This window comes from Mesoplodon bidens (assembly GCF_964165515.1).
Source record: "Mesoplodon bidens genome assembly, chromosome: 11".
NCBI classification, from domain to species: domain Eukaryota; kingdom Metazoa; phylum Chordata; class Mammalia; order Artiodactyla; family Ziphiidae; genus Mesoplodon; species Mesoplodon bidens.
In genome coordinates this window covers 25543714-25687892 of record NC_138167.1, presented here as the reverse complement: position 1 = coordinate 25687892, position 144179 = coordinate 25543714, and the positions used below count along the sequence as shown (strand labels likewise).

The 144179-nt window shown below is 39.3% G+C and overlaps 2 protein-coding genes across 3 annotated transcripts; one reads left to right on the top strand and one right to left on the bottom strand.

Moving 5' to 3' along the window:
- Window positions 1–60391: 60391 nt before the first annotated feature.
- Window positions 60392–130137, top strand: AMN1 (antagonist of mitotic exit network 1 homolog). 2 transcript variants are annotated; one of them, XM_081247977.1, is made up of 7 exons: window positions 60392–60632; window positions 104858–104990; window positions 107017–107161; window positions 109374–109591; window positions 110278–110334; window positions 115682–115793; window positions 128500–130137. In XM_081247977.1, exons 2-7 carry the CDS (start codon window positions 104874–104876, stop codon window positions 128571–128573), a joined length of 723 nt encoding a protein of 240 aa, XP_081104103.1. In that variant the 5' UTR covers window positions 60392–60632; window positions 104858–104873; the 3' UTR covers window positions 128574–130137. The 2 variants fall into 2 exon arrangements, with proteins under 2 accessions (XP_081104103.1, XP_081104102.1); XM_081247976.1 differs by having other exon boundaries at window positions 60525–60652.
- Window positions 130138–130284: 147 nt separating this feature from the next.
- On the bottom strand, window positions 130285–138947 carry ETFBKMT (electron transfer flavoprotein subunit beta lysine methyltransferase). Its single transcript, XM_081247975.1, has 4 exons — window positions 138813–138947; window positions 136898–137280; window positions 134519–134649; window positions 130285–133752 (listed from the first exon to the last, which is right to left on the bottom strand). The coding sequence occupies exons 2-4, from the start codon at window positions 137221–137223 to the stop codon at window positions 133409–133411; spliced, it is 801 nt and encodes a 266-aa protein (XP_081104101.1). The 5' UTR covers window positions 137224–137280; window positions 138813–138947; the 3' UTR covers window positions 130285–133408.
- Window positions 138948–144179: the final 5232 nt, after the last annotated feature.

Here is a 144179-nt window from a genome sequence, read left to right as displayed (position 1 = left end):
AGGAATGATAATAGTATCAAAAATTAAAATAATAATATGTTTATAATACTGTAAAGTTTTTAAAAAAATGGCTTCACACATATTTGATGTGAGGCTCATATGACCTTTAAGAAAAAAATCAGGATGTGGTAATAGCAGGGTTTTTTATCTGTTTTGTGGAAGAGACATTGAGACCCAGGTGAAGTCTCTTGTTCAGAATCACTATTAAATAGTAAAACCAGAATTCAGGGAATTCCCCAGTGGTCCAGTGGTTAGGACTCTGTGCTTTCACTGCTGAGAGCTTGGGTTCAATCCCTGGTTAGGGAACTAAGATCCTGCAAGCTGTGTAGCTTGGCCAAAAAAAAAAACCCCCAAAACAACAACTAAAATCAAGGTCTTCCATTTTCAAGCACTGTAACTTTTCCTACAGATTATGAATGGGAACCCATGAAAACCAGGCCTTGCCCACTGGGTTAGACGTTTCTCTGAAATGACAGTGGAGCCTGTTAATCTTGCCACCTTAGCCCAGCCCCATGACCTGGTCAAGCTCCAGGCTCTCACAATGGTCCAGCCTGGTCCATCCTAGTGAAATCCAAAATACAATAAAGGAAAATAGAAAGTGGTTAAAAACTCTTTCATTAAGGAAAAAACCCACTTTCTTTAAAATTTGTAAGGCATATTTGTCATTTTAAATTTTTCACAATGGTTTGCACATAAGTTCTTACTAAAATGAATAAAAGAGTAAAGGTCTGAGATAAATAATGGAAATGATTGGAAAATTTGCAAGTTTAGTACTGCAGTAAGTCACATCCACCAGCAAAATAATTTTTTATGCTTGACTATTTTACTTATCATAAATAGTTAAAAGGGGAGGACAACTCTCTTGGATAATCTGAAGCAGAACTTCAAGGATCAGTTTCTGTTCCACCTGGTTATACCCTCAAAATTAGTTTTCCCTTCATACTTTTTTTATATGATCCCATTTGGCAGTCACACCCTCTTGCTGGAAGAATTTCTCATTGTTCTGTGATCAAGGGTATTCATTGTCCTAACTGGTACTCTACTGTTCGTCATGCAAACATGATTTTTCCTTTGAACACAATTTTGATTTGATACATTCTTAGATTGTTCTTCACGCATGTGTGGGTTTTTAGTATATATCATTTTTCTCTGCCTGGTTAGTTCTCACGTATGCTATCTGGGTATTTGTTCATGCTTTTATGCTAACACCCATACTGCTTTGTTCAGTAAAGCCTTATTGCTGGATAATTTGAATATAGTAGCAAATAGCTCACCTATCACTCTACTAACCACTTTAAAAGCAAAATTGATTTCTCTAAAGTTTATAATAATGTCACATAACACATCTTTGTCAAATGAATGATTAAATGGATATCAGCTAAGAGAAGAAGTATTATGGCCAACTTTGAGTGGGATGTTACAAAAAGTAGGAGATTCTAATGTTTTAAATATTTTTGAAGCGCAATAAAAATGGTTTAAGTCTAGTCACAGGTTAGAATTTGAAACATTTTAAGAAATCATGCCTAAGCAATAAAGGGTGAGCAGAAGGCTCACCCTAATAATTAGTTTCTGCAGAGAATGGTAAAAGTAAGAGCTGCACCCAACTTCATGCAAACTCCTATGTGCCAGCACCTCCTTCAGATGCTTCCTGGTGGCTGTCCCAAGACTCCAAGAACCTTGCTGCATTCTGTCCTCCTAGACAAAATTGCTCAACTAAGACCAAGTTCTCCCTGGAATGCTCACGGTTTCATACCTAAACTTCTCCTCAATCACTGTCATGAGACCAAATTCTAAGAGTTATGTCCCACAGTGTGCTGTTAGCATAGACGCTGAGTCCACATCCTGCAGCTGTTACTACTACAGATACTCCTGCTGTCCCTACATTTCTACCATATAAATGTGCTGCAAACAAGGGTTCATCATGCTCAATAATACCGTAATGCCCAATCACAGGGTACCAGGGAGCAGCCCGCTGTTCATAGGCATACAAGACCAGATATTTTAACATTTCCATGTTGGTATGTGCCCTTCCTCAAGAGCAAAACCGGATGTCAGGTGGACAGGTGTTTTCTCTTATTCAAGACTTGATCCTTATTTTTGCCAGTGTAATCACTGTCATTGAGACTGAGCACTCAGAACTTCTTAAGCTGCACTCTCCAGAGCCTCCATTCTAAGAATGATGAAACCATCTCTGTACTTCAAGCCCATCTAGTCAAAAAGACTGCCCAGAAGCCAGTCAGCAGTGCTACTGAGCTCCTGAGGTTTAAAACTGATCAGGGGGAGGGACTTCCCTGGTGGCGCAGTGGTTAAGAATCTGCCTGCCAATGCAGGGAACACGGGTTTGAGCCCTGGTCCAGGAAGATCCCACATGCTGCAGAGCAACTAAGCCCGTATGACACAACTACTGAGCCTGCACTCTACAGCCCGTGAGCCACAACTACTGAGCCAAAGTGCCACAACTACTGAAGCCCGCATGCCTAGAGCCAATGCTCTGCGACAAGAGAAATCACTGCAATGAGAAAACTGCACACTGCAATGAAGAGTAGCCCCTACTCGCGGCACTAGAGAAAGCCCGCGTGCAGCAATGAAGACCCAATGCAGTCAAAAATAAATACATAAAATAAACAATTAAAAAAAGAAAAACTGATCAGGGGTAACAAGAAGAAACATGTTTCATCCAAGAAAAATATCTAAACACTGAAAAACTTCAATAGTGTGGGGGGGGGCGGTGATTACAAAATAAAATGAAATTTTAGTAGAAAAAAAATTGAAACACATAGACTGAGAAAATGCCATGTCTAACAAACAATGCTAGTCCTAGATTATTTATGTAGCTTTATAAAATCAGAGAGGAAGGAAGGAAGGAGGGAGGGAAAGGAAAAATATAAAAAGGGAGCCTCTTTATCCAGAAATCAATGAGAAAGGTACAAGCTTTGGTTCTATATACCCTGAAACTACCTTTTCAAGTTAGTTAACGTTCCTTCATAGCATAGTGCTACTTCTTTACTTATCATTGGTATTGCATAAATTTATGGCTGATGTGCTTTATACTGATTGATATGTTTGTATTTTTGTTATGTTGAGAATGCTTTATAGACTCTTTTGTAACTAAGACATAATTCACATCCTTTACTACATAAATTATTGGTAGCCATATGTAATCTTGATGTTCTGATGATTGCCTGGGAAAAAGGCACAAAAATTTCAAATAGTATCTCTGGTGCCAGGACAAACCAGGAGCACTCTGATCCTAACAGTTGTTCAAAGACTGAATAGTACTGACTTCCACTGCATACCAGAAGCCCACAGTAAGAAGATAAGCTACCAGACATGACCTTCACATCTGACCTCATCAAATTAGGAGGAAGAATTTCAGCAGCAGAGCAAATTACAGCCTCACTCCATTGATCTACCCAGTTAACACTGCATATTACAGAGTGGTGCATATGTGCAAAAGGAACCACTTCGAGTATCACAAACACTTACTATAGGATGCAGATGATGGTAAGGAGACTCTGATTAACGTTGTAAATTTGAGATGGCTTTAATTATATATGTTATTTCAAAAAGTTCTTCTTATGAGCAGGGTTTAAGAAATCCTGACACCGACAAGATCACAAGATCAATAAAACCTTCCAAGATTCTGCAAACCTCGCACTTCTGTCTCCTTGACATTCTCCTGTTACACTTGAGACAGGCTGTTGAGATTTAGGGGGAGGCTGAATGGACAGCCTGAAGAAAATTGTAAATGTTTGTTAAAACCTGATGAGGGAATTTTGGAGAAGCAGATGGCTCAGAACAAATAAAAAGATTGCTATGCTCTGTTGGATGTTCACCTGAGTTTAGAGGTCACAGATTTATTGTGGTGTTTGCATGCCAGACCCCTTAAGTTAGTTTAAACATTTAATCCTCATGACATCCATATATGTAAATATAGTTTTCTTGATTATACAGAATTTAAGTCACTAATATAAGCTTTCACTGCTAGTTAGTTAGGGTTTTATGGTTGTAGACAACAGAAAATTACTCTGGCTAATATAAGATAAAAGGAATTTCTTTTAAAGGATGTGTGCAAGCTGACAAAACAAAGAGGAGGCTAGTGAACCAATATGTAAAGGATGAAACTAAAGTATTTTCACAGGTCTCACTAGTAGAAATGGATAGACTGATTCTTTAGGACATAGCTGCCTGTGTAAATCACTTAATGTCTTTGGATCACTCCACTCCAGAGTCCAATTCCAGAGAGAGAGAGAGAGAGAGAGAGACTGTTTGCCCTAGCAAAGGTCATATGCTTACTTAGCGGGGTGCCTCCAGGATTGGAACACAGTGTTGGAGAGTTAATTCATCAAAGGAGAATTGGGAAGCTGTCACCAAAAGAAAAGGGGCTGCGATCTCTTACCATACTAAGATATTACATAGTTATTGACTACATTCCCAAGCTGTACATTTTATCCCTGTGACTCATTTATTTTGTAATTGGAAGTTTGTAACTCTTAATCTCCTTCATCTATTTCTCTTCTCCTACACCATACCCTTGCCCTCTGGCAACCACCTGTTTCTTCTCTGTTCTATGATTCTGTTTCTGTTTTGTTATGTTATGATAATTTTGAAATGTATAAAAATATTGAAACACTGTGTTGTACAATAGGAACTAACATAGTGTTGTAGGCTAATTACACTTTGAAGACAAACAAAAAACCAAACAAACCCATAGAAAAAGAGATCATATCTGTTACCAGAGGCAGGGGGTGGGGGAGGGGGAATTGAATGAAGGTGGTCAAAAGGTAAAAACTTCCATTTATAATATACATAAGCACTAGGGGTGTAATGTACAACATGATAAATACAATTAACATTGCTGTATGTTATATACAAAAGCTGTTAGGACACACACCTATGGTCAATTCATCTGTGACAAAGGAGGCAAGAATATACAATGGAGGAAAGACAGTCTCTTCAATAAGTGGTGCTGGGAAAACTGGACAGCTACATGTAAAAGAATAAAATTAGAACATTCTCTAACACCATACACAAAAATAAACTCAAAATGGATCAAAGACCTAAATGTAAGGCTGGATACTATAAAACTCTTAGAGGAAAACATAGAACACTCTTTGACATAAATTGCAGCAGTACCTTCTTTGATCCACCTCCTAGAGTAATGAAAATAAAAATAAAAATAAACAAACGGGACCTAACTAAACTTAAAAGCTTCTTCACAGCAAAGGAAACCATAAATAAAATGAAAAGACAGCCCACAGAATGGGAAAAAATATTTGCAAACAAAGCGACTGACAGGGATTAATCTCCAAAATATACAAACAATTCATGCAGCTCTATATCAAAAAATAAACCAAACAACCCAATCAAAAAATGGGCAGAAGATCTAAATAGACATTTCTCCAAAGACATACAGATGACCAACGAACACATGAAAAAGTGCTCAACATCACTGATTATTAGAGAAATGCAATTCAAAACTACTGTGAGATATCACCTCACACTGGTCAGAATGGCTGTCATCAAAAAATCTACAAACAGGGCTTCCCTGGTGGCGCAGTGGTTGAGAGTCCGCCTGCCGATGCAGGGGACACGGGTTCGTGCCCCGGTCCAGGAAGATCCCACATGCCACGGAGCAGCTAGGCCCTTGAGCCGTGGCTGCTGAGCCTGCGCGTCCGGAGCCTGTGCTCTGCAATGGGAGAGGCCACATCAGTGAGAGGCCCGCGTACCACACACACACAAAAAAAATCTACAAACAATAAATGCTGGAGAGGGCGTGGAGAAAAGGGAACCTTCTTGCACTGTTCCTGGGAATGTAATTTGATACAGCCACTATGGAAAACAGTATGGAGGTTCCTTAAAAAGCTAAAAATAGAACTACCATATGACTCAGCAATCCCACTCCTGGGCCTATACCTGGAGATTCAAAAAATATATGCACCCCAATGTTCATTACAGCACTATTTACAATAGCCAAGGCATGGAAGCAACCTAAATGTCCATTGACAGAGGAATGGATAAAGAAGATGTGGTACATATATACAATGGAATATTACTCAGCCATAAAAAAGAATGAAATAATGCCCTTTGCAGCCACATGGATGGACCTAGAGATCATCATACTAAGTGAAGTAAGTCAGACAGAGAAAGACAAATATACGATATCACTCATATATGGAATCTAATTTTTAAAAAATGACAAAAATGAACTTATTTACAAAACAGAAACAGACTTACAGATATCAAAAACAAATTTATGGTTACCAAAGGGGAAAGGTGAGGGGCGGGGAGGGAATAAATCAGGAGCTTGGGATTAACATACACCCACTACTATATGCAAGATAGATAACCAACAAGGACCCACTGTATAGCACAGAGAACTCTACTCAATATTCTGTGATAACCTCTATGAGAAAAGAATCTGAAAAAGAATGAATATATGCATATGTATAACTGAATCACTTTGCTGTACATATGAAACTAACACAACATTGTAAATCAACTATACTCCAATAAAATTAAAAAAAGAAAGGAAGTTGTTAGGAGAGTATATTCTAAGACTTCTCATCACGAGGAAAAAGTTTTTTTTCTATTTCTTTAACTTTGTATGAAATGATTGATGTACTTAGTGTGGTAATCATTTCATGATGTATATAAGTCAAATCATTGTGCTGTACACCTTAAACTTACAGAGTGCTGTATGCCAATTATATCTCAACAGAACTGGAAGAAAAGAAACAATGAAAAGGGGTTGGATGATGGTGAGCAAAAGTTAGTAAGTATCCACAGCAGATAAAATAGCAAAATTAAGATGTGAATTAGTCAGATGTAAAACCTAATGTTGTATGTTCTTTACCAAGTTGCCTCCTGATAGGAATGGAGAAGGTAGATTGCCATGTGAGGTTAGAGCACAAGTGAAACAGAAGAGTAAGCATGTGCAAACTTTGAGAATGCAGGAAATGATGATGGCTGACGGGGTCTCCGAGCGAGGGAAGAGAGTGAGGCCAGGAGGGGACTGGAAAACCAGAAGTGGAGGGACAAGGCAGTAAGACATGCGAAGTGAGGACATTTCTGAGAATGTTCTGAAATGATGCCAGAAATTCTATTATGTAAACCAAGCTAGAGATGTCCTGAGAAGTTGAGAATGTCATGAAGGGTCATCAAAGAACAAATACATTTCTAATTGTGTTTTAGTATTTGATATGATCAGAAGCACACTAGTTATTTGGTTTATTGAAAAGTTCAGCAGGAGGGAGACAGTTAATGGCCATAGACATCTTAAAAATAAAAGCTGCCCCGGAAATATTATGGCTTTGTGTTAAACAAAGAAAAAATGAAAACTATATTGATCATGATATTTATTTATTTATTTATTTATTTATTGGCTGTGTTGGGTCTTTGTTGCTGTGCACAGGCTTTCTCTAGTTGTGGCGAGCAGGGGCTACTCTTCGTTGCGGTGCATGGGCTTCTCATTGCAGTGGTTTCTCTTGTTGCAGGAAAAGGGCTCTAGGCACGTGGGCTTCAGTAGTTGTGGCATGCAGGCTCAGTAGTTGTGGTTCCCAGGCTCTAGAGTGTGGGCTCTGTAGTTGTGGCACATGAGCTTAGTTGCCCCACGACATGTGGGATCTTCCTGGACCAGGGCTCAAACCAGTGTCCCCTGCATTGGCAGGAGGATTCTTAACCACTACGCCATGACGGAAGTCCTTGATCATGATATTTAAAAAGTAAAGAATGTCTGAAGAATATTTTATGAATGAACTTATTTTTCTACCCACCCCCTTTCCCAAAGAACTGTGCTATGATTCTAGGTAATTTTCTCAAACGACAGACGTGTTAAAAGAAACCTAGAGGCAATAGGTTTTAGGTGCCTAAAGATAGTCTTACTGGTTGGAAAAAAAAAAGTAAAAAGGTGTCTTTATTTGCTTTGTATGAAAGAAAGGAAAATACATCAGAGGAAACCTGCCATTTGTGAAAAGAGCAGAGCATACTGAAAATGAACCTTCCTAGAGAGCAGAGAAACGGCTGTGGCTATAAAAAGGCAACATGAAGGATCCTTGTGGGGATGGAAACCCTGAATCTTGCCTGTATCAATGTCAATATCCTGGTTGTGATGTTGTACTATAGTTTTGCAAGATGTTCTTATCGGGGAAAACTAGATAAAGACTATATGGGTTCTTCTCTCTGAATTATTTCTTACAACTGCATGTGAATCTATAATTATCTCAAAAGAAAAAGCTTAATTAGAAAGGAAAACTATACACACACACACACACACACACACACACAGTGAACTTTCTCTCTGGCTGCACGTTTGTTGCCTGGGTGACTGCCAATTGCCAGGAGGGTTGAGAATCACTCAGCCTCTCCCCACCACTCCTTTACTCCTCTCCAGGGGAATAGGAACAACTAGTTGGGCACATGAGTTGGGAAGAACAAGCAGCTCGGCCCTTCCGCCCCACTTTCTAGACCTATGTCTTGGAGGCAGTGGGTCTGCTCTCCTAACATGAGCCTCTATTTTGTGTGTGTGTGTGTGTGTGGTACGCGGGCCTCTCACCGTTGTGGCCTCTCCCGTTGCGGAGCACAGGCTCCGGACGCGCAGGCTCAGCGGCCATGGCTCACAGGCCCAGCCGCTCCGTGGCATGTGGGATCTTCCCGGACCGGGGCACGAACCCGTGTCCCCTGCATCGGCAGGCGGACTCTCAACCACTGCGCCACCAGGGAAGCCCCATGAGCCTCTATTGTTCTACGGGGAAGCCTGTGTTTTTCAACTGTGCCAGTGAGTAGTGCATAAGTCTGGGGAAAGTGTGAGTGTGCCCACTTGGCCACATCTTACAGTCAGCTTTATTAAGATGATATTTTGACTTTCATCTGTCTGACTCATATCTCAATTGATTCTGAATTCAGGAGGAATGGGACAATATTTATTAGGTACCTGGTGCTTTTTCAGCTGATCTGAATTCTTAGATCAGACCCAGCGACCCTGTGGGTATAACCTTAGATTTGCCTTCTTGCCACTCTGCCCTCCAGAATGTAGTGAGGTAAGATAAATGTGGAATGTTAGTGGGTCAGATTCCACCTGGTTTACAGGAGCACTCACTGTGAAATCTCTGACTGATGGGCTGCAGCTGCACTGGGAGGCATGTGACTTGGCACTCACTCCTAGAGAGACCATGCAGCAAGCATAGGACACCCACAGGCAGGGAAGAGGAAGGGTGGCCGCCCTAAGGTGAAGTTGTCTGCATGGGGCTCTACCTCATTCTTGGGACTGAGCCCTGAGGAGTGGAGGAGAGTAGAAGCTGCACCTAACCTGTTGCCAGATGTCAGAAGGCCTCTATTTGGCTTTGTGCATTGTTACTGTGTATCTTTCAAAGCTAAGTAAACTGGTGTAGGTGCCGGGAACATGTCTTGATCTGTGAGTCTTTTTATCAATTTTGAACGACCAACCAGTATTAACACTTCTAGCAAATAGTCCATGAAAATTCCAGTACCTGCTACCTGCTCTTCAATAACGAGATAAAGTTCTTTGTTAAGTTCGCTTGGTTGTTGCAGTCCTTCTGTAGGTTAGCACATATATCACTCATTTCAACTTTATTTCAATTTTCCTTCCTTTTTTAGAGAAGCAGGAAAATTAAAAACTTACCTTCTCAGATTTCCTTTCCGTTAGAAGTGATCTCATGATTCAATTCTGGCTAATAAAACATAAACTGAATTTTTCTGGTACTGCCCCTTCTGCTTCATTATTCTTCCCCGGAACACATGTGTGATGCCTGAGGCTTGGCAATCATTGCTAAGTATGGTAAAGTGCAAGACAAAAGGGGATGGTTTCCTTGATGGCATTACTGAGCTACCATACCAGTCTTGGACCTCCCCTTTCCCAGACTTCCTGGTACATGAGACAAAGAGACCCTTTACTGTTTTAAGCAGTCAAGTGCAGTCTTAACTGATATATTCATCAATTCCATGCGTTGTAGGCAAAATAGTGGTCCCCTAAAATATCAGTGTCCTAATCTCTTGAATTTATGACTCTATCACCTTACGTGGCAAAAGGGACTTTGCAGCCAGGATTAAGGACCTCCAGGTGAGAGAAGTATCCTGGATTCTCCGGGTGGACCCAATATGATCATAAAATTCCTTATAAGTGAAAGAGTGGCAGAAGGAAGGATGTGAGAAAGAGATGTGACAACAGAAACAAGGTCGGAGGAATGCTATGTTGCTGGCTTTATAGGAGGAAGGGAGCCATAAGCCAAGGAATGTGGGCATCCCCTAGAAGCTGAAAAAAGAAAGGAAATATTTATTTTTCCCCAGAGCTTCCAGAAGAAACACAGCCTTTCCAAAACCCTGATGTTAGCCTAGTGAGGCCCGTGTCAGACTTCTAACCTTTTATTATTGGCTGCATTGGGTCTTCGTTGCTGCGCGGGCTTTCTCTAGTTGCAGTGAGCGGGGGCTACTCTTCATTGCGGTGCACAGGCTTCTCATTACAGTGGCTTCTCTTGTTGCGGAGCACGGGCTCTAGGTGTGAGGGCTTCAGTAGTTGTAGCATGGGGGTCCAGTAGCTGTGGCATGTAAGCTCAGTAGTTGTGGCATATGGACATGTTCTCATTTAATTTTTCTCTATATAAACTTTTTTTTGGGGGGCGGGGCCTGCATCAGGTCTTGGTTCTGGCATGCAGGATCTTTTCGTTGCCATGAGCGGGCTTCTCTCTAGTTGTGATGCACAGGCTCCAGAGTGCACGGGGTCAGTAGTTGCGGCACACAGGCTTAGTTGCCCTGCAGCATGTGGGATCTTAGTTCCCCAACAAGGGATCGAACCCACATACCCTGCATTGGAAGGTGGATTCTTAACCACTGGACCACCAGGGAAGTCCCTGTGTATAAACTTTAGAATTAGTCTGTCTCTTAAAATTTTTTTCTTAAAATAGGGGTGGGTTTTATAGATTAATTTAGAAAGAATTTTACGTTTTATGATGTTAAGTTATCCTATCCTGTGCCTTTGCATTTATTCAAATCTTCTTTTGTTTCCCTTGGTAGTTAGTTAAAAATTTTCTTTGTTTACTGCACATTTTCTGTTAGATTATTCCCAGGAATTCAATCTTTCTTTTGCTATTGTAAGTAGAGCTTTTTGAATGGCTTGTTGTTTGTATGTATGAAAATGAGTGATTTCTGAATATTAATTTCATACTAACCCACCTCAATTGTCTGATAATCTGTAAGATTTTGTGTTTTCCTCTTAGATTTTCTGGGTATATAATCATATCATCTGCAAATAATTATAAATTTACCACTTCCTTTCCCTCAAAATTATTTTTTTCCTTTTTTGAAAAGTTGACTACTATACAATAACTTAAAGCTTGGCAATATTTTTGAGATATAGTTAAAATACAATAAAATTTATGATTTTAAACTGTGTAAGTTAGTGATTTTTAGGATACTCACAAAGTTATACAACTATCACCACTATCTAATTCCAGAAGATTTTTGTCACCCCCAAATAAACCCCATAGCCATTAACAGGCATTTCCCATTCCTCCCTCCCCCTAACCTCTGGCAACCACTAATCTACTTTCTGTCTCTATGAATTTGCCTATTCTGGACATTTCATATAAATGGAATCATAAAATATGTGCCTGTTTGGTTTCTTTCACTTAGCTAATATTTTCAAGACTCATCCACATTAGCAAGGTTCATTACTTTTTTTTTTTTACTTTTTATTTTTGGCTGCACTGGGTCTTTGTTGCTGCGTGCAGAATTTCTCTAGTTGCAGTGAGCTGGGGCTACTCTTCATTACGGTGGGCAGGCTTCTCATTGCAGTGGCTTCTGTTGTTGTGGAGCATGGACATTAGGTGTGCTGGCTTCAGTAGCTGCAGCATGTGGGCTCAGTAGTTGTGGCTCACGGGCTCTAGAGTGCAGGCTCGGTAGTTGTGGCACACAGGTTTAGTGGGATCTTCCTGGACCAGGGCTCAAACTCAAGTCCCCTGCGTTGGCAGGCGGATTCTTAACCACTGTGCCAACAGGGAAGCCCCCTCATTTTAGTTTTGATTTGCATCTCCCTGATGATTAGTGTTGATGAGCATATCTTCACGTGCTTATTGCCCCTTTGTATTTGGAGAAATGCCTATTCAAATACTTTGCCCATTTTTTAAGTTGGGTTGTCTTTTATTGTTAGGTTGTTAGAGTTCTTTATATATTCAAAATACTTATCCCTTATCAGATATATGACTTGGAAATACTTTATCCCATTCCGTAGGTTGTCTTTTCAGTTTCTGGATAGTGACCTTTGAAGCACAAAAAATTTTAATTTTAATGAAGTCCAATCTATCTTTTTTTTTTTTGTGGCTTGTGCTCCTGGTGTCATATCTAAGAAACCATTGCTTAATGCAAGGTCACAGAGATTTATATCTATGTTTTATTATAAGAGTTTTATATATATATATATATATATATATATATATATTTTTTTTTTTGACTGTGCCACTTGGCTTGGAGGATCTTAGTTCCTTGACCCAGGCCCATAACAGTGAAAGTGCCAAGTCCTAACCACTGGACCACCAGGGAATTCCCAAGAGTTTTACCTCATATTTAGGTCTTGATCCATTTTGAGTTAATTTTTGTATATAGTGTGTGGTACTTGGGTTCCAAATCATTCTTTTGTTTGTAGATAATCCAGTTGTCCCAGAACTGTTTGATAAAGACTATTCTTTCCCCTATTGAATTGTCTTGACACCTTTATCGAAAATGAATTGATCATAAGTGTATGGGTTTTCTCAGTTCATTCCATTTATGCCAGTACCACACAGTTTGATTACAGCAGCTTTGAAATAAGCTTTGAAATGTGGAACTGTGAGTCCTCCAACTTTTAACTTCTTTTCCAAGATTATTTTGGTCATTCAGGGCCCCCTGCAGTTCTATTCAAATTTAAGGGCCAGATTTTCCATCTCTGCAAAAAAGGCTATTGGAATTTTCGTAGATTAATTTGGGTGAATATCATCAATATTAGGTCTTCCAATCCATGAACACAGATATCTTTTCAATTTCAAGTTTTCTTTAATTTCTTTCAGTGGTGTTTTGTTTTTTGAGTATAAGCCATCCACTTTTTTGGGGTTAAATTTAAGTATTTTATTCTTTTTTATGTTATTGTAAATGAAATTGTTTCCTTAATTTCATTTTTGGATTGTTATTGCTAGTGTATGGAAATACAACTATTTTGGGGACTTCCCTGGTGGCACAGTGGTTAAGAATCCGCCTGCCAGTGCAGGCGACACAGGTTTGAGCCCTGGTCCAGGAAGATACCACATGCCACGGAGCAACTAAGCCTGTGTGCCAGAACTACAGAGCCTGTGCTCTAGAGCTCATGCACCACAGCTACTGAGCCTGCGCTCTACAGCCTGTGAGCCACAGCCACTGAGCTCACATGCCTAGAGCCCCTGCTCCACAACAAGAGAAGCCACTGCAGTGAGAAGACTGTGCACCACAATGAAGAGTTGTCCCTACTCACTGCAACTAGAGAAAGCCCGAACGCAGCAACGAAGACCCAATGCAGCCAAAAATAAATAAAGTAATAAAAAAAAAGAATTAAAAGAAAAAAATACAACTATTTTTGTATATTGATATTATATCTCCACAACATTGCTGAACTCATTTATTAGCCCTAATGGATTTGTAAATTCTTCAGAATTTGCTTTAAATAAGATTGTTATCTGCAAAAAGAGATAATTTTACTAGTTCTTTTCCAATCCAGATGTCATTTATTTCATTTTCTTGCCTAATTGTCCTGGCTAGAACCTTCAGTACAATGTTGAATACAAGTGACAAGAGCAGGTATCCTTGTGTCCAGTATTTTTATACTTCTAATTTTTCTTCAAATTATAAAGATAATCACATTAGATAGAAAATGTTAGTGGAAATAGTAGTCATTATTTTTTAAAACTTTTGTTAATAAGAGTGGCTCTAATATTTTCCTATTGAACATAAGCTGGCTTGGGGGTTAAAATAGATTCATGTTAAGGAAGTGTACTATATTCTTTTTTTTTAAACATCTTTATTGGAGTATAATTGCTTTACAATGGTGTGTTAGTTTCTGCTTTATAACAAAGTGAATCAGCTATACATATACATGTATCCCCATATCTCCTCCCCCATGCGTCTCCCTCCCACCTCCCTATCCCACCCCTCCAGGCGGTCACAAAGCACCGAGCTGGTCTCTCTGTGCTATATGGCTGCTTCCCACTAGCTATCTATTTTACATTTGGTAGTGTATATATGTCCATGCCACTCTGTCACTTCGTCCCAGCTTACCCTTCCCCCTTCCCGTGTCCTCAAGTCCATACTCTACATCTGCATCTTTATTCCTGTCCTGCCTCTAGGTTCTTCAGAACCTTTTTTTTTTTAGATTCCATATATATGTGTTAGCATACAGTAGTTGTTTTTCTCTTTCTGACTTAGTTCACTCTGTATCACAGACTCTAGGTCCATCCACCTCACTAGACAGCTACGTGTAAAAGAATGAAATTAGAACACTTCCTAACACCATACACAAAAATAAACTCAAAATGGATTAAAGACCTAAATGTAAGGCCAGACACTATCAAACTCTTAGAGGAAAACATAGGCAGAACACTCTATGACATAAATTACAGCAAGATCCTTTTTGACCCACCTCCTAGGGAAATAGAAATAAAAACAAAAATAAACAAATGGGACCTAATGAAACTTCAAAGCTTTTGCACAGCAAAGGAAACCATAAACAAGACCAAAAGACAACCCTCAGAATGGGAGAAAATATTTGCAAATGAAGCAACGGACAAAGGATTAATCTCCAAAATTTACAAGCAGCTAATGCAGCTCAATATCAAAAAACAAACAACCCGATCCAAATATGGGCAGAAGACTTAAATAGACATTTCTCCAAAGAAGATATACAGATTGCCAACAAACACATCAAGGATGCTCAACATCACTAATCATTAGAAAAATGCAAACCAAAAGTACAATGATGTATCACCTCACAGCAGTCAGAATGGCCATCACCAAAAAAATCTACAAACAATAAATGCTGGAGATGGTGTAGAGAAAAGGGAACCCTCTTGCACTGTTGGTGGGAATGTAAACTGATACAGCCACTATGGAGAACAGTATGGAGGTTCCTTAAAAAACTAAAAATAGAACTACCATACGACCCAGCAATCCCACTACTGGGCATATACCCTGAGAAATCCATAATTCAGAAAGAGTCATGTACCAGAATGTTCGCTGCAGCTCTAGTTACAATAAACAGGACATGGAAGAAACCTAAGTGTCCATCAACAGATGAATGGATAAAGAAGATGTGGCACATATATACAATGGAATATTACTCAGCCATATTCTTATTCTTTTAATGACATTTTTGATTCAAAAGTAGATGTTAAATGTTTTTATCAAATTCTTTTCAAAGTCTGTAGAATTGATCTTTCTCAGATCTATTCATAAAATATATGTCCTAATATTTAATCATCCTTGTACTCCTGAAATAAACCCGATTTTGTCATGTTATTTCTTTAAGATATTGCAGGATTCCCTTTCTTAATATTTTATTTAGTATTATTTCATCAATATTTACAAGTGAGTTTAATGACCAGTTTTTTTCCCCTATAGTCTTTGTCAGATTTAGTTTTGAAATTATTCTTGCTTTGTATAAAGAATTTGGAAGGTTTCTTTCTTTATATGTTGGGATAGCTTAAATAATTTTGGCATTATGTGCTCCTGAAAGGTGCAGCATAACCACCTATGAAAAGCACCTGGAGCTTTTTTTGTGCTTTCTTTTATGGTAATTAATTCGTTTAGACTTTCTTTTGAGATCAGTTTTGGTAAATGATAGTTTCTTTAAAAAGAATCCATTTTGGGCTTCCCTGGTGGCGCAGTGGTTGAGAGTCCGCCTGCCGATGCAGGGGACATGGGTTCGCGCCCCGGTCCGGGAAGATCCCACATGCCGCGGAGAGGCTGGGCCCGTGAGCCATGGCCGCTGAGCCTGCGCATCCGGAGCCCGTGCTCCGCAACGGGAGAGGCCACAGCAGTGGGAGGCCCGCGTACCGCAAAAAAAAAAAAAAAAAAAGAATCCATTTTGGGACTTCCTTGGTGTCCCAGAGGCTAAGACTCCATGCTCCCAATGCCGGGGGCCCGGGTTCGATCCTTAGTCAGGAAACTAGATCCCACATGCCACAACTAAGAGTTTGCATGCTGCAACTAAAGATCCCACATACCTCAACTAAAGATCCCGTGTGACACAACTAAGACCTGGAGCAACCAAATAAATAAATATTAACAAGTAAATTAATTAAAAAATAAAAAGTATCCATTTTATCTAGAATTTCCAATTTTTTGCACCAAGTATATTTTTGCTTTTTTTCTTAATTAACTTAGCCAAAAGTCTACTTTTTCAAGCAACCAGCTCTTGGGTTATTTAATTCTACCATTTTTGTTTGTTTGCTTTATAATTAAGTAATTTCTACTTTTATCTTTTTAATCTCCTCTTTCTGTTTTCTTAGATTAATTTTTCTGATCTTTGTTGAACTTCATTTGGATACCTCATTTGTTTTCATTCTTTCTTATTAGTTGATATAGTGAAATTTTCTAGATGCTTTGTGATTTATTCACCTGTGAATAAGACCTAGTTTGGAATATTTGTAGAGCAAGATTCTAGGATATGTTTGTGTCAGCATAACTTGGAATATATGCAATTTATATCTGCTTAAAAACCAAAATCATTTAAGAAGGCACTGACAGCCAGTGAAAAGGCTGGTCAAACTTAGCTTGACATAACTTTAGTCTGTTAAAGGAAGGTTAGGCCCTGAACTTTATGCAAACTTTCTACACTGTAATTTGTTTGCTCTATCTAAGACCCAAACTCCACCCCATGTGCCTAACCACTGACTAGTATTTCCTGCCTTGGTCTTCCTGTTTTTGCAGTATTTGACATAGTTCATTAAGTTTAGGACTTTCCTTACCAATTTTAATATACCACTTCTTCTTTCCACAGCCACCTGTCCCATGGTCTCTGCATATAAAGCTATGCTTGGGCACTCCTTCTCAGAGATGTTTCTGGCTTCAGTTTTGAGTATCTGCCTATTGCAATAGTCTCCCTTAATGAAATGTTGCTTTGCAGACTCACAGTTTTGCCTTGATACCAGAAGAATTTGAAAGACACTTTGATTCCTAGAATTACATTGACTTTTCTCTAAGTTGAAGTATAGTTGGTTTACTATATTATTTTTATTAGTTTCAGGTGTACAGCATAGTGATTCAGTATTTTTCCAGATTATACTCCATTAAAAGTTATTACAAGATAATGGCTCTAATTCCCTGTGCTATACAATATATTCTTGCTCCTTACCATTTTATACATAGTAGTTTGTATCTCTTAATCCCATTCCCCTAATTTGCCCCTCTCCACTTCCTTCTCCCCTTTGGTAACCACTAGTTTGTTTTCTCTATCTGTGAGTCTGTTTCCATTTTGCATATACATTCATTTGTATTATTTTTTTAGATTCCACACATAAGTGATATCACATAGTATTTGTCTTTCTCTGTCTGAATTATTTCACTTAGCATAATACCCTCCAAGTCCATCCACACTGCAAATGGCAAAATTTCATTCTTTTTTATGGCTGAGTAATATTCCATTGTATACATATATACATAGTACATCTTCTTAATCCAATAGTCTATTGATGGGCATTTGGTTTGCCTCCATATTTTGGCTATTGTAAATAGTGCTGCTATGAACATTGAGGTGCATATATCTTTTCAAATTAGTGTTTTTGTATATTTGCTGGATCATATGGTAGTTCTATTTCTAGGTTTGTTTGTTTTTTTTTTTTTTGGCTGCACCATGTGGCTTATGGGATCCTAGTTCCCCAACCACAGATTGAACCTGGGCCCTGGCAATGAAAGTGCTGAGTCCTAACCACTGGACTGCCAGGGAATTCCCTATTTTTAGTTTTTTGAGGAACCTCCATATTTCCATAGAGGCTGTACCAATTTCATTCCTAGCAGGTACAAAGGTTTCCTTTTCTCCATATACTCTCCAACATTTATTATTTGTAGACTTTTTGACAGGTGTGAAGTATTACCTCATTGTTGTTGTTTTGGGTTTTTTTTGCGGTACACGGGCCTCTCACTGCTGTGGCCTCTCCCATTGCAGAGCACAGGCTCCAGACGTGCAGGCTCAGCAGCCATGGCTCACGGGCCTAGCCGCTCCACGGCATGTGGGATCTTCCCGGACCAGGGCACGAACCAGTGTCCCCTGCATTGGCAGGCAGACTCTCAACCACTGCGCCACCAGGGAAGCCCCTCGTTGTTGTTTTGACTTGCATTTCTCTAATAATTAGTGGGTTGAGCATCTTTTCATGTGCCTCCTGATCATCTGTCTGTCTTCTTTGGAAAAATATTTATTCAGTTCTTCTCCTCACTTTTTGATTGTGTTGTTTGGTTTTTTGATATTGAGTAGTATGAGCTGTTTATGTATTTTGAATATTAACCCCTTATCAGTCATATCATTTGCAAATATATTCTCCCATTCCATAGGTTGTCTTTTTGTTATGTCCATGGTTTCCTTTGCTGTTGCAAAAGCTTTTAAATTTAATTAGGTCCCATTTGTTTATTTTTGCTTTTATTTCTTTTGCCTTAGGAGACATATCCTCCATTGATTCTTGGGTTATAATTTTGCTGCTAGTGATTTCTGCATTAACTAGTATGTTTATATATGTAGTAGGTTTTTGGAATTCCCTAGTACAATCCCTAGCTATTTTGAACAAATCTAGGTCAATATATCTGCTAGTATGGCCTACTATAAAAGTATTTAAAGTATAATATTTCCTCTGAACACTGTTTTAGCAATATCACATATGTTTTGATATGTAATGTTTTCATTATCACTATTTTCTAAGTAGTTGTAATTCTATGTGGATTTTTCTCTTGGGCTCAAGAACTGTTTAACCTAAGATATTTTACTTCCAGATGGGTAGAGGATTTTGTTTTCTTGTTACACCTTCTAGTTTTATTGCATTGCTACTAGAGAAAGTTGTCTGTACTGTTTTATCTTTTTTAGAATTTATTGAGGTTTCCTTTTTAATTGGGAATATAAATAGGAGGTATATTCTCTATTTTCAGAATCACAGGATTTGATATCTATAAATTAATTTTACCTTATTAATTATGTTATTTAAGCCCACTATATCCTTCTCTTTTTTTTTTTAATGTGCTTTATTTGTCATGGACTGAGGGGATGAACTAAAGTATCCTGCCACTAATGTGTTTCTGTTCACTTCTCTGTGTAGACCTTAACTTTTACTTTAAGGGCTATTTTTAAATTGATGCCATGTTATCTGTACATAAATATCTGTAAACGCTCTCTCTCTAAATTGGGCCCTTTAACATATGAAGTGCCCTTCTTCTTATTTAATGCTTTTTGTCCCAAACTCAGTCATATTTGAAATGAAGATCATGACCACTTTTTTTTGCATTAGCCTATTCAGGTTTGCCCACTTATCATTTTTTTCTTTTCATTTCCTATTCTTTTTTTTTTTTTTTTTTTTTGCGGTACACGGGCCTCTCACTGTTGTGGCCTCTCCCATTGCAGAGCACAGGCTCCAGACACGCAGGCCCAGCGGCCATGGCTCACGGCCCCAGCCACTCCATGGCATGTGGGATCCTCCCGGACCGGGGCACGAACCCGTGTCCCCTGCATCGGCAGGCGGACTCTCAACCACTGTGCCACCAGGGAAGCCCTCATTTCCTATTCTTTTGATGGTTTTAAGTTTCTCATTCTTTACAGTGTTAAATTATTTTTGTTTTGTATACAATATGACTTTTCCCCTTTTACTGGGTGAGTTTAACTCATTTATAATTATCATAATTATTGATATGAAAGATATATTTAGTCATGGTTATGTCGTGTTATTTTGTGTTATGATTCACGTTTTCAAGGTTAAAAAGTAATTTCCTGTGTGAGATTTTGCATGGTTTTATGTGCAGTCTTCTGATGATTATGAATGTTTGTATTTTTATGTAATGTTTAATCTTCTTTCTTTAGACATTATAAATGCCCTATTCTGAACAGTAATTAAATTAGTAGCTTTCCTCTTCCTTCTCCCCTTTCTCTCCACAACTTCCCAATTTTAGTTAATTATATTATCTTTCTTAATATTGTCTTTCTGTTTGATAACAATTATCTCCTCATTTGTTTTAGTTTTAGTCTTATTTATCAGCAGTCCTTATGCTATCTACCTTACTCTTTCTAGTCATCTCTTTGATAAAATGTGTCCACTGGCAGATTATTCAAATGAGTTCATGGAAACAATACCCCTAAAATCTTGTGTTTTCAAAATTGCTTACCTTTATACCTAAGCAACAGTTTGACTGGGTATAGAATTCCTGGGTCACACCTCTTTCCTTGAGGATTTTGTCTGTATTGCTATATCTACAATGTCTTCTAGGAGTGAATGTTGTGATGAAATACAAAGTCAGCCTAAGTTTTCCTAATTATAAGTAACTTATTTTCTTTAACTTTCAAAGAATACTTTATTTTTGAAATCTAATAATGTTATGAGGACATATATTGGTGTTGACCATGTGGGATCATTTTTAAAATTAATATGTGTCCTTTTACATTTTCAGACTCAAGTCTCCTTTCATTTCTGCAGTTTTTTCTTGAATTATTTGTTTCCTATTCCATTATTTTTTTCTTCTTTGTTTTCAAGATTGGGATTTATGTTTCTCATCAGTTCTGGAAAGTTCACAGCCATTATCTCTTTATATATTATCTCTATTCCTTTCTCATTTTTCTTTCTATTTGGAACTCTATCAATTGTTAGATCATATCATTCTATCTTCCATGTCCTTTAATCTTTCTTTCATATTTTCCTTTTTTGTTGTTTTTGTTTCTCTTTCCTGAAGTTCTTCAGATATATCTTTTGGTTCACAAATTCTCACTTGAGTTATCTAATCTAGTTAATCTCTCCATGGAGGGTTTTTTTTTTGCCAACAATTATATTTTTTATTTCTGATTTCTTTTGGATTGTTTCGAAAATATTTCTGTTCATTCCTGAGTGTTTTTAGTTGAATGTTCACTTTTTAAATTGCATGCTCTATTTAACACACTTCCCATATATGTGTTTTGTGTTATATGTATGTAATTATAACTCCAATACTTGAAATCTTTGGGAAATTTAAATCTGCTGTTTCTTGTTTCTGCTGACTCTCACTCATGGTTACTGCCTTCTTGTGTGTTTGGTAGTCCTGTTTGTGAGTTCATTGCTTGATCATAATATATGGGAGCCTCTGAACCAAACTTGGAGAGCTCTTCTTCAGACAAGGTTTGTTTCTGTTTCTGTCAGTAACCAGGACCACTCAATCCTTCTTGGAGTTTGGGCTTAGAGTGTTCCAGGTTCAGTTTGTCCATACAGCTGCCATTCCAAGGTTTGGTACCCACTACAACTGTATTGCTATAGGAATACTTCCTTAGGTCAACACTGTACTTTCGGGCTTCCTGCCCACCCAGGCAGCTTCCTGGTACTCTGGCTCTCTACTGTTTTTCAAGCCATCAGGAATTTGGATTATGACCCAGCATTCTGTGTGTGAGTTTATTTGGCCTTGACTTCTCCCCAGCCAATGGAGGTAGGCCATTACAGGGATGTTTGCAATGTAAAGTCTCTCTTCTCCCTGACTGTCACAGATGCAGACTGTTCTCTGCAAAAACAACTTGTCCATGTGACACGTATGTTGCTACACTTTCTCTGCTTCTTGGAACTGTATGGGGTCTAAAGAAGCTCCTTCAAACAGCCTGTGAATCTCATTCCTACCACTGAAATGAAAGATTTAGGCTCTAACAAGAGATTTAAGTTATGTCCTTAACCTTTACGCAGTATATTTAGCTACTTAATCCTAACCCTGACCCATATCCAATCCCAAACCCTAAATCTAACAAGATCTTTCTAAAATATGCACTCTTAACATCCTCCCATATTCAGCCTTTCTACTTTTTGTAATTTAGGGATTTGTCTCATAATTTCTTCTGCTCAGTCTGCTTGTCACTTCTGAGTGATACTCCCCCAAAAAGGAAAAATTCTAACTTTACACTGCTGTCTTCAAATCTTATGTCCCACTATATCTTTTGTGATAATTTCATTTTTGAAGGTACAAGATGCACTTTAAAAACTGTGTTTGGCAGTTTGTCTCCACTAACATTCAATTACCAGGTGCAACTCATCTTGGTTTAAAATATTTTCACAAGACTAACTTTTCATGTGGTTACTGTTGTGTGGACTTCAGTGTTTAAAAAAATGTTATCAAGGATTTTGAAAGTGTTTTACTAAAGCAAAAACATAATGATAAAAATAGTAATGTAAACATTAAAGTTCAGAATGTCATAAATGTAAAAAAATGAACAGGACTTCCATTTTTAGGTAAATCAAGAGGCAAATATGATAATTTCATAGAAACAAGTGAAAAAGAAAAAATATAAACACAGGTATGAGAGTGGATATCTAAAAACTCACAATCCAGTTATTTTTTTTCTCACTGTGTTATCTTCTGAGAAACTTGGTCAAGTTTCGGCATGAAGTTAATGTTTTCATTTCAATTTCTAACAAAACACACTGTGGCTTCTGGTAACCTAATTAAATTTTTAATTACTAAAACAAAAACTATGGTACAAAATTAAATAATTCTTTTGTTAAAGTCAGAAAGAGGCCAAGACTGCAGATATTTTATACAAAGTTGCACTCCTTATACACTAAAACAGGTAGTTCTTTTGTTCTTGAAAGGTTTGTAAAAATCAGCTGCATAGTTATTGAAAATACACTCAGAGCAAAACAAGCTATTGGCAAAATGCCATTGTCGTGTTATTTATCATTGCGTAATGTCAATGCCATACAATGTGAAAGAGGAATTATGGTCCTGTGTATATGCTGCCAAGTATTGTTTAGAGCCGGATGAAGCCACTAACCACTAGAAAATGAATCAGTTCTTGGCATATATGTGGTATATGAAGGAGAAGTGCTAAAGCAATTTTTGTTCTGCTCATTACTAAAATCCATTGCTTCAGGAGAAAATATTTTTATTTAGATTATCAGTATTTTGTAGGCTATAACAGACTGGAGGAGTATGCTGGATTCAGTTCTGATGCTATACCCGCTAAATACATGTAACAATGCAAGGTGCACTTTAATAACAATACATGAATTGCTTTATAAAGAAGAATAGGTGGTCGATAATATGCCTCCAGATCTTATTTGAAAGAAACTGTAAAAAACATGAATAAACCAAAAGTTGGCCACTTGTCCAACTCCCCAGTGTGTCGTGTAAAGCCAATCAGGCTTTTATCTGCATCACCAATGAAATATCTCTTATCAAAGTCGCCAAACATTTTTTTTTTTTTTTTTTTTTTTTTTTTGCGGTATGTGGGCCTCTCACTGTTGTGGCCTCTCCCGTTGCGGAGCACAGGCTCCGGACGCACAGGCCCAGCGGCCATGGCTCACGGGCCCAGCCACTCCACAGCATGTGGGATCTTCCCAGACCGGGGCACAAACCCATTTCCCCTGCATCGGCAGGCGGACTCTCAACCACTGCACCACCAGGGAAGCCCGCCAAACATTTTTATCTTGTCAAATCTAATGATTAGGTCTCTGTCCAAATAATAGGTAATCTCTTAGCAATATTTGACCATTCTTTTTTCTTTGAAACATTTTTCTCTCTATGCCACATTTTTTTTCTCTAAGTCACAGTCTCCAAAATTCTTCATCACTGGCTGTTCCTTCTTAGTCTCCTTTCTAGTACCTACCTCTTTCTCTACCTATCTTCTAAATATTAGCACACTCTAGGGCTGGGTCCATGATACTCTCCTCTTCTTTGTCTATACTCTTTCTCTGTATAATCTCAACCAGTCCCGTGGCTTTATGACAACAATATGGTATAGATTCCTATAGCCCTGCTTCCCTCACTAAACTTCAGATTCATTTATCCAATTGTTTGTCTTTTTTTTTTAAGAGCTTTTATTTATTTACTTATTTGGCCGCATCATGCGGCATGCAGGATCTTAGTTCCCAGACCAGAGATCGAACCCGTGCCCTCCTGCAGTGGAAGCACGGAGTCTTAACCACTGGACAGCCAGGGAAGTCCCTCCAGTTGCTTTTTTGACTTCTCTGCTTGGGTATTTAAAAAGCTACTCAAAATTAACATATCCTAAAGATAATTTTGTTTCTCCCCTCCAAAACTTGCTCTTTCTGCATTCATTGCTGTCTCAGTTATGGCACCACCATCCACCCTTTTGCTTCAGCCAAAAACCCATGAGACATTCCAAATGGTGTTCCTGATTTGTCTCTTGTTCCACTACAACTTGCTCTCCACACACAGTATCCAAAGTGATTATTTCTTATTTATACTTTTAAATCTATGAAATATAGTCTACATACAGAAGAGTATATACAATATGTTATAAAGTGAATGTCCATGTATCTACACACAGCTTTAGAAATTGAACACTATATTCAAAAGAATTATGTTGAACTCTCTACCTCACACTATATACAAAAATTAACTTAAGATGTACCAAAGATCTGAATGTATGAGGTGAAACTGTAAAACTCTTTGAAGAAAATATAGGGATAAATCTTTGTGACTGTGGATTAAAATATGACACCCAAAGTATAAGCAACCAAAGGAAAAATATATATAAATTATACTTCATCATAATTAAAAACTTTTGTGCTTCATAGAAATGGAACTTTTATGCTTCATAAGGCTACTTCCTACTCATATCTCTTCCCTCCTGTTGAGATAACCACAGTACTTATTTATTTGTGTTTTGGATCATTCTGTTGCTTTAGTTCAGTTTTACCATATATATATATATATATATATATATATATATATGTACAATATAGTTTAGTTTTATCTTGAAATTATATAAATGGAATCCAACTGTATATGTTCTTTTGTGACTTGCTTCTTTTTTCTCAATATTATGTTCGTAAGCTCCATCCATCCTGATGGATATAGCTGTAGCTCTGTATAAAATTTTATAATATAACATACCATAATTAATGCCATTAGATTATACTAGTTATGGACTTTGGGATGTTTTCAGTTATTAACTGTGCTACAATGAACATTCTGATACATGTCTCCTGATACTTATGTGCAAGTTTCTCTAAGATCTTTATCTATGAGACTGTAGATATTGGACTGTCTAATAAACATGAAGGTATGCATCCTCATTTTTCCAAAATAGTTACAACAATTTAATACTCTGACAACTAGTAGAGGGTGAGTTTGCATTGATATTGTCAATGTTTTGGTAATGTCACATCTTTTCCCACTTTTACCAAGCTAGTGGCTTATACAGTTATGTTATTGCAGTTGTTTTTTGGGGGGTGGGGTGTGGCTAATAAAGAGCTGGCCTTTATTTGCCTTAGAGATCTCCAGGCATAAGTCTCCTCACATAAATTAGGTCTGAACTATTGGACCAAACGTTAAGGTAAGAGGGGGCTTATAATTAGACACAGACCGGCCAAGCTTCTGGGTAACTGAATATGCATGTTTCTGAGAGAAGCAGTCTCCAAACTAACCAGAAATGCCTATCAAGTCTTCTCTTGTTTGGTGTTTTTGCCTTATTATTTCTCTCTTCCTTTGTTATAGACTATCAGTAGCTTAATGCACAGGGAGAATTGCAGGTGTGGAAGATTTGTATGCTTTTATGACGGAGCCCAGCCCTCTACTGGGAGTCTATTTGAGCTGATTCCAGAGCAATTAGCTGAATGGAGCAGATTTGATTGTTATAATGAGTAGAGCAGAACTATCCAGAAAACTGTCCTTTACATCACATCTCCCCCTTTGGAGTTTTCTCAGTGTTAGCTGTGGTCATTGTCTTTGAGACTCAACTTCTTGAAACCTTGAAGAGCATACATCCCACCCCGGATGTGATAGACTCTTCCCTTTACCCTGCTCCAGAATTGAGCTCCAGGCCCTGGGCAAGATCTCAGAAGGAGAAGAGCTGACCATGTCCTATATCGACTTCCTTAACGTCAGCTAAGAATGCAAGAAGCAGCTGAAGAAGCAGTACTACTTTGACTGCACATGTGAGCACTGCCAGAAAGGGCTGAAGGACAACCTCTTCCTGGGTGTGAAAGACGACCCGAAGGTACAGGCAGCCCCACTACTGGGGTGCTTCTGGGCATCTTCCCCAAGAGCCAGGCAAGGGCAGATTCCACAGCTAACCAAGGTACCACTGCCCTTACGGGTGGTGCACAGAGCACTGCAGATGGGTCCCAGCTAGCATCCTGGTACCACTGCTTTCCAGGTGTTTGAGTTTGGGGAAGTTACTCTGTTTTCTCATTTGTAGAATAGGAATGATGGCCCCCACTACAAGGGGTTGTTATGAGGATTAAACAAGATGATATATGTAAAAGGAGTGACATAGAGAGTAGACACTCAGTAAATTTAAGTTCCTCTTCTTGCCCCTTGGCAGGTTAAGTGATGCTGAGAATTTCATATAGAGAGACAAGATGGGCAAAGAGATTTGTTGTCTGGTTATCACAAAGATATTCCTAGTCCCATGGAAATGGGCAATGTGGAGATCGGGCAATGTTTAGATTGCTTAATATGCTTAACTCCTGAGTAGCTGTTGTCTAATTGGCGGTGAGACCACTGAGCATTGGAAGTCTTACAAAGGGGGATGTCAGGGGCTCTGCTGAGTTGGGAGAGAGCTAGGCTGCCAGGTGTCGGAGTAGCCGATTAAAGCAGCAAGACTTTAATCACTTCCTATGATGGTAAAGCAGGAGGCTGAGACTAGAGCAGGTGCCAACTCCCCATGGTCCATTTTTCCCCCATGGGAAGGCATACAGGTGGAGGGTCAGATGGATCAGCACAGATGTGAGGGTCGGCTCACTGCTGAGGGACCCAGAGCAAAAGGCTCCAGCAGTTTTAGGGACTCTGAGGAGCATGTGTTGGGGAGGAAGGTGGGAGAAGGGTGAGGAGTGGAAAAGTACTGGGTACAGGGTCAGAGTGGGGAAAAGTGCCTTCAAATCTCCCCCAACCCTCTCTTCACAATAAGCAGGGCTTAGTAGAGCCTCCTGAAAAAGACCTCAAGACCTCAGATAATTAACTATATTTCAATTTAAAAAAGAGAGAGAGAGAGAGACAGAGACAGAGACAGAGAGAGAGAGAGACTTAGGAATGAAGGCACCTGGGCCAGAAATGCAAATATGCGAAGAGTGTGACCTGCCAGGGGGACCTGAGTCCTTGGCTGCGTCTCCCTTCACAGACTGCCGTGCGCTGGCCCTGCACCAAATCCCTTGTGGGGAGGGCAGCTTTCCCCCCATCCGTGAGGCCTGCCAGGTAGAGCCTTTGTAATTGCCTATGGTCGGGTCTGAAAAATCACACATAGGTTTTTAACCGGGAGCCATTTTCCTCGGGGAGGCTAACCCTGCACTTCTATATAATTCACAGTTCACCAGAGCATTTAAGATACAAATAAATACACTTCTGAATTAGCTTCTGCATCCTAAGTGTGGGCAGAAATTTTTCTCTTGTTAGAGCAAAGGCTACAAGCAAAACTGACTTCTAGGTTCAGATGGAGGAACCCCTCTCAATAACTTCATTACCCTGTGGTGTCAGCACTGCTGTCCAGATAACTCTGTTCCCCCACTTGATTCACCTCTCTTTCATTTTCTGGCTATTCAAGGCTTCTTTTGCCACTAACTTATTTTTATTCTTTTTTTTTTTTTTTTTTTTTTTTTTTTGCGGTAGGCGGGCCTCCCACTGTTGCGGCCTCTCCCCCTGCAGAGCACAGGCTCTGGACGCGCAGGCCCAGCAGCCATGGCTCACGGGCCCAGCCGCTCTGCGGCATGTGGGATCCTCCCAGACCAGGGCACGAACCCATGTCCCCTGCATCGGCAGGCGGACTCCCAACCACTGCGCCACCAGGGAAGCCCTTTATTCTTAATATATAATTTTTTTTACCCTTTGGCCAAGCAGTTCTAAGAATTTACCCTGCAGATATACTTCCATATGTACACAAAGATATATGTATAAAGGGATATTACATTATGGCATTGTAGGGGACAACAAAATATTGAAAAAAAGCTAAATAACCACCAATAGGGAAATATTTAAGTTAAGAAAATAAACTAATGAGGGGCTTCCCTGGTGGCCCAGTGGTTGAGAGTCCGCCTGCCGATGCAGGGGACACGGGTTCGTGCCCTGGTCCGGGAGGATCCCACATGCTGCAGAGCCACTGGGCCCGTGAGCCATGGCCGCTGAGCCTGTGCGTCCGGAGCCTGTACTCCACAATGGGAGAGGCCACAACAGTGAGAGGCCCGCGTATGGCAAAAAGAAAAAGAAAAGAAAAGAAAAAGAAAATAAACTAATGAGGTAGATCTTTGTGTAGAGAAATGGAATGAGCTCTATTTCTTTTTTTTAATTTATATTATTTTTTTAAGTTGAAGTATAGTTGATTTACAGTGTTGTGTTAGTTTCTGGTATACAGCAAAGTGACTCAGTTATATGTAAATATATATATATATCCTTCTTCATATTCTTTTCCATGATGACTTATTACAGGATATTGAATATAGTTCCCTGTGCTATACAGTAGGACCTTGTTGTTTATCCATTCTACATGTAATAATTTGCATCTGCTAGTCTCAGACTCCCAATACTTCCTTCCCCCTTGGCAACCACAAATTTCTTGTCTATGTCTTTGAGTCTGTTTCTGTTTCATAAATAAGTTCATTTGTGTCATATTTTAGATTCCACATATAAGTGGTATCATATGGTATTTGTCTTTCTCTTTCTGACTTACTTTGCTTAGTGTGATAATCTCCAGGTCCATCCATGTAGCTGCAAATGGCATTATTTCATTCCTTTTTATGGCTGAGTAATATTCCATTGTATATATGTACCACATCTTCTTTATCCATTCATCTGTCAATGGACATTTATGTTGTTTCCATGTCTTGGCTATTATAAATAGTTGAGTTTTATTTATTAAGGGAAAAGAGTTAAGGGGCTGAACATTGACATATGAATTCATTTCCTAGGGATGCCATAACACAGTACCCCAAACTGGGTGACTTACAATAGAAATGTATTGTTTCTAAGTTCTGGAGGCGAAAATCCAAAATCAAGGTCTTGGCAGGGCTGGTTCCTTTTGAGGGCTGTGAAAGAAGGATCTGTTCTAGGCCTCTTTCTTTGGCTTGTAGCTGGCCCTGGGCCTTTTCACATGGTCTTCCCCTCATGTGTTTCGCTTTCTCTTCACCTGGCATTCTTTTTTTTTTTTAACATCATTATTGGAGTATAATTGCTTTACAATGGTGTGTTAGTTTCTGCTGTATAACAAAGTGAGTCAGCTATACACATACATATATCCTCATATCCCTTCCCTCTTGTGTCTCCCTCCCATCCTCCTTATCCCACCCCTCTAGGTGGTCACAAAGCACCGAGCTGATCTCCCTGTGCCATGCAGCTGCTTCCCACTAGCTATCTATTTTACATTTGGTAGTATATATATGTCAATGCTATTCTCTCAGTTCATCCCAGCTTAGCCTTCCCCCTCCCCATGTCCTTAACTCCATTCTCTACGTCTGTGTCTTTATTGTTGTCCTGCCCCTAGGTTCATCAGAACCTTTTTTTTTTTTTTTTTAGATTACATATATATGTGTTAGCATACGGCATTTGTTTTTCTCTTTCTGACTTCACTCTATATGACAGACTCTGGTCCATCCACCTCACTACAAATAACTCAATTTTGTTTCTTTTCATGGCTGAGTAATATTCATTGTATATATGTGCCACATCTTCTTTATCCATTCATCTGTCAATGGACACTTTGGTTGCTTCCATGTCCTGTTATTGTAAATAGTGCTGCAGTGAACATTGTGGTACATGACTCATTTTCAATTATGGTTTTTTCAGGGTATATGCCCAGTAGTGGGATTGCTGGGTTGTATGGTACTTCTATTTTTAGTTTTTTAAGGGACCTCCATACTGTTCTCCATAGTGGCTGTATCAATTTACATTCCCACCAACAGTGCAAGAGGGTTCCCTTTTCTCCACACCCTCTCCAGCATTTATTGTTTGTAGATTTTTTGATGAAGTTCATTCAGACTGGTGTGAGGTGATACCTCATTGTAGTTTTGATTTGCATTTCTCTAACAATTAGTGATGTTGAGCATCCTTCCTGTGTTTGTTGGCAATCTGTATATCTTCTTTGGAGAAATGTCTATTTAGGTCTTCTGCCCATTTTTGGATTGGGTTGTTTGTTTTTTGATATTGAGCTGCATGAGCTACTTGTATATTTTGGAGATTAATCCTTTGTCCATTGTTTCATTTGCAAATGTTTTCTCCCATTCTGAGGGTTGTCTTTTTGTCTTGTTTATGGTTTCTGTTGCTGTGCAAAAGCTTTTAAGTTTCATTAGGTCCCATTTGTTTATTTTTGTTTTTATTTCCATTTCTCTAGGAGGTGGGTCAAAAGGATTTTGCTGTGATTTATGCCAAAGAGTGTTCTTCCTATGTTTTCCTCTATTATAGTGTCTGGCCTTACATTTAGGTCTTTAATCCATTTTTAGTTTATTTTTGTGTATGGTGTTAGGGAGTGTTCTAATTTCATTCTTTTACATGTAGCTGTCCAGTTTTCCCAGCACCACTTATTGAAGAGGCTGTCTCTTCTCCATTGTATACTCTTGCCTCCTTTATCAAAGGTAAGATGACCATAGGTGCGTGGGTTTATCTCTGGGCTCTCTATCCTGTTTTATTGGTCTATATTTCTGTTTTTGTGCCAGTACCATACTGTCTTGATTACTGTAGCTTTGTAGCATAGTCTGAAGTCCAGGAGCCTGATTCCTCCAGCTCCGTGTTTCTTTCTTCAGATTGTTTTGGCTATTCGGGGTCTTTTGTGTTTCCATACAAATTGTGCAATTTTTTGCTGTAGTTCTGTGAAAAATGCCATTGGTAGTTTGATAGGGATTGCATTGAATCTGTAGATTGCTTTGGGTAGAATAATCTTTTTCACAGTGTTGCTTCTTCCAGTCCAAGAACATGGTATTCTTCCAGTCCAAGAACAAACATCTGTTTGTTTCATCTTTCATTTCTTTCATCAGTGTCTTATAGTTTTCTGCATACAGGTCTTTTGTCTCCTTAGGTAGGTTTATTCCTAGGTGTTTTATTCTTTTTGTTGCAGTGGTAAATGGGAGTGTTTCCTTAATTTCTCTTACAGATTTTTCATCATTAGTGTATAGGAATGCAAGAGGTTTCTGTGCATTAATTTTGTATTCTGCTACTATACCAGATTCATTGATTAGCTCTAGTAGTTTTCTGGTAGCCTCTTTAGGATTCTTTATGTATAGTATCATGTCATCTGTAAACAGTGACAGTTTTACCTCTTTTCCAATTTTGATTTCTTTTATTTCTTTCTTCTCTGATTGCTGTGGCTAAAACTTCCAAGACTATGTTGAATAATAGTGGTGAGAGTGGGCAACCTTGTCTTGTTCCTGATCCTGGAGGAAATGGTTTCAGTTTTTCACCATTGAGAACAATGTTGGCTGTGGGTTTGTCATATATGGCCTTTATTATGTTGAGGTAAGTGCCCTCTATGCCTACTTTCTGGAGAGTTTTTATCATTAATGGGTGTTGAATTTTGTCGAAAGCTTTTTCTGCATCTACTGAGATTATCATATGGTTCTTGTCCTTCAATTTGTTAATATGATCTATCACATTGATTGATTTGTATATATTGAAGAATCCTTGCATTCCTGGGATAAACCCCACTTGATCATGATGTATGATTCTTTTAAGATGCTGTTAGATTCTGTTTGTTTGTATTTTGTTGAGGATTTTTGCATTTATGTTCATCAGACATATTGGCCTACAGTTTTCTTTTTTGTGACATCTTTGTCTGGTTTTGGTGTCAGTGTGATGGTGGCCTCATAGAATGAGTTTGGGAGTGTTCCTCCCTCTGCTATATTTTGGAAAACTGTGAGAAGGATAGGTTTTAGCTCTTCTCTAAATATTTGATAGAATTCACTTGTGAAGCCATCTGGTCTTGGGCTTTTCTTTGTTGGAAGATTTTTTTTTTTTTTTTTTTTTTTTGCGGTACGCAGGCCTCTCACTGTTGTGGCCTCTCCCGTTGCAGAGCACAGGCTCCGGACATGCAGGCTCAGCGGCCATGGCTCACAGGCCTAGCCACTCCGCAGCATGTGGGATCTTCCCAGACTGGGACACGAACCCATGTCCCCTGCATCAGCAGGCAGACTCTGAACCACTGCTCCACCAAGGAGGCCCTGTTAGAAGATTTTTAACCACAGTTTCAATTTCAGTGCTTGTGATTGGTCTGTTTATATTTTCTATTTCTTCCTGGTTCAGTCTTGGAAGGTTGTGCTTTTCTAAGAATTTGTCCATTTCTTCCAGGTTGTCCATTTTATTGGCATAGAGTTGCCTGTAGTAATCTCTCATGATCCTTTGTATTTCTGCAGTGTCAGTTGTTACTTCTCCATTTTCATTTACAATTCTATTCATTTGAGTCTTCTTCCTTTTTTTCTTGGTGAGTCTGGCTAAAGGTTTATCAATTTTGTTTATCTTCTCAAAGAACCAGTGTTTAGTTTTATTGATCTTTGCTATTGTTTCCTTCATTTCTTTTTCATTTATTTCTGATCTGATCTTTACGATTTCTTTCCTTCTGCTAACTTTGGGGTTTTCTTGTTCTTCTTTCTCTAATTGCTTTAGGTGTAAGTTTAGGTTTTTTATTTGAGTTTTTTCTTGTTTCCTGAGGTAGGATTGTATTGCTATAAACCTCCCTCTTAGAACTGCATTTGCTGCATCCCATAGTTTTGGCTCATCATGTTTTCACTGTCATTTGTTTCTAGGTATTTTTTGATTTCCTCTTTGAGTTCTTCAGTCATCTCCTGGTTTTTCAGTAGCATATTGTTTAGCCTCCACATGTTTGTATTTTTTACATTTTTTTCCTGTAATTAATATCTAGTCTCATAGCACTGTGGTCGGAAGAGATACTTGATATGATTTCAAGTTTCTTAAACTTACCAAGGCTTGATTTGTGACCCAAGATATGATCTATCCTGCAGAATGTTCCATGAACACTGGAGAAGAAAGTGTATTCTGTTGTTTTTGGATGGAATGTCCTATAAATATCAATTAAGTCCATCATGTTTAATGTGTCATTTAAAGCTTGTGTTTCCTTATTTATTTTCATTTTGGATGATCTGTCCATTGGTGAAAGTTGAGTGTTAACATCCCCTACTATGATTATGTTACTGTCGATTTGCCCTTTTATGGCTGTTAGCAATTGCCTTATGTATTAAGTTGCTCCTATGTTGGGTGCATAAATATTTACAATTGTTATAACTTATTCTTGGATTGATCACTTGATCATTATTAGTGTCCTTCTTCATCTCTTGTAATAGTCTATTTTAAAGTCTATTTTGTCTGATATGAGAATTGCTACTCCAGCTTTTTTAAAATTTCTATTTGCATGGAGTATCTTTTTCCATCCCCTCATTATCAGTCTGTATGTGTCCCTAGGTCTGAAGTGGGTCTCTTGTAGACAGCATATGGACAGGTCTTGTTTTATTTATTTATTTATTTTTGGCTGTGTTCGGTGTTTGTTGCTGTGCATGGGCTTTCTCTAGTTGCAGCGAGTGGCGGCTACTCTTCATTGTGGTGTGTGAGCTTCTCATTGCGGTGGCTTCTGTTGTTGTGGAGCACGGGCTCTAGGCATGCAGGCTTCACTAGTTGTAGCACACAGGCTTAGTTGCTCCGCAGCATGTGGGATCTTCCTGGACAAGGGCCGAACCTGTGTCCCCTGCGTTGGCAGGCAGACTCTTAACAACTGTGCCACCAGGGAGTCCCCGTGTTTTGTTTTTGTACCCATTCAGCCAGTCTATGTCTTTTGGTTGGAACATTTAATCCATTTACATTTAAGGTAATTATTGATATATATGTTCCTATGACGATTTTCTTAATTGTTTTGGGTTTGTTTTTGTAGGTCTTTTCCTTCTCTTGTGTTTCTGCCTAGAGAAGTTCCTCTACCATTTGTTGTAAAGCTGGTTTGGTGGTGCTGAATTCTCTTAACTTTTGCTTGTCTGTAAAGGTTTTAATTTCTCTGTGGAATCTGAATGAGATCCTTACTGGGTAGAGTAATCTTGGTTGTAGGTTCTTCCCTTTCATCACTTAAATATGCCCTGCCACTCTCTTCTGGCTTGCAGAGTTTCTGCTGAAAAATCAGCTGTTAACCTTGTGGATATTCTGTTGTATATTATTTGTTGCTTTTCCCTTCCTGCTTTTAATATTTTTTCTTTGTATTTAATTTTTGATAGTTTGATTAATATGTGTCTTGGCATGTTTCTCTTTGGGTGTATTCTGTATGGTACTCTCTGTGTCGCTTGAGTGACTATTTCCTTTCCCATGTTAGGGAAGTATTCGACTATAATGTCTTCAAATATTTTCTCAGACCCTTTCTTTTTCTCTTCTTCTGGGACCCCTATAATTCGAATGTTTTTATGTTTAATGTTGTTCCAGAGGTCTCTGAGACTGTCCTCAATTCTTTTCATTCTTTTTTCTTTATTCTGTTCCCTGGCATTTATTTCCACCATTTTATCTTCCAGCTCACTTATCCATTTTTCTGCCTCAGTTATTCTGTTACTGATTCCTTCTAGAGTATATATATATATATATATATATATATTTTTTTTTTTTTTCTGTACGCGGGTCTCTCACTGTTGTGGCCTCTCCTGTTGCGGAGCACAGGCTCCGGATGCACAGGCTCAGTGGCCATGGCTCACGGGCCCAGCTGCTGCGTGGCATGTGGGATCTTCCCAGACCGGGGCACGAACCCATGTCCCCTGCATCAGCAGGCGGACTCTCAACCTCTGCGCCACCAAGGAAGCCCTAGAGTGTTTTTAATTTGAGTAATTGTGTTGTTCATCACTGTTTGTTTGCTCTTTAGTTCTTCTAGATCCTTGTTAAATGTTTCTTGTATTTTCTCCTTTCTGTTTCCGAGATTTTGGATCATCTTTACTTTGATTACTCTGAATTCATTTTCAGGTAGTTTGCCTATTTTGTCTTCATTTATTTGGTCTTGTAGGTTTTTACCTTGCTCCTTCATCAGTAAGATATTTTTTTGTCATTTCTTTTTTTTTTTTTTTTTGATGGGTGGTGCTGTATTCCTGTCTTACTGGTTGTTTGGCCTGAGTCGTCCAGCCCTGGAGTTTGCAGGCAGTTAGATAGAGCTGGGTCTTGGTGCTGAGATAAGGACCTCTGGGAGGCCTCACTCCGATTAATATTCCCTGGGGTTTGGGGTTCTCTGTTAGTCCAGTTGTTTGGACTTGGAGCTACCACCACAGGAACTCAGGCCTGACCTCCGGCCTGGGAACCAAGATCCTGCAAGCTTTGTGGCATAGTAAAAAAATAAAAAGGGCTTCCCTGGTGGCTCTGGGTTAAGAATCCACCTGCCAATGCAGGGGACACAAGTTCGAGCCCTGGTCTGGGAAGATCCCACATGCCACAGAGTAACTAAGCCTGTGTGCCACAGTTACTGAGCCTGTGCTCTAGAGTCTGTGAGCCACAACTACTGAGCCCACATGCCACAACTACTGAAACCCCCACGCCTAGAGCCCGTGCTCCACAACAAGAGAAACCACTGCAATGAGAAGCCTGTGCACTGCAATGAAGAGTAACCCCTGCTCAACACAACTAGAGAAATCCTACACACAGCAACGAAGACCCAACACAGCCAAAAATAAATAAGTAAATAAATTTTAAAAATTATTTTAATAAAAATGGTTAAGATGGTCAATTTAATGTTATAAAAAAAGGAAGAAAAAAGGAGCAGTACAATATCAAAGGATAAATAACAAAATAAAATTAGAAAGATAAAAAATTTTTAGGAAAAATAAAAGTATAATTGAAACCACTGCAACAAGGTAAAATAAAACCACAGCAGAAGAAAGAAAAAAAGGGGGGGGCAACAAGCCAAAAGGAGAGATCACTAACACAGTATAAAGAATAAAATAAAATTAGAAAAATAAAACCTTCATTAGGAAAAATAGAAATATAAAAGAATCAACAACAATGAATGAACAAGGTAAAACAGAACCCTGATGTAACAGAGGAAGAAAGAAGAAAAAAAAAAACCCTTGGCTATGGGGGCGGAGTTTAGTTGGGTGGTGGAACTTAGGCAGGGGTGGGGTTTAGGTGGGGCGGGACCTAGGTGGGTGGGAGGGTGATGTTTGAGTGTGGGACGGGGCCTAGGCAGGGCAACGTTCAAGCGTGGGGCAGGGCCTCTGCTTAGGACCTGTGCAGAGGGGGAGAGGCAGCATGTGAAAAGGAGGGCCCCTGGAGTGTGGAGTTCCAGAGTTTGGAGCTAGGGCCCAGTGTGAGGGTGTGTGGGTGGGGTTTAGGCCCAGCTCTGTTGGAGGGGGTCTCCGAGTGTAGAGGTAGAGCCCTGGGTGGGGGTGTATTGGGGGGCTTGGGCTCTGTGCAGCAGAAGGGAGGCTCCGAGGTCAGAGGGTTAGACCTAGGAGCTCAACAGGCTCCCCGGTGCCTAAGTGGACAGGGAAGGCGCTGGCCCCGCTCTGTTCTGTTCCTTTGCACCCCTCCCCGACCCTCTCCCCCATGGTCTCCCCCTTCCCCACTGGACCTCTAACTGTGGATGGGTCCCTCTGGGTGTAGGAACTCCTCCCCTCCCCCAGCTGCCCCTCTGGGGTGCCGTCCCAGAGGCCCGGCCTTTACTTTTGCTCTCCCTTCCCTCCCTCCCACTCCCTCAGGACCTGCCTGGCTGGAGGGGGCCTAGGTGGGCAGAGGATCAGGCCTGGGATCTCAGCAGGTTCCTGGGGGTCCAAATGGTCAGGGGAAACCTGGCCACGCTCCCTTTTGATCCTTTGTCCTCCCAACGGTTCCCCAATATCCCCCCTTCTGGCGTGGGATCCCTTCCCCTCCCCCAGCCACCCCTCAGGGGTGCCAGTCCCGTCCCACCTCCACTTCTCCTCCCCCTTCACTCCGCCCACACCTCACATCCTACCCGGTCGCTGGGGTTCCCTCCCATCCCCTTAGGTGTCCGTGGTCCCCCACCGGTGCCTGGTAGATGCCCTAGTTGTGAGGAGATGCTAATTCCACGTCCTCCATCTTGACTCTGCCTCCGTTATTGCAGTTTTAATACATATTTTCCTGGTTAATTAATGAGATTAAACATTTTTCATATCTTTATTGACTATCTGCATTTCCTCTTTTGGAGAACTGCCTACTCAAGTATTTTGCAAATTTTCTAATTGTGTTCTTTTTCTTTTATCATATTGATTTGTAGGAGTACTTTTAATACTCTAGGGACTGGTCTTCTGTTATTTGTTTTGCAGATACTCTTCCCAAATTTATGGCTCCAAATTGATCTGTTACAAATGCCTATCAGATCTAGTCATATCCTTGTAAAGTATATAATTTAATAGATTTTAATATATTCAGAGTTGGGCTTCCCTGGTGGCACAGTGGTTGAGAGTCCGCCTGCCGATGCAGGGGACACAGGTTCGTGCCCCGGTCCAGGAGGATCCCACATGCCGCGGAGTGGCTGGGCCCGTGAGCCATGGCCACTGAGCCTGCACATTCAGAGCCTGTGCTCCGCAGCGGGAGAGGCCACAGCAGTGAGAGGCCTGCGTACCACAAAAAAAAAAAAAAAAAAAAAAAATTAAGAGCTGTGCAACCATCACCACAGTCAATTTTGGAACATCTTTATCCCCCTCAAAAGAAACCCTGTACCCATAAGCAGAGCATTTGCTCTTTACACATGAAGGCTAGTCTCCAGGTTTCATAAGACTGACAACTTCTTGACAAGTCTCAAGTAAAACATTACCATCTCTAGGGAGACCAACTTACTGCCCCTTTTAATTATTCCCTGACTCTCTGTGGATGACAGTGTTTGTTGCTTACACTAATTCCCTGTGCCCTCCTCTTCTCTTTTAACAGAACCCTGATTTTGTTCAAGTATCAGGTGGCCGTATGCTACAGGGGCAGTCAGACCCATTCCCAACTCAAGAGATAAAGCACGACTGATCTAAGCCAAAGGTGATGTCTCATTTCCCTTGGCAATGATTAGTTTAGTCATGGTATGTGCTATTATACAAGGGTACTGCTGGGGGTTCTTCTAGGCAAATATTTTGTGCTCTTAGAAAGGGAGATGTGAGAAAACACAGTTCCATTTTCCCTGCCTCTAGACACCTTAGCATGAGAATATATTGCTTAGACCCACAGAACCATCTTACAAGCATGAGAGGAACACTCAAGAGAATCACAGAGATGCTGAGCTGGAGTCACAATGCCATTGAGCCACTGAGTAACCAGCCCTGGAACCATCCTACTTTGACTTTTCATGTGAGATAAAACCCTTAAAGTTAAAGCATTTTGAATTGGGTTTTCAGCCACATCTATCCTACCTCATAATCTATTACATCGCCCTCTTTTGTTTTCCTCTTAGCACTTAGTTTCTGTAATATTTTGTTTATTGCTTGTCTCCATCAATTAGAATGAAAGCTCCTTGAGATCAGGGTCCTTCTCTTGTTTGCCACTGTACCTGAAGCATCTTAGGTAGTACCTGGTATCTACTCAATAACCAGTAATTATTAGTTGAAAATGAATGAACAACACCTTTATTTCTCTCTTTCCCTTACTTCCAGTCCTTCAGCAAGTCTATTGGTTCAATCTTCAAAATATATCCAACTTTGACTACTCTGACCATCCCTGGGGCTGTCATCAGTGCGTATCCAGGTGGGAAGTGTTGTCTCACCCTCCTGTTCACCTGGTAAACTCCCCACTCTTCCTATTTTCACTGACTCTACTTTTGCCAAGGTACATGCAGGGCATTGGGCTGACCATATGAACCCACAGTCTAGTGGGGGAAGTGGGAGAGGGGTACTGACACAGATCTTTTCTGTGTGAGATATGAGGAATGCAGAGGTGGGTATGGTGGTCTGGGCGGGTGGAGAACTGCTGTCCCCACTCTAGTTGCACAGAAGACTAGGCAAGAAGAAAGGAGCCCCTCCTCTGTGCTCTGTGTGGGGGTAGGGGTGGGGTTTAGGATTAGGGTCAGGAACATTTCTGTTTCCTTTGTGTATATGAAGAGAAGCCAGACAAACCCTTGCACCTGTTCTTCCCCTCAAATAATATTCAAGACAAAAATAATCCCTCAGTCCAGAGTGAGTATATCTTGTCATACAAATAATTAGGTGGGAAGGCCCAACCAGCTCCATTTGACAGAAAAACTGAGACTCATCAAGAAGCCATTTCCCCAGGGTTGTGCATCTCTTCTGCAGTAAGGCCACAAGCAGACCATAGGCCTTTTCATTCAAGAGCAATTCACATTACAGCTCGCTGAGCACCCAGCCCAGAGGCTCCCCAGAACAGGGGCTCAACACGTAGGTGTTTCTGACCCTTTCTGGACTCCTCTGAGAGGCCCTCCTCTTACAAATGGGGAACCTGAGAGGAGAAGTGACTTGGCAAGGAATAACAGAGCAGACAGGCTGACCTGCCCCAGGAGCTCTGGTTCTAATCATAAGAGTAGCCAATATTTATGGAGTACTCCTGGGTGGTAAATCCTATTCCAAGCCCATTACACATGGTATCTTTTTTCATCCAACAGCAACCCTGCAAATTTATATACCTCAAGCTCACAATCCCTAATCTGTAATTCAGAAACAAAAAACCTCTGAAAACCAACAGACTTTTCCTATATTTGCTGCCCAAACTCTTTTGGTGGCAAAATTTGTCTCAAACAGATGTGAGGCTATTTCAATTATTTATAATTTTTTATATCTTTTATTTATTAATTTTAAAGATCAGGGAAAAGCATGAATAGCCATACCTTTATTCGTTTTCTATTGCTGTGTAATGATATTACTATAAAGTTAGTGATTTAAACCAACATATATTAACTGTCTCTAAGTTTCCGTTGGTCAGGAGTCTGAGTGTGGCTCAGCTGGGTCTTCTGCTTAGGGTCTCACCAGGCTTCAATCAAGGTGTCAGCTGGGACTGCAGTCTCTTCTGAATTCACATGGGGAAGGATCCACTTCCAAGCTCACTCGTGTTATTGGCAGAATGCATACCTTGAGTTAGTAGAACTGAGGGCTTCAGTTTGGGTGTTTTTTTGTTGTTCTTTTTCTGCCTGTCAGCCAGAGATTGCCTACATCCTGGTTGTATGGGGTCCCCTAATGTGGCCACATGCTTCCTCAAAGCCGGTAAGAAGTGGGGCGAGGGGAGGCTGAGACTGAGACTCCAGCAAGATGAGTGCTGCAACCCTATATAACATAATCACATAATCACATATGTCTAATCATATACACCCTATTACCTTTGCCTTATTCTTTCAGTCAGAAGCAAGTTACAGGTCCTGCCTAACACTTGAAGGGACAAGATCACATACCACCAGGAGATGGGGATTGTGGGGCCATCTTAAGAGTCTGTCCCCCATAATTTTGATACCTTTCAATGCAGAAATGTTAATGTTTTGATTATGCCCTAGACCCCCATAGGGGTGTCTCATAATATCTGGTATATGTACCATGACATCTTTCTAAAATCCTGAAAGTTTTGAATTCTGAGACATACCTGTCCGCATGGGTTTTAGGTATGGTACTATATTACTATTGCCATTTTACAAGTGAAGAAATTGAATTACTTAGGAGTCAAGTGACTCAGTCTAAGGAAAACTCACTTCTGTGTTTTTCTCCCCTACTCTCAATACTGTGGTGCTCCAAGGACAAAAAACAAGATAAACTCAAAGGCTAACATTGCAGGGACAGAGAGTTACCAGACTCTTATCACTCTGTCACATAGTGACCATTAAAATATCCCTGAACCCTCCCAAGCAGCATGCCCTGCTCCTTTCCCATCCCATATAAGGAAAGGTATTTGTCCTGTTCTTCTCCCGCTCTGCACACTAGAAGTATGCATACCCTGCCCAATCAGCAGGCGACTCACATGTTCCTTGTTCCCTGTCTATAAAAACAGACCAGTAACCATTGCATGGGGTCGGCTCTCCTGGATTATCAGGAAGTCAGCCCGCTGTTCTGGCAGTGACCCTTCCCTTTAATAAATTCTGTCTTCTTTATATTCTGCCTTGTGTCTGGAAATTCTTTTCCAACCCACATTTGGACCACGACAAATACTACACTACTACACTTCTTCACTTCTGACCCCAGCTATGTAGGTTTTCCACACATCAAGCAGTTCTGCAATTCCAGCTGGGTGTCCTACAATTAAACTCAATTCTGACACTATTTACCTGGAGATAGCATCAGGTCCCATAGGTTAAGGATTCAGTCCCACAAGACTACCTTCCCACCAGATGCCAATTGCAAGTCCAGGTTGTCACCTGGGCTTCTGACCTTCTAGCTATAAATTGGAGGTTCCCCTCCCTGGGTTCAATTATACTTTCTAAAGTGCCTCATAGAACTCTGGAAAATATTTTATGTACTACCTGTTTATTATGAAAGGATATAACTCAGGAACAGCCAATGGAAGAGATATATAGAGCAAGTTTTAGGGGAAGAGGCATTGACTTTCCATGCTCTCTCTGGATGTGCCACCCTCCCCAAATCTCCATGTGTTCACCAACCTGGAAGCTTTCTGAACCTCTTCCTTTGGATCTGTAGGAACGCTTCACTACACAGGCAAAATTGATTAAATCATTGGTCATTGGTGATTGATTCAGTCCCAGGCCCCTCTCCCCTCCCCAGAGGTTGGGGGGCAGGGGCTGAAAGTTCCAACCATCTAATCACTAGCTGGTTCCCTTGGCAACCAGCCCCCATCCTTAGGAGCTTTCCAAAAGTCAACTCATTAACATAAACTCAGGTGTAGTTGAAAGGGGCTTTTTATGAATAACAATGTTACTGAACTCAAGTCCCTGTGCCTAACTCACAGTGAGGCCAAACAATACTTTAATTCGGAGTTTGGAGCAGAGAAAGGTTTATTGCAGGGCCATGCAAGGAGGTGGATGACTCACGCCTTAAAAAGCCCGAACTCCCTGAAGGCTTTCAGCAAAGCCCTTCTAAAGGCAAGTTGAGAGAGGGCCATGGTTAGTTGTTGCAAACTTCTTGGTATTGGATCCTTTGTTCTTGCAACTGTCCATGTTGGTCAGGTCACCATGTTCCTGTAAACCTCCAACAAGACAGATGTTATTCTCTGTTCAGGTCAGGTCACGGTCAGGTTATCCTGTATATTTCAAGCTATAGGCAACATTCTTTTACAAAATGTGCAGAGCCAGCATGACTAAGCACAGGCAACAGAGCACAAAGGTTAAAGTAAGGTTAAAGCAAAAGGAACAGATCTAATATGGTGTCAGATTTGTTCTTCCCTATTAGAACGAGATGTTCCTCTGAAGCTGTTTTAGGAACAAAGACCAAATACTATAACAAAAGATGCTTTCCTTGCTCTTATTGCTTAGGAAAGTACAAGGGTATTAGGAGCTCTTTTCCAGAAACAGGACGAAGAACAAATAAATATATATTTCTTGTTATAAATCACAATATCACACTAATCTTGGGCCAAAATAAGGGTTCAGACTCTGAGGTCAGAGCCCAGCCATGCAGGCTCCATGGTTCTGAGATTTAGGGGTCTATGATGAAGAGATTCCAAGGGTTATCACTGCCATGACAGCAACCCAGGGTCAAAGGCTTCAGAGCCCCAGGCACTGAGGTCCTGTAGATACACATGCTTCCTGATGCCATTGTAATAAGGAAGAACAAATCTGACTCCATATTAGATCTGCTCCATTTTACTTTAACCTTTGTGCCCTGTTGCCTGTGCTTAGTCATGTGGGCTCTGCACCTTTTGTACAAGAATGTTGCCTAGAGCCTGAAATATACAGGAGAGCTTATTTGCAAGGCTCTGATTTTTAAGAGTTCATTCATATAGAGATAAAAAGTTGCAGAACAGAGATTATCATTTCTCTTGTGGGAGGTTTACAGGAACATCATGACTTGCCCTATGTGGACAGCTGCCAGAACAAAGGCTCCAACACCGAGAGGTCTGCAACAACTAACCCTGCCCCTCCCTCACCTGGCCTTTAAATAGGCTTTGCTGAAAGCCTTTGGGGAGTTCAAGGTTTTTCTAATGCATGAGCTCCTGTGTGGCCCTGAAATAAACTTTTCTCTGCTCTAAACTGTCATTTGAGTATTATTTGGCCTCACTCTGTGTCAGGCACATGGACATGTGTTCCGTAACACCATCACTGCTACCACCATCTCCAGCAGCACCACTGCCACCACCACCACCACTGTTCTTTTTCCCTGGGGGGCACCTTCCACCTGCTTGTAAGGGGGTTGAGGATTCTAGGTGGGGGCTCTGGAGAGGTGTAGCCTTTGGGGAAACCACAACCAGGCTCAGCTCTGTTCAAGACATGCTGTGATTCACTCCCCACAGCTTCCTCCATTCTTCACACTGCAGCCCAAATGGTAACAATCCCCTTCTTTAAACCTTTAGTGGTTTTCATTGCATCTTTTTTTTTGGACAGTTTTTAGTTGTACCTTTATTCACCTTAGTTCATTACAAATGTACTTGTTTTAAAGATCCTATAGGGACTTCCCTGGTGGTGCAGTGGTTAAGAATCCACCTGCCAATGCAGGGGACACGGGTTTGAGCCCTGGTCCGGGAATATCCCACATGCCGCGGAGCAACTAAGCCTGTGCGCCACAACTACTGAGCCTGGGCTCTAGAGTCCATGAGCCACAGCTACTGAGCCCACGTGCCACAACTACTGAAACCCCCATGCCTAGAGCCTGTGCTCTGCAACAAGAGAAGCCACCACAATGAGAAGCCCGTGCACCGCAATGAAGAGTAGCCCCTGCTCGCCACAACTAGAGAAAGCCTGCACGCAGCAATGAAGACCCAACACAGCCATAAATAAATAAATAATAAAGATCCTATAAATAGTGTCTACCCACTAATGTGGGATATAAGTCACCCCTCTCAGCATGGTATTTTTGTCTTTAGACAGCAGAATTCTTATAGGAATCTTATTGATCAATAGGAATCTTATTGATCACACAGTGGTTACAAGAATGTCAGATATAATGATATATACAATCTAAACGGGACAGGCTGATTAAAAATGTACGTAATGCAAAAATATACTTATTAAAAGTTAGCCACGGGGACTTCCCTTGTGGCGCAGTGGATAAGACTCTGCACTCCCAATGCAGGGGGCCCAGGTTCGATCCCTAGTCAGGGAACTAGATCCCACATGCATGCCGTAACTAAGGGTTTGCATGCCACAACTAAGGAGCCCGTGTGCCACAACTAAGACCCAGCAAAACCAAGTAAATAAATATATATGTATATATTTTAAAAAAATTAGCCATGAGGACAGATGAATGCAGTGGGAAGAGTAGTTGATTGGGGTTGATGGCCCGTATACAGTGATACTGCTTTTTCTTCCTCCATTACAGTAAAAAACTGCCACTAATAGATACAGGTATTCCACACACATCTAACTACACAAAGGTAAGTGGTGACCTGCTACGTGTATAGTCTAAAGTGGGTCTGTGATCCTTCTGTGATAAGTCTCACAAAAATAGTACATAGTGAACCCCATGTAGGTAGTAGGAAACACTGGTTATTTATTCTAGTTAGACTTTGAAAATGTTTAACTTTTGACATTAATATCTGTAAAGAACATGTTTCCTTTTACTGTTTTCAAAATTAACAGGCACATAGAGTGGAGGAATTTTGACGGCTGCTTTTCCTAACAGTGATAACTGAAATACTCTTTTTAAATTTTTTTGAATTTATTTATTTATTTATTTTTCACTGCATTGTGCCTTCACTGCTGTGCACAGGCTTTCTGTAGTTGCAGTGAGCAGGGTCTACCCTTTGTTGTGGTGAACATGCTTCTCATTGTGGTGGCTTCTCTTATTGTGGAGCATGGGCTCTAGGCACAGGGGTTTCAGTAGTTGTGGCACATGGGCTCAGTAGTTGTGGCACATGGGCTTTGTTGCTCGGCGGCATGTGGGATCTTCCCAGACCAGGGCTCAAACCCATGTCCCCTGATTTGGCAGGCAGATTCTTAACCACTATGCTGCCAGGGAAGTCCCTAAAATACTCTTTAAAATACTTTTTAATAACATATTTCAGTCACATACAACATAAAACATGGATCATCTACAGCTTTAAGCTGAGAGGTAGAGGACATGCATCTGAATTTTAATGCTTTTACTTTCAGTATTCTGCAGTTTTCTACCTTTGTCCTGAAGAATGAAACTGATATAACTGCTTGTTTATTTTCCATTTCATTTTGAATAACATTCAAATTCAGTTCTTTGGTCATCAAGGTTTTACCTGGTCTGGCTTCTGACTTTTCCAATCTTATCTCCTACTATTCCCCGCTCCACACTGACCTCTTTCAGCCCTTCAAACTTTACTAAGTGCATTTTTTTGCATCAGAGTGTCAACCAAAAAGATAATGCAGGAGGCTGCAAATAAGAAAGGAGTTTATTTGGGGTCTTAAGAACTGCAATTCGAGAGACACAGATTCAGGTGAACCCAAAGGAGAGTTCTGAGGAAGAGAAAGGGTCAGGAACTTATAAAGACAAAAAGACAAGGCTGTTAAAAGTTGCCTGGCAAGAATTGTGATTGACTCTGATATGAGTCAGAAAATATTTGTCCTTAGGAATTACAAGTTGTTTTAGGGTATGAGTCCAATAATTAGATAGACTATCACGAATTATTTTAGGGTAAGGATCCAATAGGTATCTTGGGTTTCTGGCAGGTGTTCTGGATTACTTCATCAGGTCAAAAGGTCAGATTCCATCCAGGCTGAGATGTGCATAAGCCATACTTCCTTAATGGTCTCCTGGCTCCATTTTAGAGAGCTCTCTTAGCAATGCTGACTCCATTTTTATTTTCCTTTCACGAGAGTCTTTCTCTTCCCTCTGTCCCCAGACCTCTGCATGGTTAGCTCCTTTTTATAGTTCAGGTCTGAAGTATAAAACAATTAAATAAGGAAACAACTAGATTGGGGTTGGCTCTAATGCCATGGCATCCTATGTAAGCAAACCAAAATCTAAGCCTGTAAACGCCTCAAAGTTATGATATTAAAACACTTAACCAATCACAAAGAGCCAACTAAGCTTTAAGCTATAGCCAACCAAATAATTTCCTTCTTTGCTTTCTCTGTGTAAGTCTTTCCTCCCAAATCCTGTTAGCATAACACTCCTAACCACTTCTGGTTTGGCACTGCCCAATTCTAAGCAATTTTTGCTCAAATAAACTCTCAAAAATTTTAATAAGCTTCAGGTTATCTTTTAATAGGTTTCAGCAGAAATGTCACAGCCTCAGAGATGCCTCCCTTGACCATCCGAGCAAAAGTAATCCTTCTCTCATCTCTCTGCCTCTCCCTGACACCCTCTCTCTCCCTGATCCTATCTTGTTCTTTATAGTCCTTATCTTATCTCCACATATTGTTTGTTTGTGTGCTTGTTTTCTATCTCTCACACTAAAATCTATACTCCAAGAGGGCATGTTTGTTTACTGATACATGCTGCCTGGCACATAGTAGGTATTAAATATCTGTTTGAATGAATGTAATTAATGGATTTTAAAAGTCTGACTGTCTGACAGAAGTACCAAGCATTTGCTCCCATTTAAATGACCAATAAATGTGAGTTAGGAATCATATAATTTTGTAAAAATAAACATAACTGGTGACGCTAACTAGAAAAAGACAAGGTTGTCTTTGCAGTGGGTCAGCATCCTGATGAAGGACAATTGCCATCCCTCTCACTGTTACAAAACTGATCATTATTATGTTGGCTTTACTAAGCTATTATTCTTAATTTTCAAAATGTTAATGATATTTAATTACTTTATCTAAAAATCAGTGGTCTGTTTATGAATTGGATATTTTGCACTCTATCCTTCTCTACTCTGGGCTCTAACAAGCCGACCTTTATAGATTGCATAAACTAGGATCCCTTGACCTCTGATTTCTGGTTGGGTTGAGGACATGACCGCATCAGCAGATCAAAAGGAGAGATAGAGAATGGGTTAGAGTATTTATTCTTCCAGCTCCCTCCTGGCTGGGTTGCCACTGGCTGTTTTCCCTAACTGACCCAAAGACCATAGCTCCTTTTAGGTGGGTATGGCCATTCTCTCCAGGTTTTGGTAAATTTCCCTCCCTGCCCTTTCAGGACTAGGAGAGGTAAGGGCTTCCTGCTATTGCTAGTCCTAAGGTATTGAAACATTATTACCCCTGCTTTCCCTTAACTGTGTCCAAACTTTTGTAAGCAGCCCCTTTATTAACACCTCCTTACTTATCCTGTTTGAATTTGCCCAGCTGTTTCCTGCCTTGGATCTGGAGTCATACACTGTATGCCTCAAACTCATGAGAATTTGAAGGACATGGATCTATAGCCTAGAAACAAATTAAATCATGGGTCGAGCTAATGGAAAATTTTAACAATGCACAAGAACTCATGATCATGGGCACTATTGTTTCCAATTTGGAGTAAGACATAAGTTGAGATATAAAAAGAAATTAAATAAAAGAATGCATGTTATTTTCACATTACCTTGAATTAAGGACACTCCTACTGGGAAATAACCTGCATATGGTAGGAGAATAAAGTAGTGGCTCATTTGGCATATCTTTATTCTATTTGCCCTTAGCCCCCTTCAAAGTTATAACCTAAAGATCAGGTTTTAAAAAGGTACTAGACAAGGGATTGTCTACTTTCTACTCCCATCTTTGCCATTTTCCTGCTCGGAAATCATAGATGTGGTCAAGATGGCAGAGTAGGGAGACCCTGAGCTCACCTCCTCCCATGGGCATACAAAAATTAAAACTATTTATAGAGCAACTATCTATGAGAATGACCTGAAGACTAGCAGAAATGATTTTCCACAACTAAAATATAAACAAGCAACCACAGTGAGATAGGTAGGAGGAGTGGAGACACAATATAGTACAGACTCATACCCCTAGGTAGGCAACTCACAAACAGGAGGATAATCACAATTTCAGAGATTCTCCCCAAGGAGTGAGGGGTCTGAGTTCCACATTAGGCCTCCCAGCCCAGGGGTCTTATACCAGGAAGATAAGCCCCCAGAACATGTGGCTTTGAAGTCCAGTGGGGCTGCTTATGGAAGAGCCAGAGGGCTGTCAGAAACAGAGACTACACTCTTAAAGGGAGCATGCAAAACATCACATGCTCTAAGATCTAGCACAGAGGCAGTAATTTGAAAGGACCCTGGGTCAGACCCACTTGCTGATCTTGGAGAGCCTCTGGGAGAGGCAGGGGGCAACTGGGAATCACCCCTGGTGACAGAAACTGGTGGCAGCCATTCTTCTAAGTTCATTCTGCCATGAAGATAATGGTGTTGACAAGCGCCAATTTAGAATCTTCCCTCTAGCCTATTAGCACCAGGGGTTACTTGCCCACCAGTGGGAAGGGATCAGTTGGTCCTGGACCCCCTCACTCCCAAGACCCAGGCTCTCTCATCAGTGGGCCAAGGGCACTCCCATAAGACTGTCAGCTGACTCTTCAAGCAGAAACTTTGCCAGCCAGAAGGGAGTAGCATGATATTCAAAGTGAATTAAAGGAAAAAAACCTATAACCAAGAATACTCTACCTGGCAAGGCTATCATTCATATTTGAAGGAGAGATAAAGAGTTTATAGACAAGCAAAAGCTAAAAGTTCAGCATCAATAACTTGGCTTTATAAGAAATGTTAAAGGGGCTTCTCTAAGCAGAAAATAAAAGACCACAGCAAGACGTGAAAACTATGAAAAGGAAAAATCTCATTGGTAAAGGCAAACATACAGTAAAGTTAACAGATCAACCACTTGTAAAGCTGGTAGGAAGGTTAAAAAACAAAAGTAGTAAAAGCATCTATACTCACACTAAGTATTTAAGGGATATACAAAACAAAAAGATGTAAAATATGATGTCAAAAGTATTAAACGTTAGTTGAAAAGATAAAAGAAAAAAGGGAGGAAAAAAGAAAAAGAAGAAAAAAAGTTAAACAGTGGGGACAGAGTAAAACTGCAAGGTTGTTAGAATGCATTCAAACTTGAGATCATCAACTTAAAATAATCAAGTATATGTATATAGGTAATTATATATAAACCTCATGGTAACCATAAACCAAAAACCTACAGTAGATACACACTCATAAAAAGAGAAAGGAATCCAAACATAACACTAAGGATAATCATCAAATCACAAAGGAAGGGTGCAAAAGAAGAAAGGGAAAAAAAGAACTATAAAAACAACCAGAAAACAAGAAACAAAATGGCAATGAGTACATACCTATCAATAATTACTTGAAATGTTAATGGACTAAATGCTCCAACCAAAAGACATAGAGTGGCTGAATGGATACAAAACCAAGACCTATATATATGCTACCGTCAAGAGACTCACTTCAGATCTAAATATACACACAGACTGAAAGTGAGGGAATGGAAAAGATATTCTATGCAAATGGAAATGAAAAGAAGGCCTGGGTTAAAAATACTTATATCAGACAAAATAGACTTTAAAAAAGACTGTAGGACTTCCCTGGTGGCGCAGTGGTTTAGAATCCACCTACCAATGCAGGGGACAAGGGTTCAATCCCGGTTTAGGATGCCACGGAACAACTATGCCCATATGCCACAACTATTGAACCTGCGCTGTAGAGCCCACGAGCCACAACTACTGAGCCTGTGCACCACAACTACTGAAGACCGTGTGCCTAGAGCCCGTGTTCCACAACAAGAGAAGCCGCTGCAAAGAGAAGCCCGCGCACCGCAACAAAGAGTAGCCCCAACTTGCAGCAAATAGAGAAAGTCTGCACACAGCAACAAAGATCCAATGGAGCCAAAAATAATGTTTATAATAATAAATAAATAAATAAATAAATAAATAAAAATTTAAAAGACTAACAAGAGACAAAGAAAGATATTACATAATGATAAAGCAATCAATCCAACAATAAATATAACTTATTATATTTATAATTGTAAATATTTTTGCACCCAACATAGGAGCACCTAAATACATAAAGCAAATATTAACAAACATAAAGGGAGAACTTGACAATAACACAATAGTAAAGGACTTTATTATTTTTCTTCCAATTTTATTGAGATATAATTGACATACAGCACATATAAGTTTAAGGTATACAGCAAAATAATTTGACTTACATCATGAAATGATTACCACAAAAAAGTTTAGTGAACATCCATCATCTCTTGAGATATGAAATTAAACAGAAAGAATATTTTTCCTTGTGATGAAGAAAATCTTAGCATTTACTCACTTAGCTTTCTTTTTCTCTTTTTTCTTTTTTTTTTTTTTCTTTTTCTGCCAAACACTTTACTGTTTTCATTTGGTCCAAGGCTTGGGAGAGGGTTCCGGGGTGGTTAAAAAGCTGCCTAGAGGCTGCAGAGCGGGGCTTCAGGTAGAAGCCCTGCCACCAGAGGGCCTCCTCAAATGTTTCTGTGCTTCAGAGGCTCCTAGTCATGCTTGCAATTAAGCCTTTTAAGCCTTTCGAAGAGATACTCACCCAGCCCAGCCTGAGGACCAGCCAGCCTGCAGATGTTGGTCAGGTGGTCGCCCAGTTTCTAGATGAGTTTCACCTCCTCATCTAGGAAGTGGCTCTCCAGGAAGTCACAGAGGTGGGGGTCTGCACAGGCAGAATCCAGGGCATGCAGATCCAAAAGGGCCTGGTTCAGGTTGTTTGCCATGAGTACAGCAACTTCCATAACATCCTGGGTTTTATCCCTCTCTTCTTGAGGTGGCTTCTGCACATCCTGGAAGAGGGCGTGGCTGCCACGATGGTTTTGCATTTTCAAGAGACGGTCCTGCGGTGCCCTTGCGATTCTCCTTGGCCAGTTCGTGGAAGTAGTGGCCCACGCCCTCCGGGGCCACATAGTCACGGTGGAAATAGAAGTCCAGAGAGAGGTAGGTGTGGGGGGCCCACACATGCATGTTAATTCTGACGAATCTGGGAAGTCATGTTTGTAAGGAGTTGAGGTCAAAAAATGGTGTTGGCTGGTGGCAGTGGCTGATTCTGAAGGTTGCAACTGGAAAAAAGATTGGAGAATGGTTGCAGAGGCTTGAGCAAGGAGGCGTCCCTGGGTCTGTTCAGTCCAGACACTGTTGAAGCAAAGGACAGATCCGTGGGACCCCAAGCACACTGTGACTTAATTTTCATGTATAATATTCAGCAGTGATAATTATATTTATCAAGTTGTACCTTACACCCCTAGTACTTCTTTTTTTTTTTTTTTTTTTTGCATTACTCGGGCCTCTCACTGTTGTGGCCTCTCCCCTGCGGAGCACAGGCTCAGCGGCCATGGCTCACGGGCCCAGTCGCTCCACGGCATGTGGGATCTTCCCGGACCAGGGCACGAACCCATGTCCCCTGCGTTGGCAGGCAGACTATCAACCACTGCGCCACCAGGGAAGCCCCCCTAGTACTTCTTTATTTTATAACTGGAAGGCTGCCTTCATCCACTTTCCCCTCCACACTCACTGCCTCTGGTAACCACAAATCTGATCTCTTTTTCTATGAGTTTGTTTGTTTATGAAATATAATTGACCTACAATGATATGTTAGTTTCTGTCACACAACATAGTGATTAGATATTTCTATACATTTCAAAATGATCGCTATGATAAATATAGTTACCATCTGTCACCATACAAAGATATTACACAATTATTGACTATATTCCCCACAGTGTACAACTCATACCTATGACTCATTTATTTTATAACTAGAAACTTGCACCTCTTAATCTCCCTCACCTATTTCTCTCTTCTCCTCCCCACAAGTCCTCCCCTCTGGGAACCACTTGTTTGTTCTCTGTATCTATGACTCTGTTTCTGTTTTGTTATGTTTGCTCACTTGTTTTGGTTTTCAGATTCCACATATAAGTGAAATTATATAGTATTTGTCTTTCTCTGTCTGATTTAATTAATTTCACTTAGCACAATATCCTCTAAGTCCATCTATGTTGCTCCAAATGACAAGATTTCATTATTTTTTATACCACATCTTCTTTATCCATTCATCTATTGATAAGCACTTCGGTTGCTTCCATATCCTGGCTATTGTAAATAACACTGCAGTGAACATAGTGGTGCGTATTTTTTTGAATTAGTGTTTTTGTTCTCTATGGATAAATATCCAGGAGTGGAATTGTTGGATCATATGCTAATTCTATTTTTAATTTTTTGAGGAATCTCCATACTGTTTTCCATAGTGGCTGCACCAATCTACATTCCCAACAGCACTGCATGAGGGTTCCCTTTTCTCCACATCCTCGCCAACACTTGTTACTTTTTTTTTTTTTTGTGGTACGCGGGCCTCTCACTGTTGTGGCCTCTCCCGTTGTGGAGCACAGGCTCCGGATGCGCAGGCTCAGTGGCCATGGCTCACGGGCCCAGCCACTCCGCAGCATGTGGCATCTTCCCGGACGGGAGCACAAACCTGCGTCCCCTGCAGCGGCAGGCAGACTCTCAACCACTGCGCCACCAGGGAAGCCCTGTCTTTCTGATAATAGCCATTCTGACATGTGTCAGGTGATGGCTCACTGTGATTTTGATTTGTATTTCCCTGATGATTAGTGATGTTGAGCATCCTTTCATGTATGTGTTGGCTATCTGTGTGTCTTCTTTGGATAAATATCTATTCAGGTCTGCTCATTTTTTAATCCGATTGGTTTTTTTGTTGTTGAGTTGTATGAGTTCTTTGTATATTTTGGATAATAACCCCTTATCAGATATACTGTTTGCAAATATCTTTATATTCAGTAGATGGCCTTTTTGTTTTGTTGATAGTTTCCTTTGCTGTGAAAATCTTTTTAGCTTGATGTATATAGTCCCACGTGTTTATTTTGCTTTTGTTTCCCTTGCCTGAGGAGACATACCCCCCCAAATATTGCTAAAACCAATGTGAAAGAGCATACTGCCTATGTTTTCTTCCAGGATTTTTATGGTTTAGGACTACATGTAAGCCTTTAATCCATTTTGAGTTATTCAAATATATGGTGTGAGAAAGCAGTCCAGTTTAATTCTTTTGCACATAGCTTATGACTACATGCTTAAGAATCCAGCTGTACGGCCTGATTGCTTGGCTTCAAATACCAGCTTTACCACTGATAAGCCATGTGGACTTGGGCATGTTTCTTAATCTCTTTGGACCTCTGTTTCCTCATTTGGAAAATGGGTGATAATGATACCTACCAATCAGGGTTACTTTGAGGATTATATGAGTTAGAACTTGTAAAATGCTTACTGTGTGCAAGGCATTATTCTAACCACTCAATAAATATTCATAGTTGTCATCGATACTGTTAAAAGAAAATTTTCCAGAGATAATTTACTGATCAAGTAGGCTTTTATTCAGCAATTCATAAATGGGGCAGCATCTAATCTAGCAGATAGAAAGGAGCTCAAAAGAGCCATGCACGGCAAGAAATGTTTACAGACCAAAGCAAGGAGGTATAAGGAAGTGACACTGGGCATTTGCTGATTGGTTTTAACCAATGGCTGTGTTACTTCCATTATATGGAGCAAAGGGAAATCTTGGAGCCAGGTCAGGTTAACTTCTACTGAGCAGGCAAGCGTTGACTGGTTGGCCTAGGTCTTCCGTTGGGATAGCAGAGGATAGAAACTAAGTTAAACTCTGGTTTGCAAATGTGGTGGCTTTACATAAATGATTCCATCTTGGGCCTAACCTGGTCACTCTAACAATAGCCAACTGAAATGACTTGGGGTTAGTAATAGATGATGATGTACATGTTATACTGAATTGAAAATTCATATTAGAGGAGCAATTGCTGTTATTTTTTTAAATTTATTTATTTATTTATTTATTTATTTATTTATTTATGGCTGTGGTGGGTCTTCGTTGCTGCATGTGGGCTTTCTCTAGTTGCGGTGAGCGGGAGCTACTATTTATTGTGGTGCATGGGCTTCTCATTACAGTGGCTTCTCTTGTTGCAGAGCACGGGCTCTAGGCATGCAGGCTTCAGTAGTTGTGGCACATGGGCTCAGTAGTTGTGGCTCGCGGGCTCTAGAGCACAGGCTCAGTAGCTGTGGTGCATGGGCTTAGTTGCTCCATGGCATGTGGGATCTTCCTGGACCAGGTCTCGAACTCATGTCCCCTGCCTTGGCAGGCGGATTCTTAACCACTGCACCACCAGGGAAGTCCCCAATTGCTGTTTTGAATCCAGATATAACCAGTATGGCTTAAGAGTGAAGAACCTAACTCATGGCCTATTCTTATATTTTGAGATATGACATGTAAAGATGATTTGAACAATTTATTGCCATCTGCTTATGTGCATACATGTTCTTATTATTGACGCAATATTCACTTATATATAGCATAAGAGATATACGTAATCATTTTATATATATATACTTATTATATATTTGTATACACACACTAGGAATGAATAACATGATTTAAGGAAAGTAATATTGTTTATTATTCTTATATAACCTACCCAGAGGAACAAACTATAATAAAGTTTTCTTTATATGGTATCTAGGGAAGGAAATGGAGAAGGTTCTGAGTTAGAGGTAACTACAGTAAAGTGGACACAGCAAGCAAAGAGGCGAGAAAGGAAAAATGACATCTTGCCCTTTGCCCAGACTGTCCACAAATCACTGACCATGCACCAGAAAAGACTTCCATTCCTAATAACCTTGCGTTCCAAGATAAACAATGAATAATAGGAACCTCCTAAAAGCCTTGACTAACAGGAAATCCTAAAAGCTTTGCCTCCTGAGATAAGCCACAAAAACAAGAACATCCTGTTTTCCTTACCAAAAGACAGGAACATCTTGTTCTTTTCCAATCTGAATTGTCAACTGCTGTATCTGAACTATAAATATCTGCCATATCATCTGAGCTACAATTTCCTCTCATTCTATTTGATGAGCCATTTTTTCTAAAGGCCTAGCTCCCTTGCACTGCTAGTAAAAATGTTTCCCTGTGTTCACATTTGTCTCTGAATTTTATTTTGACAGAGCTCCTGAATAGTCAGTAGTCGTAACTGATTCTCTTGGGAAGTCCTGAGGTCGGATGCACCAAGAGCCAGACTCATGGCGGGGGGCCACTTGTGCAGCTGCACAGGCCCCACCCCTGGTTTAATGCTCTGCTCACTGTCTTGAAATTCTTAATCACTTTTATATTGCTGGTCCTGGATGTACCATAAACCTCTCTCCTGAGCGCCCAAACAGAGTAGAAAGAGCATGGTCTTTGGAGTCTGACACACCTTTTTATTTGGGAAAGTTCTCTTTATAAAATAGCATGATACCTCAGACTGATGATTACGTGAACTCATGTGAGTATTTATCATGTTTGACATCTGGGTAAATAGGTCCATAAATAATAGTTCTGAATTGCCCCATTTTACCTTCTTTGAAGTAGAGCTACATAGCCTTATAAAATCTATTTTTCTTCTCAGCATGAATCTAAATAGAAGCAGCAATTCATTTGAACAAGTATTTATTTGAGTGAGAGTTGGGATACAGTACTCAAAACTTCAAGTTGCGAGCTTTCAAAGATGCGAACGTTCGTTCACACGTCCAATCACGCAAGTTAGTTCACGTGTCTTGCGTACATTGTCACATGCGTGCATCCTCTACGCCTGGTTGTGGTTTTGTGTACTTTACTGTACAGTACTGTATAGAGTACAGTAGTACAGTATCTTTATTTCAAGCCCATGATGTCTGGAAGCAAGAGTAAAAGCAGCAGTGATATAACTGGTACTACTGTACTTTTCAAGGTACCGCATGGTAAGATTAAAAATGTTTTATTTTTTGTTTTTTATGTATTATTTGTGCAAAAAGTATTATATACCTATTACAGTGCAGTACTATATAGCCAATTGTGTTAGTTGGGTACCTAGGCTAACTGTTGGACTTACAAACGAATTGGACTTAAGAACACACTCTCAGAATGGAACTCGTTCATATGTAGGGGACTTACTGTACTTACGTGTTCATTCCCTCACCTCCCATTCATTCCTCTCATTACAATCAGGTTACATCCTCCACCACCACCTCAGTGACCCTCAGTGACCTCCTTGCTGCTAAATCACTTTCAAGTGTTATCTTAGTTGATCTCTCTGTAGCATGTGACAATTTTGATGATGTTTATCTTCTGTAGTACCCCACTATTTTTTCCCTTCCTCTTTGGCTATTCCTTCTCCGTGTCAATTGCCAGCCAATTGCTATTCCTCAGCTATCTCTCCAAGGACTGATTGTTCTCACTCTATATACACCTGTTAAGTGAGCTCATCTATTCCTATACCTTCAATTTCTGTCTATATGCTGGTGAATCCTGCTATGAATATGTTAACTGTTAGGCTGTTTGAGGCAGCAAGAAGCAGAAAACTCAAGTCAACCAATTTTTTCCACAACAAAGGGGATTAACTGAATTATATAACAGAAAGTAGTGTTGAAATAAATTTCTAGGTCCAAGATGAGGCTGCTCCTGCCCAGGATGGCATGTCAACAAACCCAAACTTAGATATCTAATTTTCATGTTCCTATAAATGCTCTGCTTGATCAGAAGCACAGTGTATCCAGCCAGCCAATCCCCAACTGCCAAGAAACTGTGATCTCCTTGTTTTCGGATATGCAACCCCAGCCAATCAACTTAAGCCAAATACTCTTTCCTTATTCCCTGATTGACCTGCTAGCCTTATAAGGAAATCCCTGACCTCCTAGCCAATCATGCCATTTCCTCATTGCTGCTTCGAGCACTGTGTAAAATGCACTGTTGCCCAAACATCCCTCAGGAAGAGTGCTCCACTGTTTGTGAAGTACTGTATTCCCCCAATCCATAGATTGTTTCCCCTTGAATAAAGGATATCAAACTCCTTGCGAAATTGTTTTATTTTTGTCATCTGATAGTAAAGAGGAGGGGTGGTGTTCATGCATGATTCAATCAGGTCTCTGGCTGTTTTCCTGTGATTCTCTTACTCTGTTTTCCTGTTTAACTTCACTCAAAATGACAATGATGAGAGAACAGAGTGTTTCTTCACAAAGCATCATACAAATAAATTTGAGGAAACTTCTTTCCCAGAAATCTCCAGAAAAACTTTTCCTGCTTCTTATTGGTCACTCACATGCCCACGTGCCCATTCTTGAACCCATCTTGGTGGCTGAGGGAATATTGTGGTTTCTTGATTAATCTAGGCCTGCTAACCTTTGAATCAATTACTATAGTAATCACTGATTAGCCTTAATCTGGACCCACCACTGAAGATGAAGTCAGTCCCCAAACCACATCGCTGCCAAAAAATAGGTAGGAATGAGATGAGTACCTTAGGGCAACCACAACATACATCAGACCTATATTATTCAGTGGCAAGAAACTCAAATTCTTGGCATAGTTATGCTAAGTAACTGAGAGGCTAGTTTGTAAATTGTAGGCCCTAAAATCTGCAGGAAATCATTGTAAAAACACTTCTAAGAATTGTGATATCATGAGGGTTTACAAATCTTTGACCTTTAAAATAATTGGCTAGAAATAACTAGGACTTTGTTATCTTACCTTTTTATATAATTGACATTTTCTTAAAAAGAAAAAAACATAAAAAAGCAGCTGTGACATTTTCTTTTGACTATCTAGAAGAATGCAGGCATCCAAAGTTTAACACCTCATAATACTGGGGCAGTGGCCTGCACCTTGCTGGTGTTGAAGAATCAGGTAATCAGCAGGAAGACCTAGATGGATAGCTGTGTAGCATTCAAGCTGGGCAGCACTCAACAAACAGATAGGAAGGACCATGAAGTCTGCCCTTATCTGATCTGTCAAGGTCTTCCAGGGTCCAAATGACTCCCAGAGCAGCAGACGATTCTTCCCCCAAAGTACTGAATTCATAAGTAAATACATGTACTATTGCTGCTATTCAATCTCACCTTTAAAAGCAAAATGGCATAATTTCCAGATCTATAGCCCCAAGGCTATATCTTCCATAGACACTGCAAAATTCATATGTCCAAAATTTAATCTCCCCTTCTCTTCAAAAAACCCCTGTAATCCTCTCAGCTTGTTAAAATGGCATCACCATATGTCACCCAATTCTCCAAATCCAAAGCCTAGAAATTAGCCTTGACTCTTCTCTTTTCCCTCCACTCCAACCAATCTCTAAATCCTATTGGCTCTAGTTCCATTACCTCTTGAATCTGTCTATCCAGTCTGCTGCTATTACTTAAGTTTAGGCTATTAGCAAAAGACACCTTTCTGGTCTCCAAGTCTCCATCTGCGACCGCTATAATTCGTTTACTACAGAACAGCTAGAGTTCTTTCAAAAACATCCTTCCTATGCATGTACCGTCCTTGCTTAAAACCTATCTATGACTCTGCACAAAGTACTTCAGACAAAGCCTAAACTGTTTTAACATAGCACAGGCCATCATGCCCCCATTTTAGCTTTCTAGATCAGAAGGCAAGCCACCACAGCCATCCAACCTAGGCCGCTGCCTGTTTTTGTACAGTTTTCAATGTAAGGTTTTTACATTTTTAAATGGTTGAAAAAAATCAGAAGATGAATGATATTTCATAACACTGACAACTACATGATATTCAAACCTCAGCGTCCATAAAGTTTTATTGGAACACACCTCCCCCACCCCCGCCATTCATATGGTCTATGGCTGCTTTTGAGCTACAAGGTGAGTAGCTGTGACCTCCTAAGGTCAAGGATGAAACCCAGTCGTCCTAAAACCGAGTTTCCCTGCCAAGTTTATAATTAACCTCTCTTGTCCAAAACTTATTCCCTTTCTTGTCCCACCCCTGTTCCCCTCAGGATTGAGGAGTATCAAAGAAAAGTGGGACTGAAACAAAGCAGGACTCTGTGAGGCCTTCCTGGGTACAAACTTCTCGTATCCCCTGCTTCTTGCTTGGCCTTCCATGAGTTCCAGAGCAGACTCAAGCAGTTAATGATTAGAACAATAGCCACAGAACTCCTAGCTCTCCTGCAGGGATGTAGATAACAATCTGATGCATATCTTTGAGTTGTTCTGCAGAAACTAAGATCCCCAACCAGGTAGAGGATGTTGAACACACGCTGACCACAAGCACACAGACCCCCAGACTGGATGGAACCAGAAGGTTGATAATTAATATTCCCCAAACATCACCGTTACTTCACTACCAACCAATCAGAAAAATGTCCGTGAGCTGATCATGCACCTGCCACCTTCACCTGTAGTGTTGCCTTTAAAAACTCTTGCCTGAAAGCCATCAGGTGAGTTCCGGTCTTTTGAGCATCAGCTGCCTGTTCTTCTTGCTTGGCGCCCTGTACTTTCCCTCACCACAACCCAGTGGTCAGTAGATCAGCTTGGCTTCAGGTAGGACACGCGGAGCCCAGTTCGGTTCAGCAACAAGGGATGTCCCACAAAACCTAAAATATTTATTTTCTGCCCCCTTATAGAAAAAGTTTGCCTGTTCCCTCCTCTACATGCACCTCACCACTCTCCACTGTAGCCATCCTGAACTATTTGCTGTCCCTAACAGACCACGTTTTTCTCTCAACCTGCTCCCCCCACCCTTCCATGGGTGTTCCAGTAGAACTAACTCCATCTTAGCATTTAACAGTTGTTCTGATTGTCTTTTTTTACTTGTCTGGTTCAAGGGTTCACCACTGAATCCTCAGCACCCAGCACAATCCCTGCCCTCCTTCAGTGCTTGGTAAATGCGTGCTGATTGAATAAGCAGCATCCTGAAGAGATGAACAAGACTGGGTTCCAACTTTCAAAAGCTTACAAAAGGAAGACATATAACCTACAAGGAAGAATGAAATTAATCTACAAGGAAGAATGAAAAAGCACCAAAAAGTATCAAGTACTCTGCAGCATAACCAAGGAGAGACAATTCCACCTGGGGAAAGGTCCCTCTTCTTTAGAAAATTTTCTGATTTGAACACAAGCCCCTGGCTCCATGATGAAATGCTTACTGAGCTTTTTTGTAGGCACGTAATGTCCTCCTCTGTAAAATAAGGCTAAATAATTCCGACTTCACAGGATTAAAAGAATATGGTTAATTACTGAAAGCACGCAGCTTAGTGCGTGCTTTCTTCCAGAAAGTGCTCGGTAAACGGCAGTCACTCTCGGATCCGCTAAAACTCTCTGTTTGACGGTCATGGAGTCTGTATCCAAGGGGGTCCCCGGTGTGCATCGCCAGATGCTCGGCCCAGCATCAAACGCACCCCTGTAGTAAGAGCAGCGACCTCGCAGCCACGCGCGGCTCCAGGGGTACCGGGCTAGGTCGCGCGCCGGGCTGGCCGACTCGGGAAGCCCCCGGAGCCGGGCCACAGGGCTGCAGAACGACAACTGCCGCAGCGCTTCTCTGAGCGAAAGACTCCTTTCCATTTTATCCCGCCGCCGCTCCGGCGCAGCGCGCCGGGCTCCGCCCCAAAGGGGCTCGGCAGTCGCCAGCGCGCCCGCGCCTGGTCACCGGAAGAGGCGGGCGACGTCACAAGGGCCTACGCGTCTCTCCGGGGCAGGAGTTGACAGACGGTCTCTGGCTGGATTTCGGCGGCCCCGGGACCGCGGAAGAGGCTTCCGAGGGCGGCCGCGATGCCGAGCCAGCAGCGGGTCAGTCAGCTCCTGGATCTGTGAGTCCGCCCCGCCCGCCTCCCTGTCGCCCCGCCCCGGCGCCGCCCGCGCCCGCCGCCCGCGCCCGCCGCCCCGCGCGGCTCCCCTTCCCCGCCCCCTTCTTGCCTCCCACCGAGGAGGCCCCGCGGGTGTTTCTAGACCTGGGTCTCTGATTTTGTCTTCTCCTCGCTGAGGACCGTCGTACCAGGGGGGCTACCCGGCAGGCTTGCCCCTCTGGCCCCCGATAGATGTCCTATCAGTCAGCCTTGACAGCTGCACGCCCGGGCGGTTCCTGGCAGCGGCCTGTCTCTGATGGGAGCTGAAAGCCTTGGTAAAACAAAACAAAACAAAACAAAAAACAAAACACTGGATGGGGCTCTCAGAAGCCTTCAGCAAAGTTCCACCCAGTTACTGTAACAGGGATAAATATTGCTTCTTTGACACAGCGCTCAAATCCTTGATTGTGCTTGCTGGGTTCAGCTCCCGGTTTTGCTATTATTCTCCAGTTGTGTGACTGTGGGAGAGTAGCTTCACCTCTCTGGGCCCTAGTTCTTGATCTACAAAATTAGTATAATAACAGTACCTATCTCATGGCGTTGTAGTGAGCAATAAACGTAACATATTTAAATCCTTAGAAGGCTGCCGAGTATTAAAAGAAATTTCAGAGAGGTTTACTTGATATGAATATTTTATTGAGGCAGAAACCAGAAGCACAGAGGCATGTAGGTACAGGATGGCTTTATAAAGTGAGCACGAGGAAGCTGTTTAACCTTTACAATGGTTATTACGTTGGGAGTTTACAGACAGCAGGGGATTGGTTAAAAGTGATTATCTTACGCTATTTTAAGAAGACAATTTAAGTTGATTATTAGAGGCATTTACAAGGAATAACCTGTTAAGTGTCACTTATGTTCATGATATAAACTAGATTTGGTTTCGCTTATGCGGTCTACATGGCTTGGTCAGCTTGGGGGATTTTCAAGCCTGGTCTCCATTTATTTTATTTAAAAAGTCCCTGACTTTTGGTCTTTATCTCGGCAAGCTGAGAGTGTGAACCAATATGGTGTTACTCTCACTACCCCTTTGATGTAGTCCTTGGGATGGATGGTCATGTAATTGCTGTTACCGGCAGTTACATAGTCACCCTGGACACGGTCAGTGGGATCATTGAGTTCTTCCAGTTGTCTAATCCTGATGGATAACATATGTGTGAGTAGTCGCTGAAAGACATTTAAACTCTTGAGAGGATACAAGGCACTAGGGAGGTTAATATAATGACTATGTGGAGAATAGTAGTCAAGGATTGAAAGATTCTCCAGAGCAGAGTCCCAGGAGCCATGATTTAACCAACTAAATAATCAAGGGAAGAAGCGTTGCCTATTTGATTAAAGACTGGCATCTGATCTTTAAGATCTTTTTGATATATTAACATAGAAACAACATTTTTTTTTACCAGTTACAGTACATGCACTTCTGTCTTGGGTGGTTAGGGTGTCTAAGGCTATGCAGTTGTCTAAAATAACTCTGACTAAAGAATTTACAGATTCTTGCTGTAACTGTAGAGATTTTGCAGAGGATAAGGTCTCTCCCAATGAGGTTTAAGTGCAGTCTTTTGTTGGTGTCTTTTCCAATAAACTGAGTCTCTAGGTTCTAATATATGGGGCACATTGTCTTCTTTGGAAGCAGATCACAGAAAGCTTTATGGACCTGTGGAAATAAGCCTTTCAGTATTGCATTAGTGCCTTATAGTACTGAACTATGTCATGATTACTTAAGATGGGATAAACATGAGGATGTCTTATTTTAAGAGGCGGTGTTATAGGTAAGCTTCCATCTAAGTAGGCTTCTATATGGTGTGAGCAATCAAGTATTCAATAAGAAGCATTTCTATGGAAACAAAAGAAAGGCAAAGATTAAAGATTAGTTGGAACAAATTATAAATGCAGTTGTTGAGTCTAGAGAGCAGCCAGTCGAGAAAATTTTTGGAGTTGAGCTCGGACTTTTGGATGAAGGTGGAATGAAGGTGGCAGTTTCAAACTGATAGATTTTCCTGGTTTGCAGTTTGAATGTCTTTGATGATGTCATCAGGTGTTCTGCTGAGCTCTGAGTCGCCTACATAGAAGTAGGTATGAAGGTTGTCTTGTCTATACGTGATCTGTTGTGACTTCTCTGAAGTCTATATCAAAACTGAAAGCTTTAGCTTGTAGGGTTTGAGGAAAAGGACAGTTTTAGTTTTTATATCAAGTCAGAGGGTGGGAGGAAATTGAAAATATTAGTTTGGAGAGTCATAGCCAGATATTGGAGAAAACTAGAAGAGTTCAGGACCCAGTCCAGTTTACAGTTAGATACAAAACCTCAAAGACAATAAGCAGGACTCGAATTTGATTATGAATATGCCAAAGTTTTCTGTTTAAACATAATTTTTCTCTCTGTAGTCACCTCATTTTTACCAAAGATAATCACAAGTAATGTGTTTGTAAAATAAGTCTAGTCTCTTTAAACTTGGCCTGTTATTTACATAAGTGCAGCAAGAACAGTGACTTTATGCACATTCTCAAATACGATACTCCAGTCAAAGCTTTGGTAATATCCAAGGGGCTTTATTGGCTCCATAAAGTCTACTTTAGATCCTTAAAACTGTCTTAATAAGTAAGGTAAGATCTTAATAAGTAAGATCTTAATAAGTAAGATAAGATCTTAATAAGTAAGATCGCAGGTTAGATCTTTAATAGCCTCTTTATGCTAAGAAGGCAAGCCAAGGACTTGTCCAGTGTGTCCTGTTACAAAGAGAACAGATTCTTATTGAATTTATGCAAATATCTATATTGCCATGAAAATAAGAATACTCAGTAAGGGTGGTTGTTTTTTTTTAATTTGTTTGTTTTAATTCTGAAGGAATCAGGTAAGGAGAAAAATAAATGTTTCATTTTTGCTTTTAAAAGTATACTTTACCAAATTGTTTTAAGTTTAGATAGCTTAGAAGGAGAGGAAAAAAGGGTTCTTTAAATCTGGAAAACAAGCATTGAAGAACTGACAGTGTTTCAAACAAAGTCATAAAAGTTATAATTATTTTCATCAGTTCATTTGGTCCCATGTAATTAACCCTTGTTTTGCTTGATCTTGGGTTAGCAGTTTTATGAATTAAGCAGTTTCTCCATTAGAGTTCTAGAAATTCTTACTCAGTTTAGTGGTATGAGCTTAAAGTTATCAGAAATCTGTATTCCAGAGTACTTGTCAGGGTCCTTTCCATGAATCTCCATAAAGACAAAGCATTTTGGCCTGTAGTTGATTGTAAATGCTTTACTGTGAAGCAAAACTTAGTTACCTATTCAGCCAAAGTGACAACTAAAAGATTTCAAAAGCAAATACAGAAAGTTACATAGTTGTAAAAGACAAAACAAAACCAAAAAAACCTTACCTCTTGTAATGTTGTAAAGATTCAGTTTTCCTAAGTAGTTAAGGACCTGATAAAGATAACATGAAGCACAGGAAATTATTTTGCTAAGACACAGAATCTTTAGTTCCTAGACAGTTTACACAAAAGGTAAAGAAAAACCTTTTATAATACAGTAAGTCTCCTACATACAAACAAGTTCTGTTCCGAGAATGCGTTTGTAAGTCCAATTTGTTCATAAGTCCAACAAAGTTAGCCTAGGTACCCAACTAACACAATCGACTGTATACTGCTGCTTTTATGCTTACTTCTGGACATCCTGGGCTTGAAATAAAGATACTGTACTACTGTACTCTATACAGTACTGTACAGTAAAGTACGCAAAAACACAACCCTTGTAAAGGATGCACACATGTGACTATGTATGCCAGACACGTGAACTAGCTTATGTGATTGGACATGCGAATGCACGTTCGCATTTTTGAAAGTTTGCAACTTGAGGGTTCATATGTAGGGGACTTACTGTATCTTATTAAGAGCAGACCAATAATTTAAGAAACTTTGTGCTTTTAACACAGAGGGTAAAAACGTTCTAGTTTGTTTCAGTTTATTACTGAGCTCATTTTTTAAAACCCTTATAAATAACTTTAGCTAACTTTGACCTTCCAACATAAAATTCAAGCACTTTCTATATCCATTTAGAGTTTGTGTTGTTCCTTTTCTCTTTCTCATTCTGGAATGAACAGTAATTTTACTTTACAAAATTACTGTACAAAATTACTCTCTTTTTTCCATAACAAAAATACAACCTAAATTCTTTGCATGCTCTTCTTCTAAAAATACATCCCATTTTCCTCTCATACTTTATATACAAAGTTGTTTTCTTTCATTCTTGTTTCTAGTATTTTTTTATATATTGATTATAAATTTTAACCTTTATTAACGTTTATTTTCCAGTGAAAACTAGGAAGCATGCAGTTGTGAACTGTCGTAATAGCAGCATCCTATAGTAGATTAGCAAATTCATGAATACATAATTACAAAAAATTACATTTTTTAGAGATGTTTTCTCACAGTATAATTTTTTCTTACAGTTTTGTGGAGATATAATTGACATACAGCACTGTGTAACTCTGAAATGTACAGCATAATGACTTACATACACAATAAGTTTAGTGAACATCTATTGTTTTATACAGATACAAAATTAAAGAAATAGAAAAAAAGGGTTTTTTTCTTATGATAGCCTTAGAAATTATTCTCATAGCAGCTTTCATATGTAACATAAAGCAGGGTTAATTATATTTATCATGTTGTGCATTATATCCCTAGTACTTATTTATCTTATAACTGGAAGTTTGTATCTTTTGACTGCCTTCATCCAATTCCCCCTGCCTCTGGTAACCACAAATCTGATCTCTTTTTCTATGAATTTGTTTGCTGTTTGTTTTTGAAGTATAATTAATCTACAACACTATGTTAGTTACTGTTACACAACATAGTGATTCAGTATTTCTATACATTTCAAAATGATAACCATGATAAATCTAGTTACAGTGTCACTATACAAAGATATTATATAGTAGTTGACTATATTCGCCACACTGTACATTTCATACCCATGACTCATTTATTTTGCAGCTGGAAGTTTTGTACCTCTTAATCTTCCTCACCTGTTTTTTTTCTGCCCCCCATCCCCTCCCCTCTGGCAACCAGCTCTTTGTTCTCTGTATCTATAACTATTTCTGTTTTGTTTGTTCAGTTTTGTTTTTTAGATTCCACATATAAGTGAAATCATACAGTATTTGTCTTTCTCTGACTTACTTCACTTAGGATAATGTCCTGTAGGTCCATCCATATTGTTGCAAATGGCTAGATTTCATTCTTTTTAATGGCTGAGTAATATTCCATTTTAAAATACATATCACGTCTTCTTTATCCATTCATATGTTGATGGGTGCTTAGGTCGTGTCCATGTCTTGGCTATTGTAAGTAATGCTGCAGTAAAGATAGGGGTGCATATATCCTTTTGAATTAGTGTTTTTGTTTTCTGTGGATAAATACCCAACAGTAGAATTGCTGGATCATATGGTAGTTCTATTTTTAATTTCTTAAGGAATCTCCATACTGTTTTTTGGGGGTTTTTTTAGTTTCTGCTTTATAACAAAGTGAATCAGTCATACATATACATCTGTTCCCACATCCCTTCCCTCTTGCGTCTCCCTCCCTCCCACCCTCCGTATCCCACCCCTCCAGGCAGTCACAAAGCACCGAGCTGATCTCCCTGTGCTATGCGGCTGCTTCCCACTATCTATCTACCTTACGTTTGGTAGTGTATATATGTCCATGCCTCTCTTTCGCTTTGTCACAGCTTACCCTTCCCCCTCCCCATATCCTCAAGTCCATTCTCAAGTAGGTCTGTGTCTTTATTCCTGTTTTACCCCTAGGTTCTTCATGACATATTTTTTCTTAAATTCCATATATATGTGTTAGCATACAGTATTTGTCTTTCTCTTTCTGAGTTGCTTCACTCTGTATGACAGACTCTAGGTCTATCCACCTCATTACAAATAGCTCAGTTTCGTTTCTTTATGGCTGAGTATTATTCCATTGTATATATGTGCCACATCTTCTTTATCCATTCATCCGGTGATGGACACTTAGGTTGTTTCCATCTCCGGGCTATTGTGAATAGAGCTGCAATGAACATTTTGGTACATGTCTCTTTTTGAATTATGGTTTTCTCAAGGTATATGCCTAGTAGTGGGATTGCTGGGTCATATGGTAGTTCTATTTGTAGTTTTTTAAGGAACCTCCATACCGTTCTCCATAGTGGCTGTACCAATTCACATTCCCACCAGCAGTGCAAGAGTGTTCCCTTTTCTCCACACCCTCTCCAGGATTTATTGTTTCTAGATTTCTTGATGATGGCCATTCTGACTGGTGTGAGATGATATCTCATTGTAGTTTTGATTTGCATTTCTCTAATGATTAATGATGCTGAGCATTCTTTCATGTGTTTGTTGGCAGTCTGTATATCTTCTTTGGAGAAATGCCTATTTAAGTCTTCTGCCCATTTTTGGATTGGGTTGTTTGTTTTTTTGCTATTGAGCTGCATGAGCTGCTTATAAATTTTGGAGATTAATCCTTTGTCAGTTGCTTCATTTGCAAATATTTTCTCCCATTCTGAGGGTTGTCTTTTGGTCTTGTTTATGGTTTCCTTTGCTGTGCAAAAGCTTTGAAGTTTCATTAGGTCTCATTTGTTTATCTTTGTTTTTATTTCCATTTCTCTAGGAGGTGGGTCCAAAAGGATCTTGCTGTGATTTATGTCATCGAGTGTTCTGCCTATGTTTTCCTCTAAGAGTTTGATAGTTTCTGGCCTTACATTTAGGTCTTTAATCTATTTTGAGCTTATTTTTGTGTATGGTGTTAGGGAATGACCTAATCTCATACTTTTACATGTCCCTGTCCAGTTTTCCCAGCACCACATATTGAAGAGGCTGTCCTTTCTCCACTGTACATTCCTGCCTCCTTTATCAAAGATAAGTTGACCATATGTGCGTGGGTTTATCTCTGGGCTTTCTATCCGGTTCCATTGATCTATCTTTCTGTTTTTGTGCGAGTACCACACTGTCTTGATTACTCCATACATTCTCACCAACAGTCCACAAGGGTTCCCTTTTCTCCACGTCCTTGCCTACACTTGTTTTTTGTTGTTTTTTGATAATAGCCATTCTGACAAGTGTGAAGTGATATCTCTGTGGTTTTGATTTGCATTTCCCTGATGATTAGTGATATTGAACATATTTTCATGTACCTGTTGGCTGTCTGTGTGTCTTCTTTGGAAAAATATCTATTCAGTTCCACTGGTCATTTTTCAATCGAGTTGTTTGGTTTTTTTAATGTTGAACTGTATGAGTTCTTTGTATATTTTGGATATTAACCCCTTATCAGATATACTGTTTGCAAATATCTTTATATTCAGTAGATGGCCTTTTTGTTTTGTTGATTATTTCCTTTGCTGTGCAAAAGCTTTTTAGTGTGATGTATATAGTCCCACTTGTTTATTTTTGCTTTTGTTTTCCTTGCCTGAGGAGATGTACCCCAAAATATTGCTAACACCAATGTCAGAGAGCATACTGCCTATGTTTTCTTCCAGGAATTTTATGGTTTCAGGTCTTACGTTCAAGTCTCTAATCCATTTGTTGTTGTTGTTGCATTGGGTCTTTGTTGCTGTGCGTGGGCTTTCTCTAATTGCAGTGAGTGGGAGCTACTCTTCGTTGTGGCACCACAGGCTTCTAATTGCAGTGGCTTCTCTTGTTGCAGAGTATGGGCTCTAGGCAGACAGGCTTCAGTAGTTGTGGCTCGTGGGCTCTAGAGCACAGGCTCAGTAGTTGTGGTGCACAGGCTTAGTTGCTCCACAGCATATGGGATCTTCCTGGACCAGGGCTCGAACCTGTGTCCCCTGTATTGGCAGGCGGATTCTTAACCACTGTGCTACCAGGGAAGCCCCTCTAATCCATTTTGAGTTTATTTTTATATATGGTGTGATATATGGTGTTCTAATTTCATTCCTTTACATGTAGCTTCCAGTTTTCCCAGGAACACTTACTAGAGAGACTGTCTTTTCCCCATTGTATATTCTTGCCTCCTTTGTCATAGATTAATTGACCAGAAATGTATATTTCTGGGCTCTCTATTCTGTTCCATTAATCTATGCTTCTGTTTTTGTGCCAGTATCATACTCTTCTGATTTCTGTAGCTTTGTAGTATAGTTTGAAATCAGGAAGCATGATACCTCCATCTGTGACCTTCTTACTCAAGATTATTTTGGCTATTGGAGGGTCTTTTGTGTTTCCATACAAAATTTAAGATTATTTTTTCTAGTTCTGTGAAGAATGCCATTGGTATTTTGATAGGAATTGCACTGAATCTGTAGATTGCCTTGAGTAGTATGGTCATTTTAACATTTTTAATTCTTTCAATTCATGAACACAGTGTATCTTTCCATCTATTTGTGTCATCTCCAATTTCTTTCATCAGTGCCTTATAGTTTTCTGAGTACAGATCTTTTACCCTCTTAGTTAATTTATTCCTAGGTATTTTATTCTTTTTGATGCAGTTGTAAATGGAATTGTTTTCTTAATTTCTCTGTCTGATAGTTCATTGTTAGTATACAGAAATGCAACAGATTTCTGTATATTTATTTGTATCTTGCAACCTTACTGAATTCATTGATGAATTATGGTAGAATTTTGGACAGTGTCTTTTGGATTTTCTATGTGTAGTATCATGTCATCTGCAAACAGTGATGGTTTTATTTCTTCCTTTCTGATTTGGATTCCTTTTATTTCTTTTTCTTGTCTAATTGCTGTGGCTAGGACTTACAATACTATGTTGAATAGAAGTGGTGAGAGTGAGCATCCTTGTCTTGTTTCTTATCTTAGAGGAGATGCCTTCAGCTTTTCACTGTTGAGTATGATGTTAGATGTGGGCTTGTCATATATGGCCTTTATTATGTTGAGGTATATTTCCTCTGTACCCACTTTGTTGAGAGTTTTTTTATCATAAATCTTTGTTGGATTTTGTCAAAAGCTTTTTCTGCATCTATTGAGATGATATGTTTTTCTTCAATTTGTTAATGTGGTGTATCACATTAATTGCTTTGTGGTTATTGAAACATTCTTGGATGAGATTGGTTCAATCCCATCCCTGGGTTAAATCCCCGTTGATAGTAGTGTATGACCCTTTTCATGTATTGTTGAATTCAGCTTGCTAATATTTTGTTGAGGATTTTTGTGTTTATGTTCATCAGTGATATTGGCCTGTAATTTTCTTTTTTTGTGATGTCTTTTTCTGGTTTGGGTATCAGAGTGATGCTGGCCTCACAGAATGAGTTTGGAAGCGTTCCTCATTCTGCACTTTTTTTGGAATAATTTGAGAAGGGCAGGTGCTTACTTTTTTCTAAATGTTTGGTAGAGTTCACCTGTAAAGCCATCTGGTCCTGAACTTTTGGGAGGTTTTTAAGTTACTGATTCAACTTCATTCACATTCATAATTGACCTGTTCATGTTTTCGATAGTACAGTTTTTTAATCTGGCAAAAGACATGTTTATTATAACCCCAAGTAGCTTTTATCTGTAAAAATTAAGAAGCCAAAAACTTATGATAAATTTATGTTTAGCAATTAATGTTTCAGTATATTATCTTATTTGGAAATGATCTAGATAAGATATAATAGGGCTTCCCTGGTGGCGCAGTGGTTGAGAGTCCGCCTGCGGATGCAGCGGACACGGGTTCGTGCCCCGGTCCGGGAGGATCCCACATGCCGCGGAGCGGCTGGGCCCGTGAGCCATGGCCGCTGAGCCTGCGCATCCGGAGCCTGTGCTCCGCAACGGGAGGGGCCACAACAGTGAGAGGCCCGCATACCGCAAAAAAAAAAAAAAAAAAAAAAAAAAAAGATATAATAGATAATGAATATCATTTAAGTTAACAGTATAAACTTTTATCTTACATCTATTTAATTTATTTGTTTTTAGTAAATATTCTTGGATTAAACATTAAACAGATAATCATCATCTTATATTGTTTTTCTTGCTGCCAAACTTTGTAATGTAGAGATAGCACGAGCTTATTTTACTAGTAAACCTGGGTAGAAATGTTTGTATATTTGCATTATATTTAATGTTGACAACCCTAAGGACAAGCCTATTTTATTAAAACAACACATTTGAAGTAGCTTTTATTTACCAAAAATCATTCCAGATCACACTAACTTGAAAAGCATTTGGATTAGTTTCTATATTTCTGAGAGTTTTAAGAACACTTAATTTATATAAGTGATTATTTTCCTTTAAGCAGATTAAATAGAGCTCTTTAAAAAATATCACAGACCATACATGAATTCGTATATACATAAATATATAGACAGACACAAACAGAGATTGTATAACTTTCATTTTTAAATTTTAACCATGTGTCAGGTACAGTAATATAAAACTCAAAAGAATAGCTGGATCCAAATTATTTCTGGGGGATGGAATAAATTAAGGTTACCTGCTGATGGCTAGAGATTTTTACCAAAATTTTTTTGGTAAATTTTTTTCTGTGTGCTGTAAGGATTCTTTTAGAGAAGCTATTTTTGCAGTCATTTTGTCTTTTAGAAGCTTTTGCCTACCATTGTCTCTGAGAAATTTGGAATATTCTCTTATAAGGGTGTCCCTCAGGTGGACTATCTTATCTAAATTAAAGGTTCCCCAAAGTGGCCACTGCAATTCCAGTCATCCTTCATAAAGTTCACCCATTTTTCCAAAAGGCACAAGATCCTTGCCTGTGATTTGGACCAGGTGGAACCCTTCTTCACCTTACATTCTCTAGGACATCTTAACTCTGAGGGATCCTGTTTTTGTTTTTTTTTTTAAATTTTTTAAATTACTTTCTGCTTTATAACAAAGTGAATCAGTCATACATATACATCTGTTCCCACATCCCTTCCCTCTTGCGTTTGCCTCCCTCCCACCCTCCAGGCGGTCACAAAGCACCGAGCTGATCTCCCTGTGCTATGTGGCTGCTTCCCACTATCTATCTACCTTACGTTTGGTACTGTATATATATCCATGCCTCTCTTTCGCTTTGTCACAGCTTACCCTTCCCCCTCCCCATATCCTCAAGTCCATTCTCAAGTAGGTCTGTGTCTTTATTCCCGTTTTACCCCTAGGTTCTTCATGACATTTTTTTTTCTTAAATTCCATATATATGTGTTAGCATACGGTATTTGTCTTTCTCTTTCTGAGTTACTTCACTCTGTATGACAGACTCTAGGTCCATCCACCTCATTACAAATAGCTCAATTTCGTTTCTTTTTATGGCTGAGTAATATTCCATTGTATATATGTGCCACATCTTCTTTATCCATTCATCGGATGATGGACACTTAGGTTGTTTCCATCTCCGGGCTGTTGTAAATAGAGCTGCAATGAACATTTTGGTACATGACTCTTTTTGAATTATGGTTTTCTCAGGGTATATGCCCAGTAGTGGGATTGCTGGGTCATATCGTAGTTCTATTTGTATTTTTTTAAGGAACCTCCATACTGTTCTCCATAGTGGCTGTACCAATTCACATTCCCACCAGCAGTGCAAGAGTGTTCCCTTTTCTCCACACCCTCTCCAGCATTTATTGTTTCTAGATTTCTTGATGATGGCCATTCTGACTGGTGTGAGATGGTATCTCATTGTAGTTTTGATTTGCATTTCTCTAATGATTAATGATGTTGAGCATCCTTTCATGTGTTTGTTGGCAGTCTGTATATCTTCTTTGGAGAAATGCCTATTTAAGTCTTCTGCCCATTTTTGGATTGGGTTGTTTGTTTTTTTGCTATTGAGCTGTATGAGCTGCTTATAAATTTTGGAGATTAATCCTTTGTCAGTTGCTTCATTTGCAAATATTTTCTCCCATTCTGAGGGTTGTCTTTTGGTCTTGTTTATGGTTTCCTTTGCTGTGCAAAAGCTTTGAAGTTTCATTAGGTCCCATTTGTTTATTTTTGTTTTTATTTCCATTTCTCTAGGAGGTGGGTCCAAAAGGATCTTGCTGTGATTTATGTCATCGAGTGTTCTGCCTATGTTTTCCTCTAAGAGTTTGATAGTTTCTGGCCTTACATTTAGGTCTTTAATCCATTTTGAGCTTATTTTTGTGTACGGTGTTAGGGAGTGATCTAATCTCATACTTTTACATGTCCCTGTCCAGTTTTCCCAGCACCACATATTGAAGAGGCTGTCCTTTCTCCACTGTACATTCCTGCCTCCTTTATCAAAGATAAGTTGACTATATGTGCGTGGGTTTATCTCTGGGCTTTCTATCCGGTTCCATTGATCTATCTTTCTGTTTTTGTGCCAGTACCACACTGTCTTGATTACTGTAGCTTTGTAGTATAGTCTGAAGTCAGGGAGCCTGATTCCTCCAGCTCCATTTTTCGTTCTCAAGATTGCTTTGGCTATTCGGGGTCTTTTCTTTTTCCAAACAAATTTTGAAATTTTTTGTTCTAGTTCTGTGAAAAATGCCAGCGGTAGTTTGATAGGGATTGCATTGAATCTGTAGATTGCTTTGGGTAGTAGAGTCATTTTCACAATATTGATTCTTCCAATCCAGGAACATGGTATATCTCTCCATCTATTTGTATCATCTTTAATTTCTTTCATCAGTGTCTTATAATTTTCTGCATACAGGTCTTTTGTCTCCTTAGGTAGGTTTATTCCTAGATATTTTATTCTTTTTGTTGCAATGGTAAATGGGAGTGTTTTCTTGATTTCACTTTCAGATTTTTCATCATTAGTGTATAGGAATGTCAGAGATTTCTGTGCATTAATTTTGTATCCTGCCACTTTACCAGATCCATTGATTAGCTCTGGTAGTTTTCTGGTAGCATCTTTAGGATTCTCTGTGTATAGTATCACGTCATCTGCAAACAGTGACAGCTTTACTTCTTCTTTTCCAATTTGGATTCCTTTTATTTCCTTTTCTTCTCTGATTGCTGTGGCTAAAACTTCCAAAACTATGTTGAATAACAATGGTGAGAGTGGGCAGCCTTGTCTTGTTCCTGATCTTAGTGGAAATGGTCTCAGTGTTTCACCATTGAGGACGATGTTGGCTGTGAGTTTGTCATATATGGCCTTTATTATGTTGAGGAAAGTTCCCTCTATGCCTACTTTCTGCAGGGTTTTTATCATAAATGGGTGTTGAATTTTGTCGAAAGCTTTCTCTGCATCTATTGAGATGATCATATGGTTTTTCTCCTTCAATTTTTTAATATGGTGTATCACATTGATTGATTTGCGTATATTGAACAATCCTTGCATTCCTGGAATAAACCCCACTTGATCATGGTGTATGATCCTTTTAATGTGCTGTTGGATTCTGTTTGCTAGTATTTTGTTGAGGATTTTTGCATCTATGTTCATCAGTGATATTGGCCTGTAGTTTTCTTTCTTTGTGACATCCTTGCCTGGTTTTGGTATCAAGGTGATGGTGGCCTCCTAGAGTGAGTTTGGGAGTGCTCCTCCCTCTGCTATATTTTGGAAGAGTTTGAGAAGGATAGGTGTTAGCTCTTCTCTAAATGTTTGATAGAATTCGCCTGTGAAGCCATCTGGTCCTGGGCTTTTGTTTGTTGGAAGATTTTTTATCACAGTTTCAATTTCAGTGCTTGTGATTGGTCTATTCATATTTTCTATTTCTTCCTGATTCAGTCTTGGCAGGTTGTGCATTTCTAAGAATTTGTCCATTTCTTCCAGGTTGTCCATTTTATTGGCATAGAGTTGCTTGTAGTAATCTCTCATGATGTTTTGTATTTTTGCAGTGTCAGTTGTTACTTCTTTTTCATTTCTAATTCTATTGATTTGAGTCTTCTCCCTTTTTTTCTTGATGAGTCTGGCTAATGGTTTATCAATTTTGTTTATCTTCTCAAAGAACCAGCTTTTAGTTTTATTGATCTTTGCTATCGTTTCCTTCATTTCTTTTTCATTTATTTCTGATCTGATCTTTATGATTTCTTTCCTTCTGCTCACTTTGGGGGTTTTTTGTTCTTCTTTCTCTAATTGCTTTAGGTGCAGGGTCAGGTTGTTTACTCGAGGTGTTTCCTGTTTCTTAAGGTGGGATTGTATTGCTATAAACTTCCCCCTTAGAACTGCTTTTGCTGCATCCCATAGGTTTTGGGTCGTCATGTCTCTATTGTCATTTGTTTCTAGGTATTTTTTAATTTCCTCTTTGATTTCTTCAGTGATCACTTCGTTATTGAGTAGTGTATTGTTTAGCCTCCATGTGTTTGTATTTTTTACAGATCTTTTCCTGCAATTGATGTCTAGTCTCATAGCATTGTGGTCAGAAAAGATACTTGATACAATTTCAATTTTCTTAAATTTACCAAGGCTTGATTTGTGACCCAAGATATGATCTATCCTGGAGAATGTTCCATGAGCACTTGAGAAAAATGTGCATTCTGTTGTTTTTGGATGGAATGTCCTATAAATATCAATTAAGTCCATCTTGTGTAATGTATCATTTAAAGCTTGTGTTTCCTTATTTATTTTCATTTTGGATGATCTGTCCATTGGTGAAAGTGGGGTGTTAAAGTCCCCTACTATGAGTGTGTTACTGTCAATTTCCCCTTTCATGGCTGTTATTATTTGCCTTATGTATTGAGGTGCTCCTATGTTGGGTGCATAAATATTTACAATTGTTATATCTTCTTCTTGGATCGATCTCTTTATCATTATGTAGTGTCCTTTTTTGTCTCTTCTAATAGTCTTTATTTTAAAGTCTATTTTGTCTGATATAAGAATTGCTACTCCAGCTTTCTTTTGATTTCCATTTGCATGGAATATCTTTTTCCATCCCCTTACTTTCAATCTGTATGTGTCTCTAGGTCTGAAGTGGGTCTCTTGTAGACAGCATATATATGGGTCTTGTTTTTTGTATCCATTCAGCCAATCTGTGTCTTTTGGTGGGAGCATTTAGTCCATTTACATTTAAGGTAATTATTGATATGTATGTTCCTATTCCAATTTCCTTAATTGTTTTGGGTTCGTTATTGTAGGTCTTTTCCTTCTGTTGTGTTTCTTGCCTAGAGAAGTTCCTTTAGCATTTGTTGTAAAGTTGGTTTGGTGGTGCTGAACTCTCTCAGCTTTTGCTTGTCTGTAAACGTTTTAATTTCTCCATCAAATCTGAATGAGATCCTTGCTGGGTAGAGTAATCTTGGTTGCAGGTTTTTCTCCTTCATCACTTTAATTACGTCCTGCCACTCCCTTCTAGCTTGTAGAGTTTCTGCTGAGAGATCAGCTGTTAACCTGATGGGGATTCCCTTGTGTGTTATTTGTTGTTTTTCCCTTGCTGCTTTTAATATGATTTCTTTGTGTTTAATTTTTGACAGTTTGATCAATATGTGTCTTGGCGTATTTCTCCTTGGATTTATTCTGTATGGGACTCTCTGTGCCTCCTGGACTTGATTAACCATTTCCTTTGCCATATTAGGGACGTTTTCAACTATAATCTCTTCAAATATTTTCTCAGTCCCTTTCTTTTTCTCTTCTTCTGGAACCCCTATAATTCGAATGTTGGTGCGTTTAATGTCCCAGAGGTCTCTGAGACTGTCCTCTGTTCTTTTCATTCTTTTTTCTTTATTTTGCTCTGCATCAGTTATTTCCACTATTTTATCTTCCACCTCACTTATCCGTTCTTCTGCCTCAGTTATTCTGCTATTGATCCCATCTAGAGTATTTTTTATTTCATTTATTGTGTTTTTAATCGATGCTTGATTCCTCTTTAGTTCTTCTAGGTCCTTGTTAACTGTTTCTTGCATTTTGTCTATTCTATTTCCAAGATTTTGGATCTTGGAAATAGAATCTTGGATCATGTTTACTATCATTATTCTGAATTCTTTTTCAGGTAGACTGCCTATTTCCTCTTCATTTGTTAAGTCTGGTGGGTTTTCATCTTGCTCTTTCACCTGCTGTGTGTTTTTCTGTCTTCTCATTTTGCTTATCTTACTGTGTTTGGGGTCTCCTTTTTGAAGGCTGCAGGTTCGTAGTTCCCGTTGTTTTTGGTGTCTGTCCCCAGTGGCTAAGGTTGGTTCAGTGAGTTGTGTAGGCTTCCTGGTGGAGGGGACTAGTGCCTGTGTTGTGGTAGATGTGGCTGGATCTTGTCTTTCTGGTGGGCAGGTCCACGTCTGGTGGTGTGTTTTGGGGTGTCTGTGGCCTTATTATGATTTTAGGCAGCCTCTCTGCTAATGGGTGGGGTTGTGTTCCTGTCTTGCTAGTTGTTTGGCATGGGGAGTCCAGCACTGTAGCTTGCTGGTCGTTGAGTGAAGCTGGGTGCTGTTGTTGAGATGGAGATCTCTGGCAGATTTTTGCCGTTTGATATTATGTGGAGCTGGGAGGTCTCTTGTGGACCAGTGTCCTGAAGTTGGCTCTCCCACCTCAGAGGCACAGCCCTGACTCCTGGCTGCAGCACCAAGAGACTTTCATCCACCCGGCTCCTCAATTTGGGATGATTCATTGTCTATTCATGTATTCCACAGATGCAGGATACATCAAGCTGATTGTGGACCTTTAATCCGCTGCTTCTGAGACTGCTAGGAGAGATTTACCCTTCTCTTCTTTATTCTCACAGCTCCCGGGTCTCAGCTTTGGATTTGGCCCTGCCTGTGCGTGTAGATCGCCGGAGGGCGTCTGTTCTTCGCTCAGATAGGATGGGGTTAAAGGAGCAGCTGTTTCGGGGAGTCTGGCTTACTCGGGCCCCAGGAGAGGGAGGGGTACGGAGTGCAGGGCGAGCCTACGGTGGCAGAGGCCGGCGTGACGTTGCACCAGCCCGAGGCACGCCGTGCGCTCTCCCGGGGAAGCCGTCCCTGGATCCCGGGACCCGGCAGTGACGGGCTGCACAGGCTCCTCAGAAAGGGGGCGTGGACAGTGACCTGCGCTCACACACAGGCTTCTTGGCAGCGGCAGCAGCAGCCCCAGCGTCCCAAGCTCGTCTCTGGGGTCCGCACTTTTAGCCGCCTGAGGGGTCCTGTTTTTGAACAGCTGTTCTGAAACACAGGGAATTACACTCCCCCCTCTTTTGGAACAGAATAGGGTGACTTATCAAAAAGTTTCAACAATTGTTGCTCAATAAAATTGGAGAGCTCATCACGAAAGGGAGTGAAGCTTGGATTCAAAAGAGGTGTACTGTGAAACTTCTTGGTCAGTGAGAAAGCAGTAAGCATAATGGGCTCCATGAGTACTGGCACTTGTTTACTCACCAGCCTCTTGACTAATCAGGGATCTTCTGTAGGTCCCACTTCTGACACCAAAAACTGTCAAAAGAAAATTCAGAGAGATTTATTTGATACGAATATTTTATTGAGTGAGAAATAAGCTATTGGTGAACAGAGAGGCTTCAAACTGAAAGTGGTTAAAAGCTCAGAGGCATGTAGTTACAGGATGGTTTATAAAGTGAGAATGAGGAAGTTGTTTAACATTTATGATGATTGGTTGTTACAGTGGGAGTTTACAGATGACAGGAGACTGGTTAAAAGTGTTTATCTTATACTATTTTAGAAGATGATTTAAATTCTGCTTATTGTTATCAGAGGCATATACAAGAAATAATCTGTTACCTTTTGCTTATGTTCATGAAATAAGCTATCAATAGATTAAGTTTAACTTATGCAGCCTAACTGGTTTTGTTTGCTTGGAGGATTTTCAAGCTTGGTCTCCATTGTATTTTACTTTAACACTAGCAAATAATAAACTCTACTAAATGCTAGTTATTGTTATTATTAGTTATTTCATGCCAGAAATTGTGCTGAAAATTGCAGTTATAATGGCAATTGCTTCTCTCCAGGAGCTTTCAGTCCATTATTATTCCCATGTAAAAAAGTTAAGGCTAAGGAGAACAATCACTATAATCTACTGAATGCCTTCTAAAACAGTAGGATTTGACATTTGCGTTATATTTCATAAACTTCTGGCCCTCAGTCCACAGTCAATTTTCATAAAAGGGAAATCTGTTGATTCTCCTTTGTGTAGACTCAGACTTGTGTAGAGTCCTGAGAAAAGTATCTTTGCTTTAGTTCTTGGTGAAACTTTTACACCTCATCCAAACAGAATATCCTTTCTGTCAGTAAAGACAGAGTAAGTTAAGGGTGCAAGTTAGGAAAACAGACTACATGGGTTCTATACATACACCTAACATTTAGTAGTTATACAATCTTGAGCAAATGTTACAACTTATCTGGGATTCAGTTTTCTCCTCTGTAAATGGAAGATGATGATATTATTACTTACCTTACTGAACTGCTGTGAAGATTAAAAGCCAGTACATGTAAATTCCATAAGACAGTGCTTGGCACATAGTAAGTATTCATTTACGTTAGTTATTAATGTTATATCATTCCTACCATGGAAAGCACTGTAACAAGGAATATGTTACCTAAGACCTGACCTTTTTTCCTAAGGCCTAGCTTAATTCCTACTCTTAGTTTCAATCTCTATTCTAAGGCTCCTTGAGGGTTTGATGCAAATGATCCTATGAAATCCTGGGGCCAGAATCAAGTCTTTTGTCTCTTTGTACCCACAGTTCCTTATTTTTAGGAGTTACTATTCAGTTAAGCATGTATTTAAAGAGGACATGTGGCATATGAAGCACTATGCTGATGATTGTTGGAAATAACTAGCATAAAAGAGGTATAGTCTTATGGGACTAGCACAAGACAAGTATATGAATAAACATAATCTAGGTATAATAATACCACAAAAGCTGGATTTACAAATGGGAGGAAATGTGTTCAAGAGGGAGTACAGGAATTTCCCTGGTGGCTCAGTGGTTGAGAATCCGCCTGCCAATGCAGGGGACACGAGTTCGATCCCTGGTCCGGGAAGATCCCACATGCCATGGAGCAACTAAGCCTATGAGCCACAACTACCAAGCCTGTGCTCTAGAGCCCACAAGCCACAACTACTGAGCCTGCATGCCACGACTACTGAAGCCTATGCACCTAGAGCCCATGCTCTGCAACAAGAGAAGCCACCACAATGAGAAGCCCACGCACTGCAACGAAGCATAGCCCCTGCTCGCCACAACTAGAGAAAGCCGACGTGCAGCAACGAAGACCAAATGCAGCCAAAAATTAATTAATTAATTAATTAATTTTTTTAAAAAGGAGTATAATAATAAGAGTAAAGGCTTGATGAACAGGAAAGTTAGAAATATATGAGAAGACCAGAAAATAGTATTTCTGTTTGGCTGGAGAATACAATATGAATAGTGTAATAGTAAGACATAAAGCCAGATAATTAGGAGCAGAACCTTGGCCACCAAAATGAAATAAGAGTGTTTAATTCTGTAACATGGGAAGCTATCAAAGGTTTTGGAACTGCTGGGAGCAGAGGGAGAGTTGAATTAGGGAGCAGTTAAAAATAAGAAGACAGGAAACTGTTTTAAGATTTTGGAAAGGAGTAAGGAGAGCCCAAACTAGGAGACATATGTGAAGATGTTCTTGTGGAATTCATTCTGGTAAAAGAGAATTGGAATGTCCGTCACTGGGAGAGGTGCCATGGAATGTTATGCAGCTATTAGAAAAGTAAAGAGTAGATGTGTATACATTCACATGGATGGAACTTGAAAACATAGTGCTTAGTGAAAAAAGAGGAAACAAGAATGTATTAAGAAAAATTATCCAAAAATTGGAATTAAAGGAAAAAGATGACCATGTGACCTTCATTGTCATACTAGAGTGTTGTCTCCCATGTAAAGGTCCACATTTAGGATAATATTTTCTAACCTTTTTTGGGATGAGATATGGCCAGACTGGCAATTGTTCAGCAAGCTATTTCTGGGTTACCTTGGGTTTCTGTTACTTTGGTAACAAGCTTGGTCCAGAATAGCAGTCAACTGTTTTACTAAGTGCACTGTTAAGTCCACAGGAATGGGACTTCTCCGTGACGGAAAACTACTTGGTTTATATCCTTACATAAGTTCTTAACCTCTTCACTGGACCAGCACTTTGAGTAGCACTGCCTTGGAGAATCCTTTGGATCTGTGATATGGTGAACAATTTTGAATAAGGGGAGCAAGGAAAGGCAAAAATTAAAAATTACTGTAAAGTTTTTAGCTTTGTTGACCAGGAGAATGGTGATATCGTTAGATAATTGTGGAGGAGTAAGTATCTTTTCAGGAAAATTAATTAGAACATCCAGTTGAAATAGGCAGTTAGAAATATAATTTAAAACATTTTAAATTCAATTTATTTAAACTAAATGAACCCCAACAATTAACCCATTTCTCCCACCCCCCACCTCCGAGAACCACCAATCTGTTTTCTGTAGCTGTGAACTTTTGGTTGGGGGTTTTTTCATTTTTGTTCTTAGACTTCACGTATAAGGGAAGTCATATGGTATCTGTTTTTCTCTGTCTGACTTATTTCACTAGCATAATGCTCTCTAGGTCCATCCATGTTGTTGCAAATGGCAAGATTTCATTCTTTTTTATGGCTGAATAATATTCCACAATATATATACCACATCTTCTTTATACATTCATCCACTGATGGACAGTTAGGTTATTTCCATATTTTGGCTATTGTAAATAACGTTGCAGTGAACATGGGAGTGCAGATACCTTTTCAAATTAGTATTTTCATATTCTTTGGATAAATACCCAAAAGTGGAATTGCTGGATCATATGGTAGTTCTATTTTTAATTTTTTGAGGAACCTTTATACTGTTTTCCATAGCACCTACACCGATTTACATTCCCACCAACAATGCACAGGGATTCCCATTTCTCCACATCCTTGCCAACACTTGTTATTTGTTGTCTTTTTGGTAATAGCCATTCTGACAGGTGTGAGGTGACATCTCATTGTGATTTTGATTTGCATTTTTCTGATGATTAGTGATATTGAGCATCTTTTCATGTATTGGTCATCTGTGTGTCTTCCTTGGAAAAATATAATTTTTAATTTGAAAGAGATATCAAGGAATAAGTCCAAGATTAGGAGTAAACTTATAGATAGTAGGTGAAGCCATGGTTAAGTTTGAGGAAGAGGATATAGAGAGAAGAAAAGGAGGCCAAAGACCAAATTTTATGCAACACTTACATTAGAAGCAGGCCATTTTGCCTGAATTCATTTCTTTGTTAGATTAATTTACCCTATAATTGATTGGCTAAATATTAATAAGTTGTTTCTTTTAACTATAAAATTTAGAGCAGTTCATATTGGGTGAAATATCTATCTCTCCTCCCACACCCACACCTTTTTTTTTTTTTACAGCTTTTGAAGATTTGTTTAGTTTTAGCTGACCACTTTTCATTTTTGTCTTGAGAACTGAGACCACCTGTGTTAACCTTTGGGATTGAGAACTAAGATTGCTTATGTCAATATAACTTTTTGCTCCAGGAAATTTCTGTAATCAGTTTATCTAAATAAACATTTGGTTATTAGGGTAAACATTTTGATTGTTAGGGCAAATATTGTATTTATCAGGATAGATTATTCATGATGCTTACTTCAAGACCCCATGTCCATCAGTCTTAAACCATTACATCACAAATTTTGCCTAATCCTATTCCATTCCCCATCTTGGAGGGGAAGAACCCTCTTAAACTACTTGAGCTTTCATCCCCAAATCCTGAATGTACTCTTCCCTACCTTTCCCCTATTAAGACACTATCAAAACCCTGTTAAACCCTTGCTGCAGCGAATTTAATAAACTTGCTTTGTTTGACCAACAGGCTTTTTGGATGGTCTTTGTGAGCCATTTAATAGTTCTCATAGCAGTATATTAAGAAATATTTAATTTGTTTCTGTCCCGGCTCTCTGCTAGTGCTGCTGTAGGGAACTGGAACAGAAAGAGGGAACCCTTTATTCTGTGGAACACATGGCACAGCCTGAACTCAGAGAAGAGACCAAGAACAAAATGAAAAAGACTGAGAGGAAGAGGGAGGGGGGAGAAAAAAGGGTGTTATCATGGAAAGAAGAAAACATTTATAATATAGCTGAAATCTGTATAAAGGAAAATATAAGAGGAATGATTGTGGAATTTGATTTTTCTCTTCTTCAAGCTAAAATGTTTTTAGCTTGGTCTTGTTTCGTGAATGCTGGTAGAAGACTAAAGGCTTGGGTCTTGGGTCAGGGACCCTAAGGACTTTATTATTCATTGCACAACAAGCAGCATGAGCATTAGCATGTTTATGTCACTTCCCCTTGACCTCCAAGACACAAGCCAGCAACACAGAAGGCCAAGCTGGATACCTACACAAAGGGCGGGTTGTGTTACAGGAGACAGACTCTGAATTTGGGGACTCTGCATTTTATAGCAAGCAGTAAGCAACCTCTTTGTTCTGGAGGGAGACATTATCTCACAGTGTTGTTCATTGTAAACACAACCCTGAGAGTGGCCCAGATAAAGTGTCAGGGCCTTATAATCTTGTCATTCCCAGCAAGAAAGGTAAGGCCATGAAAAACCTGTAGAGAACTGCCTTTCCCAATATTTCACCTTTTGGTCCTACCACCTTAGCTTCTGACAAATTATCACATGAGTATGACGCTTCTTCACCACACTGATTCATTTAATCAGCAGAGGCTAGGACCAAATATATTCAATTCGTGTCATACAGCCATCAACTAAGGCTATTAATATTGCTCCCAAAAGGAGGATGAGGCCAACTGGCAATATTGACTTCAGCTATGACTCCAGAGTCCCAGAGTCAGGCAACTGTGACTAAATCCCAGGGGAGACCAGTAGGTGTTATTTCAGAAATCCAAGATGTAGTGTAAGCCCAGGATATTCTCCATTATGACCTGTACAAGGAAATTTAAGTTTACCTGTTAATCTTTGGTGCTGTTATCTGTAATTACAGGGACATATATAATGGATGGGCCAAGAAAAGAAACCCAACTGAGAGATATTCCATGGCCTATTCTCTATATACAGGCATATAAAACAAAGCGACACAGGTCACTCTAGTTTGGATTTATTATTAAACTTGATTTGGATCACCATGACATTGTTTTGCCTATATGACATGGGAAAGTGTCACTGAGTAGTTGCAGCCTTGATTGTTAACATGTAGCTCAAGATCACTTGGACATCAAGGAAAACATGCATTTGTATTTGTCATATTGAAACAAGTTGTGCTGGTCCATGTTTTTATACCCTTATGAAGAGAGGCTAGGCAAAGCAGAATAGTTCAGGGCCTTCCATATTTACATGAATTATTCAGTTATCATAGCACAAAGACAATGATGAGAAATCCAACAGTAGGTCAGATTGTCAGCTGCAGCGGCTGCTTGCCTCAGGTGGACCATATAATTGTTTTGCCAAGGTGCAATGCTGGATCTAGAGGTGGAAGGGAGGATTAATTCCTCCCCTTCCTTAAGTACTGACTTCCCAGGGTCTAAAGTGTTCCCTCCCCAGGTTCTGGAGTTATTGACATCCCTTATGACCATAAAATTGGTGTGCCCCATACCAATGCAAATGATTTCACTTTTTTCCAATCATCCGCTACTCACAGTGGTCAAGGGCAGGAGGGACAAAGGGATTTTTATTTTTGTTATTTTTTTAATTTATTTTTTTGTTACTTTTTAAAAATATCTTTGTTGGAGTATAATTGCTTTACAATGTTGTGTTAGTTTCTGCTGTATAAAAAAGTGAAAGAGCTATATGTATACATATATCCCCATACCCCTCCCTCTTGCGTCTCCCTCCCACCCTCCCTATCCCACCCCTCTAGGTGGTTACAAAGCACCGAGCTGATCTCCCTGTGCTATGCAGCTGCTCCCCACTAGCTATCTATTTTACATTGGTAGTGTATATATGTCAATGCTACTCTCTCACTTCGTCCCAGCTTACCCTTCCCCCTGTCCATGTCCTCAAGTCCATTCTCTATGTCTGCTTTATTCCTGGTTCTTCAGAACCTTTTTTTTTTTAGATTCCATGTATATGTATTAGCATATGGTATTTGTTTTTCTCTTTCTGACTTACTTCACTCTGTATGACAGACTCTAGGTCCATCCACCTCACTACAAGTAACTCAATTTCCTTTCTTTCCATGGCTGAGTAATATTCCATTGTGTATATGTGCCACATCTTCTTTATCTATTCATCTGTCAGTGGACACTTAGGTTGCTTCCATGTCCTGGCTATCGTAAATAGTGCTGCAATGAACACTGTGGTACATGACTCTTTTTCAATTATGGTTTTCTCAGGGTATATGCCCAGTAGTGGGATTGCTGGGTCATATGGTAGTTCTATTTTTAGTTTTTTAAGGAACCTCCATACTGTTCTCCATAGTGGCTGTATCAATTTACATTCCCACCAACATTGCAAGAGGGTTTGCTTTTCTCCACACCCTCTCCAGCATTTATTGTTTGTAGATTTTTTGATGACGACCATTCTACCTGTGTGAGGTGATACCTCATTGTAGTTTTGATTTATGTTTCTCTAATGATTAATGAGGTTGAGCATCCTTTCATGTGTTTGTTGACAGTCTGTATATCTTCTTTGGAGAAATGTCTATTTAGATCTTCTGCCCATTTTTGGATTGGGTTGTTTGTTTTTTTGATATTGAGCTGCATGAGTTGCTTGTATATTTTGGAGATTAATCCTTTGTCCATTGCTTCATTTGCAAATATTTTCTCCCATTCTGAGGGTTGTCTTTTCGTCTTGTTTATGGTTTCCTTTGCTGTGCAAAAGCTTTGAAGTTTCATTAGGTCTCATTTGTTTATGTTTGTTTTTATTTCCATTTCTTTAGGAGGTGGGTCAAAAAGGATCTTGCTGTGATTTATGTCAAAGAGTGTTCTTCCTGTGCTTTCCACTGAGAGTTTTATAGTGTCTGGCCTTACATTTAGGTCTTCAATCCATTTCAAGTTTATTTTTGTGTATGGTGTTAGGAAGTGTTCTAATTTCATTCTTTTACATGTACCTGTCCAGTTTTCCCAGCACCACTTATTGAAGAGGCTGTCTTTGTCCATCGTATATTCTTGCCTCCTTTATCAAAGATAAGGTGACTATATGTGCACGGGTTTATCTCTGGGCTCTCTATCCTGTTCCATTGATCTATATTTCTGTTTTTGTGCCAGTACCATACTGTCTTGATTACTCTAGATTTGTAATATACTCTGAAGCCAGGTAGCCTGATTCCTCCAGCTCCATTTTTCTTTCTCAAGAGCGCTTTCACTATTTGGGGTCTTTTGTGTTTCCATACAAATTGTGCAATTTTTTGTTCTAGTTCTGTGAAAAATGCCATTGGTAGTTTCATAGGGATTGTGTTGAAGCTGTAGATTGCTTTGGGTAGAATAGTCATTTTCACAGTGTTGATTCTTCCAATCCAAGAACATGGTATATCTCTCCATCTGTTTATATCATCTTTAATTTCTTTCATCAGTGTTTTATAGTTTTCTCCATACAGGTCTTTTTTCTCCTTAGGTAAGTTTATTCCTAGGTATTTTATTCTTTTTGTTGCAATGGTAAATGGGAGTGATTCTTTAATTTCTCTTTCAGATTTTTCATCATTAGTGTAGGAATGCAAGAGATTTCTGTGCATTAATTTTGTGTCCTGCTATTTTACCATATTCGTTGATTACTTCTAGTAGTTTTCTGGTAGCATCTTTAGGATTCTCTAAGTATAGTATCATGTCATCTGCGAACACTGACAGCTTTACTTCTTCTTTTCTGATTTGGATTCCTTTTATTTCTTTTTCTTCTCTGATTGCTGCGGCTAAAACATCCAAAACTATGTTGAATAAGAGTGGTGAGAGTGGGCATCCTTGTCTTGTTCCTGATTTTAGAGGAAATGGTTTAAGTTTTTCACCATTGAGAACGATGTTGGCTTTAGGTTTGCCTTTATTATGTTGAGGTAAGTGCTCTCTATGCCTACTTTCTGGAGAGTTTTTATCATAAATGGGTGTTGAATTTTGTCAAAAGCTTTTTCTGCATCTACTGAGATTATCATATGGTTTTTACCCTTTAGTTTGTTAATATGGTGTATCACATCGATTGACCTGCGTATATTGAAGAATCCTTGCATTCCTGGGATAAACCCCACTTGGTCATGGTGTATGATCCTTTTAGTGTTCTGTTGGATTCTCTTTGCTAGTATTTTGTTGAGGATTTTTCCATCTATGTTCATCAGTGATATTGGCCTGTAGTTTTCTTTCTTTGTGACATCCTTGCCTGGTTTTGGTATCAAGGTGATGGTGGCCTTGTAGAATGAGTTTGAGAGTGTTCCTCCCTCTGCTGTATTTTGGAAGAGTTTGAGAAGGATAGGTGTTAGCTCTTCTCTAAATGTTTGATAGAAAATCGCCTGTGAAGCCATCTGGTCCTGGGCTTTTGTTTGTTGGAAGATTTTTAATCACAGTTTCAATTTCAGTGCTTGTGATTGGTCTGTTTATATTTTCTATTTCTTCCTGGTTCAGTCTTGGAAGGTTGTGCTTTTCTAAGAATTTGTCCATTTCTTCCAGGTTGTCCATTTTATTGTTATTTAGTTGCTTGTAGTAATCCCTCATGATTCTTTGGATTTCTACATTGCCAGTTTTTACTTCTCCTTTTTCATTTCTAATTTTGTTGATTTGAGTCTTCTCCCTTTTTCTCTCAGTGAGTCTGGCTAATGGTTTATCAATTTTGTTTATCTTCTCAAAGAACCAGCTTTTCGTTTTATTGATCTTTGCTATAGTTTTCTTCATTTCTTTTTCATTTATTTCTGATCTGATCTTTTTGATTCTTCTGCTAACTTTAGGGGTTTTTTTGTTTTTCTTTCTCTAATTGCTTTAGGTGTAAGGTTAGGTTGTTTATTTGATTTTTTTCTTGTTTCTTGAGGTAGGATTGTATTGCTATAAACTTCCCTCTTAGAACTGCTTTTGCTGCATCCTGTAGATTTTGGTTCATCATGTTTTCACTGTCATTTGTTTCTAGGTATTTTTTGATTTCCTCTTTGATTTCTTCAGTGATCTTGGTTTTTTAGTAGCATATTGTTTAGCCTCCCTGTGTTTGTATTTTTTAGTTTTTTTCTTGTAAGTGATGTCTAGTCTCATAGCGTTGTGGTCGGAAAAGATACTTGATACAATTTCAAGTTTATTAAACTTACCAAGGCTTGATTTGTGACCCAAGATATGATCTACCCTGGAGAATGTTCCATGAGCACTTGAGAAGAAGGTGTATTCTGTTGTTTTTGGATGGAATGTCCTATAAATATCAATTAAGTCCATCTTGTGTAATGTGTCATTTAAAGTTTGTGTTTCCTTATTTATTTTCATTTTGGATGATCTGTCCATTGGTGAAAATGGGGTGTTAAAGTCCCCTACTATGATTGTATTACTGTTGATTTCCCCTTTTATGGCTGTTAGCATGTGCTTTATACACTCCTGTGTTGGTTGCATAAATATTTACAATTGTTATATCTTCTTCTTGATTGATCCTTGATCATTATGTAGTGTCCTTCTTTGTCTCTTCTAATAGTCTTTAAGTCTGTTTTGTCTGATATGAGAATTGCTACTCCAGCTCTCTTTTGATTTCCATTTGCATGGAATATCTTTTTCTGTCCCCTCACTTTCAGTCTGTATGTGTCCCTAGGTCTGAAGTCAGTCTCGTTTAGACAGCATATATATGGGTCTTGTTTTTGTATCCATTCAGCCAATCTGTGTCTTTTGATTGGAGCATTTAATCCATTTACATTTAAGGTAATTGTCAATATGTATGTTCCTATTAGCATTTTCTTAATTGTTTTGGGTTTGTTTTTGTAGGTCTTTTCCTTCTATTGTGTTTCCTGCCTAGAGAAGTTCCTTTAGCATTTGTTGTAAAGCTGGTTTGCTGGTGCTGAATGCTCTTAAGTTTTGCTTGTCTGTAAAGGGTTTTTTTTTCTTTTTTTTTTTCTTGCGGCACGCGGGCCTCTCACTGCCGTGGCCTCTCCCGTTGCGGAGCACAGGCTCCGGACACGCAGGGTCAGTGGCCATGGCTCACAGGCCCAGCTGCTCCACGGCACGTGGGATCCTCCCAGACCGGGGCAGGAACCTGTGTCCCCTGCATCGGCAGGCGGACTCCCAACCTCTGTGCCACCAGGGAAGCCCCTGTAAAGGTTTTAATATCTCCGTCGAATCTGAATGAGATCCTTGCTGGGTAGAGTAATCCTGGTTGTAGGTTTTTCCCTTTCCTCATTTTTTTAATATGTCCTGCCACTCCCTTCGGGCTTGCAGAGTTTCTGCTGAAAGATTAGCAGTTAACCTTATGGGCGTTCCCTTGAATGTTATTTGTTGCTTTTCCTTTGCTGCTTTTAATATTTTTTCTTTGTATTTAATTTTTGATAGTTTGATTAATAGGTGTCTTGGTGTGTTTCTCCTTGGATTTATCCTGTATGGGGCTCTCTGCGCTTCCTGGGCTTGACTATTTCCATTCCCATGTTAGGGTAGTTTTCAACTATAATGTCTTCAAATATTTTCTCAGACTCTTTTTCTCTTCTTCTTCTGGGACCCCTATAATATGAATGTTGGTGCATTTAATGTTGTCCCAGAGGTCTCTGAGACTGTCCTCAGTTCTTTTCATTCTTTTTTCTTTATTCTGCTCTGTGGTAGTTATTTCCACTATTTTATCTTTGAGGTCACTTATCTGTTCTTCTGCCTCAGTTATTCTGCTATTGATTCCTTCTAGAGAATTTTTAATTTCATGTATTGTGTTGTTCATCATTGTGTGTTTACTCTTTAGTTCTTCTAGGTTCTTGTTAAACGTTTCCTCTTTTTTTCTCCATTCTATTTCCAAGATTTTGGATTATCTTTACTATCATTACTCTGAATCCTTTTTCAGGTAGACTGCCTGTTTCCTGTTCATTTGTTTGGTCTGGTGGGTTTTTACCTTGCTCCTTCATCTCTGCATATTTCTCTGTCTTCTCATTTTGTTTAACTTATTGTGTTTGGCATGTCCTTTTCACAGCCTGCAGGTTCATAATTTCCGTTGTTTTTGGTGTCTGCCCCGAGTGGGTCAGGTTGGGTTAGTTGCTTGTGTAGGCTTCCTGGTGTAGGGGACTGGTGCCTGTGTTCTGGTGGGTGGGGCTGGATCTTGTCTTTCAGGTGGGCAGGGCTGAGTCCAGTGGTGTGTTTTGGGGTGTCTGTTAACTTACTATGATATTAGGCAGCCTCTCTACTAATGGGTGGGGTTGTGTTCCTGTCTTGCTAGTAGTTTGACATGGGGTGTCCAGCACTGGAGCTTGCTGGCCGTTGGGGGGAGCTGGGTCTTAGCATTGAGATGGAGATCACTTGGAGAGCTCTCACCAATTGATATTACATGGAGCTGCGAGGTCTCTGGTGGTCCAATGTCCTGAACTCGGCTCTTCCACCTCAGAGGCTCAGGCCTGACACCAGGCTGGAGCACCAAGACCCTGTCAGCCAAGTGGCTCAGACGAAAAGGGAGAAAAAAAAGAAAGAAAAATAGATTAAAAATAAGTAAAATAAAACTATTAAAACAAAAAAAAATTTAATTATTAAAAGAAAATAATTTTTAAAAAGAGAGCAACGAAACCAATAAACAAATCTACCAATGATAACAAGTGCTAAAAACCATACTACAATAAACATAAACATCAGAAAGAAGTCAGTTGCAGCAAACCCCAAGTCCACAGTTGCTCCCAAAGCCCACCTCCTCAATTTTGGGTTGACTTGTTGTCTATTCAGGTATTCCACAGATGCAGGTACCTCAGGTTGATTGTGGGGATTTAATCCACTGCTCCTGAGGCTGCATGGAGAAATTTCCCTTTCTCTTCTTTGTTCGCACAGCTCCTGGGGTTCAGCTTTGGTTTTGCCCCCACCTCTGCCTGTAGGTTGCCCTCAGGCTTCTATTCCTGCCCAGACAAGATGCGGTTAAAGCATCGGCTGATTGGGGGCTCTGGCTCACTCATGCCAGGAGGAGGGGGGGTACAGTAGTTATAATTGGAATGCGGGGTGAGCCAGCGGTGGCAGAGGCCAGTGTGACATTGCAACAGGCTGAGGCGCACCATGTGTGTTCTCCCAGGGAAGTTGTCCCTGGATCATGGGACCCTGGTAGTGGTGGGCTGCACAGGCTCCCTGTGGGTATGGATAGTGACCTGCGCTTGCACACAGGATCCTTGGTGGCTGCAGCAGCAGCATTAGTGTTTCCTCCCCATCTCTGGTGTCTGAGCTGATAGCCGCAGCTCACACCAGTTTCTAGAGCTCATTTAGGCGGTGCTCTGCCTTCTGTGGGCAGACAGGTAAGGAATCCCCTCTCCTCGTGCGCCCCGAAACAATGGTTTCTTGCCTCTTAGGCAGGTCCACACTTTTCCCCTGACTCCCTCCCGCCTAGCTGTGGCTCATTAGCCCCCTTCAGGCTGTGTTCATGCAGCCAACCCCAGTCCTCTCCCTGGGATCTGAACTGCGAAGCCCAAGCCTCAGCTCCCAGTGCCCACCTGCCCCAACGGGTGAGCAGACAAGCCTCACAGGCTGGTGAGTGCTGGTCGGCACTGATCCTCTGTGCAGGAATCTCTCCGCTTTGCCCTCTGCACCCCTGCTGCTGTGCTCTCCTCCATGGCTCCGAAGCTTCCCCCCCACCCACCCCCCATCTCCGCCAGTGAAGGGGCTTCCTAGTATGTGGAAACTTTTCTTCCTTCACAGCTCCCTCCCAGAGGTGCAGGTCCCGTCCCTATTCTTTTATCTCTGTTTTTTCTTTTTTCTTTTTCCCTACCCAGGTATGTGGGTATTTTCTTGCTTTTGGGGAAGTCTGAGGTCTTCTGCTAGCGTTCAGTAAGTGTTCTGTAGGAGTTGTTCCACATGTAGGTGTATTTTTGATGTATTTGTGGGGAGGAAGGTGATCTCCATGTCTTACTACTCCACCATCTTGAAGGTACCCCTAATTTATTTTTGGGGGGGCCACACCGTGCAACGTGCAAGATCTTAGTTCCCTGACCAGAGATTGAACCTGGGCCCCCTGCATCGGGAGTGTGGAGTCTTAACCACTGGACCACCAGGGTAGTCCGACAAGGATATTTTTCCAAAATTTATAGGAATCCATCATATTTCCCACCTTCATGGGCATGGGTTACTGCAGGGGAACTTGGTGAGCAGTTTACTCAACCAAATGGTCATTATCTTCATAGGATAGAGGTTGGCAAACTTTTTCTGTAAAGGGCCGAAGAGAAATATTTTCAGTTTTGTAGGCTTCTGTCACAATTACTCAACTCTGCCTTTGTAGAGCAAAAGCAGCCATAGACAATACATAATAAAGAAACAGTCATGACTGATTCAATAAAACTTTATTTACAGAAGCAGGCAGCAGACCAGGCTCAGCCCATGGGTTATAGTTTGCTGACTCTGATCTAGAACCAGTTCAATCCAAAAGGAGAATGCAGGTGACTAAACTAAGATTAAGTTTGAATTCTATAAGCTCCTTTTTGGCCAGGCTGCCACCCAGCTGTACCAACCAGGCTGGCTTGGGGTAGCTATTAGGGAAAAGAAAGATGCATCATGCTCAGGAAATGTCAGAGTAGAATTCTAAAATTTCAGAATTGGTCAAGATAATCCTCCACCCCTTTAATCCTGATCATTATCTAGAAGGTGGCCAAGGGGATGTCAACTCTTTCAGTGGATGTTTGCATTTAATTAAGATGTGTGGACCAGGAGAAAGTTAAGGAGGTAGAGTCAGAAATCTCTTTAGTTGACTTTTTAAAAAATCCATTTACCTCTTGTTGGAACCAGCAGCTTGAGGATAATAAGGGATATGAAATGTCCATTGAATACCTTGATTATTGGCCCAGTGTTGAGTGAACATTTGCAATAAGAGACATCATACTGTCCAACTGAATATGGCCTGAAAGGCCAAAAACATAACACATTTTATGTTATGGCCAATGTGGCTTGAGTTGGTTGATCAGACTGGAACAGTGACACCATAACTTGAAAACGTATCAACAACAGTAAGGCATCAATGGAGGACCCAAGGCAAGTGGTCAAAGGCTCAATATAGTCAGCTTGTCAGGAGTGAGAGGGTACAACACTCCATGTATTGTGGCCTATTTCATTAGAAAACAAACAGGCAAACTTTTTTTTTTAATTTATTTTATTTATTTATTTTTGGCTGTGTTGGGTCTTCACTGCTGTGCATGGGCTTTCTCTAGTTGCAGCAAGCGGGGGCTACTCTTTGTTGAGGTGCGGAGGCTTCTCACTGTGGTGGCTTCTCTTGTTGCAGAGCACGGGCGCTAGGCTTATGGGCTTCAGTAGTTGTGGCATGTGGGTTCAGTAGTTGTGGCTCATGGGCCCTAGAGTGCAGGCTCAGTAGTTGTGGCACATGGACTTAGTTGCTCAGCAGCATGTTGGATCTTCCTGGACCAGGGCTTGAACCCATGTCCCCTGCATTGGCAGGCAGATTCTTACCCACCACACCAGCAGGGAAGCCCAACAGGCAAACTTTTGAAAGGAGGCACAAGACTGGCATGCAGTGGTAGCTTTAACATCAGACACAGATAATCCTTACTTTCCTCGGCCATGATGGTGGATGTGTTGCCATGTTCAGTGTGATGATGGATTCCCAGTAGCAATGACAGGGATCTGGGTGGGGCATACTTAATTAACAGCATGAATCCAGCCCATTCCATTAGGGAATGAGCCATTGCCATGTATATCAGCTATAATTTGTTTCTACAATTCACAGTCCTAAAGAGGACTTGATCTTTAATCTACCAAACTGTGGTCTTGCAAATGGCAGACCAGGTGACTAGGCAATTGGCAATAGTCCAAGAGTCAGTAAAAATATAAGCCTTAATCTTAATAGTATTACCATTATCTAAGGTAGATATTGGCAAACTGCTGTAAGTCTAGACAATGAATATTTTCAGACTTGCAGGCCATATGGTCTCAGCTCTGCCATTATAGTGTGTGAAAGCAGCCATAGACAGTACATAAATGAACAGACATGGCTGTGTTCCAAGGAAACTTTATACACAAAAGCAGATAACAGGCCAGATTTGGCCCATTGGCCATAGTTTTCTGACCCCTGGTCTAAGACAGTGGTAACAGCTTTTATTGTATTTACCCAGAAACTGCCTTTGAGAGGACCCAGATGTTGGACTTAGCAAAGACTTAAAGAAACTACTATAAATGTGTTCAAAGAACTAAGGGATACCATACTTACAGAAGTCAAGGGAGAAGCAGCTTGGCAGTTCCTCAAAAAGTTAAACATAGAATTACCATATTACCCGGCAATTCCACTCCTAGGTATGTACCCAACAGAATTGAAACTGGGTACTCAAACAAATACTTGTACACAAATGTTCATAGCAACACTGTTCACAACAGCCAAAATGTAGAAGCAACCAAAATGTCCATCACCAATGAATCAATAAACAAAATGAGATATATCCATACAATGAAATATCATTCAGCCATAAAAAGGAATAAAGTACTGATACATGAGCATGGATGAACCTCAGAAACATTATGCTAAGTGGAAGAAGCCAGACACAAAAGTTCACATTTATATGAATTAATTTATATGAAATACCTGAAACAGAAAATTCCATAGTGAAAGAAAGCATATTGGTAGATGCCAGGTACTGGGGAAAAAGAGGAATGGAAATTGACTCCTTAATAAGTGTAAGTATTCTTTTGGGCTAATGAAAATGTTTTATAAGTATAGAGGTGGTGGTTACACAACATGAATATACAAAATGCCACTGAATTGTACACTTTAAATGATCAATTTTATATTATGCGAATTTCACCTCAATTTCAAAAAAAGGAAAATAAAAGAAGTAAAGAAAGGCATGATGACAATGTCTCATACAGTAGATACAATAGAGAATATTTATATAGAGATAGAAATTAGATATAAAAAAGAACCAAATGGAAATTCTGGAATTGAAAAAGTACAATAACTGAAATTTAAAAATCACTAGAGGGACTCAGTAGTAGATTTGAACTAGCAGAAGAAAGAATTATGAACTTGAAGATAAATAATAGTATGCAATCTGAAGAGTGGAAAGAAAATAGGATGAAGAAAATGGAACAGAACCTCAGAGAAGTATGGGATAATCATGTCAACATACATATGATGGGAATACCAGAACAAAAGGAGAGAAAGGAGCAGAAAAAAATTCTTGAAGAAATAATAGCTAAAAGCCAGATTTAATGAGAAATATTAATCTACACATCCAATAAACTCAGTGAATTGAAATTAACTCAATGAATTTGTAAGATAAATACAAAGAGATCTAAACACAAATATCATAGTAAAAATGCTGAGGCCAAAGACCAGAAGAAAGTCCTGTAAGCAGCAAGAGAAAAATTACTCATGTATAAAGGAAGCCTAATTAGATTAACAGTGGACTTCTTATCAGAAACAATGGAGGCAGAAGGTAATGGGATGACATATTTAAAGTGCTGAAAGAAAAACCTCAACTAAGAATACTATAAATAGCAAAACCCAACTTAAAAGTGGGAGCAGGATCTAAACAGATGGTTCTATAAAGGAGATATACAGATGGCTGACAAGCACATGCAAAGATGCTCAACATCATCAGCCAGCAGTGAAATGCAAATCAAAACCACAATGAGTTATTACTTCATAGCCACTGGGATGGGTATATTAAAAAAAGACAGATTAGGGACTTCCCTGGCAGTCCAGTGGTCAAGACTCCACACTCCCAATGTAGGGAGCCCGGGTTCAGTCCCTGGTCAGGGAACTAGATCCTATGTACATGCCACCACTAAGAGTCCGCATGCCACAACTAAGAGCCTGCATCCCATGATGAAGATCCTATGTGCCGCAACTAAGACCTGGTGCAGCCAAATAAATAAATAAATAAATAAATAAATAAATAAAAATTTTAAAAAGACAGATTAAAGAAAACATCAAATATTGAAAAGGATGTTGAGAAATTGGAACCCTCACACACTGCTGGTAGGAACATAAAATGGTGTAGCCACTTTGGAAAATAGTTCAGTAGTTCCTCAAATGTTTACACATAGAGTTACCATATGACCCAACAGTTTTATGTGACCCAGCAACTGAGCTCTTAGATATGTCCCCCAAAGAAATGAAAACATATGTCCATCCAAAAACTCATACACAAATGTTTATAGCAGCATTATACATAATAGCCCAAAAGTAGAGACAACCCAAATACCCATAAGCTGATGCATGGATAAACAAAAGGTGGTAAAAAGGAATGAAGTGCTGATACATGTTACAACGTAGATGAACTTGAAAATGCTATGCTAAGTGAAGGAAGCCAGTAATAAAATACCACAAATTTTATGATTCCATTTATATGAAATGTGCAGATAGGCTAATCTAGAGATACAGAAAATAACACCCTGTCTCGATGTGTCCTCACATGGTAGAAGGGGCTAGGGATTTCTGTGGAGCTTCTGGTAGTTCCCTAGGCTGTGGAAGGTGGGGAGGATTGGCAGGTGACTGCTAATGGGTACAAGATTTGATTTTAGTGTATTGAAAATCTTCTGGAATTAGATAATGATGATGGATGCACAACTCTGTGGATTCATTAAAAACCACTGTTATATCAGTTATATCTTAATAAAGCAGTTACTCCCCAAATGATCTTTTTTAGTTAAGCTTTTAACTTTTAGAATGAATGACATCACTTTCTGTCGATGGTAGAGCATTTGATGTCAATATCAGAGTTGAGGATAATGAGAGCTGAGAGTGTAAACTCGTTACCCTTCTTATTTCTTGTAGTCCATCCAGTATGAATTACTTAAAACATGTAAACAACCTAAATAATGCATAGTTTTGGAAAACAGGAGTGAAATCCATGGAGATATGTGCCACCCAGCTCACCCTTCAGGGAAGGACTTTCTGCCCTCCTGTGGGAGGAGGGTGAGCAGATAGCTTCCATTACTCAGCTCCATCAGAATCTACCTCTGTTGCAGAGCCACCTGGCTTGAGGTCACACTCTTCCAAGAGCAGCCCACATCAATGGCAAGGATATAAAGTCCCAGCCAAAAATAGAATTCCTGTTTAAAAACTAGTATCTCGTGCATTTATTATGTGCAGGTGTATGGTTTGAATTTTCACTGTTAATATCCTCAAAATGGATACATAACAGTTAACTATGCTTTGGAATTTGTGAATACTTATGAGGTCTGCTATGGTCTGAATGTTTTTGTACCTCTAAAATTCATATGTTGCAATCCTACCCCTAAAGGTATACTGTTAGTAGCTGGGGCCTTTGGGAGGTGTTTAAATCATGAGGGTGGAGCCTTATGAATGGGATTAGTGCCTTTACAAAAGAATCTCCAGAGAAATCCCTGGCCCCTTCCACCATGTGAGGGCACATAAAGAAGGTCCCAGCTGTGAATCAGGAAGAGAACCCTTACCCAACCATGCTGGCACTTTGATCTTGGACTTCCAGCATCCAGAACTGTAAAAATTAAAGTTCATTTCTTTTTAAGCTACCTGGTCTATGGTATTTTGTTATTGCAGTTCAACAAGATAAAGACAGAGTCCTTAAGAAGAGGAAAACTGAAACCTTCTCTATGAGGTTTGCTTTCACAACACAAAGAATACAGGACTCTCATGCAAAACTACTTGTGCAAAGAAGCGTTAACAGTCAAAATTTATAAAGTATCTAAAGAAAAAAAATAGCATGAAAGAGACTCCACAGAAAATAGGAGAATTGACACTTTACGAACTACAGACAATAGAATTTTGAAAAATATTTTAAAACAAAGATACTGGAAATGTTCAAAAACAAAGGAGCAGTTATCCTTAAGGGAAGGATATAGATAAAATAACGGACAGATTTTTTTAAAATTAAAAGCCCTAAGAAAGAAAAAGGTAGTCATTGAAATAACCACCTAAATTCCTTTGCATGTTTCATAATGGATGATAGACTGGATTTTGACCACATCCTGTCTTAAGATAAGACCTACTAGTCCCCCCACCTCCACCCATTCCATACTTTTTCACAGTTAGCTGAGTCTGGGACCCTGCAGGCACTTTTTTTTCTTTTTTAAGTTTTTTTTTTTAACATCTTTATTGGAGTATAATTGCTTTACAATGGTGTGTTAGTTTCTGCTTTATAACAAAGTGAATCAGCTATATGTATACACATATCCCCATATCCCCTCCCTCTTGCGTCTCCCTCCCAACCTCCCTATCCCACCCGTCTAGGTGGTCAAAAGCACCGAGCTGATCTCCCTGTGCCATGCGACTACTTCCCACTAGCTATCTATTTTACATTTGGTAGTGTATATATGTCCATGCCACTCTCTCACTTCGTCCCAGCTTACCCTTCCCCCTCCCCGTGTTGTCGAGTCCATTCTCTATATATCTGCGTCTTTATTCCTGTCTTTCCCCTAGGTTCTTCAGAACCATTTTTTTTAAATTCTATATATATATGTGTTAGCATACAGTATTTGTTTTTCTCTTTCTGACTTACTTCACTCTGTGTGGCAGACAGAGTCCATCCACCTCACTACAAATAACTCAGCTTCCTTTCTTTTTATGGCTGCCTGCAGGCACCTTTGAGGTCACCATTACTGCAGGTTGGCCTTATCCTGCTACTTGGAGTACTATTGATAGTAGCTTTAATTAAATGCTTTAAGTGACAAATTGAACAGATTTGGTTTTAGCCTCTGTTGGTCAAATTAATTTAAATGGCTGACAGAGTGGCATACTTACATGAATATTTGAATTCAGCCAAGAACATGTTGGGGTAGATGGTTGGGAGAGGCAGTGCTGTGGACCTGCACATTCTTGCTGGGTATACCAAGAATGCGGGGCCTTGATTACCTAGGACATTTCTCAAGGTTGTGTTTGTAGCAAACAGACTTGAGGGATGAAGTATTTTCTCCTTCCAAAAAGAGCAGGCTTGCTTCAGTTTGATATAAAAATGGTGAATTCCCCCAAGCTCAGTGTTCCTCTCCTGTAATACAACCCACTGCATGGGCAAACATCTATCTGGACCTACCTACATTATATTTGCAGGACTTGGAGGGCATGGGGAACCAACAGAAACATGAAGCTCTGGCTACTGCTCTTGTCATTAATAATAAAGTCCTTTTTCTCTGACCCATGGATCTCATGTCTTCTGCTAGCATTCGTGAAATGGTAATAAAGCTAACTCATAAACTAGTAAGTAGGGTAAACTCTCAGACTCTGCACAGTTCTTGACAATTGCAAAAATCAATTACAAGAGGGTTTTTAAGTCAAAAAGTGAAAGGTAAAACAATGAATGAATTTTTTCTAGAAGAAGGCATAGGAGACTATTTTCATGAATGTAGAACAGTGAAAGAGTTCATAAACAGGACACAAAAAAATACTTGCTATAAAGAAAACACATATTGGACCTCATCAAATGTACTCCTCCACAACATAAAACATGATTAAGAGAATGAAAAGGCAAACCACAGAATGGGAGTCTATAATTGCAACATAAATAATCAACAGAAGGCTCATGTCTGTAATATAAGAGGAACTCCTACGTACCACTAAGTAAAACAGTCAACCCAAAAGAAAACTGGACATGATACTTGGACAGAAACTCCAAGAGACTATCCAAATGTATCAATACAATAAAGGAATGAAAATGTGCTCAAATTAATAATCTGGGATTGAAATTTAAAGCCACAATGCATTGTTACTATATTCTCACTATACTGGCAAAAATTAAAGAGACTGACAATGCCAAGTGTTGACAAGGATATGGATTCCAGGAACTTTCATTGACTGATGGTAGGATCTTGAATCAGTACAAACACCTTGGAAAACTGTTGGGCATTAAGCTAAACATATGCATACCATATGAGTCAGCAGTTCCACTCCCAGGTATGTACTTGATTGAAACATAGGCACATGTGTACCAAGAGACATATCCCAAAATATCCATATTAATATTCCTAATAGTAAAAAATTATAAACCACCACACTGTACATCAACAGTCAAATAGATAAATAAATTGTTCATACAGTGGAATATTATGCAGCAGTGAAAATGGGCATGAACAAACTATAGCTATCTACAACAACACAGATGAATCTTGCAAAGATGTTAGCAAAAGAAGCCAAAGAAAGATGGTGGAGCAATAGTAAAACCAAACTGGATGGTTTTACTGAAGTGAAAAACATCAATATAGATAGGAACATTACTTAAGAGTAAAAGGAATGTTCCACGAGAAGATAAAATGATCATAAATTTGCAACCAACACCATAGTTTTATAAAAAGGAAAACTGTCACAATTACAAGGACAATTGTCAAATTTAGTCATGGTAGGAAACTTAATACATGATATTTTATAAGTACAGAAAGAATACTATATGCTCTTTATGCATATGTACTTTAGTATTAGAAGTATAATAAAATCATGGACAAACTATTTTTAAAACTTCATGGTAGTAGTTGTTTCTGAAAAGTGAGATAAAGAAAGTCAACCTGAATAGGTGGACAGAGGCTTTAATTTTATCTGAAATGTTATATAATGGATTTAATCTTATTAATATTATTAGTATTAATATCATAATTATATTATTAATTAATAATTAATTATATTATTAATATAATGTTTTGAAATGGGTTAAAGACCTAAACATAAGGCCGGATACTATAAAACTCTTAGAGGAAAACATAGGCAGAACACTCATTGACATAAATCACAACAAGATCTTATTCGATCCACCTCCTAGATTAATGAAAATAAAAATAAATGATTGGGACCTAATTAAACTTAAAAACTTTTTCACAGCAAAGGAAACCATAAGCAAAATGAAAAGACAACCCTCAGAATGGGAGAAAATATTTGCAAACTAAGCAACTGACAAGGGATTAATCTCCAAAATATACAAACAACTCATGCAGCTTAATATCAAAAAAACCAACCCAATCAAAAAATTGGCATAAGATCTACATAGACATTTCTCCAAAGAAGACATACAGGTGGCCAAAAAGCACATGAAAAAATGTTCAACATCACTAATTATTAGAGAAATGCAAATCAAAACTACAATGAGGTATCACCTCATACCAGTCAGAATGGCCATCATCAAAAAATCTACAAACAGGGACTTCCCTGGTGGTCCAGTGGTAAAGAATCTGCCTTACAATGCAGCGGACACAGGTTCGGTCACTGGTCAGGGAACTAAGATCCCACATGCCGTGGGGCAACTAAGCCTGCACGCCACAACTACTGAGCTCATGCGCCTCAACTAGAGAGCCCGTGTGCTGCAAACTGCAGAGCCCATGTGCTCTGGAACCTGTGCACCACAGCTACAGAGCCCACATGCCCTGGAGCCAGTGTGCCACAACTAGAGAGAAGCCTGTGCACTGCAACAAAAGATCCCACATGCCTCAATGAAGATCTTGCACGCTGCAACTAAGACCTGATGCAGCCAAAAATAAATTAAAAAAAAAAACTACAAACAGTAAATGCTGGAGATGGTGTGGAGAAAAGGGAACCCTCCTATACTGTTGGTGGCAATGTAAATTGGTACAACCTCTATGGAGAACAGTATGGATGTTCCTTATAAAACTAAAAATAGAACTACTATACGGCCCAGCAATCCCACGCCTGGGCATATATCCAGAGAAAACCATAATTCAAAAAGATACATACACCCCAATGTTCATTGCAGCACTACTTACAATAGCCAGGATATGGTAACAACCTGAATGTCCATCGACAGAGAAATGGATAAAGAAGATATGGTACATATATACAATGGAATATTACTCAGCCATAAAAAAGAACAAAATAATGCCATTTGCAGCAACATGGATGGACCTAGAGATTGTCATACTAAATGAAGTAAGTCAGACATAGAAAGACAAATATATCACTTATATGTGGAATCTAAAAATAGGTTACAAATGAACTTATCTACAAGAGATAAATAGAGTTACAGTCATAGAAAACAAACTTATGGTTACCAGGGTGTAGGGAGAGGGGGAGAGATAAATTGGGAGGTTTGGATTGACATATACACACGACTGTATATAAAACAGACAACTAATAAGGACCTACTGTATAGCACAGGGAACTCTACTCAATACTCTGTAATGGCCTATGTGGGAAAAGAATCTAAAGAAGAGTGGATATATGTATATGTAAAACTGATTCACTTTGCTGTACACCTGAAACTAACACAACATTCGAAATCAGTTATACTCCAATAAAACTTTTTTAAAAAAAGAACAACTTCATGGTAATAGTTGTTTCTGCAAATGGAGATAAAGAAAGTAAACCTAAATAGGCAGACAAAGGAGGCTTTAATTTTATCTGAAGTGTTTTATATCTTATGAAAGGTACCTGACACAAAATGATAAAATAAATTTTTAAATTCTTGGTTTGGGGTACATGATTTATATCATTCTATTTTATTTTTCTGTATTTTTGAAAATTTTCATTATAAAATGGTAATGTACATAAACTAGCAAAAACTTGTAGAAATAGAAAGAAAAGTTGATTTCAAAATACAAGTATTGCAAACTGAGAATTCTACAGATTTAGCAGAAAAAATAAGAACATAGAAGAATTAAATGATACTCATCAATAAATAATCATATACACATAATATATTTGTGTATTAATCAATAATCATATACACATAATATATTTGTGTATACATACACAGAGGGAGATATTTAGACACATATATAATACACAGAGAACATTACATCTCTCAGAGAGTATACATTCTCTGAATATTTATAGAGCATATACAAAATCAGTCATGTATTTGGCCACAAAAATACCTCTTACAAATTTAAGTAAAAAACAGCAAAATAGACAAAGGATATGAATAGACAATCCTGAGAAAAGAAAATCTAGATAGCCAGCATGTTTATGAAAAGATATTAAATTTACTAGTAATTCAAGAAATACAAATTAAAGTAATGAGATACCACTTTTCACCCATGAGATCTTCCAACATTTAAGAGTAAGTAGATCTTAAAAACAGTGCTAAGGGATTTCCCTGATGGCACAGTGGTTAAGAATCCACCTGCCAATGCAGGGGACATGGGTTCAAGCCCTGGTCCAGGAAGATCCCACATGCTGCGGAGCAACTAAGCCCGTGAGCCACAGCTACTGAAGCCCATGCACCTAGAGCCTGTGCTCTGCAACAAGAAAAGTCACCACAATGAGAAACACATGCACCACAACGAAGAGTAGCCCCCACTCACTGCAACTAGAGAAAGCCCACGCACAGCAATGAAGACCCAACACAGCCAAAAATAAATAATAAATAAATAACAAAAAACCAAACCAAAACAAAAAAAAAAACAGTGCTGAGTGAAAGACTAAGCAAATCTATGACAAATACCACATACATAAATTAGAAATATATCCATATAACAATCATGTTAAGAGGGTACATACAACAAAAGGATACATACCAGACATTAGAATGGTTTCCTGGAGTGGTGGGGGATGAGATTGGGAAATGGACATAATGGAAAAATAAATAAAATGAACAATAATACCTACTGCTTAGGGATGTAGAGGAAAGGGAACCCTCCAACACTGCTGATGGAAATATGAAGAAAACAATCTGACACCATATGTTACCATGGAATTCTCATCAATAGGGGATGACTAAAGTCATCCACACTGTGAAATATTATATTGGCATTAAAGGAGAGTTAAAACCACACTTGATGTTTTAAAGAATTTCCTAAGGTATTATTGAATGAAAGAGGGTATAGAAAAGTGAGTATACAGTGATGCCATTCTAGGAAACAGTGATCTCTCCCCACCCCCAACCTAACCCTTTAAATGTATGTTTGAGTACATACATACATGTGTGAGTACACGTGTGTGTGTACAAGCACAGAGAAAAAAATAAGAGGGAACATACACGGAACAGGGTGAGGAACTAAATAATGGAAGGGGGAAGGAAAGGAGAGGGAAAGGCAGAGGCAACCAAAAGAAGAAAAAATAAAGATTGCACTAAAAAAATTCAAGTGTATGATCATATTTATTCATGAATGTAAAAGTGTATATATGAGGGAGTATTTGTAGGCAGAAATTAAATAAGGTTTGTATCAGTTGTTTAACATATGAGTGTCTCGGATAGTTGGAATCTCAGGCCACATATGGGGTATGTTGGTCATGTAGGTCTCGGTTGTTGCCTGCTTTGATAACTCTGTGCATGTACAATACTGGCACTAAGTTTATTATCTCTGTGATTTGTACTATTTGTGGAATCTTTGTGGTTACAGTTCTTTCTTGAGTGATTCTAATACCTGCATAATTTTTAAGAAAAATAGTGAAAGCAAGATTGTTGGATTAACAAATAAAATTTGTCAATTTGTAGGCCCTAATTTAATGTTTAGTTAGAAATATGTGACTAAAAACTTGGTGGAAACTGTGTCTTAGGAATTGGAGAGACTGACTTAAGAAAAATATCTTATCATCATAATGCATTTTAGTAAATGAGGTATGATGAGAAAAAGTTGTAGAGGAAAAGAAACTTGCCCATAACTGAGCACAGACTAGGCTTTTGCATCGTACCAAGCTTAAGTTGTAAATATTCATATAAAATGTACACCCTGTTTATGAAAGGACTAAGCACTAACAAATAGCACTTGGAGGTTCCTTAAAAAACTAAAAATAGGAACTACCATATGACCCAGCAATCCCACTACTGGGCATATACCCTGAGAAAACTATAATTCAATAAGAGACATGTACCACAATGTTCATTGCAGCACTATTTACAATAGCCAGGACATGGAACCACCCTAAATGTCCATCGACAGATGAATGGATAAAGAAGATGTGGCACATATACACAATGGAATATTACTCAGTCATAAAAAGAAACGAAATTGAGTTATTTGTAGTGAGGTGGGTGGACCTAGAGTCTGTCATACAGAGTGAAGTAAGTCACAAAGAGAAAAACAGATACCATATGCTAACGCATATATATGGAATCTAAAAAGAAAGAAGGTACTGATGAACCTAGTTGCAGGGCAGGAATAAAGAGATAGACATAGAGAGTGGGCTTGAGGACACAGGATGGGAGGGGGAAGCTGGGATGAAGTGAGAGTAGCATTGACATATACACACGACCGAATGTAAAATAGCTGGTGGGAAGCAGCCGCATAGCACAGGGAGATCAGCTCGGTGCTTTGCAATGACCTAGAGGGGTGGGATAGGGAGGGTGGGAGGGAGGCTCAAGAGGGAGGGAATATGGGGGTATATGTATGCATATGGCTGATTCACTTTGGTGTACAACAGAAACTAACACAGTATTGTGAAGCAATTATTCTCCAATAAAGATCTATTTAAAAAAAATATTAGGAATCAGTACCCGTACAGTGTAATTTACTATATTGTATTTGTATTTCAGATGCCTTTGGTGCTTCATGAAGAATATTTCGAGATATATCACAGACATTAAGCCTTTGCCACCCAACATAAAAGATAGACTGATCAAAATAATGAGCGTGCAGGGGCAGATAACAGATTCTAATATAAGTGAGGTAAGAGCATATACAAAGAGCATGCATAGCCTGTAAAGCAGGCTATTATAGTTTACTGTTTAGCTATGGTTTCCGATTTTTGGAACAGTGGTCTATAGTAGGATTCGTAATAATTTTAAAATATAATGAAGTGTTGGGGTTCTTTTTTTCTCCAGATAACCAGAATGTCCATGTGTAATAGTTTCTAACAAATCTTCTCCCACTATTCTTACAGGTGTTTCTCTTGTCTTCATGGTGACGGCATCCATGAACTCCATATTTTCAAGAAGTTTAAACTTTTTGATTGGGTCCACCTTAATAAAGCTGGAAACAATGAAAATGCAGGGTGAATAAACAAATGGCAAAAAAAAGACCCACAATAAGAAATATATAGGTTACATTGTGACGCTAGCGCACAAGCCACACCTGTGTGTAACAGTACTCTGTACAGTACACTTGGATATTTTCTGTTTTATTCTAGTATGTCTTATTCCATTTAAAAAATGATCGCCTTTATTTCTCACAAATATCATCCTCATCTTAATGAGGATAGTGAGGCACAAAAAGAAAGCAGAGCTTGATCACAATCACAGGCTTGGAACTCAGGCAGCCTGCCTCCAGAGTACATGCTCGTTTATACACTGTACTATATTGCCTCTTAAAATCAGTCTGAATGTTCAACTTAGGTGTTTGCCAGTGTAGGATACATTTAATAAGTTACGGTGCATGCATAAAATGAAATAGTATGTAACCACAATTAATTATTTTTTTAAAAAGTGCCCATTTATAAATATATATGACCTGATCCCATTTTTCTTCAAATGTTTTTTTAAAAACTCATAAAACATCAAAACTAATGTTATGTTTGTCACTGGGTGTTGATATTATGGGTAATTTTAGCTGTAACTAGTTAAACGCGTGGCCTTTGGAATTAGGAAGACCTGGCTTCCCATCCTAGCTCGGCTCCTTTTTTAGCTGTGTACTTTGTGTTGCTACTTAAGCTCTGAGTGATTCAATTTTCTCATTTATAAAATAGCAATGACCAATCTCTTAGGGTGGTGTGTGTGTGTGTGTGTGTGTGTGTGTGTGTAAGAGAGAGAGAGAGAGAGAATATTAAATGACATATTTTATATAACACACTTAGTACCCTTCCTGGTAAGTGCTCAATAAATAGAAATAATTATTTGTATCATTTCTATAATTTTTCTGTGCTGTCTGAATGTTTTACAATAACAGTACATTACTTTCATGTTCAGAAAAGTATAAGCCATTTCTATTTTCATAAAAATAAAGCAAAAGAGAAGGAAAATACCCCCAGAAAAAGAGCTCAGGGCTTCCCTGGTGGTGCAGTGGTTGAGAGTCTGCCTGCCGATGCAGGGGACGCGGGTTCGTGCCCCGGTCCGGGAAGATCCCACATGCCGTGGAGCGGCTGGGCCCATGAGCCATGGCCTCTGAGCCTGCGTGTCCGGAGCCTGTGCTCCACAATGGGAGAGGCCACAACAGTGACAGGCCTGCAAACCACAAAAAAAAAGAGCTCAGAATGCTTTGAAATTGACCTGCTATTTGTTGTCCTCAAGTAAACACTCAGTAATACTGGGTTTGTTTGTACTAGCTCCCAAAAAGAAAAATGAAGGAGGTAAATATTCTAGATAAGCGTTTGGTATATAAGTGCTTAAAGACTCGTACTTGCTGAGCAAAGACACAGAGTTAGAATCTCTAATAATAGGAACCACTGGAAGAGGATAAGCTCCTCCCACCACCTTGGTTCTGCTTGCAGGTCTAGTGGGTCCTTACTCTGTGCCAGCTGTCTCAACAGTGCTCTGTGTCCCAGTGAGACTTTGGGGACACTAGAAGCTGCACCTCCAGTTGGAAGTTGGTTGTTTTTTTCCTGCTGTATGTATCTGTCTTCACACAGATATGTTTCTGTATTCTTTGCTGTATTTTCCACCTGCTGTTTGTCTGTTATGACCATCAAAACACTGAATATGGAATAAACATTTATATTTATAGGAAATATTAATTTCTCAAAATCATGTATTTATTATAGATTTTACATCCTGAAGTCCAAACTCTAGATCTACGAAGCTGTGATATTTCAGATACTGCTCTCCTGCACCTATGTAACTGCAGAAAATTGAAGAAGTTAATTTTAAATTCCTCAAAAGAAAACAGAATTTCCATAACTTCAAAAGGTATGCTTATTAACACAATGAATTGGTTGAGTACTGTTCACCATCTGGCATAATTTTGGAGCAGAGAAGGGGAAAATATGTTAAAAGAGAGTATAAATATGTCAAAGAAATAGGAACTATATTTATCAATAAAATATTCAAACTAAGCTAGAGAATCCAAATTAGAATTCTTGCTTATAATCAGTGCTGAAAGTTGGGAAATACACTAAGTCACTACCTTGAAGTTTAAACATACTTAAAATAAACATGGATAGATACCTCTATATTTTAAATATTTTACCTAGTATAGTGAAACAAGAAATGACCAGTTCATACTTTGTTAAGGCTTTCTTGTAATATTACAACAGGAAGTTAAATCATCATCATCAGATTAAATTTACTAGGCACTCTCCTATCAGCCTGTTCACTGCATAGTTTTTGTAGCCAGAGCATAAGCTGCCCCATTTTGAACAGCACAAAACTAATCATATATTTTCCACTTCTGCTGCCATAAAACTATATTAGACAATGACTGATTGACTAGGAAAGAACTAATCCTTAATTCCAGATACCAACTAATCAGATACCAGCTTCATTCCAGATACCAATTTCAAGGACATGGGCCTGGAAGATGGGAACAATTTATACTATAAGCCAGTCATATAGCAAAATCACCAAGCTCCCAGTTCCCTGAAAGATATAAAGGTCTAACACACACTCCTAAGTTGTTTTTACAGGAAGCATACCCCTACAAGATGAAAACTGCTGACCATCAGCACGTAGACCCCAGACTGGTTGAAACCAGAAGATTGGTGTTGCTTGAAACTTCACCTTGATGCCAACCAATCTGAAAATTGTGTACAAACTGCTCATGTACCCTGAAGCTCCCTCCCTCACACTGCCTATAAAATCTTTGTCTCCCATCCGGCAACTTGGAGATGGTCTTAGGACAGTAGTCCACCAGCTTCCCAGGTTGCTGGCCTCCTGAATACAGCAAACTTTTCCTTTTCCACCAACACTTGTCTCTGGAGTATTGGCCTTTCGAGCAGCAAGCAGCCGAACTTGGTACCGGCCTTGTCCAGTTACAGTTTTTTGTTTGTTTGTTTGTTTTGCGGTACATGGGCCTCTCCAGTTACAGTTTTTTATAGCCAGACAAACTGCATTTTTCAGTGTGACTGTTACATGAATTAATGGATTTTTACCATTTTTTTTCAATAGAGGATTTTTATCTTTTTCTTCAGTATAAGAAAGAAAGAATTATTTGGCTACCTAGGTTTCTGAAAAATCTTGTGGGTATTTGGCTCTATTTTACGATCAGCTCGGTTAGCAAGTTAGGATATTCATAATACTGCAAAGAAGCATAAGTTTTAAAATGTTTACACAAATATTGATTCACTAAAAAGAACTTGCATGCTGGACACTAATGAATAAAATAAGAGTTCTTTCTTAAGATATGGAAAACAATAAAAATGACCTACACACGAATTTACCATCTTCCCTTTTGTGTATTTTGCCCATGAAAGTGTCTTTTAACAGTGCTATAATGTTTGTCCATGACTGAAGGGCCCAGGATTCCTGAAGTACGTTTCTATTTATGTGGCACATTGTTCACGTACCTGTCACTAAAGTGCTTTTACATCAGTTGAATTGGATTTAAGGGCTTCTGTTTTCTTGACCCTTGATAAAATGTAAGATTGGTCCAGGCTAACAAAGAAGGAGCATGTTGGTAGCAAAGGGCAGAATCAAAGAGGGAAGAGAGAACACAGAGATACAGGTATGATTCCTAAGGATAAGCGTGAAAACTATTACTTAAGACATTTGGGCCATTTAACTTTTGATTTCTTTTCAGAGTCCACGAGAAAATTAACTTTATTTAAAACTTTTAACAAAAAGAAGTATCATCTACTATTTAATTACCTATTTTGGTTCTGAATGACTTTTGGCTATTTCCTAAAAGCAAGTCTAATCATAAACAAAAAAGTCTTGTCATTAATTGCAGATATTCTGAAGAATATACTACAGATTATGTAGAGAATTCTTGAAACATTCCAAAAGAGTTTTAAATAATGACAACATCACTGGAAATAAAGTATATCCCCACATGCACTACTTTGAAAAAGGCTAACATGCAATTGGATATATCAGTACTGGTGATTGCTGAAATGAAAATCAGTCACATTTCTCATATATAAACATATATAGCTCATTGATACAGAATTATGTTTTCCCTCAGGAATAAAAGCTGTGGCTTCATCTTGTTCTTACCTGCACGAAGCTTCTTTGAAAAGATGCTGCAATCTCACTGATGAAGGAGTCCTTGCTCTTGCACTCAACTGCCGGCTGCTAAAGATCATTGATTTAGGTGGCTGCTTAGGTATTACTGATGTGTCCTTGCAGGCGTTAGGAGAAAACTGCCCATTTTTGCAGTGTGTTGATTTTTCATCTACTCAGGTAAATGAGATACAGACTTGAAAGGTAGAGACTGTATGTATTTGCCCAGAGTATTTCCATAACTCAACCTAATTCTTTTTGTTGTTGCTAAAAAAATTTTTATTTATTTGTTTATTTATGTATGTATTTATTTATTTTTGGCTATGTTGGGTCTTCGTTGCTGCGAGCGGGCTTTCCCTAGTTGCGGAGAGTAGGGGCTACTCTTCGTTGCAGTGCACGGGCTTCTTATTGCGGTGGCTTCTCTTGTTGTGGATCACAGGCTCTAAGGTGTGCGGGCTTCACTAGTTGTGGTGTGTAGGCTTCAGTAGTTGTGGCTTGCGGGCTCTAGAGCGCAGGCTCAGTAGTTGTGGTGCAAGGGCTTAGTTGCTCCACAACATGTGGGATCTTCCCAGACCAGGGCTCGAACCCGTGTCCCCTGCATTGGCAGGCGGATTCTTAACCACCGCGCCACCAGGGAAGTCCACTAAAATTGTTGGCTTCATGCTTTGGTAGTTAAATAATTACAGTATAATTTGGCACACACACACACCCCAATTATTTTCAGTAAGGGTGGAAGGTATGTGTGGCTAAGACACGTTTGCCAAACGGGAGGAAATAAAACTATATCTAAATAATTAATAATTTTTATAAAAGTTTGCTTCCATCATCTCCATTTACGTGCTATGTTCCTTTTTTCCTTTGCTTAGGTATCTGACAGTGGTGTGGTTGCGCTTGTTAGTGGACCTTGTGCCAAGATATTAGAGGTAATTTTAAAATATCTGTAAAGATGATGATTATCTGAATTCACATTATCCTCAGAAATTCCTTTTTAAACCTAGAAGACAACCAGTGCCTTATTCTCATTAGGTATTTCCATGGACTTTTTTTTTTTTTTTTTTTTTTTTTTTTTGCCTCCACCTCTTTATTCCCAGAGTGAAGAAAAACTGGTTAAAGTTAGGAGATAAAGTATACTTTATAATAAAACCCATTTTACTTCCAATAAAAGTTCTTACTCTCCAGAAATTTTAGCTTCTAATACATTTAAAGGTAGTCTTATTATGGATGAAAATACTGAAAATTTATCAATGTAAAATGACATTCTTTAGAATTTTCATGTCTGACTGATATTTTTACCAGAAATACTTATTCTCTTGCCAGTGTATTTTTCTTGACATCGTATTTATTCTCTTGCCATCATCTTTTTCTGAATCCATGAAGGGATCCAGACTATACCACTGTGGCATAAAAATTATTTTGATCTGAAGATGTCTGAGAAACAAGGGTTAAAAAGAAAAAAAAAAGACTTTGTCTTAAACCCCACCTTCCCCCATCTGCCTAAAAGCAGACCCTTCCAAAAGAATTCAACTGCCTCAAACCCCCTTTAAGGTAGGCTTCCTATACGTGGGGAAGTCAGATGACAAATTGCATTAAATAAATATTGTCATGTCAAGATTATTGTTAAGTCTATCTATTCTCCTAAAGGTCATTTTGTCTTCCCTAAAAAGTCACCTGTTTTTCTGAGTGTCCTTTCTCCCCCTCCCCTTCTCCTATTAAGATGGTATATAAACTCTAAATTCTAGCCATTTCTTTGAGCCACTTTCTTTGTGAACTTGTGAATAAACTTCATCTTTTCTCTTGCTAATCTTACTGTCAGTTTAATTCGAAGGCTTCCAAAGACAAACATAAGAGGATAGAGAAAAGGTTTTTCCTCTCCAGAAGCCACATTGTGCGGCTGTTTAAAAAGATCATAAATTAGTGTTCAGCCTTTGTATTCAATGACTGATGTGATACCTGTAACCTATTTCTAAAATTAAGAAGCCTTTTGTCCCAAGATTTTGTTTTTTTCCTTTTTCAGTTTACAGTGTTTTATTTTGTTTTTACTCATAATTATATATATATATATATATATTTTTTTTTTTTTTTGGCCATACGCGGGCCCTCCCACCGCTGCGGCCCCTCCCATTGCGGAGCACAGGCTCCGGACGCGCAGGCTCAGCGGCCATGGCTCACGGGCCCAGCCGGTCCGCGGCATGTGGGATCCTCCCGGACCGGGGCACGAACCCGTGTCCTCTGCATCGGCAGACGGACTCTCAACCACTGTGCCACCAGGGAAGCCCACTCATAATTAATATAGCTGTGCTTTTCAACAGTAAGTCACATCAAATCCTTTTTGGAAGTAAGCTGGCTATAAATTAATTATAAAAGTTAGTAATCACTATTATAATAGAATGGTGGTGCCATGTTTTTGCCAAAATATTTCTGCTTGATTTAATGCTCAAATAGTTCTTTTGGTGATATTTATATATTTGCATCCTGCTTGTATTTATGTGTGTATGTGTATGTGTGTACATAAAATAGCATATATATTTTTAAAAATCTTTTAATTAAGAAATTCCTTTCTTTAAAATATGAAGTTCCAAATTCCAAATTGCATTCTAACTGTAGGGACAATAACTGCCATAATTTTTACTGTTTAAATACTAACATTTGTTGAGCACTTACTACATTCTAGCCTCCATGCTACTGCCTTATATACATTAGGTTATTCAATTTTTACATTATCCTATAATCACCATCATTTCTTTTTTAACATCTTTATTGGAGTATAGTTGCTTTACAGTGGTGTGTTAGTCACCATCATTTTTAACAAAGTTCTCAAACAGATAACCTAGTTTATCACTTCCTAATAAAACCACCAGGAAATTAGTTGTTATGCAGTGGTAGGAAATATACCTACATATTTACTTCAGCTTTATAAAATTAGGAGCACCAACCTAAGCAGACTTAGGAAAAAATCCAGTAACCAATGTGTTGGTCATTGTAGTGTCATTGAATTTTTCACTTTTTCAGTTTACCAAAGCTTATTTCTGTTAAGTGCCAAAACATTTTAATGGAAATCTTTCCGAAATTTGTTAGAACTTAATTCCTTCCTTAAATGAATATATTTTAACCTTTGGCTCATAGCATCTTTCTGACCACAATTTCTGACTGAAACTGAAATACAAATGTCTTCATCTTTTTAACTGATTCTTCTCTTTTGGGTAACATGTATGCCTGCTATTTATTAGATACCCTGTTTTAATCGGTTGCTTTTAATTTGTTCAATTCTGGACAATTAAATTACCAATGTTGCTAAATAGTTTATAATTTGAAAATAAATTTGATTAAAAGTCTAAGGACCTCTCCTAAAGACTGACATTTAGTACAAACGTATGCTACAGCGTTTGTTGAATGTCAGGATTGCCTCTGAAATCTCTGTTGATCTGAGTTCTCAGTGAGCATGGACCATTTTGTTCATCACTTTGTCATCATTTTATCCCCAGGTTTGACTGCAGTTCCAGACATATGGTAGCACCTAATAAATCTTATCATATTCTTAACTTCATATTACAGTCATTTTATAGTTTCCTATAGTCTTCATGATTAAAAGTTTCATTTGCTATATAAAATTATTCATTTATTAAACAAATATTTATTGAGTATCTGCTATGTTCTAGGCACTGGCATATCAGAGAACAAAATCTGTCCATGTTATGTATCACTTTCCTTTAATCATTTTTCTAATGTTGGTAATTCAGATTATTTACAGCTTTTAGCTACTAGAAATATTCATATGTTGGGACATATCACTTTTTTCTTCCATTGCTATAATGAACTCTCCAAAATGAAACAAGTGGATCAATAGATATGAATCCTTTTTTTAATGGTCCCAAATTCATATTGCTGAATTGTTTCCCATAAAGGTTATGTTGTGAATTCACAGTTTTTGCTAGAACCCCAATTTGCCAGAGTTGAACATTTTCTTTTTTTTAATGCCTTAATATATTTTAAATGAAACCTGACTTGAACACTGTTCCTTCCATCTCTTGTTCTCAGTTGTATCTCATTGTCTGTAGCCTTTGCCAATTCATATCATAGGATGCCTTTGCCAATGTATAATATACAATGATTTCTGCCTCAATTTTTATGAGTTTTCAATATATTCAAGTTTCCTTTATTTCTAAGATATGATTAATTATAATATGTACACCAACATAGTATTTCTTTTCTCCTGAAAAGCTGATATTACCATAAGTATACATATCAATTACCACATGAATCTTATTTCCAGAGTTGTTAAATTCTTTTAATGTGGGCAAATATACATAAAAATTGCTATTTTAACCATTTTTAGTGTACAGTTCAGTGGAATTAAGTACATTCACATCATTGTGCAGCCATCACCATTAACTATCTCCAGAACTTTTTCATCATCCCAAATTGAAACTCTTTACCCTTTAAACAATAACTCCCCATTATCTTCTCCCCCAGCCTCTGGCAATCTCTGTTCTATCTTCTGTCTTTATGACTTTGCCCATTATAATCACACTTTTTTTAACCCATTCATCCATTGATATGTTTCCACCTTTTGTCCATTGTAAATACTGCTGCTATGAACATAGGTGTACAGATATCTGTTTGGGTCCCTGCTTTCAATTCTTTTGGGTATATCCCTAGAAGTGAAATAGCTAGATCATATGCTAATTCTATATATAATTGTTTGAGAAACTGCCATACTGTTTCCATAGCAACTGTACCCTTTTACATTCTCACCAGCAATGCAAAAAGGGTTCTGAATTAGAACATTAAACAAAAGATAGATAATGTTTCAAATATATGAAAAAGTATAGAAAGTAATATAACAGAGACCTGTGGACCAAACACTGGAATTTTAACATTTTCTGCATTTGTTCCAGTTCTTTTTTAAAAAATTATTATGTGTTACATCTAAAGCTCCCTCCCCTTATTTATTCCCCCTTTCTTCCTTCAGAGGTAACCACTCTTCTGTGTATCTGTCCTTCCATATTTGGATACTTCATCTCTCTCTCTAGGCATATGTGTACGTATGTGTATATATATCCATAAATAAGATATTGTATTGTTTTATATGTTTTTAAATAGTACATAATAGTTTCATAGTGTGTGTGTTATTTTACAATTTGCTTTTTTATTCAAAATTATGTTTTAAAATTTTTTCAAGCTTTATTGAGGTTTAATTTACATACAATAAAATTCACCTATTTTAAGTGTACAGTGTGATGAATTTTGGTAATTGTTATACAGCCTTGTAACCACGACCACAGTTAAGTATAGAATATTTCCATCACCCTAAGAGGTTTTCTCCCATCCATTTGCAGTCAGTGCCCTGCTGTGGCCCTCTCCCACGCAACCACTGATTTTGTCAGTATAGTTTTGCCTTGTCTATACTTTTATATGAATGGAATCATGCAGTAAATTGTCTTTTGGTTTTTTACTTTTTTCTTTTGCTTCTTTCACTTGGCATAATGTGTTTGAGATTCACCCATGTGGTTGCATGTGTTAATATTTCATTCCTTTTTTTTGCTGAGTAGTATTCCACGGTCTGGAATATGACACAGTTTGTTCATACATTCACCATTTGATGGACATTCAGGTTGTTCCAGTTTGGGACTATTATAAATACTGCTATGTACATTTGCATACAAGTCTTTGTGTAGACATATGGTTTCATTTTGGGGGGGTAAATACCTAGAATGAAATTGCTGGGTCATATAGTTGAGTACATGTTTAGCTTTATAAGATGCTACCATACTGTTTTCTAAAGTGTCTGAACTAACATTATGTTTAAGATTTATGTCTATTAATACAAATAGATATTTTTCATTGTAACTGTTTTATCTTATTACAATGTATTAATGAACCACCATTTATTTACCCAGTCTCCACTTCTTTACTATTACAGATAATATTGCAATTGGCATATTTATAAGTTGTTTCCTTACGCACATGTACAAGAGTTTCTCTCTATATTGTGGACATCTGCAGTTGGAATTGCTGGGTTCTGGGGCATACTTACTGTCAGTTTTAATAGATACTGCCAAATTGCCTTATAAAGTGGTTGGGCATTTAACTCTTAAAGCTGCTATACCTTCCAAATTACTACAGACTTTCACTGGTCCTTTCTATAGAGTTTTTCTTGCAAGTAGATATTTGGGTTTTTTGTTATCAGAGTACAGTATTTCCCAGGCTTTTTCACACTGTTATTATTGTCCTATTTTTTCTTTTGATTATACTTTCTTTATTTTTAAATAGGAGATTCATATGGGATATTGTGTGAATCTGACTGATGAGGCTGTAGAAGCTGTCCTTACTTGCTGTCCTCATATATGTATATTACTCTTCCATGGATGCCCCCTGGTAACAGGTTAGTATGAGGCTGCTTGGGTTCAAATCTTGGTTTCACCTTTTAATAACTGTGTGACCTTGAGTAAATTACTTAACCCATTCCATTATTCAGTTTCCTCACATTAAGTGGGTATAATGACAATATCTACCTCATAAACTTGGTCATGATGATTATCTGACAACACTTCATATGGTGCCTAGCACATAGTGAGGGCTCAGTAAATGTTAAGTCATGATGATGATGGTGATGGTGGTGATGGCAAATGCTCAGTAAATGTTAACTGCCTTGAGGAGGATGATGGTGGCAGTGGTAGTGGTCATGATATTAAACATTATACTTTATGAAGTCAAGTTTATAATATTACATCTTTCAAATATGCTAAATGACCTGCTTTTTTTTCTAATTTATTTTATTTATTTACTTATTTATTTTTGTCTGTGTTGGGTCTTTGTTGGTGCGCACGAGCTTTCTTTAGTTGTGGCGAGCGGGGGCTACTCTTGATTGTGGTGTGTGGGCTTCTCATTGTGGTGACTTCTCTTGTTGTGGAGCACGGGCTCTAGGCACGCGGACTTCATTAGTTGTGGCACGCAGGCTCAGTAGTTGTGGCTCGTGGGCTCTAGAGCACAGACTCAGTAGTTGTGGTGCACGGGCATAGTTGCTCCACGGCATGTGGGATCTTCCTGGACCAGGGCTCGAACCCATGTCCCCTGCATTGGCAGGTGGATTCTTAACCACTGCACCACCAGGGAAGGCCCATAAATGACCTGTTAACTGTAATCTCATCAAGCTGTAGCCATTGGATTCAGAATCATTTGGCTAATGTGGTACTTCACTAAAGTAGTCACAGCCCTTTTGGCTTGTATAAGAGCCATAATACCCCTTTCACATCACCCCTACAGTGAGTCCCATACCACAATATAACCAGGATCTTATGTGTGAGTCAGTACTTATGCCCAGCCCTTCCAGCTCTTTTTCCTAATTACAGTCTAATAGTTACTGTCCTAGAAGTCCTTTTTTTTTTTTTTGGTTTTGGTTTTGGGTTTGGGTTTTTTTTTGTGGTACACGGGCCTCTCACTGTTCTGGCCTCTCCCGTTGCAGAGCACAGGCTCCGGAAGCGCAGGCTCAGCGGCCATGGCTCACGGGCCTAGCCGCTCCGCGGCATGTGGGATCTTCCCGGACTGGGGCACGAACCCGTGTCCCCTGCATCGGCAGGCGGACTCTCAACCGCTGTGCCACTAGGGAAGCCCTAGAAGTCCTTCTGACATCTTCTGGTTTTTCTTGTGTTTGGACTACCAATCTAAACTAAGCCTGTAATGGGTTGTATTTGGTTATCAGTGACATCTATAATGAAGACTAAATCTTATTTTAGGCAGACATCTCTCAGTACACTAAAGCCAAAAGTGACGTTAGAAACTGTTACCAGTGGGTACCTCTAGGGAAGGTTGTGGAGAAACAAGACTAGGAAAAAGCTTTCACCATATACCCGTTTGTCCTTTTGAATTTTGTATCATGTGAATGATTTTACCTATTAAAAATTAGTAATCATAATTTTAAGAAAATAATTTAGAACCAGAAAAATTCATGTGACTGAGTACGGGGAATTGGTACACGTGAACACTATTCTGGGGGTTATGAGAAGGCAGGCAGAGGCTCTCTGGTCATCAATCAAGGCAGAAAATTATATTCTAACAAGTAGGCTATTATTGTAAGGTGGAGGAGACCATAATATGTGAAATGTAATAACAGCAATTTTTGATAATAGGTCTTTTCAGAATACCAACTAAAAGTATGTAAATCTACTCACTGAGCTATATGTAAATTTAATCAATACATTGAACAAGAAAGTGGTACTCATAAAGTGACTCCATTTTCCTCACACTATATTAATTACAAATTTGCTCTAAAGGGCCTAATATTTCCCAAAGCCAAATGAAAATCTCTGACACGTGCCACTAACTTTTCTTATCATTCTCAGATAGTTAAAAGTCTTGTCATTTCATATCACTGAAACCCTCTCATTTCAGCAATTAAAACGTGTTAGACCCATGTAATACTTCAAACAAGTTCAAATTAAAGCTTTTTGCTCCTCCAGTCAGCTCAAGTTTGCTGTAGGTGGAAAGGCTGCTGTGGGTAAGGGGACGTTATTAGTTTCTCTGTTTTACCACCTCACGCTTCTCTTCTTTCTTTCCCAGCTTGCCCACCATGGTTTCTGACCCCACCAATGTCAGTACAGGGTGGGACTACGGTGAGCAGAAGGGAAGGGAAGGGAGAGAAAAGTCTAACTTGACTACTACCGCTGTGATCTAGCGTCAGCCCTGAGGGCTCTGTGGGGGAGCTGATCCTGATCCGTACTCTCTCAAAAGTGGGGCGCTTTTGATCTTCTTCAGGGTCCACTTTCCGCCACTCCCCTCATCACTGCATATATCTCCTATATCTACAGTTCTCTTGATTCAAGCAAATGTGTCTCTTCTGGCCAGTAGCTAGCATTTTCTTCCTCTGCGCCCAGGCAGCTGGCGGTACACCTTCAGTCTCTTTCTGCTGAGGTTTCCTAGACCATCCAAGTTGCTTTCATGAGCAAACCACAAGGCAACCCATGCCAGCCCACATCTGTCCACAGGAAACACAATACTTTAGATAGTAAGAGTGCAGGTTAGTTCCCAACTTCAGTCCTCTCTTTAGCCACATGGACTCTTACCATAGCCTTTTGCTTTTTAGTTTTCTTAGGTCTGATATTAGTGTAATGTGTTTCCCAAGCTCCAAGGGACAAATCAGATTCTCCAGCTGATCTCCTTAGAGCCCCCCTCACTAGGCTTGAAGGCAAGTGCAAGCACCTGCAACCCTCTTTCTACAACTCAAATCATAACTGTCTTCAAAGAAATCCTTTCTTCAATTTCCAGTTTTCCATCACTTCCCACTTTAACACTTTTATATCTTTGACTGGATGAGGCACCACGGATTCCAAAATGAGTTTTCAGCCAAGCATTTGCAAATCATGTACAAGTCTCATTTTGGAATGAGAGAGTAGCTGGTACCTCTAGTCCTGGAACCTTAGTTGAAATAGTTAACGTTTTAATGTTCTGTTGTATTTGTCTCAGGATAACTAGGCTACATAACATGTTATAAACTCAGCCTTTGCTAATTTTATCTTGATTACCTTTCTGGTTACAATTAGGAAATAGTTAATTTGTCATTTCCCCTCTACTTTTAATAGAAGTGAAGACAAACTATACACACAGTCAACCAGAAAAACTTATCCTTAGGCAGACTGCTTAAAACAATCATCAAAGACCCTATAGGTAATGAAATCTTTAGAAGGTACAACCAAAAACGTAAAATGTGCGTACAACAAGGCCAATAATAAAATGCTTAAAGGTGCCTGTATCAATATAGAAATGACTAACAAATAGGAATTTTAAGTCTGGAAAATATGTTGCAGTCATTAGTCTGATTTTTAAAGCAGAAGACTTTTGAGATAACTTATATAATTACTGAGATCACTGAAAACTAAAGATGTATTATCGGTGAATTCAAGAGAAATGCCTACGTGGTATGATTATAGATACTAGGAAAGCTTAATCCCACTAAATCTTTCCACATCCACATAATGGCTCAGAATACTGAATTTACCAACTATCTTGCTGCTGAGCAACAGCTACATGACCCCCCTCCTCAGCTCAGTCTTCTGGGAATTCCCTTACCTTACTCCCTTTCTGAGTAGGCGGAGATTCTGTGGTGAGGGACTCCCCTTCCATGCAAACCTACCCAAGTGCTGCCTGATTAAAGCTCGTTGTGTGCCACTGCCACCTTGTGGTCGCATCTTTTGCCTTGATCCGCCCCCCAATCCCTTGATCTCACTAACTACAGTTACACGGTACGGCGTTCTAGAAGACATCAAGGGATAAAGCATAAAACAAAATATGTTTATATGTCCAAATGTTTGGGAAATGCGACATACCACTCTAATGAATATTAATTTCTCAAAGGCTCTGAGAAATAACTATTGCTAAGAAACTTAACCTTTTTTTATCTAAGTGCCAGGGAGTTAGACGTTTTCCTCTACCCTTTTAGGTTCTTCCGGCTGGTCTAAGAATTAAATTGATAGGAGGCAGATTAAGAGGCGAAAATCAAACAAAGTTTAATAACATGTATACATGGAAGAGACCCAGGAGAACTGAGTAACTCACCAAAATGGCTGAAACCCTCACCTTAAATAACATTTTCAGCAGCTAAAGAGGATGTGGGGGGTAGAGGTTTGGGACTTCAAAAGGGAGGAAGGCAATTCACGTGAAAGATGAAAAAGCAAATGTTTGGTAAACAAATATTTGTTGGGCCATGCATCGCAATTGCGCCATAAAGGTACTCTCATCTCTAGGCCCTGCTGAGTTTCCACCACCACACCTAGCCCATATTTTTGCAGACAACCTCTGGCGATAACTTGATCTATACTTCTTTTAGGCAGTAAGGGGGAAGGTCAAAATTTCTTCTTGAGTCTTTTGGACCTTGATTGTTATCAGCTTGAAATAATCCTCATGCCAAAGAGACATTTTGGGGTGGCACGTTTTGCTCCCCCACCCAAGCATTTCCCACATATTTTTTTAACACTGAATAATTCATATATTATTATTTTGATCCCTCTTTTCACAGAAGAGGAAAGTGAGAAACTGAAATGGTATTGGTCCATTGTGACATAGTTTTTAATAACAGTGCTAAGATTAAACAAAAATCTCAAGATAAAGTGAAATGAGCACCAATTCCTAGTCTCCTACCATCTCTCCAAAACATTGAATAACTTAACTTCTATGGACCTCAACTTTTCCTTACATATAATTGTCAGTCATAAAATTGGGTGATCTGATAATAATATAAGAGTTCACATACAATAGCTTTTACCGATAAAGATTCTTAAAGAGAAAAAAAGCTGAAGTTTTTTAACTACCCAGATCATCTCTACTCTTCCCGCTTTCCCGTCAGCACCTACCATTGTATATTTTTGCTACCATCATTGAGTGAAAATAAAGTGGGCTAATATATTCACCTTATATTTATTTGTTAATTTCTCTTTTTTCCAGAGAAGACAAATGCTTTATTTTTGCCTGATAAATAAATGTTCTTTCTTCTTTCATGACACCTTATATGTCTCCTCTTATGTATTCATGTGATTACTCACATCTGACTAGATAAGACAATAACAATACATATTCTATAAAAAGAATGTATGTATACCATATGTTTGTGCAATTCTAGTGTTATGTTATCCTCAAAGCAACCTGACCCCCAAATTGGCAGTGTCAACTGTAGTTACTCATCAGATTCCCTGAATTAATAGGTTTATCTTCTCCACTGTATTTGTAAGTTTTTATAAAATTTCTTAACATTACAATCAGACTGTAAGCAAAACTCCACATTATAAATTAAGTCTTGAAACTGTTAGAAGGACTCTGATTTTATTTCTGCAGAAGAGACCAAAAAACTAAGCTGCTATTTAAAATACTGTAGATCATAGACATTATGGAAACAGAAAATAATTTTTAAATGTATTAAATTATTTTAATTTAAATTATGTCTGCAATGGTTTTCAGTAATTTCAACTCACACAATTTTATTAATCTCCTACAATGGACATGCATTTCAGTTTCTGTCATCTAGACGTGTTTCACAGTAATCACAGGCATCTAAGTTTAGGTTTTAGAAGGGCAATAAAGCAATTAGCACTAGAGTCCCTATGTTTACATTGAAAGGCAGAAAAACCCAACAGGAAATCTGCCACTTTGACTGAATCGACTCAAATTTTAGTGATATCAGAGGATTTGTTTCAGCTTGATTACTTTATAAGCAAGTTCTTTACTTAGATTCCTATATAATAAATGTCAAGATTTACCACAAAGAGACAAGTGGTTTGCTTCAGAGTTTCCCTGTAATTAAAGCTGATTCCTTGCTTCAAGGACAACTACTTTTTAAGTTTCATATATATATATGTTAAGTTTCATATATACATATATATATATATATATATATTTTTTTTTTGCGGTACGCGGGCCTCTCACTCTTGTGGCCTCTCCCGTTGCGGAGCACAGGCTCCAGATGCGCAGGCTCAGTGGCCATGGCTCACGGGCCCAGCTGCTCCGCGGCATGTGGGACCTTCCCGGACCGGGGCACGAACCCGTGTCCCTTGCATCGGCAGGCGGACTCTCAACCACTGCGCCACCAGGGAAGCCGTAAATTTCATATATTTTATTTTCTAAATCCTGTATTATTCTCTTTCCTTATCATTACTTATTCATACATTACTAATCCAGAATTACGAAACTTCTTTATGCCGTACACTGTAGTGAAGCATTAGAACCTTGATCATTGTTTGTAAAAATGTGTCCAGCCTCACTTTTTTCACTGTGTATTCTATAAAAATGTCTAAATTACATTTTCCTTGATCATTTGAAAAACTTAGTTTAACTTATATTTCCCATAGTTTCTTCTTTTTCTTGGGGCTCCAAAAGCTCCCGTAATGAATCTCTTTCAAAAAGTGGTCTCCAGCTACATTAGTCAGAGATTTTTAGAAAGATGGTAAAAGGTTCCTTAGAGGTCATCTACACAACTCCCTTGTTTTAAAGATAAGGGAACAGAGATACAATGAATTTAGGTGGCTTGCCCCAAATCTTAGAAATAGTTAATAGTAGAACTGGAAGTAAAAACCTAAATCACCTAATCCACAGTTTCTACTTCTTTCCCCAGTAGAGCAATTTCCTAAGCCTTTGGTGTCAAGTGGTTTCACTATTAGTAGAAAAGGGAAGGAAGTAGGAGAGCGACATCAAGCATCAGTAGTGTGATTGGTATAAACGACCTTTAGAGTCTTTTTCAGTCCTGAGAGTCTGTGTTTCGGTGAGTGGCAGAATAAGCCACCCCAAAATATGCCTCTTTGGCATAAGGATTATTTTAAGCTAATTTTTCTTCAGAAATAGCAGACACTGGAGGAGCTCTGAAAGCAGTAGAAGTTACCCTTTTGTAAGGAAAATATACATTTATAAAGGAAATCTCCATTTGTAAAGTGTCTCCCTCTCGGTACTAAGAAGGGAAGGGTGACTCTAAATCAGAATCATATTCAGTGGAGAAGGCACTGACTTAAATCTGTATAGTGAATCTTACTGTTACCAAACCGAAATCAGGTCTCCTTCCTCTGTGTGCAGCAAAGCCAATCTACTGACACCAGGTTGTGGTGCAGGGTGCAAGCAAGGAGAAAGGACAGCTGATGCTCAAAAGGCTGGACCTCCCTGATGGCTTTCAGTTAAGGGTTTTGAAGACAACATTAGGGATGAGGGTCACAGGGTGTGTGATCAGCTCGTGGACATTTTTCTGATTGGTTGGTGGTGAAATAACAGGGTGATGTTCTGGGAATCTTAATCATCAGTCTCCTGGTTCCAGTCAGTCTGGGGTCTGTGTGCTGGTGGTCAGCATGTAGTCAACATCCTTCACCTGGTTGGGGGTGGGGTAGGGTGGGGTCCTAGTTTCTGCAGAACAACTCAAAGATATGTCAGATTGTTATCTCTATCCCTTCAGGAGGAATTAGGAGTCCTGTGACTCTATTGTTCAAGCTATTATTACTTTTCTTGCTTGCCTGCTTTCTTTGTTTCTATATTTTCTACTTCTCTAATCATTAACTGTTTGAGTCTGCTCTTTGGAACTTGGGGAAGGCCTAGGAGAGGAAAGCTTTTTCTGCAAACAGGAAGTGGGAGACATGGAGGGGCTTGTACCCAGGAGGGCCCAACAGGGTCCTGCCTGGTTTCATTACCCTTGTCTACTATGCTTTTCTTGGTAACTTCCCATAACCGGTCTCCCAACAACCCCAAAATCTTTCTTTTGTCTTTAGCTGAAGATGGTAGTTAAGGTGGTGGCTTGGGCCCTCTCAGGGAGTTTACTCATTTTTCCTGGGTATCTCCCATGTATACATGAAGTATACTTGTTGACAAACTTCTGTTTGTTTTTCTCTTGTTAACCTGTCTTTGGTCACAGGGGATCTCAGCTAAGAACTCAGAAGGGTAAAGAGAAAATTCTTTTTCCTCCTCCACAGTTTCTACAGAGTATTCTGTCAAGAGATATGAAATACTTAGAGACTCCACAGTTTCTCCCTATAGCGTAATAAACTTACAGGCATTGAATATTCCTACTATTGACTCACTGCTCTAAATACTCTATACTTTTATGGGGAAAAGAAAAGCAGCCTGAGGAGACTTTGAGTAATGTAATACTGCCCTCTAGCATCCAATTTTTAAAATTACATAAAAATATACTGTATGCTCACAACTAGAGGGAAAAGTGTTTTTCTATTTATGTACAATAATAAATTCCTACAAATATAGTCAGAAAACAAATATTTACATATAATATTTGATAATATATTCATAACTAGTAAAAATGCCAAAATAGTCTTAGAAGCACCAGCTAAAGTGAAATCGGAAAGTACACGTTTCCAATTTTGTTCTTTTTCAAAACTGTGTTGGCTCTTCTGGGTCCCTTGAATTCCTATGTAAATATTAGGATCATTTTGTCAATTTCTTTTTAAACATTTGCTGGGATTTTGCTAGGGATTGCATTGAATCTGTAGATCAGTTTGGGGAGTACTGCCATCTTAATACTAAGTCTTCTGATCTATGAACATGATACTAAGTCCTCTGATCTATGAATATGGACATCTTTCCATTTATTAGATCTTCTTTGATTTCTTCCAACAATGTTTTGTAGTTTTCAGAGTATAACTTTTTCACTTCTTTTGTTAAACGTATTCCTAAGTATTTTATTCTTTTTGATGGTAATGTAGATGAAATTATTTTCTTACTTTCATTTTGTAACGGAACCCAGGTTTGGCTGCTTGCCACTAATATGCCAATAATTCAAGAGGCAAGTGTCAGTAGAAAAGAAAGGTGCTTTGGGACTTCCCTGGTGGTGCAGTGGTTAAGAATCTGCCTGCCAATGCAGGGGACATGGGTTCGAGCCCTGGTCCGGGAAGATCCCACATGCCGTGGAGCAACTAAGCCCATGCGCCACAACTACTGAGCCTGCGCTCTAGGGTCCGCGAGCCACAACTGCTGAAGCCCATGAACCTAGAGCCTGTGCTCTGCAACAAAGAGAAGCCACCTCAATGAAAAGCCCGCACACCACAAGGAAGAGTAGCCCCCTCTCGCCACAACTAGAGAAAGCCTGCCTGCAGCAACAAAGACCCAACACAGCCAAAAATAAATAATAGAAAAAATAAAAAGATATCACCATTAAGAAAAGGGGAAAAAAGGTGCTTTAATCAGAAAAGCCGGGGTGATTCCCTGGCGGTCCAGTGGTTAGGACTCTGTGCTTTCACTGCCAAGGATCCGGTTTCAGTCACTGCTCGGGGAACTAAGATCCCGCAAGCCACACGATGTGACCAAAAATAAGAAAGAAAAAGAAAAGCTGGCAATCTGAGGAGATGGTAAACTCGTGTCCAGAGACCAACTCCAGAGATTCTGCTCAGCCATGAGAGTTTTTAAATGGAAAAATGGGGGAAAGAATCTCATTGAATCATTGAGGCATGAGGTTGGGTTTTGCATCATTCTCCATTGAGTGCAGACTGGCTGACTCTTTCTTCAGAGAGAAGAAAACCTTGCCTGCATGGTCTGCCTGCAGGATTGCTAAGGGAGCTGTTGGGGATAGAAAGCAAGTCATTTTTTTAACTGCTTAATTCTTCATTCTTACTTCTTTTTATCTAGGAAAAGAATCAACAGGTTAGACAAGGCATCATGTGCATTCAGGAGAGCATAAGTTAGGAGTTAGTTTCAATTGCTTAGTGATCTCATTCCTATAATTAGGTTCTTTTAAGGTTAGAGGGGAACCCAAATGGGAAAACAGGAAAAGGGCAAAGAGCTGCTTTTAATTTTTGGATTGTTCATTGTGTAGAAATAATTTGATTTTTGTATATCGATCTTGTGCCCTGCAACCTTGCTGAACTCATTTATTAGTTCTAATTTTTAGTGGATTCCTTAGTACCATATTACCTAACTACAAATAAAGTTTTACTTTTTCCTTTCCAACATGAATGCCTTTTCCTTTTCTTCCCTAATTTCCATGGCTAGAACCTCCAGTGTAGTGTTGCATAGAAGTGGCAAAAGGAGAAATCCTTATCTTTGTTCCTGATCTTAGGGGGAAAATATTTAGTCTCTCACCATTAAGGATAATGTTAGCAGTGGGTTTTTCACAGATGCCCTTTATCAGGTTGAGGAAGTTCCTTTCTGTTTCTGGTTTGTTGAATGTTTTTATCATGAATGTTGGATTTTATCAAATGCCTTTTCTGTGTCTATTGAAATGATCGTGTCATTTTTGTCCTTTATTCTATTAATATGGGTGCCATAGGCAGAAAAATGTCCCCACCCAAAGATGTCCATGTTCTAATGCTCAGAACCTACAAGTATATTGACCTTAAAATAGGGAGATTATCCTGGATTACCCAGGTGGGCCCAATGTAATCATAAGGGTCTTTTAAAGTAGAAGAGGGAGACAGAAGAAGGAGAACCATAGAGATGGCAGCATAAGAATGACTTTGTCCAATGTTGCTCACTTTGAATGTGGAGGAATTCAAGGAATGTGGTGGCCTTTAGAAGCTGGAAGAGTCAGGGAGGTGGATTCTCCCCTAGAGCCTCCAAAAAGAATGCTAAGCTCCTAATACCTGCTTTTAGCCCAGTAAGACCCATTTTGAAATTCTGACCTTCAAAACTGTACAATAATAAATTTGTGTTGTTTTAAGCCATTAAGGTTGTGGTTATTTGTTACAGCAGCAAGAGGAAACTAATACAGTGTACTACATTAATTGATTTCCAGATGTTAAACTAACCTTGCATTCCTGGGGTAAATCCCAGTTGATCATGGCATATAACCCTTTCTGTGTTGCTAGATTTGGTTTGCTTGTGCTTCATTGAGGATTTTTGAGTACATATTCATAAGAAATATTGGTCTGTTGTTTTTTGTGTATGTGATGTTTTTGTCTGGCTTTGGTGTCAAGGTAATATTGACCTCAGAGAATAAGTTGGAAAGTGTTCCTCCCTCTTCTATTAGTATAACCACTACAGCTTTGTTACAGTTGCTGTCTGCATGATATATCTTTCTCCATCCTTTTACTTTCAACCTATTTGAAACCTGTCCTTAATCTAGATCTCCTGTAATAACAGACTTCCTCTATAATAACTGATATTTTTTATGACAATGAAAACTGCATTTGTTATATTTTTAGCTGCTTTTAAAAAAATTAGCTGCTGGGCTTCCCTGGTGGCGCAGTGGTTGAGAGTCCGCCTGCCAATGCAGGGGACACGGGTTCGTGCCCCGGTCCGGGAAGATCCCACATGCCACGGAGCGGCTGGGCCCGTGAGCCATGGCCACTGAGCCTGCGCGTCCGGAGCCTGTGCTCCGCAACGGGAGAGGCCACAGCAGTGAGAGGCCCGCGTACCACACACACAAAAAAAAAATGAGCTGCTGAAGTAAACCTTCGTTTTCACAACTATAACTTCTTGTTTCCAAACACTCTCTAGTTCTCTTTCTTACACTAAATCTTTAATGTTTTGGCTTATTTTTGTTTTACTTAAAATAAAACTTAGTAACAATGTGTTGGGCCTGCTTTTTTTCCTAGTGGTCTACGAAATCTTTAAGTCTGAGAACTACTAAACTAGAAATTTCCCAAGACTAGGTTAGAGATATGTTATACATACAACATAGGTTGTATCTATGGAACAAGTTTATTAAACTCCTGAATAATTTTTAAAGTAATAAAATTTTAGCAGTATTTTTGCATTAAAGCATTAAAAGCATTAAAAGATATTATAAAACTGACTTTGCAAAAGATATGTAAACTATATTAAAATCACTGCTATATATTGTGAATAATTGAAAACCATCTAAATGTACAGTCATACAGATTGGTTAAATTACAAGGAATTCATGTAATAGTTATCTATTTAAAATTGTTTTATAAATATTATATGACATGGAAAAATGTTCAACTACAGGTCAGGTTGTCCTGTTCTAGTACCTACTCTGTCCCCTAACCTCTATGGGCATGTTGCAGCTTCCCAAGGTGTTTTACCATACCTGTTGGCTTTTTTTTTTTTTTTTTTTTTTTTTTGCGGTACCCAGACCTCTCACCGCTGTGGCCTCTCCCATTGCAGAGCACAGGCTCCGGACATGCAGGCTCAGCGGCCATGGCTCACGGGCCCAGCCGCTCCGCGGCATGTGGGATCCTCCTGGACCAGGGTACGAACCCGTGTCCCCTGCATCGGCAGGCGGACTCTCAACCACTGCGCCACCAGGGAAGCCCCTGTTGGCTTTCTTTAACCATGCTTTCTTTAATCACTCCTTTGTAGTTAAAACCTGTTCAAGCACCCTAGTTTAGTGTGTCATCTACTTCCTGCCAGGACCCTGAGAAACTTTAACTCTATTACTCTCTGGTTGGTGAAATTAAGATGAAATTACAGAGAAAACAGTAAATACCTGTTTTTTAGAAGTATTACTATAATATGTTTACTGCAGCTAATAATAGTGATGGTTACCACTAATTAAATGTATTTTTAGCTTATAGTATGCTTTATATATCATCTCATTTAATCCTTTAAATAACCCTATGAGATATAATAGTTATCATCATCCCCAGTTTATACATGAGGACACATTCAATATCTTTGATTACTGTGAATTAATATATTGTCATTGTTTTCTTTTGTAGATCATTCACGAGAAGTCTTGGAGCAATTAGTAGGCCCAAACAAACTAAAGCAAGTGACGTGGACTGTATATTGATGCTTATTGAAGTTTATCAAAGCTATGATCTTCATACTACTTTCCCAGGAAACAACGATCTAGAGATTGGCTTTCCAATAATATGATTTATGCTTTGAAGTTAACCAGGCTCTTAAACATTTTAATAGTGCTATTATTTCTATGTTTGTTTGAGGAGTGATTGTTCTTGAAATGACAATCCTAGCATGCCCTCTGATGTATTTGGGAAGGGTATTGTGTTTGTTTCTTTAATAGCAAAGTTTTAAATTACCTGCTTTCCCTGGAAATCTCCTTCTCCTACCTAGATATTTGAGCTGCTGTAAGAGAAATTTACCAATATGGATAAACATTAGGAGAATTCTAAGTAAAGTTATTTCTAAAAGCATAATTACCTTCCTAGCTATTTTTTGGCTGCTACCTTCCAAATTATTTAAATGTCCACTGGCCAAAAAGCAAAGCTGAACATCACGCCTGTAACTTCTTCACAGAATTTATTATTTCAATGAAACAAAGAAATATAATAGTTTAATGTCATAATCCAGGACATCATATACCTTAGCCATTCAGCATATGAATGTTACTGAGTATGGCTACTTTTCCCAAATACATGCTATTCATCTACAAACTTTCATCCTTAAAAACTGCAGTCAAGAATATGTAAGAATGAGTAAACACGAAATGTCATCACAGAGGTGGTATCCTGAAGCTCTACTGGTTTCACATTGTGAAATAAACACACAGGTTTTAGTTTTCAAATGAAATGTATTACTCTCTATAATCACAAAATTCTGTGAAGTATACTGTGCTTAAACTACCCCCAAATTCAGCATAGTCCCTGTGCCATGAGCCTGTCTCAGTGGAACTTTCTTAAAGATTTCCTATTTTAACTGTGATGTAGTGAATAACAGGGAAAGTGTGGTATGGTAGATTTCTTGTATATGTTTAGAAGGAAGGGTTTACATATTCAACTCTACTTCTTGTCCTTACTATTAACTACTTTATAAATGTGATATGTTTATAGCGTAGATAACAAATATTGCCACTGCAAAGGTGATACATATGTATATATGTGTAAAATGTGTAAGGCCTGTTCCATCTATGAAATTTTTCTAAAGACAAATTCAGTAAGATTTAATATTGAACACCTAACCAAGTCAATAGCTTTTTCTGCTTTGGGGGAAACTAGTTTCAAGATCTAAGGTATCAGATGTTTAGAGTCTATAAAGGATTTATCATCCTAAAGCAGTTTGCAGCTTGATCTTTTTTTTTTATACTGCTAGTTACCTTAGCTGTTTCTCAGCACTCTGTTTAAAATTTGGGTCTCCCATCCCTATCCTACCTATCCCTGTCACCCTCACCTGTCACTCTAAACTCTATTTTTCCCCTTTCCATCTGTCACCATCTGACATGTTTTATTTTCTATTTATTGTCTCCCCACCCTAGTATATAAGCTTCATGAAGACAAATTATTTCTCTTTTTTTCACTGCTGTATCTCCAATACCTAGAACAGTGTCTGGTACATAATAAGCACCCAAATATTTGTTGAATGAATAGACAAGAAAATAAATAAAAGTAATACCCATACTTCAAGCTTCTGGTCTGTGACGTACAGAGATTGGAAGTCATCACTCCTGTCCTCACAAGATAAAAGCTGAACAAACTGAAAATCATGAAGCAGTACAGTGTTTGTTATTTCAAAATGGACCTGTATTAGTTTTAACTATACACTGCAAACTCTAGGGCAACTGCTAACAAATTTTCTTTAATAAATATAACTGACATCCTAAGGGAGGAGAGAAGATGGAATCACATAAAATCCTCAATTAAAACCAGAAAAGGGGGAATTCCCTGGTGATCCAGTGGTTAAGGACTCTGTGCTCTCACCACCAAGGGCCCGGGGTTTGATTCCTAGTCAGGCAACTAAGATCCCACAAGCCGTGAGACGCAGCACACACAAACAAGATAAAACCAGAAAAGGCAGAAAAAGTAGAACACAAAAAAGAAACAAGGAACAAAGGCAATGAATAGGGAGCAGTTATAAATATGGTAGAAATTAATCCAGCTATATCAATAATCTCCTTAAACGTGAACAGTCTTAATACAAACATGTTTGTTATGCTATGAAGTCATTTCAAGGATCACCGTTATATATATGGGCGATTTAAAAATATTTTAAGTAATATTTGGACGTCTCAAAGACCTTCTTGTACCCTCCTCGTAAATACTTAAGAAAGGATAACAGAAACAGCGTTGTAGATATTTATTTCTTTTAATTAATTAATTTATTTATTTTTGGCTGTGTTGGGTCTTAGTTGCGGCACGCGGGATCTTTTGTTGCGGCGCTCAGGCTTTTCATTGTGGCGCTTGGGCTCCTCTCTAGTTGTGGTGCGTGGGCTTAGCTGCCCTGCGGCATATGGGATCCTAGTTCCCCAACCAGGTATTGGAAGGCAGACTGTCAACCACTGGACCACCGGGAAAGTCCCACATAGATATTTAAAATTAAATCTACTCTTGGCCTCTTCACGTTGATTTCCAACAGTGCTCCAGAGTATAATTTCCTTTAATTTTCTCTTTCTTATCTTGCTGAGAAGGACAATACCCAGCAGACTATCCTGAATTTTCAAAGAATATGTCAACAAAGCTCTTTCCTCTCAAATGCCATCCAGTGCCACTGTAGCCTATCATTTCCATTCATTTTAACCAATGCTGAATCAAAATTTTGAGTTTATAATTAAGCCCCAGTAGACCAATGGAAATTGGATACAACAAGAGTTGATTCATTGGGTTGTAATAAATTCTGACTTCCAGAGTTCCAGAATCACAAGACCCTCTGTGACCCAGCTCCAAAACACCCACCTATTGATACTGCTTTCCTGCCTAAGCAACAACCTGCCCTTAACTGCTTTCTCTACATTTCTTTTGAATGACTATAGCTCTGATCATGTCTCCCTGGTATCCTAATCCCACTGGCATGTGTGTATTATTAGAAAGCATATAATGCAAGTGTCATAAACAATTCCTAAGCGGTATATGAGAACAGGAGAGTACAGCTGACCCTTGAACAACACGGGTTTGAACCGCACTTATATGTGTTTTTGTTTGGTTTGTTTCAATAAATACTACAGTACTACGCGATCCATCCCCGGATGCAGAAACTTGGATGCAGACTGTAAAGTTATACATAGATTTTCAACTCCAGGGGGTGGGTGGGGTAGTCAGCACCCCTAACGCCCATGTTGTACAAGCGTCAACGGTACATTCGCAAGGCTGCGTTTTATACCTGTAACATATATCGTGGTCACGTTTTGTTTTAAATTGGAGAATAGGAAATATAATACATGTAATCGGTATGAAATTACAAGACCCAAAAGTAAGAACTAGGTCTCCCTACCACCCTCATCCACCAGCCACCTGGTACCCTCTCAGAAGACAACCACTGTTACCAGTTTCTTTCCAGGGATATTCTATATCTACTACAAGTAAATATGCATTCTTTACACATACATTCATATGTAGGAGCTTGTACATACATCTTTTTTACATAAATAGTGTATACAATACACATTCTTCACATTGTTTTTCATTTATGTCCTAATGTTCTTATTGATATATAAGATCCTGACAAGCTGGGGCATGTAGTGGTGGCATAACCAATTTCTAGCTGACCTTAGTAAACCATAAAGAGGCATCATAAGGTAACACAGTACTGAGTATGTAGGAAATTCTAAAATCTTTATCTGTGTTTCTTAATTGATGCCCTATTATGTACTTATCCTATATTACACACTTTTTTTTTTTTTTTTGCGGTACGCGGGCCTCTCATGCTGTGGCCTCTCCCGTTGCGGAGCACAGGCTCCGGACGCGCAGGCTCAGCGGCCATGGCGCATGGGCCCAGCCGCTCCACGGCATGTGGGATCCTCCCGGACCGGGGCACGAACCCGTGTCCCCTGCATCGGCAGGCAGACTCTCAACCACTGCGCCACCAGGGAAGCCCATTACACACTTTATACTTTCATTTATTATAATAACCCTTTGAGGTGCAGTTTATTAAATTTTATTACTATTTTATAGGTGAAGAAATGAAAGCTCAGAGAGCTTAACTAGCCCAAAATCCCAACTAGAAAGTGACAGAGTGGCCTCACTCCGAAGCCCATGTAAAGTAAGTCCCCTACATATGAACGAGCTCCATTACGAGAGTGGGTTTGTAGGTCCAACAAAGTTAGCCTAGGTACCCAACTAACACAATCAACTATACAGTACTCTACTGTAATAGGTTTATAATACTTTTCACACAATCATAAAAAACAAACAAAAAATAAAACATTTTTCATCTTACAGTAGAGTACCTTGAAAAGTACGGTAGTACAGTACAACAGCTGGCATACAGGGGCACTTTAATATCTTTGAAAGCTCACAACTTGAAGGTTCGTATGTAGGGGACTTACTGTATTCTGTACCATACCAACTGCATCTCTAATCTTAACATAATTTTTTAAAGTATAGTATTCTGTATTTTTTATTTTGTTTAATTCAAAGATACATCACAGTTGTCCTCAACTGTAGAAAGAGACTCTGCTAAAATATCTAATTCCTCTCAGCTACTTAAATTACATGTGGATATTCCCTTCTATAATTATATTCCTATAACAGTAAAACTAGAAAAAAAATTACAGATAGAGATTTCTATATTTGGCTTACTGGAGAACAAATTACATGACAAAGGGTGACAAAACTTCAACCTTCATATTTTGGAAACAAGATTTACCATTTAACACAAATTCCTTCTTTGAACTGGACAGTCTTTTAGGGTTAAACCCAAACATAGCTATATCCATATTGGAGGTACTTCAACAGCTCAAGGCTGAAATTCCCACACCGTGCTTGTTGTCAGTCCATTGTTCTCCTGCCTAGTAGGCTCTGGAAGTGAATATTCTGCTACTTTGTGCAGTTGATGCTGAATGCTATGTCCACTGAACTGGGGTCGCCCAGGGTCACCAATCAGTACTCGAGTTCTGTAGACCCAAAAGCAATTTTTCAGCCATTGATGTAGACTGTCTGCAAGGTCTTCATCATAAAACATATCTCCAAGCACAACAAGATCCCACTTATCTTGTTCCAAATCCAGCATGTTTTTGGTTAAAATGGGAAAAGGATTCAGTTGGTTCAACTCACAGTTTAGTGTAATAGCCATTCCTGCAACTTTAAAAAAGCACATAGTGAATTGGTATTTGCTAGGTTGTTTTAATTCCCTATTAATTAATTTAAATAATCTAGAAAATCTCCAACAATATGTTTTTTTCCCATTCTGTTGAAAGTTGTTTTTTTTTAGGTAAAGAAGCCTAAAGTATATGCCAATATAAGCTATTTCCTGCAATTCTCAAATATATGAATATCCTGAAAATAAAACAATACCAAACACCTGGAAATGTTGAGGTTTCAAGGAACATTTGCTGATCTACAAGCCTTATGCTTGAGCAGGATGACAAGTTGGAACTGAGACCCCATATACAATAAGGCTCCTCAAGGGCTAGATCCTCAGTGAAAGGGAAGACTAAAAGAAAATCAGATAAAATTAAAACTTACCTGTCTCAACTTGGGTTCGAATGGAATAAAATCTCCCTCAAAGACACTGGCCTATCTTCACTTGGGTTTTGGTCAAATAAACACTACCTACATATTTCAGGAAATGCCTAGCCCAGCAATGACCAACAGTAAGTGCTCCCAGGTTGGTATCACTTTGGTATATCTGCCAGACACAAATGGAAGTCCTCCTGTGAAAAATGCACCATCAACTCAGGCCTCATAGGATTCCCACAGATAATGTCCCACTGAGTAAGTTCACAATATCAGATTATAAGATTCACATGGAAATGGGCTAGTCTAAGATGGGTTGAGGCATCTGTAGATATTTATCCTGGAAGAAAAAAAGATGAGCTTCAAATATTTTAAAATGTGCAATTCTTACTAGGGTCTATGTCATTGGCCAATATCCTTAAAGCTCCACTCATCTTAGCAGCGATAGCTGTAGCTCCACATCCACTCCCAATATCTAACACAGATTTTCCTCTGACAACATCAGGATTATCCAAAATATACCTAAATTAGAAAGAAAAGGGAAAACATTATCTAAGATAGAAGAAGGTCAATAAGAGGTGTACAAAAATTTTTCTTTGGATTGACTGGCCAAAGAAATAGTGAAACTTAGCAGAAGAATTTGGTCCAACATGGGCAAGTCTGGCCTGACTAGAATGACATAAAATGTCAATCTTAAGAGCTGGGCAGAGGTGGCAGAGAGAGGACCTAGTCATTTTGGTCTTTCTCTTTGGCAGGTGTGAAGAGCAGTTCCATACAACTGACTAATCATGCTCTTCAAGTCAACTTTTTAGAAGTATTGAGCACTTACTATGATCCAGAAACTACTAAGCACCAAAAACACAGACTGACAAAATACTGCTAAAATCAGGACTCAGTAAGTTAGATGCAAAATTTACAGTCTCCTTTTCATTGTTCAACAGAGAGTGGTTTTACCTACTGCTTGAACTGTTTTATAATGACCTCTCTGATAAGGTACAATCAAAGTCCAGCTGAACCAAAGAATTTGGACCTGGGCTAAGTAGTTACCAAGCAAGTGAAGATGAATGGGAAAACACTGAAATAATAAATGTCAGCTGACACTTGACCTTAGTATTGTAATAATAAAGAAGAGCAGAGGGAATTCCCTCGCGGTCCAGTGGATAGCATTCCATGCTTTCACTGCTGAGGGCCCATCAGGGAACTAAGATCCAGCAAGCCAAAAAAAGACTAAGGAACTATGGCAAGGCAGGGATGTAGTACCCTGTCTAAAGGGGCAGCTGTTACCCATCTTGAGCTAATTGTTGCCCCACAGAAATGGGGTGTTATCAGAGATTTAAATCCAGTGTTATCAGATATTCTTTTTTTTTTTTTGGCCTTGCCTCGTGGCTTGTGCTGTCTTAGTTCCCCGACCAGGGATTGAACTCAGGCCAGGCAGTAAAAGCGCCAAGTCCTAACCACTGGACCATCTGGGAATTCCCCAGAGATTCTTTTTTTTCAAATCAAAATAAATTTTTACACGCAATCCCTCAAGTCTGAAATGTTAGCAACTGATTTTTTTTTTTAAGTTTACAAGTAAAGGCCAAAGAAAACACATCTGTGGATCACTTATTTGTGACCTCTGATTCAGACAGTCTCTTAAGGAATTTGATGGCACTTACATTTGGAGTTGATAAACAACTTGCATAGATAACACTTAAAATGTATTTTTTAATGATATAAGTAAATAAAGCTTGAAAATTTGGCAACACAACAGCCAGAATATTGGACTTGTTAGATACTGGAAAGTTTTCCAGAACTTGGGATTCTCCAAAAGCTCTATGTTTGCATTTATTTATTTTGCATTTAAAACTATATACAACCTGAATTCTGCTAGACCATACCATTCCTGTGAAAGAGAAGTCCTTATCCTTTTCCTTTCAGTTTTGTAACCTCAAGGCGTAAAAAGATTAAATCATTTACCAGTCTAAGAGCAAAGACTAGATTAAAATGCTGTTAAGTTCTTGCCTTTGTTTCAGTGGCTGTTTTAATAAAAAGCACTGTGTGAATGTGTGAGAAAATGTCCTAAAGAAGACCTTTCCAGTATGGGGAGTTAGAAAGGGGGAACCTTAAAAATGCAGATCCTGCCGGCTACGCAAAAAAAAAAAAAAAAAAAAAAAAGCAGAGGCAGTGCCGCAACTAAGAGCCCGCATGCCACAACTAAGACCCAGCGCAGCCAAATAAATAAATAAATAAATAAATAAATATTTTTAAAAAAATCATTTTAATGCAGGTGCAACTCCAGAGTTCACCTGAGTGATGTCCCAATCACTCACATCCCTCGTTCTTTGGGAGCCTGGGAAGAGGCAATGATGGAGGAAGTGTAAGGTTTAAGGAGCAATATTTACAGGATTGAACCAGGCGACCTGAAAGACTGGGGCTTTAAGCTCCACTGAGGAACTCTGCACGGGCCATGCATCATGAACCATGAACCTGAGAACAGTGTGAGATTTCTGGATCATGACCAGCCACCTAGGGTCTTGACAGCTGACCTAGGATTTCTCTTGGGGAGAGAGCTATATATCAGGAAACACCTTGATAAGCTTGGAGCAGAAGGTAAAGCTATGCAACAAAGCAACCCAAAACTATTCCTAAACTGCTCTAAATTAAGAAAAGAATTTGGGGTTTTACTCTGGTTTTCTGTGAGGAGAAGGGAGAACAAGGCGTTGGAAGGGGCTGAAAAGAGTAAGGATATGCGGAGCCCTAAAGGTTCCCGCTTCACTTATGGCCGTACCTAGACAGGGCTTGGCCTCCTGGCCAGTAGACTGCCCAGTAAGGATCACTGTGGGGCCACAGGTCAGCTCTTTCCCACCAGAACTTGCATCTGGGGGTCAAAAGCCGCAACTGGATTTCAGGGGTGAGGCTACCACGGCTGGTGACTTCAGTGTTCTCCTCCAGGAAAGCTTTCATCTCAGGGTCCAAAAAGCTTCCGGTTCCCCTCCAGGGGCAGTGGCCCCAGAGAAACAAGGGAAAACCGCTGCTTCTCACAGCCTTCCGTAGGACACCACAGCGGTTCATGGCAAATGATGTAAACGCTCTCCAACCTGGGCTCAAGGCCATCGGTCCTGTCCCAAAGCACAGGTTTGTTGGTGCTGCTCTTGATAACAGCTGCTCCTCCTGGGGAAAGAATAAGGGTCTGGCTGCCAAACTGATCTCAGCTGGAATCTCTGGACCTCTAAAAACATAAATAATACTGAAAACTCCAAGGCTCACCAACACTTCCAAATCCTGTTGCATAATAAGAAAATGTTAGTGTTAGCTCTGTAGCAGATGATGCACAAGTGCAAGTTCATTCTAGGTGAAAGCGTCGGTGCATTAATTTAGGAAAATCCAATCTTCTAAAAGATGCCTTTCCACAACAGAATCCTTTTTAGTAACTTACAACAACAAATATACAAGCATCTGATTTTGAGAGAATCCTCAGGAACACGCCTTTTACATAAAATAAGGTATACCTTTAAAGTTCTTTCATTCATTTAATAAATCACTTCCCTTTAAGCAGGCACTGTGCTTGGCAACTGTGAACAAAATAAACAAAGTCCCCATCTTCAGGAAGCTTAGATTCTAGTAATGGAATAGAGCAATTATCAGGGCAAACACAGTTCTTGCCTTTATGAAGTGTAGCCGAGATTGTGCATTGTAACTGTGGTTAGAGATATACAAATCATACTGACTGCTCAATAAAGATAGTCCTAGCATAAAACATCAATGTAATCAAGATTCAGGTGTTTTCCTAAAAACAAACAAAAACAAAACAAAACAAACAAAAAACTATGGATTTAATTGTAATAAAAGAATATCAACTCCCAAATCTCTTTCCGTAAATACCTCTGATGAGTCATCTTTACCAAACCTGGACTTAATAGAAAGACACCTTGATAAAAACAAGAATGAGGAAGAGCACTTTAAGCACAACTTATACACCCAGTTGTTTGGGACCTCTGATCTGTTCTGCATAAATATATAAATAGTCTTACGTCCACCCAAGTACTTAGAGTAGAGGCCCCAAACTCATGCCTACCCAGGGCCAGACTGGTGACAAATGAGTGATGCAGGCTGGTTGTTAGATCACAGAAGGGCTGTGGCAAACTGGAAACTATTTCAAAACAGTCCAAAGGAGCCAGCCAGGGGACACGTGGCCAGATCTTTCAATTTCTCAAAACAATCCAGCTATTTATCCATAAACTCCCACTTTTAAACGTGGGCAATTAGTTAAAATACCAAGACACGAGGAGAGGCAAAATGTCTGTCTGTGAACCAAGGATAGACCTTAAGTGGGTGTGCCAGCCCACGTTTATCCCTTGTAATCTCAGGGTCTCTAACCGCCTGACCTCATTGGACTAATTGCGTAGGGAAGGACTGGGTCAGCCCTTGAATCTAACGAGCCTAAGGTTTGAAAAGAAAGCAGAGCAAATACAAGATGATTGATTTTGGACACCCTGTCATGCAGACCGATGATGTCCCGCCCACGCCAGCACCAATGAAGCATCCGTTATGAATATGTGATTATGCGGTGTACACTTGGTACCTGGTACGGTTAAGAAGACAGGTTTAAAGGGGCAAGTTCCAAAGTGTTAGCACGTAACTTCCCTCGATGGAGGACGGGAGTCAGTCTTAAAGGGGCAGGCACAGTCCTCCTTTCTCCTTACCTGGCTGTGCTAACACCGTCCTGGGAAGCTAAGCACAAGGCAGGTCTGTCACGCGCCTTTGCGCCTCTTTTCGCGCCTTCTTTACAACTGCACGCTGGGTCCCACTTCCCCCCCCCGAGAGCCGGCCGCCAACACGCAGCACCCCCGTCCCCGCCCCGCCCTCCTGCTCCGCCCTCCTTCCCGGCAGCACTTTCTCTCCCTTACCTGGGCTTCTTAAAGGGACAGGAAGTGCGAAATCAGCCGGCGCCCTGACCTCATTTGGGAAATAAAGGAATGTCAAATACTAATTTCTAAAAAATCCACTCTGAAGCCGTGGATCATCTGCTTCGTGTCAATCACACTTCTAGGCACTGGGCATAGAGCGGTGACCAAAATAGACACAGCACAAACCCTTAATGACGCTTATATTCAACTGGGATTAAATCATAATATGTCCTCCCTTTTATAATAATTTTCATACACGTACAATCTTTTTTGTTTTTCAACTGTAACTTCATTTCAATAACACTGATTCTCTTGCTAGTAATAATTCTTAGTAGATGTTCAAGATCAGTTTGTCTAGGGACTTCTCTGGCAGTCCAGTGATTAAGACTGCACGCTTGGACTGCAGGGGGCGCGGTTGCATCCTCGGTCAGAGAAGTAAGATCCCGCATGCCACCCCCCCACCCCGCCCACCCCCGGTTGAAAAATCAATTTGTCTAAGGATTTTTTTTTTAATGGATGAGCAATCAAACCACATTATTTGTTTTTGGCTGCCTTGGGTCTTGTTGCTGCGCATGGGCTTCCTCTCGTTGCGGAGAGCAGGGGCTACTCTCTGTTGCGGTGCGCGGGCTTCTCATTGCGGTGGCTTCTCTTGGTGCAGAGCAGGGGCTCTAGGCACGGGGTGCTTCAGTAGTTGTGGCTCGCAGGCTCAGTAGTCGTGGCGCACACGCTTAGTTGCTCTGTGGCATGTGGGATCTTCCCGGACCGGGGCTCGAACCCGTGTCCCCTGCATTGGCAGGCGGATTCTTAACCACTGCGCCACCAGGGAAATCAAGGATCGTTGTTTTTAACCAGCTTCTGTATTCTATCCCAGTGATAGTTTTAAAATCGATCTGTTTCTCTCCATCCCTCCTGCCTCTGCCTTATGATTCCTTGCTTGAACTCCTGCTACTGGTCTCTCTGCAATCCTGCCTTCCTCTATCCCACTCTCTATAGTGCAGCTGAAATGGTTTTTTCTGAAACTTTCATTCCATAGTCCAAAAAAAGGCCTTACATTCCTACAAGATAAGATAAACCAGATAAGCCAAGAGAAACAGACTGTAAGCCCTGAGAAACAAACGTGGATTTTCTTTTCTATTGTTTGGTGTTGATTTTTTTTTTGTCACGCCACTTTTCATGCGAGATGATCTTAGTTCCCCAACTGGCGCCCCCTGCATTGGGAGCTGCCTGGTCCTAACCACTGGACTGCCAGGGAAGTCCCGCCCTTTTGTTCTTTTTAATTGAAAGAACTGTCTCACTTTTATCAAAATTGACCCAAATGCGACAAAGCAGACCCATCAACTGTCTGATAACAATTGAGCTATCATCTGACCTTGTGATTTTTGCCTTTAAATGGCTGCCTACATTTTTGTACACAAGCCAATTCTCTAATAATTGGACACTCTTGCAAGTGCAAGTAAAAAAAGTTTATCCCCATACTCAAATTTGTTTTTAAGGGTTTTTTGAACAACTTATTTAATTATACTTATTAGCTGTATGTCCTTGGGCACATTATTAAACCTTCCTAATGAAGGGGATTAGGATATGCCATTGTGGTACACGAACTATTTTGAGTGAAAGAGATCTCAAATCTCTGGAATCTCTTATCTGCCTAAAGCTGACTCTCCCAAAAGAACTCAACTGTCGTAAAACCCCTCCTCGAGAACAACTTTAATCTTCTTGGACTTGAGAAGTGGGCACCACACCCAAACAGACATTGTCCCAAGACTATCATATCTCCTATCTATTCTCCTAAAAAACCATTTATCTTCCCAAAAAGTCATGCCCATAGGTGCCCTTTCTCTCCTTCCCCATCACCTGTGATGAAATAAACTATATGTTTTTTAAGACAGGACAAGAAAATTTAAGCATAGCAGATGCCCTTCCTGACAGGGCTCTTCCTAACGTGCAATGTGCATCTACATTATACATTGACCAGACCTCCTCAAAGGCAGGAATGTCTGCTCAACAATAAAGATCATTTTTTCCCCTTCTTCTGAGGCCAGCAATGTAACTCCTTAGAAGATAACATTCTTTTCTTAATCCTGTAAGGGGTCATGGTGACCTGCTGCTCCCTTCCTACATGTAGGTCTGGACTTTGTATCTCTGGTTAACGTTATGTAAAATGTCAGTGTGTCATTTTGATGAATGATCCTTTGTCTCAAAAATGTATATAAATGTGCTTTCGACTTCTAAGTAGGAGAACAGTCCTCAGAGTTTTCTGAAAGACTGTCTCCAGGGTTATAATCCTCAGGTTGGCTCGGAAAAAAACCTCTATTTCTTCTCTCGATTGACTATTAATTAATTTTTCATCAACACCTACTAAGTTAGGTATATAAACACAAAATTTTAACCACCCCCTATGAGTTATTCATCACTAAATTCTCATGTGCCTATGCGTTGCATGTGTAAACTCTGTTTTTTTCTCCTGTTAATCTATCTGTCTTTTGTCAGTTTAACTTGCAGGTCCCAGACACTGAACATGAGAGGGTAAAGGAAAGTTTTTCCTCCCCTACACTAAGTATCAGTGTTTTCCTCTGTAAAATAATAATGATGATAATAATAATGTATTGGGAGGACTTAATGGGATAAAAGTAAAGTGCTTAGCACAGTTCCTGGCATATCGTAAACGCTGTGATTATCATTACTGGAACTATGGAATTAGTGCTGGTAAGACGCAAGACTGGAGGCTGAAGATTTGAGTTTTAGAAAACCATTTTAAGCTGCTGGTATCAAAGAGAGAGGTTGGATTGAAGGAGACATCAGTTGAAGAATGTGGTGGTAACCCATGCAAGCACTGATAAGGGCATGGAAAGAATTGGACACATCTGAACGTGACTCAGGAAGAGCCATTAGCAGGACTTGGAGAGCAATTAAATATGCTTGCTTAACCATAATGATAGACAATCTAAGGGAAAGATATCATTTTTTCTTTATCAACTTGACCTGAATGACCTTGCTATCTGATCTCATTCTTCCTTGCTTGAAAGCCTCTCTGGCTCCCCATGCCTTCAATATCAGAGCCAAATTCCTGATCACAGCTTCCGAAGCTCTTAGTCATCAGTCCCTACTTACCCATCCTGCCTTGTTTCAGAACCCTCCCCTCCTCCACACTTTGCTTTCTTGTGGCAAGCCCTTGTCCTCTCACTCCATGCCTTGCTTAAGACAAAGTTGCTGGGGCCACCACACATACACCCTCTCCTCACTGACCCTAACCGCCTCCTTACCCTTCAGAACGCAGCTCAGAGTTAAGGCCCTCAGAAATGGCCCCTACGCACACACTGATCTTGACATTTTCTTAGCTTCCTATAGATATATCCAGCAAGAGCACCATGCAGAACTGTCACTGCCTGCCTCCCCTACTGGGCTTAGAGGCAGACCATCTCATTCCTCTTTTACCTTCTGCCACAGTTGAGACACTCAATAAACTCTGTTAAATGAAAGAAAAAGCAAATAAAGGAGGAAATTAACAAATGTTATATATCAGTGTCTCATTTCCAAATGTTATTTTTAACAGCTTCATTGAGGTATAACTGACGTACAATCAACTTCACATATTTAAAGTGTACAATTTGATGTTTTGCTATGTGTGTACCCTCGTGAAATTGTCCCCAAAATCAAGAGACTGAACATATTCAATGCCCTGTGTTATCTCTCCCTCCTGTCCTTCACATCCCCTCCATCCCCAGGTAGCCGCTGATCTGCTTTCTGTCACTATAGATTGGTTTGCATTTTCTAGATTTTTATATAAATGCAGTTATACAGTATGTACTCTTTTGTCTTTGCTTTCACTCAACATGATTATTTTGAGATTCATCTGTTGTTTCATGCATCAATTGTTCACTCCTTTTCATTGCTAAGTAGTTTTCCATTGTATGTATATATAAAATGTGTTTATCTGTTTATCTATTGATGAATATCTGGGGGGGGTTGTTTATTTGTTTGCTACTACAAATAAAGCTGCTTTGAATATTTGTGCACATGTCTTTGTATGGACATATGCTTTCTTTTCCATTGGGCAAATACTTAGGAGTGAAATGGCTAGATCACATGGTGGTGTGATTAACTGCAAACCTTCTCCAAAAAGGTTGTCATTTTACATTCCATCATCAGTGAACAAGAATCCCAGTTCCTTCCATGTGATGAGGAAAACAATTTCATTTTTCTAAGTTGCTTCCTAGTCGTTTTAGAGTATAAAAACACTGCTCACACCTAGAGTCTGAGCATTTAGAAAAAAACTTGAGTCGAGGATACCCACAGTAAGTACCCGCTTTGTGTTTCCCGGGGCACCTTTTAAAATAACCACTTTGGGTTAAGCCTGCTGAAAGTTAGTGACCTCTGCCCAACTACCTCATGAGTAATCGGTGCTTGCTACCCTGCTCTCCATCTCCTGCTCGCCCGGCTCTCCCTTCCCCCAGCTCATTGTACCCTCTTGCTTCTGGGGTCTGTAAGTAATAATAAATCTTGTGATTCTACTTCCTTTGTGTGGGTGTACTGAAATTGCATCTTCAATCAAAATGACCTGTGGGCTTTACTTCCCTAAATGGGAGCTCAGATGCTGAGGCAGCCTGACCCTGGATGGGTGGCTTGTGCCCCTTCATTCATCAGGTCATAATCTACATATTCTTAATTCAATACACCAGCTCCGGCTTCTCAACACACTCCACATCCTCACCAACACTTGATAGTGTCTTTCTTTCTGATTACAGCCATCCTAGTAGGTATGAAGTGGTATCTCATCATGGTTTTAATTTGCATTTCCTCAACGACTAACAATGTCTGAGCATCTTTTCATGTGTTTGTTTGCCATGCATACATCTTCTATTCCAATTATGTCTCATTTAAGTTCAAATTGTTGCATTATTTTTCTGATCTTTCATAATTTGGTCACATTAAATATAGACACTTTGGGGACTTCCCTATTGGCACAGTGGTTAAGACTTCAAGCTGCCAATGCAAGGGGCCTGGTTTCGATCCCTGGTTAGGGAACTAGATCCCACATGCATGCTGCAACTAAGGAGCACGCCTGCCGCAACCAAGACCCGGCGCAACCTAAAATAAATAAATAAAATAAATATTTAAAAAAATATAAATATGGACTTCCCTGGTGGCTCAGTGGTTAAGAAT

What these genes read in the sequence shown, in the direction of transcription:
- AMN1 (XM_081247976.1), top strand. Translation starts at nt 60,615, where the DNA reads ATGCCGAGCCAGCAGCGGGTCAGTCAGCTCCTGGATCT. An exon ending in AATTTCCATAACTTCAAAAG is followed by an intron (nt 107,162 to 109,373) that starts GTATGCTTATTA and finishes GTTTTCCCTCAG; the next exon opens with GAATAAAAGCTGTGGCTTCA. An exon ending in TTGATTTTTCATCTACTCAG is followed by an intron (nt 109,592 to 110,277) that starts GTAAATGAGATA and finishes TCCTTTGCTTAG; the next exon opens with GTATCTGACAGTGGTGTGGT.
- ETFBKMT (XM_081247975.1), bottom strand. Translation starts at nt 137,223, where the DNA reads ATGGCCTTGAGCCCAGGTTGGAGAGCGTTTACATCATTTGCCATGAAC. An exon ending in GGAGGCCAAGCCCTGTCTAG is followed by an intron (nt 134,650 to 136,897) that starts GTACGGCCATAA and finishes TTTCTAATTTAG; the next exon opens with GTATATTTTGGATAATCCTG. An exon ending in GGCCAATGACATAGACCCTA is followed by an intron (nt 133,753 to 134,518) that starts GTAAGAATTGCA and finishes GCTTTTTTAAAG; the next exon opens with TTGCAGGAATGGCTATTACA.